The 108,551-nt window shown below is 37.2% G+C and overlaps 2 protein-coding genes across 3 annotated transcripts; one reads left to right on the forward strand and one right to left on the reverse strand.

Annotated features, from left to right (window-relative positions):
- The first annotated feature begins 35,898 nt into the window (after positions 1-35,898).
- On the forward strand, positions 35,899-44,844 carry ALKAL2 (ALK and LTK ligand 2). The gene is made up of 4 exons (XM_036748480.1): positions 35,899-36,157; positions 38,209-38,262; positions 38,354-38,434; positions 44,780-44,844. Exons 1-4 carry the CDS (start codon positions 35,899-35,901, stop codon positions 44,842-44,844), a joined length of 459 nt encoding a protein of 152 aa, XP_036604375.1.
- A 14,567-nt stretch (positions 44,845-59,411) lies between these two features.
- ACP1 (acid phosphatase 1) lies at positions 59,412-85,112 on the reverse strand. 2 transcript variants are annotated; one of them, XM_036748337.1, is made up of 6 exons: positions 85,041-85,112; positions 74,933-75,006; positions 74,533-74,646; positions 62,958-63,019; positions 59,739-59,844; positions 59,412-59,590 (listed from the first exon to the last, which is right to left on the reverse strand). In XM_036748337.1, exons 1-6 carry the CDS (start codon positions 85,081-85,083, stop codon positions 59,513-59,515), a joined length of 477 nt encoding a protein of 158 aa, XP_036604232.1. In that variant the 5' UTR covers positions 85,084-85,112; the 3' UTR covers positions 59,412-59,512. The 2 variants fall into 2 exon arrangements, with proteins under 2 accessions (XP_036604232.1, XP_036604233.1); XM_036748338.1 differs by lacking the exon at positions 74,533-74,646 and adding an exon at positions 74,701-74,814.
- Positions 85,113-108,551: the final 23,439 nt, after the last annotated feature.

A 108,551-nucleotide genomic window follows, 5' to 3' on the forward strand; every position in this document is an offset into this window, starting at 1 on the left:
TGGCAAAGAACTGTAAACTGCAGGATGCCCATTAATTGGGAAATAGCTGAACAAGTTTCTGTACATGATTGTGATAGAATGCTACTGCATTATGAGAAATGATGAGCTCAATGATCTTAGAAAAACATGGATAGATTTGAACAAAATAACGAAGACTGAAATGAGCAGAATCAAGAGAAGATTATGCATAGTGACAGCAATACTGTTTTAAGAACAACTTTGAGCAAATAAGTCATTTTGACTATTATAAATACCCAAATTAACTACAAAGGACCTGTGAAGGAAGATAATATCTGCATGCAGAGAAAAAAATGATAAGTAGATACATAGAATTATTTTTCATGCAAATATATATAATTATATATATTTACATCATTTATATGTGTTTTACACACACATATATGCATATTTTATATATACATAGATAGATAGATAGATACATAGATAGATAGATAGATAGATAGATAGATAGATAGATAGATAGATAGATAGATATGTATTACACACACATATTTATGTCTAATTGTAGCCATCTCAGGAAAAGAGGGAAGAAAAAAGGAGAAAAAAAATTTACGTGATGACTACATTATGTATTTAAAAGAAATAGTAAGTTGTACATAACAGATTTGCAGCTTCATGTGCAATCATTTTTATTATACTATGTTATGGAAATGCTTGTCTTATTCCATAAATTAGAAATGAAATAAATATTTTTGAAAGGAAGAAAGAAAATTGTTAGAGGCTTTCAAAAATAAAACAAAACAAACAAAATATTGACAAAATGGAGCCCATTCCAGGAAGTATGACTAGATTGGTAAGAAACTAGAAATTATGCCATAGGAGAATTTATCAAAAAAACTGGGGATGTTTATTCTGGAGAAGGCTTATGGGAGTATAATATTTGATATAGGTATTAAAATACTTGTAATAACTCTTAAGTATTTTAAGAGCTGTCAGATGGAAGAGGAATTAGACCTGTTCTGTTTGGCTCCAGAGGGTAAAGTAAGAAGAGTGGGTGGAATCTGCAAATAAGATAGTGCTCATTGAAGGCTGACATAAGGAAAATTACTAACAATTAGAGATATCTGAAATTGGAATGGACTGCCTTAGATGGTAGTGTATTCTGCATCACTATAGTTCTTTAAGTGAAGGCTGAATGATCATGTTTCCTAGACATTGTAGAAGGCATTTCCTGATGGAATTGAGTTGGATTCAATGACCTTTTTATGGTGACTTATTATAAACACAATTTGTTTTAAGCAAATTAAATATAAGAAAATTAAATTTTATTTAAAAAGAGGAAAAAACTAAAAATGATAATTTACCTGCTAAAAGATAGTTGTCTTTTTCAAAAAGGATTTGCAATATAATTTTTTTCACAGAGCAAGTGTCTCTCCCAGCTGCAACAGAACATAAAATAGAATATTCTTTTCATAATACGCTTTACTTTATTAACAGAATTAAGCATGCCATCTTGATCTATTAAGTTGATCATCCAGATGCTTTCAAATGTTTGTCCTCTCTAGAAAATCCAACTGTAGGATTGACTCAGTTTTTCTTTTAAAATCTTCAACTGGAGAATTCTGAGGGCAGAGCCAAAATGGTATAGAGAAGCACTCAGCCAGGCTTTCTCAACATTCCCCTCTAAACAAATTTAAAATAATGCCTCAAATCAAATTCTAGAGTGGCAAAGCCAACAAAAGGTTACAGCAAGACATCCTTCCAGCTCAAAAAAAAAAAAAACATAAGAGGACTGAAAAGAGATCTGTGACAGGGAGAAGGAGGCTGACCTGGGGCTTACTTGGGTAAAACACCAGTGGTGGCACTACGTGGGGTGATAGACACAGCAGCAGCTTCAGAAGTTCACAAGCAATAAATGGTAAGGAGACCTGGACAAAAGACCACAAGGCATCCATGTGGTAACATGAGATATAGGATTAAGTGCTGTTTGGCAACTCCATTGCCTATACTTACATATAGGTCATAGTTCAAGGGCAGAGAAGTACACTTTTAGTCAAGAGGGAGTAGAAACCCTGAGAAGTAACAATTCTGGCCCCAAGGAATCATTATCATTCTCAAGAGAGGAGAGGCCCTGAGGAGCAGTATCCATTGTGATCCCAAGGAATCAGGGGCCTTTCTGGGCAAGGACCACGTATTGGTAATTAAGGTGGGACTTTCTTACTGTTTTAGAATGCTAAATTAATTAAGTGTCTTTGATTGAGCCTTACTAGGTGCAAAGCCCCAGGCCCAAGGCCGTCATTACTAGGTGCTAAGTCGATGTGGGCATGAAGCCCTCAGGGTACTAAGGGGAGTTGCTAAGACCAGAGCCAATAGTATGCGCCTAAGATCTGGTCCCTCAGCTGCTTTGTCAGCTAAAAACCCTATAAAAAGAGAGAAGAGAGCTGTTTGCTTGGGTCTCTGAGCCACTGGAGGAGTGGTGTGTGACTCTGGGCCAGCCATTGTTAAGAGCTCCCTGGCTCATGAACTCAGATGTTGATGTTTTTTGGTAACTATGAATTGTGATTTGGTCTGTTTATATTGTTTATGTTTGCAATTTGTTCATACTTGCTCTGAAGTTCAGGTTGCTGGCTTTTCCTCCTGAACTAAGTGAGTTTGTATTTGTATGTTGGATAAAGTGAAATTGTTAACCTCTTAAATTGCTTCCCTTAGTAAAGCATATCAAAAGATCCTGTGTTGGCAGCATTCTTGTTGTTGGGCTTGTGTTAGTCTTTTACCCTCACAACAGCTGCTAGCTGAATTGTTGCAACAGACAGACCAAAGCAAAGACCAAAATAGCAGTGACCATATCTCTTACCAGTTCACACCATATTGAAAGCAGTAAAAACTTCAAAACCTGGAAGACAATGTGAAATATCCCATTGGAAAAACAACTGACCTGGAAAATAGATCCAGGAGAGATAACATAAATTTTTCTGGACTGCCTGAAAGCCATGATCAAAAAAAAAGGGCCTAGACATCATCTTTCAAGAAATTTTCAAGGAAAACTGCCTTGATATTCTAGAACCAGAAGGTAAAATAGAAATTGAAAGAACCCACCAATCACCACCTGAAAGAGATCCTAAAATGAAAATTCTCAAGAATATCATAGCCAAATTCCAGAGTTCCTAGGTCAAGGAGAAAATATTGCAAGCAGTCAGAAAGAAACAATTCAAGTATCATGGAGCCACAATCAGGATAGCCCAAGATTTAGCCATTTCTATATGAAAAGATTGAAAGGCTTGGAATACAATATTCCAGAAGGCAAAGGAGCTAGAATTACAACCAAGAATCACCTACCCAGCAAAACAGAGTATAATCCATGAGGGGAAAAAAACAGACATTCCATGAGATAGAGGAATTTTATGCATTCCTGAGAAAAGACAAGAGCTAAATCAGAAAATTTGACTTTTCAAATACAAGACTCAAGAGAAGTATGAAAAGGCAAACAGGAAAGAGAAATCATAAGGGACTTATTAATGTTAAACTGTTTACATTCCTAGGGGGAAAGATGATATTTGTAACTCATAAAACCTTTTTCACTGTTAGGGTAGTTAGAAGGAATAGAATAGAAGGAATAGACAGAGGACACAGGTGTGAGTTGAATATGAAGGGATACCTAAAAAATAAAATTAAGGGGTGAGAGGAATGCACTGGAAGAAAGACAAAGGGGAAGGTAGAATAAGGCAAATTATCACACATGAAAGAGGCAAGAAAAAGCTGTTGCAGTAGAGGAGAAGGGGGGGAGGTAAGAAGCAATGAGTCAACTTTACTCTTATCAGAATTGGCTCAAAGAGAGAGTAACATACACACAGAATTGGGTATAGAAATCTATCTTACTCTACAGGAAAGTAGGGAGAAAGGGATAGGAGAAGGGGGCAGAGTGATAGAAGGAGGGCAGAATGGGAGAGGTGGTAGTAAGAAGCAAAACACCTTTGAGGAAGGACAGGATGAAAGGAGAGTGATAAGAGAATAAATGGGAGGGAGATATGATGGAGGAAAACACAGTCTTTCAGAACATGACTATTATGGAAGTGTTTTACATGACGATACATGTATATCCTATATTGAATTGCTTGCCTTCTCAGTGGAGAGGAGGGGAGGGAGGGAAGGAGAAAGGGAAGAAGGAAGAGAATTTGGATCTCAAAGTTTTTTAAATGAATTTTAAATTGTTTTTACATGTAACTGGGGGTAAATAAAACACTGAATAAAAAAGAAACCTTCCAAACCCCCAAAACTAGCTCTGAAAAATAATGAAACTTGAGGCAGGCCCCTTGCCTTCTATTACTATGAACAAAGCCCAATATTAACATAAAGTTCTAAGTCAACAAAAAGGGTAGAAAATGAGCAAACAATAATGACAAAAAGGAAGCTGACCATAAAAATCTACTATGGTGACAGGGAAGATTAAGACCAGAATAAGATGATGAAGTCAAAATAGCTTACAAGCAAATCTTCTAAGGAAAAAAAAAAAAAGGCAAACTGGACACAAGCTCAAAAAGTACTCCTGGAAAAGCTAAAAAAAAAAATATGTTTGAAATCAAATAAGACTGGTAGAGGAAAAAAATAGGTAAAGAAATGAAATCAAAGAAAGAAAATTTTGAGAAAAAAATTGCCAACTTGGTAAAAGAAGCAGAAAAAATACAGAAGAAAAACAAAGGTTAAAAAACAAAATTGGCCTTGTAGAAAAAAACATTGAAAAATTCACTGCTGAAAATAATTTCCTAAAAAGCAGAACTGGTCAAATGAAAAAAGGGGTGGAGAAATTTACTGAAGAAAATAATTCCTTAAAAATTAGAATTGAACAAATAGAAGCTAATGAATCTAAGAGACACTAAGAAATGATAAAAACAAACTCAAAAAAATGAAAAAAATAAAAGAAAGTGTGAAATATATCATTGAAAAAATAACTGCCCTGGAAAACAGATAAAGGAAAGAGAGTTTAAGAATTAGTAGATTACCTAAAAGCCATGGTCAAGGAAAGAGCTTAGATATAATATTCCAAGAAATTATCAAGGAAAATTTCCCTGATGTCCTAAACCCAGGGGGTAAAATGGAAATTGAAAGAATCCATTGATCAACATACGAAGGAGATCCCATAAGGAAAAAATATTATAGCCAAATTCCAGAGCCCCCACATCAAGAAGAAAATACTTCAAGCAACAAAAAAGAAACCATTCAAATACTGTGGAACACTGTCAGGAAAACACAAGACTTAGCAGTTACCACATAAAAGGAATGGATATCTTGGAATATGATATTCAGCTAGATAAAAGGGCTGGGATTACAACCAAAAACAACCTACTGAAAAAAACTGAGCATAATTCTTCAAGGGAAAAATGGATATTTAATAAAATATAAAATCATTCTTGATGAAAAGATCAGACCTGAATAGAAAGTTTGATTTTGAAATACAAGACTCAAGGTGGTTGGAGCCAAGATGGTGGAGTGAAAGGAGGGACACAGCTGAGCTCTCTCACAAATTCTTTCAGATACCTCTAAAAAAGTTAATCTGAACAAATTTGAGAGTGACAGAATCCACTAGGAGACAGAGGGTGGCAGATTTCCAGCTCAGGAGAATTCAAAAGCTTGACAGGAAGGATCTGTTGCACTGGCCTGGGAGAGCACAGACTGCACCAGGCCACAGCAAAGCAGGAGAAGTCCTGGCAACTTCAATCATCTGAGGCAGTGGTGATTACCAAACCTCTCAGCTCAGGACTCTGTCATAGCTCGGTGTGAGAAGCACAGGGCCTGCGACAGCAGCAACAGCTACTCCTGGGGCTATCAGCCCACAGAGTAAATGTTTGAAAGCTGCCTACTTGAACTTTCAGAAGCCATGATGGTGGAGTAAACTATTAGTGCTCTCACTCCCCCGTGTTCACTTTGAAAAAACCAGAGAATATTGACCCAGGAAAAATCCTGAAATAGGGGAGCCAGAATTAGGGGTACAGCTCTGTCTTTTATATTGGAAAGCTAGGGAGACAGGTCCCTCCTGCTGTGGTTGAAGGGGAACAGTGCAAAACAGCAAGCCCCACCTCAGCAAAGCAGTGGGGGTTTCTGAGCCCCATGGGGGTGGAACTAGCAAGCACCAACACCAGGACCCCAGGCATGCTTAACCACAGCCAGGAGAATTGGCAGACACCAGTGTAGATGATGGCTGAGGCTACTCATGCTATAACCCAACCTTAAGGGAAGAGGAGACTTCCAGCAGCCAGACCACCCCTCCCCCACACTTCACCCCTGTAAGCTTAAGTATAACCTCGGGGAAATTCAGAAAGACTTCACCAGGCCTTGATCCTTGGCACACACCAGCCAGCTCCAGCTCAACACCTAGTGAGCTGCAGCATTATATAGCTTCTAGCTGACAAAACCAGAGGACACAGCACACAAAGCCAGTAACCAGGCCCTTAACTCCCAACACAAGAAGATTGGGACAGAGCCCCAGAAGCAGAGATCCACTTTGAAAGCCAGGAAAAAGGCAATTACCATGAAGAAGCAAACTAGAAAAGCAAAGACCATAGAATCTTACTATGGAAATAGGGAAGATAAAAATACAAATTCAGAAAAAGACAGCATTGACACTATACTCACATTTGAAACCCCAAAAGGTAACATGAACTGGTCTCAAGCCCAAAAAGCATTCTTCGAGAGCTCAAAGAGGATTTTAAAAACCAAATTAGAGAAGAAAAAGAAAAATTGACCAATTCTTTTAAAAATACAATGGACAAAATAGAAAAAAAATTCACTGAGGAATATAAATTTTTAAAAAGTAAAATTGGTGAAATGGATAAGAGGTACAGAACCTAATGGGAGAAAACAACTTCTTTAAAAGTACAATTGGCCAAATGGAAAATGAGGTACAGAAGCTAATTGAAGAAAAGCATTTGTTAAAAATTAGAATTGGGCAAGTGGAAGACTCTATGAAACATCAAGAATCAGTCAAAACCTAAAGAATGAAAAGATAGAAGAAAATGTAAAATATCTCATTGAAAAAAACAACCAACCTGGAAAATAGATCCAGGAGACACAATCTAAGAATTACTGGTCTTCTGGAAAGTCATGATGAAAAAAAAGAACCTAGACAGTATCTTCCAAGAAATCATCAGGGGAAAACTTCCCCAAGGTCCTAGAACCAGAGGGTAAAATAGTCATTGAAAGAATTCACTGATCACCTCCTGAGAGAGATCCGAAATTGAAAACTCCAAAGAATATTGTAGCCAAATTCCAGAGTTCCCAGGTCAAGGAGAAAATACTGCAAGCAGCCAGAAAGAAACAATTCAAATATCATAGAACTACAGTCAGGATCACATAGGACCTTGCAGTTTCTACATTAAAAGACTGGAGGGATTGGAATATGATATTCTGTAAGGCAAAAGAGCTTGGACTACAGCCAAGGATCAACTACGCAGCAAAATTGAGCATAATCTTTCAGGCAAGGAGATAGACATTCAATGAAATAAGGGACTTCCAGACCTTCCTGAGGAAATGGCCAGAGCTCAGTGGAAAATTTTATCTTCAAATATAAGACTTAAGAGGGACATTTAAAAGCTAAACAGGAAAAGAAAAAAGAAAAAAAAACCTTCTTATTCAATAAGGGCAAATTGCTTACATCCCTATATGGGAGGATGATACTTGTCAATCTTGAGAATGATATATTTATTACAACATTTAAAAGGGAGATACACACACACACACACACACACACACACATATAGACAGAGGGTGTGGATATAAATTAATTCATGTGATGATAAAAAAACTAATTAAGGGGTGCAAAGGGATTGTAATGAGAGAAGAGGTAAGGAGGAGGCAGAAAAGGGCAAATTACATCACATGAAGAAGCACAAAAACATATAGTAAAGGGAAAGAAGGGAGGGAGAAGAGCATTGTTTGAGCTTTACTCTCATAAGATTTGGTTCAAGGAGGGAAAAATATGCTCTGTTTAGTATAGAAATCTAACCTGTCCTACAGGCAGTAGGAGGGGAAAGGGGAAAGAAAAGGGAGGGCTTAGAAGGGAGGGAAGAAGTAGTAGGGGAAAAGAATAAGATAAGGGAGTGGGGCTGATAGGAAGGGAAAATTGAGGGAGGTGGTGGTCAAAAGCAAAGATTTTTTGTGGAGGAGAAGAGAGAAATAAAAGCATAAATGGAGAGAGGGAATAGGATGGAAAGACACAGATAGTAATCATAACTGCGAATGTGAATGGGATGATAGCCCACAAAATGGAGGTAGATAGCAGAATGAATTAAAAACCATAATCCTACAATATGTTGTTTACAAGAAACACATTTGAAATGGAGATACACAAAGGGTAACGGTAAAAGGCTGGAGTAGAATATACAATGCTTCAGCTGAAGTAAAAAAAAAAAGCAGGGGTACCAATCCTAATCTCAGACAACGAAAAAGCAAATATAGCTCTAATTAAAAGAGATAAGGAAGGAAACTATATCCTGCTAAAAGGCACCATAGACAAAGAAGTAATATCATTACTTAACTTATATGCACCAAGTGGTATAGCATACAAATTCTTAGAGGATAGGTTAAGGGAGTTACAGGAAGAAATAGCAAAACTATACTAGTGGGGGACTTCAACCTCCCCCTTTCTGAATTTTATAAATCTAAACTCAAAAGAAACAAGAAAGAAGTTAAGGAGGTGAATAGAATTTTAGAAAACTTAGATATGGTAGACCTCTGGAGAAAACTGAATGGTTCACGGCACACACAAAATGACCATGTACTAGGGCGTAATAACTTCACAATCCAGTGCAGAATGGCAGAAAGAGTCAATGCATCCTTTTCATATCATGATGCAATAAAAATTATTTGTAATAAAGGACCATGATAGTTTTTGGTTTGATAGACCAAAAAATTAATTAGAAATTAAATGATTTAACTATAAGAATTATAGAAATAATCAATAACTTCATTCAAGAGAATGGCACTAATGAGACAATATACCAAAACTTATGGGATTCAGAGAAAGTGGTTTTTAGGGGAAGTTTCATATCTCTGAATGCTTCCATGAATAAAATAGAGAAAAAGGAGATCAATGAATTGGGCATGCAACTAAAAAAGCTAGAAAAAGAACAAACTGAAAATCCCCAATTAAATACCAAATTAGAAATACTGAAAACCAAAGGACAGATTAATAAAATTGAAATCAAGAAAGCTATTGAACTAATAAATAAAACTAAGCACTGGAGCTAATTGTTGTAAACTAAAAATAAATTAAAATTAAAAAAGAACCCCCCCCAAAAAAAAGAAATACAAGACTCAATAGAAGAAAACATGAATCTGAAAGAGAAATCATGAGACTCAATAAGGTTAACCTGTTTACCTTTCTATCTGGAAAGGTGATTCACATATCTTCAAGAACTTTGTAATTATTAGGATAGCTAGAAGGATGCAACATAGAAAGAGGATATGAAAGTGAGTCAATAAGGTTAGGATGATGTGAAAAATATTGAAAGGCCAGAAAGAGGCATCTTCTGGGAAAATGGAGAAGGGAAAGAATGAATGGGGGAAATTATCTCATATAAAAGAGGCATGCAAGGAAGAGCTTTTACATTGAAGGGAGAAATGGGGAGGGGGCAATACTTGAACCTCACTCACATCTAAATTGGTTCAAAGATGGACACACAGACACACACACACACAAACAATTGGTAATAGAAATCTATGTTACTCAACAGAGAAGTAGGAAGAGAAGAAGATAAAACAAAGGTGAAGATGATAAAAGGGAGGGAAGATAAAAGAAAGAAGTGGTCAGAAGCAAAATAGACCTGAGGAAGGACAGGATAAAAAGAGAGAGAAGAAGAAACAGAAGAAAACAGAATGGAGGGAAATGCACAGTTATGAATTATAAATGTGAATGTGAATGGGATGAATTTAGCCATAAAACAGAAGTCAATTAAGAAATGGATTAGAGACCAGAATCCAACAGTATGTTGTTTACAAGAAACACACAGAGTTAAAATAAGGGGCTAGAGAAAAATCTATTATGCTTCAGCTAAAGTAGAAATGGTGGGTGAAGCAATCATGATCTCAGTGAAAGCAAAAGCAAAAATAGACTTGATTAAAAGTGATAAGCAGGAAAACAACATATTACTAAAGGGAGCTATAGACAATGAAGTAATATCAATATTAAACATAAATGCATCAAATGGCATAGCATCCAAATTCTTAAAGAAAAATCTAAATAAATTATAGGAGGAAACAAACAATAAAACTATACTAGTAGGGGACCTCAATTTTCCCCTCTCAGAACTAGATAAATATTGCCACAAAATTAACAAGAAAGAAGTTGGTGATGAATATAATCTTTGAAAATGAGATATAATAGACCTCTGGAGAAAACTGAATGAAAACTGAAGAGTAATACCTTTTCTCTCACCTGCAAATGCCACCCTCACAAAAGCTGATCACATGTTAGGGGCATAAAAACTCTAAAACCAAGTGCAGAAAAGCAGAAATATTAACCTCCTCAGAACATAATGCGATAAAAATTATATTTACTAAAAGATTGTAAAAATATAAGTAAAAAGCTAATTGGAAACCAAACAATTTAATTCTAAAAAATGATAAAGTCATTGAATAAATCATAGTGACAATCGATAATTTCATTAAAGAGAATGACAATAATGAGACATTTAACAATTTGTGGGATTTAGCCAAAGCAGTACTTAAGGGGAAATGTATATCTCTAAACATGTACATCAATAAAAGAGAGAAAGAAGGGATCAATGAATTGGGCATGCAACTAAATAAAAACTAGGAAAAGAACAATTTTAAAATCCTCAATTACACGCCAAAATGTAAATCCTGAAAATTAAAGGAGAGATTTAAAATTAAAAAAAAAGAAAACCATTGAACTAGTAAATAAAACTAAAAGCTACTTTTATGGTGAAAAAACAATAAAATAGATTAACGATTGGTTAATTTGATTTTCAAAAAAGAAAGAAAACCAAATTACTAGTATCAAAAAGGAAAAGGGTGAATGTTCCACCAATGAAGATGAAATGAAGGTAACTATTAGCAATTATTTTACCCAACTATATGCTAGTAAAACTGACAATCTAAGGGAAATGGATGAATGTTTAAAATATAAATTTCCCAGACTAACGAAAGAGGAAAAAGAATACTTAAGTAACCGTATTTTAGAAAAACGTAGAAGAAGACATGAATGTGCTCCATACAAAAAAAATTCCACAGGACCAGATGGATGCACAAGTGAATTTTTTGTTTATTTAATTTCTTTAATATACTTAGTTTTCAGCATTGATTTTCATAAGAGTTTGAATTATGAATTTTCTCCCCATTTCTACCCTCCCCCCCACTCCAAGATGGCGTATATTCTGGTTGGCCCATTCCGCATTCAGCCCTCCCTTCTGTCACCCCACTCCCCTCCCATCCCCTTTTCCCTTCCTTTCTTGTAGGGCAAGATAAATTTCTAAGCCCCATTGCCTGTGTATCTTATTTCCTAGTTGCATGCAAAAACTTTTTTTTGTTCTTGAACATCTGTTTTTAAAACTTTGAGTTCCAAATTGTCTCCTCTCTTCCCTTCCCACCCATCATCCCTAAGAAGGCAAGCAATTCAACATAGGCCACATGCGTATCATAATGTAAAACCCTTCCACAATACTCATATTGTAGAATACTAACTATATTTTGCTCCTTCCTAACCTATCCCCCTTTACTGAATTTTCTCCCTTGACCCTGTCCCTCTTTGAAAGTGTTTGTTTTTTATTACCTCCTCACCCTGTCTGCCCTCCCTTCTATCATCTCCCCTTTTTTGTCTTCTTCCTCCTTCTTTCCTATGGGGTAAGATACCCAATTGAGTATGTATGGTATTTCCTCCTCAGGTCAAATCCGATGAGAGCTAGATTTACTCATTCTTCCTCACCTGCCCCCTTTTCCCTTCCTACAGAACCACTTTTACTTGCCACTTTTATGTGAGATAATTTACCCCATTCTATCTCTCCCTTTCTCCCTCTCTCAATATATTCCTCTCTCATCCCTTAATTTGATTTCATTTTTTTAGATATCATCCCTTCATATTCAACTCATGCTGTGCCCTCTGTCTACATATATATATATATATATATATATATACACATATATACACACATATATACACACATATATATACACATATATATACACATACATATATACATACATACATATACACATACACACACACACACACACACACGCATATGCATATTCCCTTCACCTACCCTAATACTGAGGTCTCATGAATCATACACATCATCTTTCCATGTAGGAATGTAAACAAAACAATTCAACTTTAGTAAGACCCTTGTGATTTCTTTTTCTTGTTTACCTTTTCATGCTTCTCTTGATTCTTGTGTTTGAAAGTCAAATTTTCTATTCAGCTCTGGTCTTTTCACTGAGAAAGCTTGAAAGTCCTCTATTTTATTGAAAATCCATATTTTGCTTTGGAGCATGATACTCAGTTTTGCTGGGTAGGTGATTCTTGGTTTTAATCCTAGCTCCATTGACCTCCGGAATATTGTATTCCAAGCCCTTTGATCCCTTAACGTAGAAGCTGCTAGATCTTGTATTATTCTTATTGTGTTTCCACAATGCTCAAATTGTTTCTTTCTGGCTGCTTACAATATTTTCTCCTTGATCTGGGAGCTCTGGAATTTGGTGACAATATTCCTAGGAGTTTTCTTTTTGGAATCTTTTTGAGGAGGCAATCTATGGATTCTTTCAATTTCTATTTTACCCTCTGACTCTAGAATATCAGGGCAGTTCTCCTTGATAATTTCTTGAAAGATGATATCTAGGCTCTTTTTTGACCATGGCTTTCAGGTAGTCCAATAATTTTTAAATTATCTCTCCTGGATCTATTTTCCAGATCAGTGTTTTTTTCCAATGAGATAGTTCACATTGTCTTCCACTTTTTCATTCCTTTGGTTGTGTTTTATAATATCTTGATTTCTCATCAAGTCATTAGCTTCCACTTGCTCCAATCTAATTTTTAAGGTAGTATTTTCTTCAGTGGTCTTTTCGACCTCCTTTTCCATTTGGCTAATTCTGCCTTTCAAGGCATTCTTCTCTTCATTGGCTTTTTGGAGCTCTTTTGCCATTTGAGTTAGTCTATTTTTTAAAGTGCTGTTTTACTCAATATTTTTTTCAGTATTTTTTTGGGTCTCCTTTAGCAAGTCATTGACTTGTTTTTCATGGTTTTCTTGCATCTTTCTCATTTCTCTTCCCAATTTTTCCTCTACTTCTCTAATTTGCTTTTCCAAATCCTTTTTGAGCTCTTCCATGGTCTGAGACCAGTTCATGTTTTTGTTGGAGGATTTCAATGTAGGCTCATTGACTTTGTTGACTTCCTCTGGCTCTATGTTTTGTTCTTCTTTGTCACCAAACAAAGATTCCAAAGTCTGAGACTGAATCTGAGTCCATTTTCGCTGCCTGGCCATGTTCCCAGCCAACTTACTTGATGCTTGAGTTTTCTGTTGGGGTATGACTGCTTGTAGAGTAAAGAGTACTTTGTTCCAAGCTTGAGCAGATGTGCTGTTGTTTTCAGAGCTATTTCTATACAGCCACCTCTGCCACACCAACACTCCTCCTTCCCCAAGAACCGCCAACCTGCACCTGACTCAGATCTTAAAGAAGGCTCTGCACTTCTGCTCTGATCTGCCACTTAATTCCTCCCACCAGGTGGGCCTGGGGCCAGAAGCAACTGCAGCTGTAGTTCTGTAGCTGTACCACTTCTGCCACCCCTGGGGTGGTGCCCCAAACAGCCAACTCCTTTCACCCTCTTTCTGCATTTTTTTCCCACTAACCTTCTCTGTTGTCTTTGGTGTTTGTGGGTTGAGAAGTCTGGTAACTGCCACAGCTCACTGATTCAGGGCACTAGGGCCTGTTCCACCTGGCGCCCTGCTCCTAGTCTGCTTGGTCCTGCAGCTCCCCTTGCTGGGCTCTGCTCCCTCCACTCCCAGCTCTGCTCACGATAGACTTCACCCAGCGACCATCCAGGCTGCCCTGGGCTGGAGCCCTGCTTCCTTGTGCTATTTTGTGGGTTCTGCAGTTCTAGAATTTGTTCAGAGCCATTTTTTGTAGGTTTTTGGAGGGACTTGGTAGAGAGCTTATGCAAGTCCCTGCTTTCCAGACACCATCTTGGCTCCACCCCTGCACAAGTGAATTCTACCAAACATTTAAGGAACAAATAATCCCAATATTATATAAAAATTCTTCTTGAAAAAATAAATAGATAAGAAGTAGTCCCATCAAATGACTCTTTTGACACAATATGATTTTATTTTGATAATTAAAGTAAGCAGAGCAAAAAAAAGAAAACTACAGAGTTTTTTAATGAATATTGATGCAAAAAAACTTTAAATAAAATACTAGCAAATAGATTATAGCAACATATCACAAAGATCTAAACTATGACCAGACAGGATTTATGCCAGGAATGCAAGGCTGTCTCAATATTAGGAAAACTATAAGCATAATTGACCATATCAATAACAATCACAACAAAGTCATATGATTATATCAATAGACGCAGAAAAAACCCTTAACAAAGTACAACACCCGTTCCTATTAAAAACACTAGAAAGTGTACAAATCAATGGAGGCTTTCTTAAAATGATTAAATAGTACCTATCTAAAATGAAGAGCCAGCATTATCTGTAAAGGGGATAAGATAGAAGCTTTCCCAATAAGATCAGAGTGAATCAAGGATGTCCATTATCACTACTCTTATTCAATATTGTACTAGAAATGGTAGCTATAGAAATAAAACAAGAAAAAGAAATTGAAGAAATAAAAATGACAAAGAAAAAACAAAACTATCACTGTTTGTAGATGATGTGATGCTATACTAAGAGAATCCTAGAGAATCAACTAAAAACTATTTGGAACAATTAATAACTTCAGCAAAGTTGTAGGATATAAAATAAACCCACATAAATCATTCCCATTTCTATATACTACCAATACAACTCAGGAGCAAGAGATAGAAAGAGAAATTCCATTTTAAATAATTGCAGAACTTATGAAATATTCAGAAGTCCACCTGTCAAGTAAGATAAATTAATATATTATCATATCAATAGATATTAATTTTTGCTTCATTCTTCCTCTTCTATTTTTGTTAAGATACCACTCTTGAAAAGGCCAGTCACTTGTCAGGCTAAGTCCTAAGCTACTGCCAAAGTAATTGTCTGTGAAGTTCCATGAAGTTATTGTAGTTTACAACTATGGACTGAGGACTGGAGAACCTATGAGATCATTGATTTGGGAGATAGAAGAGACTTTAGAGATCATCCAATTCTTTCTTTCAAAACTATTATTTAATCTAAACTTCATCTGGCAAGCATCCTACTTCCAGTGGTATAATACTGCCTCTTTTTTTAAGCCATTTTGTTGAACAACTAATACATAAGATTGTATACTAACTTTTTCTTCTGATCTCTTGCTGAATAAATGTTTTTAATGAGACATTTTCACTTGAATAGATTTTTTAACTGAACATTTTTACATTTTTAATAGCATATAGCACTAAGATAAAAATAAATAAAACACTGAATAAGTACTAAAGAAAAGCAAAACATTTCCACAATAAATAATGCTAAATAATAAGTTTAATTATAAGTTTTAATTTATATGTAGTTGTAAAATTGGTAAAGTACTTTCCTTGCCACAAGTCAATGAGGTGTGTAGACTAATATTATGCCCATTTAATAGATGAAAGAACCAAATCCCAGTGTCACACAATTAGTAAATGTTGGAGCTAGGACAAACCCACCTCTTCTAACTAGTGGTCATATGTTTTTGCTCCTACCTTGTGCTGCCCTCTCAAGATGGCATCAGTTCTGAATGGGGAAACTATTTTCACTAATTTTTTAAAAGATGTTTACTGTTATCTTTTATTTTTAAGCCACCTATATTGCCCCCTGTATTATTCTTCCTTTTTTCCAAAATGTTACCCTTTATTATTTTTTTTAATAGAATAAGAGAAAAAAGTTCAGCAGAACCAATCAACACATTGAAAAGATCTGGTGCAATATGCAATATTCCACACTCTTCCTCTCCACCCCACTCTTTACCTCAGCAAAGTAGTAATAAAATATGCTTTCCCTTGTCTGTCTTTTAGGACAGATTTGTTCTTTATAATGTTACAATATTAAGTTTCAATTGTTCCAACATTAAGTTTTAATTGGGGGAGAGGATTCAGGGAAGATGGCGGAGTAGGTCAGAAAACTCAACTCTTCAAAATTTCCTCCACAAAAAAAAGGCAGAACATCACCTCAGAGGAGCAGAAATAAACACAGGGTAAAGCAATTGTCCTCCTAAGACAATTTGAAAAGACCCCAGTTAAGATCCAATATCCAGGGGTGGAGGTTTGGCCTCAGTGAAGTGCTCTGCAGAATCAACAGACAACAAGCCCTGGGGACAACTGGGTTTAGAGGCAGCCTCAGCCTTAGAAACTTTCATCTCATCTAGGGGACAGTGTGGGGGTCTGATGGCTGAGTAGTAGATTGAAGGATCTTCCACCGTTGAGAGACACCAAGCACAGCTTGCATCCTAGCTGTGGCTGCAGGGAGAAGGAGCTAGCACACACCTGGTGAGTGCAGTAGTGAGGGGTACTTTTAGCTGTGGGTACTTGCAGGAGAGCAGAGTCCCTGTTTTCAGTACCAGGGCAGAGAGAACAGCTGCAGTTTGCAGCCACCAGAGGGACCACAGGGAGCAAGATCATTTGTGAAACACTGTGTCTGTGAGTCCTAGCTGTGGCTTAAAAGTGGAGAGGAAAGGTTGTACTCCAACACAGACCTCAGAAAATGACAAATAGAAGGACCTGAATCTTGGGACATCATTCTCCATACCCAGAGACTACAACTTGATTACACTTATAGTTGCTAAAAATAAAATAAAACAGTAAGCAAAGAAGAAAGAACTCAACTATAGATAGTTACTATGGGGATAGAGAAGATCTGGGTTCATATTCAGAGGAAGATAATGGAGATTTAAAAAAAAACCCACTCCTTTTTCAATGAGCAATGTCAAATGGTCCCAAGCACAAAAAGAGTTCTTGGAAGAAATTAAAAAGGACTAAAAATCAAATAAGAGAGATTGAGGAAAAATTAGGAAAAAAAATAAGACCAATCCAAGAAAATCAAGAAAATAACAAAAAGAAAGTCAACCAACGTGAAAGAGGGAATCAAGAACTTAAGGAAGAAAATAATTCCTTGAAAAGTAGAATTGGGCAAGGCAAAGCTAGTGATGTTCTAAGATACCAAGAAAAAATAAAACAAAATCAAAAGAATGTAAACATAGAGGAGAAAGTGAAACATCTCATCAGAAAACAACCAATCTAGAGAACAGCTTGAGGAGAAATAATATAAGAATAGTCAGAGTACCTGAAAATTAGGATAAAAAAAGAAACTTGATACAATATTACAAAAAAAACTATCAAGGAAAATTGTCCTAAAGTTCTAGAACAAGAAGACAAAGTGGAAATACAAAAAAAATCCACTGATCACCACCTGAAAAAAATCTCAGGAGGAAAACTTACAGGGATATCATAGCCAAGTTTCAAAGTTTCCTTCCTTTTGCTATTTCTGAACACTCTACTTAATTTCTGGGGGTATCACCAGTCCTCCTGATCTATATCTTGTCACTGGACTCAAAGGGGTCCAGAAGAGAGGCTGGTGACTTTGCACAGCCCTCCTCATTTAAATCCAATTTATTTGCAAATCATGACATTACCTTCCTGATGCCATGGTCTTCTTCAACAACGAAGGACAAAGAACAAACAAAGCTCCCAGGTTAAAGAGAAAATATTGGAAGCAACAAGAAAAAAACAATATAAATATCATTGCGCTACAATAAGGATTATACAAGACCTAGCAGCTACTATGTTAAAGAACCATAGGTCTTGGAATAATATATTCCGTAGAGCAAAGAGCTGGGGTTATGACCAATAGTAACTTACCTCTAAGTATAATCCTAAATGAAAAAAAAAAAAGGATATTTAATGAATTCAAAGACTTTCAGGGTTTTTGACAAAAATGCCAGAACTTAAGGGGAAAAAATAACATATAACATCCAGGAGAAATATAAGGGAAACATTAAAGACCAATTATAAGAGACTGAAAAAGGTCAAATTATTTATTTTCCTTATGTGAAAACATTAGCAGTATTCTTATAATTGTCATCATTATTTGGGTAGTTTGAAAGAAAAACATAGGATGAGGGATTATTCTTTAAAAAAATCAAACTGTGTAGGGAGAGATAAAAGGAAGTAATGATCTCATACAACTGAGGCATGAAAGGAAAAATTGATATAGAAGAAGCTAGTGGGAGGAAGTTGGGTAGTGCTGGAACCTTCCTCTCATTAAGAATGGCTTAAAGAGGGAATGTGTGTGCGTGTGTGTGTGTATAAGTATGTGTATATGTATATGTATGTGTGTATGTATGTATTCTAAATTCAGGAAGAAATAAGAGGGCAAGGGGATGGGGAGGGGGAGGGGATAAGGGAGGAACTCTTAAAGGGATGGGTAGGTTAAGGAATAGAAGGGCAGGGTAGTAGGTAGAAGTAAAGCAGATGAGACAGGAGAGATTAGGTAAATAAGGTGAGAAGGAGAGTGAAGAAAAATAGGGAGGAAAATACATAAGTAATTGTAGCTCAGAATGTGAATGGGATCGATTTATCCATAAAACAGAAACAGATAGCAGATTAAAATTTGAATTAAACAATGTTACTTTCAGAAAACATAAAAATTATAAAAATACACACAAAGATACAATAAAGGGCAGGAATACAATTTAATCTATAAAAAAGTAGGGATAGTAATCAAAATCTCAAAGTTAAAGTTAAGATCTATGTAGGGGCGGAGCCAAGATGGCAGCCGGAAAGCAGGGACTTGTGTGAGCTCCCTGCCACGTCCCTCCAAAAACTTATAAAAAATGGCTCTGAACAAATTCTAGAAGTAAAGAACCCACAAAATAGCAGAGGGAAGCAGGGATCCAGCCCAGGACAGCCTGGATGGTCGCTGGGTGAGGTCTATCGCACACAGAGTGGAGGGGAGTAGAGCCCAGCGTGGGAAGCTGCAGGACCAACCAGACCAGGAGCCGGGTAGAACAGGCCCTAGCTCCCTGAATCAGTGAGCTGTGGCAATTACCAGACTTCTCAATCCACAAACACCAAAGACAACAGAGAAGGTTAGTGGGAAAAGCTGCAGGGGACAGAGTGAAAAGAGTTTGAGGTTCCACCACTGCCCCGGAGGCAGCGAAGGTGGTGCAGCTACACAACTACAGCTGCTGTTGCTTTTGGCCCGAGGCTCACCTGGTGGGAGGAATTAAGTGGCTGATCAGAGCAGGAGTGCAGAGCCTGCTTAAAATTTGTGTCAAGTCCGGGGTGGCGGTTCTTGGGGAAGGAGGAGTGCTGGTGTGGCAGAGCTGTCTGTATAGAAATAGCTCTGAAATCAACAGCGTGTCCCATCAAGCTTGGAACAAAGTACTCTTTACTCTACAAGCAGTCATACCCAATAAAAAACTCAAGCATCAAGTAAGTTGACTGGGAACATGGCCAGGCAGCGAAAATGGACTCAGATTCAGTCTCAGACTTTGGAATCTTTGTTTGGTGACAAAGAAGACCAAAACATACAGCCAGAGGAAGTCAACAAAGTCAAAGAGCCTACATTGAAAGCCTCCAAGAAAAACATGAACTGGTCCCAGGCCATGGAAGAGCTCAAAAAGGGGAAGAGAAATGAGAAGGATGCAAGAAAACCATGAAAAACAAGTCAATGACTTGCTAAAGGAGACCCAAAAAAATACTGAAAAAAATATTGAGTAAAACAGCACCTTAAAAAATGGACTAACTCAAATGGCAAAAGAGCTCCAAAAAGCCAATGAGGAGAAGAATGCCTTGAAAGGCAGAATTAGCCAAATGGAAAAGGAGGTCGAAAAGACCACTGAAGAAAATACTACCTTAAAAATTAGATTGGAGCAAGTGGAAGCTAATGACTTGATGAGAAATCAAGATATCATAAAACACAACCAAAGGAATGAAAAAGTGGAAGACAATGTGAACTATCTCATTGGAAAAAAACACTGATCTGGAAAATAGATCCAGGAGAGATAATTTAAAAATTATTGAACTACCTGAAAGCCATGACCAAAAAAAGAGCCTAGATATCATCTTTCAAGTAATTATCAAGGAGAACTGCCCTGATATTCTAGAGTCAAAGGGCAAAATAGAAATTGAAAGAATCCACCGATCACCTCCTCAAAAAGATTCCAAAAAGAAAACTCCTAGGAATATTGTCGCCAAATTCCAGAGCTCCCAGGTCAAGGAGAAAATACCGCAAGCAGCCAGAGAGAAACAATTTGAATATTGTGGAAAAACAATCAGGATAACACAAGATCTTGCAGCTTCCACATTAAGGGACCGAAGGGCTTGGAATATGATATTCCAGAGGTCAATGGAGCTAGGAATAAAACCTAGAATCACCTACCCATCAAAACTGAGTATCATGCTCCAAGGCAAAATATGGATTTTCAATAAAATAGAGGACTTTCAAGCTTTCTCAGTGAAAAGACCAGAGCTGAATAGAAAATTTAATTTTCAAACACAAGAATCAAGAGAAGCATGAAAAGGTAAACAAGAAAGAGAAATCATAAGGGACTTACTAAAGTTGAACTGTTTTGTTTATATTCCTACATGGAAAGATGATGCGTATGATTCATGAGACCTCAGTATCATAGTAGCTGAAAGGAATATGCATATATATGTGTATGTATATATATATATATATATATATATATATATATATATATATATATATATATATACATATGTGTGTCTATGTATGTATATATGTAGGTGTGTGTGTGTGTGTGTGTGTGTGTGTGTGTATATATAGGGCACAGGGTGAGTTGAATATGAAGGGATGATATCTAAGAAAATCAAATTAAGGGATAGGAGAGGAATATATCGAGAGAGGGAGAAAGGGAGAGATCGTATGGGGTAAATTATCTCGCATAAAAGTGGCAAAAAAAAAGTGGTTCTGTAGGAAGGGAAGAGGGGGCAGGTGAGGAAGAATGAGTAAATCTTGCTCTCATTGGATTTGACCTGAGGAGGAAAAACCATACACACTCAATTGGGTATCTTACCCCACAGGAAATAAGGAGGAAGAAGATAAAAAAGGGGGGATGATAGAAGGGAGGGCAGACAGGGGGAGGAGGTAATCAAAAACAAACACTTTCAAAAAAATTCAATAAAGGGGGATAGGTTAGGAAGGAGGAAAACATAGTTAATCTTTCAAAGTTAAAGTTAAAATAGATTTAATCAAAAGTGAAAAATAGAGAAACTACACCATGTCAACAATATAATTCAATATTGTTTTAGACCATTTAAAATGCCTAGACAGTATAAAATACCTGAGGTTATACCCACCAAAACAGACAGAGGAGCTATATGACCATAAACATAAAACATTTTTATACAAATAAATTCAGCTCTAAATAATTGAATATTTATCATTCATGGGTAGATAAAACCAATATAATTTTTAAATGACAACTTTATATAACTAATCTATTTATTCAGTCTCATCCCAGTTAAATTACCAAAAACATTATTTTACTAAGAAATAAAAAACAATAACCAAGTTCATTTGGAACAATAAAGGTCAGGAATTTCAAAGAAAATAGGGGGGAAAAGATGTAAAGGAAGTAGATTCAGCCATAACAGAGCTTAAATTGTGTCATGAGGTGAGAGTACTGTTGAAATATAAGAAGAATAATTTGAATTATTTCAAATTAAAATTTTCTTGTGTAAATAAAACTAATATAGTCAAGAACAGAAGGAGTGCAGAAAATTGGGGGAAAATTTTCATAGGCAATCTCTCAGATAGGATGTGAGTAAGCTGGAATATTACTGTGGTATAGGAAATGATGAGCTGATTGACTTAGAAAAACATGAAAAGACTTGGACTTATGAAGGGAGATGCTGTCCACCTTCAGGGAAACATGATAGGAGGAAATAATCATAGTATGGCCTTACATATATGTGTATGAGTGTATATGTGTATCTACCTGTATGTTTATAGATATGTGTATGTATCCACACTTAACTGTAGTCTTCTTTAGGAAAGTGGGGGGAGGGAAAAAAATAAAGCAAAAAGTACATGGCAGAGAACAAAAGAAAGCCAACAAAGAAGAAAAAAATAGTTGGGTCTTCCATGTACACAGCATTGTTTTTTTTTTCTTTTCTCATTTTGTATTTGTTTAAAATTTTAAAATTACCAAAAAAAAAAAAGGGGCGGAGCCAAGATGGCAGCTGGAAAGCAGGGACTAGCATGAGCTCCCTGCCGAGTCCCTCCAAAAACCTATAAAAAAATGGCTCTGAACCAATTCTAGAACTGCAGAACCCACAAAACAGCAGAGGGAAGCAGGGCTCCAGCCCAGGACAGCCTAGATGGTCTCTGGGTGAGGTCTATCCCACACAGAGTTGGGAGCTGGGAGCTGGGACCTGGTAGCTGGGAGCGGAGAGGAGCAGAGCCCAACATGAGCAGCGTGGACCAACCAGACCAGGAGCCAGGCAGAGTGTGCCCTAGCGCCCTGAATCAGTGAGCTGCAGCAGTTACCAGACTTCTCAACCCACAAACACCAAAGACAATAGAGAAGGTTAGTGGGAAAAGCTGCGGGAGTGGAAGGAGTAGCAGCAGAGGTGGGGCAGCTACAGCTGCAGTTGCTTCCGGCCCCAGGCCCACCTGGTGGGAGGAATTAAGTGGCGGATCAGAGCAGGAATGCACAGCCTGCTGAAGATCTAAGCCCAGTCTGGTTTGGGGGTTCTTGGGGAAGGAGGAGTGCTGGTGTGGCAGAGCTGGCGCATGCCCCCTAAACGTGGAACATAGAACTCTTTAGTCTACAAGCAGTCATACCCCGATGAAAACCTCAAGGGTCAAGTTAGTTGGTTGGGAATATGGCCAGGCAGCGAAAACAAACCCAGATTCAGTCTCAGACTTTGGAATCTTTGTTTGGTGACCAAAACATACAGCCTAAAGAAGTCAAAAAAGTCAAAAAGCCTACACCAAAAGCCTCCAAGAAAAACATGAACTGGTCTCAGGCCATGGAAGAGCTCAAAAAGGATTTGGAAAAGCAAGTTAGAGAAGTAGAGGAAAAATTGGGAAGAGAAATGAGAAGGATGTGAGAAAAACATGAAAAATAAGTCAATGACTTGCTAAAGGAGACCCAAAAAAATACTGAAAAAAATATTGAAGAAAACAGCACCTTAAAAAATAGACTAACTCAAATGGCAAAAGAGCTCCAAAAAGCCAATGAGGAGAAGAATGCCTTGAAAGGCAGAATTAGCCAAATGGAAAAGGAGGTCCAATGGACCACTGAAGAAAATACTACCTTAAAAATTAGATTGGAGCAAGTGGAAGCTAATGACTTGATGAGAAATCAAGATATTATAAAACAGAACCAAAGGAATGGAAAAAATGGAAGACAATGTGAAATATCTCTTTGGAAAAACCACTGACCTGGAAAATAGATCCAGGAGAGATAATTTAAAAATTATTGAACTACCTGAAAGCCATGATCAAAAAAAGAGCCTAGATATCATCTTTCAAGAAATTATCAAGGAGAACTGCCCTGATATTCTAGAGTCAAAGGGCAAAATAGAAATTGAAAGAATCCATCGATCACCTCCTCAAATAGATCCCAAAAAGAAATCTCCCAGGAATATTGTCGCCAAATTCCAAAGCTCCCAGATCAAAGAGAAAATACTGCAAGCAGCCAGAAAGAAACAATTTGAGTATTCTGAAAAACACAATCAGAATAACCCAACATCTGGCAGCTTCTACATTAAGAGGCTGAAGGGCTTGTAATACGATACTCTGGAGGTCAATGGAGCTAGGATTAAAACCTAGAATCACCTACCCAGCAAAACTGAGTATCATGCTCCAAGGCAAAATATGGATTTTCAATAAAATAGAGGACTTTCACGCTTTCTCAGTGAAAAGACCAGAGCTGAATAGAAAATTTGACTTTCAAACACAAGAATCAAGAGAAGCATGAAAAGGTAATCAAGAAAAAGAACAAGAAAAAGAAATTGCAAGGGACTTACTAAAGTTGAACTGTTTTGTTTACATTCCTACATGGAAAGATGACATGTATGATTCATGAGATATATATATATAAAGAGAGAGAGAGCAGACACAGGGTGAGTTGAAGATGAAGGGAAGATATCTAAAAGAAATAAAATCAAATTAAGGGATGAGAGAGGAATATATTCAGAGAGGGAGATAGGGAGAGATAGAATGGGGTGGATTATCTTGCATAAAGGTGGCAAGAGGAAGCAGTTCTGTGGGAGGAGTGGAGAGGGCAGGTGAGGGGGGAATAAGTGAATCTTGCTCTCATCAAATTTGGCCTGAGGAGGGAATACCATACACACTCAACTGGGTATCTTACCCCACAGGAAAGAAGAGGGAAGAAGATAAAAAAGGGGGGGGGATGATGGAGGGGAGTGCAGATAGGGAGAAAATTCAATAAAGGGGGATAGGTTAGGAAGGAGCAAAATATAGTGAGTCTTTCACAACATGAGTATTGTGGAAGGGTTATACATAATGATACCCATGTGGCCTATGTTGAATTGTTTGACTTCTTAGGGAGGGTGGGTGGGAAGGGAAGAGGGGAGACAATTTGGAACTCAAAGTTTTAAAAACAGATGTTCAAAAACAAAAAAAAAAGTTTTTGCATGCAACTAGAAAATAAGATGCACAGGCAATGAGGTGTAGAAATTTATCTTGCCCTACAAGAAAGGAAGGGAAAAGGGGATGGGGGGGGGAGTGGGGTGACAGAAGGGAGGGCTGACTGGGGAACAGGGCAACCAGAATATATGCCATCTTGGAGTGGGGGGTGGGTAGAAATGGGGAGAAAATTTGTAATTCAAACTCTTGTGAAAATCAGTGCTGAAAACTAAATATGTTAAATAAATAAATTTTTAAAAAAAGAAGAAGAAAAAAAGTTGTCATTGGTTTTTGGTAGTTGTTCTTCCCATTTATATTCTTGTAATCATTACATTTGTTGTTTTATTGGCTCTGCATCCTTTATTTTGCATCAGTTGCTATGTCTTTCCATGCTTCTCTATATTCATTATATTGGTCATTTCTTACGGCACAGTAATATCTCCATTACATTCATGTTCCATAATTTGTTTAGTCATTCCCCAGTCGATTTGTTTCCTGTTCACTGCTACTACAAAAAGTGCTGCTATAAATATTTTAGTATACATGGAAACTTCTTGTCCATGACCTCCTTGAGGTATACACCTAGCAGGTCATATACTCATTTAGAATTTATCATGGAATATGATGTAAGATTGTAGTATAAGCCTAATTTCTGCCAGATTGCTTTCCAATTTTCTGAGCAATTCTTATCAAATAGAGAGTTTTTAATTAGGTAATTTATGCTTACAGGTTTATTATACAATGGGTCATTAAGTTCAATTACTTCTGATTCTTCCTTCTCTAGTTGGTTTTGTTGATCTACTTTACTTTTTTTAACCAATACCAAAGGAATTTAATGATTGGTGGTTTATAATATTTATAGTTTAAGATCTGGAAGGTTATTCTCTTTCATTCCTATGTTGTTGTTTTTTTTTCCCTTGATATTCCAGATCTTTTGTTTCTTCAAATGAATTCTGTCATTAATTTGTCTACCTTGACAAATTATCTCTTTGGTAGTTAAATTAGTATAGCATTAAATCTGAAAATTAACTTTAGTAGTTTTGTCATTTTTATGAAAAATCATCCAGTCAATTCATGAGTATTCAATAATCCTTCAACTATTTAAGTTATTCTTTATTTTTTAAGGATCATTGTTTAATTGAATCTGTATACGTACTGAGTGTGCTTTGGTAAATTGACTACCATTGTTTTATGTGTTTTGTAATTATTTTGAGTGTAATTATTTTGAATGAATTTGAATGTTTTTCCTTCTATTTCCCTTGTTCTTGCCTTCTAGATTTTATTATTATGTGGAAATGCTATTGATTTTTGTGGATTTATTTTATACATTCAGCTTTCCAGAAGCTGTTGTGTCAATTAATTTCTCTGCTGATTTCCTAGGATTTACTAAATAAATCATCATACTCAAACTCATCTATTGAAGTTTTATTTTGTTTTGTTGAAAAAATAAGTATACATGTCGATAAAAGACCAGCAATAGTAGTAACTGTGACCTCTAAGGTCACATTTCTCTCTAAACCTATGGTCCTATGATCCAGCTTCGAGCTTTAGAATGGCTTTGCCATGATTGTCAACAAAGCTTCTTTTTTTAAGAAACAGAATAATTTAGTGTTGACTATGGGCAAATCATTTGACTTCCATGCATGTCAGTTTCCTTATTTATACACTGGGATAACAATAATTATGCTTATCTATCTCCCAGAGTGATTGGGAGGAAAACACTCTAAAAAACTTAAACTTCATAGCTTGATAGATTTGGTATCTCATCAATATGGGTTGGGCTTGGTTGTATGTAGAAGGGACCCAGATTGAAAAGGAGATACCTAGAAACCAACTATAAGAAAGTGACAGCAAGCATGTTCTGAGGTTTACTGGTAGACAAAAGGGCAGAGAGAAGGGCATTGGTGTCATACCTGTTAGAATTTGTGCCCTATTGCACTGCAAGTGAGTAGTCACATTTGCTTACATATAAAAAGGCTTTGTTAATATGGTTTTTATATATTATATCAGAGCTAGTGTCCCTCAGCTTTTGAAACATTTTTCTGCAAATTTATGAAATGAATCTTATTTGTCCATTACCATCCATTATGAAATGGGCACCAGATTACCATATTTCTGATTATTTATTGCAGGATTCAGAGACTGGAAATAGATTCATAAAGGCCTAGCTTTGTGTCCATAGGCCAGCTTCTAGAGAAGGGCCCAAGGGCTAGTATAATACTGTGGGTGGTATCAAGTTCACCACTAGAGGGAGAAATATTTGGAGGCAAGATACAGTTCTAGTCCAATATGCAGAATTGAAAGCTTTTGATAGATAATTGATAATTTGATAGATTTTGATAGATGATGAAAGTAGAGATAAAGGGATGTGGGGTTGGGGGACAGAGAGAAAGAAACACAGAGAGAGAGAGAGAGAGAGAGAGAGAGTTGTGCCCAGTTGTGAATGTTTACAGAAAGTCCACTGTCTAGCACTTTGTCTAACTTACTTAACTTACCTAGTTTTGGAATACCTCCTCTGACTTTGTCTTCCTCTAACTCTGTTCTTCCACATGGAAGTAATGATAGTTTCCATTTCTATGTGCTTTTTTCTAAAAATAACTCTGTGAAGTACCACAAATATCTTTATTTCCATTTCTAAGATGAAAAAACTGAGTCTCAAAAAGATGATTTGTCCACAGTTACAAAGCATGTAAATGTGGAAGCCACTATTGAAATGCAAGTATCCTGATTCCCAACCCAATTCTCTTTCTATTTTTTAATCAACCTAGAGCACTAGAAGATACTCATTCTAAGAGATGAACAACCCAGGAAGCGTAGAACCTAGTATAAATGGGCCATTAAAATTCTGCTGTTGTGATATTATCTACTTTCTGATGATCTCTCTTGGGTAAATATTGGTTCTTATTAAATGCTTTACAATAATATCGATGATGTACTACTACAGTGGATCCAATCTCTTCCATGTGCGGTCTTCCCATATGCTTATCCTAAGTGATTCCTGACCATGACTTGTCATAAATGCTCTGGAGAGAATCTACCCAATGAGCTAGAGACCTTCCTTTGATTGAGAACTTTATAGATACCAGTGGAACAAGTTTATTTGGACACAAAATTAATTTACATGTCAGTTGCATTTTAAAATTTGCAGAGTTAGGTACCACATCACACCCATCAGATTGGCTAACATGACAAAACAGGAAAATGATAAATGTTGGAGAAGATGTGGTAAAATCAGAACACTAATTCATTGTTGGTGGAGTTGTAAACTGATCCAACCATTCTAGTAATTTGGAACTATGCTCAGAGTAATTAGGAACTATGCTCAAAGGCCTATAAAAATATGAATACACTTTGACCCAGCAATACCACTTCTAGGTCTGTATCCCAAAGAAATCATAAAAATGGGAAAAGGACACATATGTACAAAAATATTTATAGCAGCTCTTTTCATGGTGGCCAGGTACTAGAAATTGAGGGGATTCCCATGAATTGGGGAATGGCTGCACAAGTTGTGGTATATGAATGTAATGGAATATTATTGTGCCATAAGAAATGATGAATGGGGGGGAGCCAAGATGGCGGCTGGAAAGCAGGGACTTGCGTAAGCTCCCACCCAGATCCCTCCATAAACCTATAAAAAATGGCTCTGAACAAATTCTAGAGCTGCAGAACCCACAAAATAACAGAGGGAAGCAGGGCTCCAGCCCAGGAAAGCCTAGATGGTCGCGGGGAAGGGTCTATCACACAGAGCTGGGAGCAGAATGGAGCAAAGCCCAGCATGGGCTGCGCTGGGACCAGCCAGACTGGGAGCCAGGCAAAACAAGCCCTAGTGCCCTGAATCAGTGAGATGTGGCAGTCACCAGACTTCTCAACCCACAAACACCAAAGACAACAGAGACGGTTAGTGGGAAAAGCTGTGGGGACAGAGTAAAAGGAGTTCACATTCACGGTTCGGCCACCCCCCTGGGGGCAATGGAGGTGGTGCAGCTCTGAGGACAGAACTACAGCTGCAGTTGCTCCCACCTGGTGGGAGGAATTAAGTGGCAGATCAGAGCAGGAGTGGAAAGCCTGCTTGGATCTGAGTCTCAGTCCTTGTTGGCGGTTCTTGGGGGAGGAGGAACACTGGTGTGGCAGAGCTTGCTGTGTAGAAATAGCTCTGAAAACAACAGCACAGCCCCTCAAACTTGGGACAAAATACTCTCTACTCTACAAGCAGTCATACCCTGATGAAAAAATCAAGGGTCAAGTAGTTGGCTGGAAACATGGTCACTCAGACTTTGGAATCTTTCTTTGGTGACAAAGAAGACCAAAACATACAGCCAGAAGAAGTCAACAAAGTCAAAGAGCCTACATCAAAAGCCTCCAAGAAAAACATGAACTGGTCTCAGGCCATGGAAGAGCTCAAAAAGGATTTGGAAAAGCAAATTAGAGAAGTAGAGGAAAAATTGGGAAGAGAAATGAGAAGGATGAGAGAAAACCATGAAAAACAAGTCAATGACTTGCTAAAGGAGACCCAAAAAATACTGAAAAAAATATTGAAGAAAACAGCACCTTAAAAATAGACTAACTCAAATGGCAAAAGAGCTCCAAAAAGCCAATGAGGAGAAGAATGCCTTGAAAGGCAGAATTAGCCAAATGGAAAAGGAGGTCCAATGGACCACTGAAGAAAATACTACCTTAAAAATTAGATTGGAGCAAGTGGAAGCTAGTGACTTCATGAGAAATCAAGATATCGTAAAACAGAACCACAGGAATGAAAAAGTGGAAGACAATGTGAAATATCACATTGTAAAAACCACTGACCTGGAAAATAGATCCAGGAGAGATAATTTAAAAATTGTTGGACTACCTAAAAGCCATGATCAAAAAAAGAGCCCAGATATCATCTTTTAAGAAGTTAAAGGAGAACTGCCCTGATATTCTAGGGCCAGAGGGTAAAATAGAAATTGAAAGAATCCACTGATCACCTCCTGAAAAAGATCCCAAAAAAGAAATGATGAACAGGAGGACTTCAGAAAAACCTGGAAAGACTTATATGAACTGATGCTGAGTGAAGTGGGCAGAACCAGGAGAACGTTGTACACAGTAACAGCCAATGTGTAATGACTGACTTTGATAGACTTAGCTCTTCTCAGCAATGCAAGGACCTAAAACAATTCCAAAAGACTCATGATGGAAAATGCCATCCACGTACAGAAAAAGAAGTATGCAGTCTGAATGCAGATTGAAGCAGACTATTTTCTTTTTTTGTTTGTTTTATTTTATGTTTTTCTTTCTTGTGGTTACTCCCATTCATTCTAATTCTTCTATACAACATGACTAATGTGAAAATGTTTAATAGGAATGTATATGTAGAGCCTATATTGGATTGCAAGCTGTCCTGGGGTGGCGGGCAGATGGGAAGGGGAGAAAATTTAAAACTTATGGAAGTAGACGTTGAAAAATAAAAATAAATAAGTTAACTTACTAAAAAATTGCAGAGTACTTTCCTCACAACAGTCCTATGAGGTAGATGGTAGATAGGAGCTACAGTAATCTACAAGGTTTAGGGAAAAAATAACTAGGAAGAACCTCTGAGATTTACCAACAAAAGAATCACTTTTGTTCTTGTTAAGTCATTTCAGTTATGTCTAACTCTTCATGACCCCATTTGGGGTTTTCTTGGCAAAGATACTGGAGTCGTTTGCCATTTCCTTCTCCAGCTCATTTTAGAGATAAGGAAACTGAGGCGAAAAGGGTTAAGTGGCTTGTCCAGAGTGACACAGCTAGTAAGTGTCTGAGGCCAGATTTTAACTCAGGTCCTCCTGACTCCAGGGCCAGTGTTCTATCCACTGCACTTCCTAACTGCCCCAAAAGAATGTAGGAACATAGATTTAGAGCCAGATGGGACCACAAAGGTGATGTAATCCAATACTCTCCCTTTGCAAATGAAGATACTGAGACCTAGAGAAGTTAAATAACATGTTCAAAGTCAAACAGGTGCTGAATGTGGCAAAGCCAGGATCTGAACCTACCCAGTCTGTCTTGCCATGCTCTGCAGAAAAGAAAGTGGTTAAAATGACTGACATGGACTCCTTGGCTAATGTTAGTTTTGGGGGTAGAAGTGTGTATGTTGTGGAAAAAAGGTTGGCTACTGGTGCATTAAGAGTCTTACTATTTGGTTTTGTAAAACACTCTGGCTCAAAAATGAAAGGGCTAATGAAAATTAATATGCAATTGGAGTCAATTCAGTAAGTAGCTTGCCTCTTAAAAGCAAGATCCTTTTTTGATCCTCAAGGTGTAGCTCAAATTTTCCATCAAAACAAACCTTACACACATTTCCTATGGACATGAAAGCTACAATACACACAGAATGAGGACAACAAGCCTAAAGATATAAGTCTGAAGAGTAGAAATGAAACCCAGTTTCCCAACACTTTGACTTCCACTTTAAAAAAGAACACAAGGCAATGAAGCAAGATGACTGTTGTCGCTAGGGGTCGCTATCATCCCTGCCTGACAGATGGGAAGGGCTTATTGCTTTACACTTTGACTTTTAACATTTAATATTATATATATATATATATATATATATATATATATATGTATGTATGTATGTATATGTGTGTGTGTGTGTGTGTGTGTATTACAGAGGAGGGAAGCAAGGAAGGAGAAAAGTATCTAATGTTGGGGTTTTTCCCAGTTCAAATCCTATTTACTGATGTACAATTTCACATTTTTGTTTTCTGAATGACTTTAAAAAAACTTTAAGGTTTTATTCGTATGGGCTGGAAAATATTTTCAGTGTTGAATCTCACTATTTGCTTTTAAAGGGAGTGGATTATACACACATAAAAACCAAATAAAGCTAAAGTGAGGATACATTTCAATATTTTATTCGTTACACACACACACACACACACACACACACACACACACACATACACATTACACATCTTTAACCTTATTGACTTTGGTGACAGCCTCAGTTCCTGGTGAGGGCTTTTAATTCTTGCCAGTGCCCTCCCTTTCTGGTACTGTACTTACAACACCTATCCCAATTAGATTCTCTGACTTGGAGGATTTCCAGCCCTTGCCCAGAAAGCTCCAATAAAATGGGAAACTGCTCAATTGATTGAGATTTCACTTTAGGAGAAAAAAATTGAGGCAAATGACAGATTCTCAAAAATGTGTCTAACTCAAATAATTGCCAGCTTTCTTTCCATTTCAATGAATTCACTAGGCACTTGACCAGTGGCCCTCAGGAGTTTCTTTTGGGAGAGTGTGTTTTTAAGGGTTTTATCAGGAGCCCAGAAATAGGGAAGAGGATTGGAACTGGGAGTTACTTGATTAGAGGGTTCAGCAAAGGAACTGAAACTAAAAAGGGCAGGGCAGGGCAGGGTAGAACAAAGAAGGAAAGTTATAAGAAGGGCTAAGAAGACCCTGAGAGGGGAGAGAAATATAATCGGAGTGCATTTGATTCTGTTCATAGATTGTCATTTAGAAGAGCCCTTAAAGACCATCGAGCGCAGCTCTCTTATTTTACAAGCAGGGAAACTGAGGCTTAGGGAGGAAGAATGACTAGCCCAAAGTCACATTGTTAGTAAAAAGCAGGACCGGACTTGGTACCCAGGTCTCCTGCCACCTAGTCCAGTGCCTAAAACTTAATAGGTGGTTAATAAATGTTGTTGAATGGTCTTTCCACTATCCCACAGTGATGTTTATATTCTTCCTTGAGCAAGGCCCTGCTGAAAAATCTCTTATAATTCCTCCCTTCCACAAAATTGGTAGGTTCAGTCAGGAATGTTTAAAAAAAATAGTGAATAGTGGATTGACTGTGAAATAATAATTCACCTTTATATAAATGATTTAATGTTTACCAAGTGCTTTACTCACAACACTCTTGTGTAAAGAGTAGTACAATCATCTCTGTTTTACAGACACAAAAACTGAGGCACAGAGAGAAATAATTTGCTCAGGGCCATACAACTAGAAAGAGACTAAGCTGGGACTGCAACTTCTGCCTTCGATACCAGTGCTCCGTACTAAAAGAACCATTTGCCTGTCACCCTGCAGATTTTCAGCAATGATAGGGAATATATACTTGAATGAATATTCCTACCCTCCATTGTTATCTTTATCCTGATCTCCTCTCATATCTTCACTCAGGACATTTCCCCACCCCCACCCTCTTCCCTGCACGATTCAGTCTCAGCCCTAATATAGTTGTTTAACCTACTCACACCCTCTTCAGTCTCTGTCAGCTCTTGTCAAGTAAAGTTCAAACCTGAAACGCCGAAATGAATCCCGAAAGCTGAGAAACTAAGGATTTGGTCACTAACTAAAGCTGCTTTCGGTCTTCTATAGAGCAAGTCCCCTGAGTCCCACCTCACCCTTCCAAATAGAGAGATTTTAATCGACTTATTAAACGTGGAAGCAATCGATGAGCTCTTTATTTAATAGCCCCAGATCTACATTTAGACATAAACAGATCCAGGTTCCTGGTAAACACTCTTCTCATCCTGTTACAAAGTGACAGGAAAGCAGTAATATAGTCTTGGGAAGGGGGGTTGGGTGGTAGAGAGAGAGAGAGAGAGAGAGAGAGAGAGAGAGAGAGAGAGAGAGAGAGAGAGAGAGAGAGAGAGAGATGTAAGGGGGGAGTTGGAGATCTGACGGAAGATACACACACAAAGGGGGATGAATATTTCAGAGGCTTCTTAACGCGTTTCTAATTAAAGACTTAGGCTTTTTAACCCACTTGGGACTTGCGCCTTACGTCTGCAGGAGGAAGAATGAGAAGTGGCTGAGACCCTGCCAAAAGGATCTAAGGGGAAAAACTTCAGGCAACAACACTCCCAAGGTTGCCAAGTGGACTTTTATTGTTTTCCACCCACTTCCAAGTCGATAATATCAGCCTGAACGCAGCCACCTCATGCACATCCTATAGCCTATATAAGCAGAGGCGGCACCGGAGCTGGAATGGAGTAGTTTGAGAATCCGGCGCATGCACAGGGGGGGCCACCGGGAAAGTTTGGCTGCCGGTACTTGGGTCTGCTTCTGTCCTGTCTCGCTAGAACAGAATACAGTGGTCCGGTTTCCTCCAGCGACTCTCGGGGAAGAAGAGGCAGGTAACACATCAGGTCTCAGCTAGAACTCCCCTCTGCTTTGGCAGAGTTCCGATTCCCAAGATACCAACCGCTTTGGAGGGGCGCCGGTTATCATTGGCAAAGTGTCTTTTTCAGCCTCCCCCTCTTCCCCCCGCTTCCTCACACCCCCTGCCACCCTGGGGTGTGGATTGTAGCGTAGGAGAGAACCTGGGGGATCCAAGAGGGTGCGCGGTGGCAACTCCAAGGAATCAGAATATGGATGCTTGATGGGATTGCCCAAAGAGAGACGATGGGGGCGGGTGTGGATAGAGTATATGGCTCTTTTCACCCCCACCCTTTTCCGCCGCTTCTTCCAGCCTCTCCGCTTCTTCTGCCTCCTTCCCTTTTATCTGTGCTCGGCTTTTTCCCCCCTCCAGCATCAGTTGGTGGCTCCTGAGCTGAGCGCTGTAGTCTCTAGGCACTGTGGAGGCATCAGCCTACTGAGGCGGAGTTTTGCTGTCAGCACCGCCTGCGGTGGGTGCTTGGGTCGGGCACAGATTCTGCTTTCTTTCACCCGCTGTCCTGGTTTTTCAGATGAGATCGGTGTCTTCTCCCCTCAGTCTCCACTCCTTACATTTAGCTGACTGAGTGCTCGGTACTGGGGAGCACCGGAGACCGCTAGTCAGTTGCGCGCAGGGCGCAATTCTCAGCCCGGGTAGCACCACCTAACTAGGGGAGAAGGGCGTTGCTCTGGGGGGTTTGTTCCCCGACTTCAAGTACTGGGCAAAAGGCTACTTTGGTCAAACCTCCCTGTATCCGTCTGCTTTGGCGTAGGGAGTGGGGAGGCGATGTCGACATTACTTGGTGTTCTGAATGCGAACTCGTGCCAGATACATACACGTTATTTATAGAACTCCTTATTAAACTATCCATATACACCTGGAAAAAAGCAGAGTGGTGTGGAACAGAGAAGAGCACTGTAGTTCGAAGGAGCACCTAGCCAGGGCTCAGTTGTCTCATCTTTAACACATTACCAGTTTAGTGTTGTTCTCAGAAAGTGCTTTGTAAATCTTAACGTGATATAGACGTATGACAGGAACTTCGGATCAAGGAACTAGCTACTATTCCGACTACCTCGTTTTACAGATAAGGAAACTGAGGCCAGGAGATATTAAAGTAGTTGAGCATTCGTGTGGCTACCCAGGTCTAGTTGGTGCAGGAAGGAAAAAGTGATCTTCAACGACAGATATTTATAGAGTCGGAGAGTGGGGGGGGTGGGGGGGAGGAGACGGGAGGAGGATGGGGGAGAGAGAATGAGAGAGAGAGAGAGAGAGAGAGAGAGAGAGAGAGAGAGAGAGAGAGAGAGAGAGAGAGAGAGATTTCAGGAGAAACTAAGAAATTACCGTATTTATAACATTGATTTCTTGGGGTCTGGTCCATACTAATGTCTGTCTGATCACTCTCCCAGTTCTGCCTCCCAGAAAAGGCTGCCAGGCTGGGAGTCCCGTCCAGAAAACATAGGCAGCTTCCCACGAACTCCGTGGTGCGTGTGCGTGTGTGTGTTTCTGTGTGTATGCGCGCTCCTTCGCCTGTTAGACTTTGAAGGGTGCCCTTCCCCTCTTCCCCTCACGACGCCTAGAGGGAATGTGGCTCCCTTCAGGCAGAGCGCTCTCGGTGCCTGAAACCTCTTTTCAGAGCGTGGCTCCCTCTCCGGAAAAGTGGGATTGAGTTCTGGAAAAGTGCAGCTCTGGGTCAGTCGAGCCCCAGATCCGCGCGGAAGCTCGGAAACGAGTAATAGCTTCCCCCGCAAGGTGAACAGATTTTATCTGAGTACTAAGAGGGGAGTGGAAGGGGGAGTGAATAATCGAACTGGGTCGTTTGCGCCATCCCCCCACCCCTGCCCCTCCGCATCCTTCCGTAGCTTTCTTTTGCCCCTCACCCTTTTATTATCCTCTCACCCCCACCCAGTGACTTTCTTCCCTCCGTTTTCTCCCCCTTTCTTTCAGTGAATTAGAAGCCCTGAGAAGGTGGATTTCTTTCCTGATTCACTGCTTGCTTAACGCACCTCCCTTCCCGTCTTTGTACTGATTGAAATGAGTGGACTGAGGTGTCCTGTTGTTCTGGGGCTGGCGCTGTTACTATTGACAGTGGGACCTTGCCAAGGGAGGACTGAACCCCGAGAACTCAAGGACAGACAGACTCTCTTAAACTTAATAATGGAGATCATCCAGGAACTTAAAAAATACCATTCGGGGGAGGACAACAGATTGCAATTTTTCAGCAAACATGACTATACTTTGGGCAGGAGAGAAGTCACTGACTATGGAGTTTACCCTGATGAGCAAAGAGTTGGTAAGTCAGCCTCTCCATTTATAGTAACTGTATACATATACATCCATCCCAACAAGTTTTCTCCTTTAAAAAAAGGGGGGGGGGGAAGGATTGAGCTTTATATAGAATATAGCAAGAATGATTAATTTTAAAATTTCACTTTTAGTAACTTTATCAACTTTTTGTATTTAAATTTCTAAGTGGCCAAGGAGATACTCAATCTCCCCTCTTGTCGTCGTCCCCCCCCCCCCCCCGACCCCACCCCAAATCTCTATTTTTCTATTTGGTTGGAAGCTTTGCTGTTGAATTGGAAAGTTCAGCAGCATTTGACTGTTTTTTTTCTTCTTCCTTTTTTTTTTTTAAAGAAATCTCTTTTTATTTAACCTGACAAAAACAGCACCCTTTGAGATAGCAACTTTTTAAAAAATGAGATTTTTTTTACATGTAGTGATAATTTCCTCACTTCCAAGACACGCAAGTCATCAGCACCACGAATTTCTGGACTGAATTGTTACTTGTCCCTTTGGTTAGAATGGAAATCTTTCTAGAAAAGAGGCTGCCACTGAAAAGAAAATGTAGAGTTCTTTTTGTGGCTCTCTCCAGAGAGCCCATCCCATGAGAGAACCTCTGAGGAAAGCATGTAAGCTTTTAATGTTCTGTATGACACAATTAGGTCAGATATGATAAGGTCAATTTTAGACTGACTAAAGTTAGGAATAAATGAAGACTGACAGCAGAGAGATTTATAAACCTCAAAAGCCAATAGGATTCAGATGGAGATGCTGCCTCCTAGAATGAAATGAGGCGGGAACTGAACAGCATTTGTGGCAGAAGAAATAAAGTATAACAAATCACATGCAATCATCACTAAGTCACCAGTCTGGAGCCAATAAATGAAAATGATTTAAGGTGACTAAATAAATAGGGCACAAACAAAGCCTGGGAATAAGGCTGGATATCAATGAAGTAGTTTCTCTCTTACCATCTGCTAAAGACCAAGTGCAGGCAAATCGAATGGATATGGGAGTAGGAAGGAGAAACGCAATTGGCAGTTTTGTTTCCTGCAAATTTTATCTTCTGAACCAAATCACACTTTCCATTTGTTCCTTTCAGACTGACAACAGGCATCTTCCTGCACATTTGAGTCTTTTATAAATACATTGTTTATAGATTAGAAGAATGGCAACTAAGTGGTTACAGAATAGTGACTCTGGACTCAGGAAGACCTGAGTTCAAATCTAGCCTCAGACACTATGTGATCCTGGGGAAATCACTTAACCGTTGTCCGCCTCAGTTTCCTCATCTGTAAAATGAGAATAATAAAAGCATCCAACTCCCAGGATTGTTGTAAGGATAAAATGAAAATATTTACATAGTGCTTTACAAACTTTAAAGCACTATGTAAATATTACTATTGTCATTAATGTCATTCCTAGGCTTTGTGCCCTAATTATTACAAATATTAGTTATTATCTTAGAGCCATAGATTTAAGAGTTCAAAGGGACAGTAGAGGCCACTGAATACAATCCTTTCATTATGTAGATGAGGAAACTGAGGCTGGTGACTTGTAGTTACCAGCTAGTGTGAGGGAGGATTTTGAATCTAAGTTATCCTGACTACAAATTCAGTGGTCTATCTACTACAGCATGCTCCCTCGTGTAGGATGTTTCATAGAAGAGGCAAAGTTTAGTTTCCAGTTTTTGGTTTGAGAGTCAAGTGTCCAAGCCAGGATTTTCTGATGTATGGATCTAACTGCCTAAAAAGTAGAGCCAGTCAATCTGATTTATAGGAGACCAAACATTGGCAACAAACTTCAATGCTGTGGCTTCATGGCATCCATCTTTATCTTAGTGTTTTAGGACCGCATAAACACATGAGTGATTAATGCTGCTTAAAAAGAAATCTGTGAACTGGATTGGTCCTAATGTTGTTTAACATCTTGCATACATTAGGGGAGGCTACAGTATTTCTCTTACACATTTTGCCCACATTTAAGAAATCTGAGCAACCTAAACCTGAAAGAAATGCTACTCTTAGATAATAGGCTAATGCCTTTCATTTTCTCAAACAGAAATTGTCCCCCGAGATTTGAGGATGAAAGACAAATTTTTAAAACATCTAACAGGTAAGTTTTAATTGAATTTCTTCTACCCATTGACTGGTACCCTTATGCCCTGATGAAATGTCATGGATGATTTTCTCTTTCTCTATTCCAGGTCCTCTATACTTTAGTCCCAAATGCAGCAAACACTTTCATAGGCTTTATCACAACACCAGAGACTGCACCATTCCAGCATGTAAGTGCCAATGCCTTATGCTATTTAAATAGAGAAGTATATAATAGAGAAAGACTGGTTCTAGGAAATGGAGTGCATGGCTTTTGACTGAAATGGGCCTTTCTGTGTTTCTTCGTGTTTACTGAGAAATGTTGCTTTGTTGTGGCAAAATTGGACATCTTAGGAGCTGATGTGCTTAAAAAAAAGGATCACAGTGATAAAGGTAGTTAAGTGTTAGAGTAAGTAGTAGTTTATGTAGAAATCATTGACATTTGGAAGAATTTATGAGCAGCACTTAGGAATGGGATGAATCTTTGATTCATTCTCCATTTGTTTATGAATCCTGGCCTCTTGCCTATATTTGTATCTGCTCGAATACAAAAACCAAACAAACGTGAAGAATGAATTACTGAAGTGGCTGCTGCCAAGTGCTGGACTCTAGAGTGTAAATACCAGAGTAACTGAACTGAGCCATTCCATTTGAACCGCAGTGGCCACCCCCACTGCCTTGTCCAGAACCTTCTTCCAGGGTTAGTCATACCCCCGCCTCCTAGTAACTTTATGCTTTTTGGAATTCTTGGTTTCCGGCCTGCCTTCATCCCTAGTTCACTCTCCTCATTGGTCCAACTTTGAACTGGATCTCTACCCTATTGGTTCCTTTTCATTGTCTAAGTGCACAAACTTCTCCATCCCATGAACTTTCTCCTGGGATTTCTTTCCACACTCCCTACCTTACCCTCACCCCTATTTATATGCCTTTCTAGGTGTCCCATGTTTTAGCAAATCACTTCCCTTTTCCTGACTCAAAACATCTTCTTAGGGTTATTAGTATATATAGTCAATAATGAATAAAACTCACTTAAAAGTGTAGAACAGGAAGAAAAACACTGGTTCTGGAGTAAAGGGCTTGAGTTTAAATCTTTCCTATGATTGCTTTAACTACCTATGTAACTCTACCCCTGTAACCCTAGTCAAATCACATAAGCTTTCTAACCAACTCGTATGCAATGGGGACCAGAAGGAGCAGGTGGGGGGCAGGGAGAGTTTGGACTTTGGAGAGCTATTCCAGTTCTAGATCTATATCTATGATCCTGTGAACGAAGTAAAAAAAAAAAAATTAAGGTATAGGGAACCTAAACACAGCCGTGGATGTAGACACTAGAGTAAAAAACACCAAACTGTTTTCAGAGAAAATCCAAAGGTGGTCAGATGGCCTGGTCAGCGGAGCGGACTACTGCTCTGGAGGTAACCTTGGCAACATTTCTGCCAAAGCAGCCAGCTCACAGAAAGTGAAAGCATTTATTTTGCACAGCCTACATAACCCCTATAAAGCAATTCAGGATGCATGTCCAACCAGCCAAAATAACCTTTACTGTATTCATGCATCATTTTTCTTTCTTCACATTGGCACCTTCTGCTTTGGTTGGCCACCCCACTCTTGTTATTAGTATTAAAGTAATAGCAGTAATAATAATAATAATAGTTAAGATTTATATGTGCCAGGACTATGCTAAGCACTTTCCAATCATCTCATATGATTGTCACGGCAAGCCTAGGAAGTAGGTTTATTATTATCCCCATTTTATATATGGAAGAAATGAGGCAAATAGGGATTGATTTGCTCAGTCACACAATCAGTAAGTATATGAGACCAGATTTGAACTTGGGTACACCTAACTCTAGGCCCCAGGCTTTATCCATTGCACCACCTACTTCTTTTTTTTTTTTTTAGAGGGGGGAAGGCAGGGCAATTGGGGTTAAATGACTTGCCCAAGGTCACACAGCTATTAAGTACATCAAGTGTCAGAAGCTGGATTTGAACTCAGGTTCTCCTGACTCCAGGGCTGCTGCGCTACTCACTGTGCCACCTAGCTGCCTCACTACCTACTTCTAAAGTTGTGTGAAGTTGTGGATAGAAAGCCAGTTTTAGAGTGGGGAAAATCTAAGCTCAAGACCTGCCTCTTGATTGACACATACCAGCTGTGTGAACTGAAGCAAATCACTTCACCTTCAGCACTCCCAGGCAACTCTGTAAGACCATACATCAGAGAGAAGGTGCTACTATGCATTAGCAGGGTGTTTTTCCTCCACGTAATGAGATCAAAGTTCTAGAACACAAACTCAAATACACATTATGTGAAAAGTGTCTTGCAATCATTGGTTCATAAAATGTCCCAGCTAGGATAGAACTTAAAGACATCATTAATTCAACCACCTTATTTCCCACAGAAGAAAACGGGAAACCCAGAGAGGTAACTGATTTGCCCAAGGTTCCAGAGCTAGTCAGGAGCACAGCTGGGATCAGAATCTGGGTCTACTGATTTCCAATCCAACGGGTTATCCTGCCAAGACCATGCTCTTTCCCATTTTACTAGCAATCTAGTTATCAGGATGTAAATATCTTTCGGGAGTGAGCAGGCTGGCTTAAGAGTTTAGCTGATATGAAATACAATATTAGCTGATCTATAGAGGGAAGCACACTACTATTAACTTACAGTCCTGTCTCCCCTTCCTTACTTCTTGGAACCATCTTAATTGTAGGTTGATCTTGAGGGTTCAAGACTTTTTTTAAGGACAAAGTGGGATGCTAAATTCTACTGCACCTTATATCACAGACTTTGCAGCCCCGAATTTTCATGCAGTTATTTTAGCTGAGTCATGTCACATCACCCATCTACACTGATTATTCATCATATAACAAAATCTCCTATTATATATGCAGTGACTGGGCTCCATTAAAACTTTATTGAGTAACAAGGTCCTCTTGATGATCTGAATTACATGAAATGATTGGGTTTCTCAATGTATGAACATCAATTCACAGCTGGCTGGCGCACAGCCTTATTATGACCAACAGGTAAGGAAAGATCAGCTTCCTCCAATTTCACTGTAAAATCTCAGACCCCATGTTCTTAAGCACACATACTGCCCCAAAAGTCTTAGTGATAAAGCTTTTGCCTGTGTAGCTTCTTTATAAAGCATCTACCAGCCATTCTTCCATAATTACTATCTTTATTAGGTCTTTATAACAGGCCTGTGAGTTAGTAATAATATCACACGTTTCTAGCGTTTTGAAGATTACATAGTGATTACTCACAACCCAGTGAGGTAGGCAGTAAAAGTATTATCCTCACTACAAATGGAGAAACTGAGCCTGAGAGAAGTTACTTACCCAGGGTCATATATGTAAGTGGTAGAGATAGGACTAGAAACTGCAACTCTTGCTGGCCTGAATGGCTAGAAGTACAGCTAAGTTCCACCATTAATCAATAAATCAATCAATACACTTTTATTAAACACCTATGTATCAAGCATTCTGCTAGATGCTGGGGATACAAAGCAAAACTGAGATAGTTCCTGCCCTCAAGAAGCTCACATTATAAGGGATATGACACACAGATGTACATAGGTATGTGCATAAAAACAAATTCTACAGAATTGTGTAACCAACAAGAATTTGAGCTAAAAGAGACCTCAGAGATCATTTACTACAGCCCCAACCCCATCATTTTACAAGCCTAAAAGCCTGAGAGGCAGGGAGGTAAAGGGCCTTTTCCAAGGCCAAACAGAAAGTTAAGAAAGCCAAGCTAAGACCAAAGTTTGGGTCTCTTGATGACCAGTTTAGTGTTCTTTCTACTAGAACTGTTCCTGATAGGGCTCCCCTAAAGGAATTGGCCAATGGCACGTCTACCTATATCCTAGCTCTTCTTGGAGGCAAGCTTGTTGGGTCCAAAAGCTCTGTTAAAACTGCCAGATAAACAAAAGTTTAGGCTACTAGGAGTGCCACTCAAAGAAATGCTGAGTATCTCTTCTCTCCTCTGGGCCACTGTGAAAGGGGAATAGAGCTGATCTAATATCACTGTAGCATACTGTATTTCCAACAACAGTTCAAATTTAAAATGTAAGATAAAGATAAAAGATTTGTGGGAATAATGAACCCTGGAGGATAGTGGAAGGAAGGCTTAAGTAGGAATCCCGGTTTTGATATTTACAAGTTATATGATCCTGGGCAAGTCATTTAACCTTTCAATTGGTTTCTAATTCATAACATTCATGTATTCATTCAACAAACATTAAGTGTACAAAATGGGAGCAATCATATTTGCACAACCAACACAAGACTACTCTGAGCACTCTGGAAACCTTAAAGTATTAGAGAAATATGAATTATATCTAGTATAAACAAAATTATTATAAAATTCTCTATTTCTGGAGCCCAAATTAACACAAGAATTTGAGAGACATTAAAAACACTGTTCATAATCGTTCATAATCATTCTCATATGCAATCTTAAAATAGGGTTAATTTGGTGCTTGACAGAAATAACATTATTTATCTATAGTAAACTCAAGAGAATGTGGCATTGAATCTAGATCACCTAACTTATGGAACTGGGTTGGTACTTCCTCAAACACATGCTAATAGAATCAGAGAATCAGAATTGAAAGGTTTTTTGTAATCTGGTCCAACTGCCTCATCTTACAGATGAGGGAAACTGAGGCCCAGAGTGTTAATGACTTGCCCAAGGTCACATAGGGAGGTAGTGGAATTTAAAGGTAGGATTTAAACCCAAGTTGTCTGACTCCACACCCAGTATTCTTTTCATTGTACCATGTGACCTCTAATATATATATATATATATATATATATGTATATATATATATATATTCTTTATGTAGTACTGTATTACTACCCAACTAGCTATTTCCCCGTCTTTAATTAATGTGTTGTTAAAAGTATAGTATGCTTGTTTACTCATTCAAATTATGAGTTAATTTGGTAAGGGTTATGGACTGTGTCCCATTTAGAAGCAGAATTGCACTTCTCTTTGAGAATCCATTAATTTATAGGCTAATAATAATTATAATATCTATTAGCATTTTAAGGTTTACAAAGTACTTTGCACATATTATCTCAGTTAGTACTCACAACAATCTTGTGAAGTAGGTGCTATTGTTATTCCCACCATACACAGGAGGGAACAGAAGTTAATAGGCAACTTGCCCCGGGTCATACAACTAGTAATGCAGCTAGTGTCAGATGAAGGATTCAAAATCAGCCCTTCTTGACTTCAAATCCACATCATTATCTACTAAACCACACTGCTTCTGTAAGGCAAGGCTAGTTAATGACTATGTCACTATTTCTTTGAAGACTTGTTTTCAAATTCAAATTCCTATTCCCTTACTCTCAGAATCCTAAGGGATCTCATCCTACAAAAAGCTTGCATCTTCCACAAATTGGTAAAGGCACATTCCCCACAGGCAAAATGTTTGTAAATAGATTTTTCCCTAGTTTCTTCAGTCAGTCCAATCACCTGTCACTACTTTTATTTAGACTCTTATTCCAGAAGACTGTATGGGGCTACCCAAATGGGAACTCATTAGCACCCACCTGCACTATTTCTATAGGTAATAACCCTTCTCCAGGGGGTTTAGCTGACAAGTCTTTGCCCTCTCCTATCAATCCCACATACTGCTACTAGAATCTTTTTTGTTATGCATATATCTGGTCCAATACTATCTTCACCCTCAATGGCTCCCTCTTGCCACTCAAGGAAAATTCGTATTCCTGCTAGGCATTCAAGATTTTCTAATACCTGGTATCATATCTTTTCAGTTTTTTTTAAAAATCAATCCCCTCTATGCACTTTACACTTTAATCCAAACTGAATAAATCTGTCCCCTAACATACGATATACTATTTGTATCTAGCTGTCTTTCCTTATGTTGGTCTTATGCCTGGAATCCTTTTTTCAATTTCTATCCATCTTTTAAAATCCACTTCAAACACTGCTTCCTTCCCAAAGCTTAACCTAATCCTGTTAGTAACATCCTTTACCTTCTCCCTGCCCCACCCCATCCTTGTGATTTGTATCTTTTTAAATGTACATATCATACATTATAGTTGCTTAATCAAGTGCCTAATAAATGTTCACTGTTAAAGGAAACAGTGCAGTTTAAAACTTCTCTTACATAAGGATACAGACTAAAAGCTAGGACTTTAGTGAACTCTGGTAACCACTAGAAAGAAAACACAAAAAAAAAGAGAACAGCTCAGTTCAGTGGTAGATTCCCCACCCTGCCCCCACCCCTTTCAAACTGTGTCATTTCTTCACTTCTGCCAGGTGAGGCAGAAGCCCCTTAAGTAATATCAATTATTAAATAAACAACTTAGCATCCATGACTACAGATGATAGTGTATCTTTGTCATTCCCACAGAAATGATATTTTAAAAGGTGGATACATATTGTAGTTACATAAATGCTCTAGAGAACGTTAAAGCATGTATTTTATCAAGAAAAAAGTCATGTCTTGGAGCTTTGCTCTGCTAATAGACCCATTTATGATTTATTTTCACTGTAGACTATAAAAGATGTGCCAGGCTTCTTACTCGGTTGGCTGTGAGTCCAGTGTGCATGGAAGGATAAGGTAAGTACTCTGACAGGATAACAATGTTGGACTGCATACCAAGGTTGTGAATCCTGTCTTTGGGACATAAAAAATTCATGGGAGTGTAAAAATAATCATTCTCTTAGCTAAGGTTGGCTCCCTTTCAATAAGGTTGATGGAAGTTATCTTAATCTTTCCAAATATTGGTCGTAAATACAAGGTACCCCCTATAGGTCCACATTATAAAGAACCCCAGGCAGCTGCTATGAATTATTCATAGAACGATTCATTTGGCACAGAAGATGTGTTAATATGAAACAAAGCACATTAGCTAGTTAATTTCAGCAGTTGACTCAGTGTATAATTGAGGGTATTGCTGATTACACATTTGTGTTTGTATGTTCAAAACTTGGTGCCCATTCACTTCCAAGCTCTTACTCATTTATTTGTATATATGAATGAGCATATGAATAACTGTACCCATGCAATTTTGATAAAAGGAACTGACAAATGAATTCCACCATTATCCTCTTTCAACATAGTCATGACTGTGCTTTCCCAAGTTTCTGATGTGGCAACTAGCTTTCCCTTAACCTGTAATATCAACTATGAAACAGGAATTATGATATGTTTAAGTCAAGTTAAAGCCACACATCACATGATTTAAAAATTTTACATTGATCTCTTAAAATCAACATATACAATGACCCATCAATTTTTCCCAATTTTCCTTCCCATTTCCATACCAAATACATCAGAAATTTATCTTTGAAATAAAGATGTAGGACTCTGTTTGGGCAACTAAGTGGTACAGTGGATAGAGCATGGGCTTGGAGTTAGGAAGACCTGAATTCAAATCCAGCCTCAAACACTTAACTAGCTGTTTCAACTAAACCTCTTTGCCTCACTAGATCATTGACAAAAAGGTAATCCACTGGAGGAGGAAATGGCAAACCACTTCAGTATTTCTGCCAAGGAAACCACACGCACAATATGGCCTATGGGGTCATAAGAGTCAGACATGCCTGAATGACCGAACAACAGAAGGAGTCTGATACTCAAGTCATTTCACTTTACTAATAAGAAATGTAGGTCAGGGGAGGTTAAATCATTTGCCCAAGATCACAAAAATAACAGTGGCAGGCTGGGGGCCAACCTCTTACGTCAATGTTATTTCCAGAAACTGACATATTAGAGCTGCACAAAATTTTATGATTATTTAGCTTAACCCCATTTTACAGATGAGGATATCAAGACATCAAGGTTTATCAAAGTTTCCTGACTCCTATTCCCAGGGTTTTTTCCACTATGCCATGCAGCTCTCCTAAATGAAGACTGAAGCAAATAACTTAAATTTCATTCAAGATTTTGTCATTCGACTTCAGACACATACCAGTTTTGCTAAGGTCAATACATTTGTACCTAGGAGAAACTGCTATGACACTTTTTTAAACCAGGGGAGGGAAGAAAATAGTGATTACTTGGCAATTTATGTGTACTGATTTCACTCTAGTCTTCACTGGCTCTTTTCCTTCATTCACAGTCTACTATGTCCAGTTCCTTATACTAGGCAATTGGGAGATACCAGGAAAAATAAGAAAAGGTTTCTTGCCCCCCAGCTTTCTTACAACTATCCTAGCAATAGGCTATCAAATGTGGGGAACCTGCCCCCAGGGCCAAATGTGGCTTTCTAGGTCCTCAAGTGGGGCTCTTTGACTGAATCCAAGCTTCACATAAAAAATCCCTTTAATAAAAGGATTTCTTATATAAAACTTGGACTCAGTCAAAAGGCAGCAGGTTCCCCACTCAGAACCCCTGGAGCAGCTAGATAATGGGCATTTATGTAGCATTTTAAGCTTTGTTAAATGTTTTATGCATAGTCATTTGATACTCACTGGTAAAAATAACATTATCCTCAATTTCTAGATAAAGAAACTCAGCCTCTGGTAAATCAAGTTACCTACCCAGTGTCACAGAACTAATAAATGTGGGAAGACAGGTTTGAATCCAGATCTCTGCTGGTCTAAAACTCTATTATATTACACTGGCTCTCAGCATACCAGGATACTGAGACAAATCAAATACAAGCTATCATACAAAAAGAGAGAATGTAGAATAATGGCTAAAAGAAAAAACTGGTCTTAGAGACAGAAATACCCAGGTTCAAGTCTTATCTCTGACACATATTGGCAGTGCGACCTCTCAGTGGCCCAGGCAACCCAAAAAGCCCATATGTTGCAGGACAGATGCTGCTTTATACTGAGTGAGGTGGTTTTTTATCTAGAGCATCTAATGATAAAGAAATCACAAGTCTAACCCAAACTCATAAAAGAAATAGAAAGGGCTGCTAAATTAGATAAGAGGCCCTTTCTAGCAAGAGGTAATCAAAGAAGGATTTATTGGTGGAAATGACAGCTAATCTAGGCTTTAAAGAAGGTGTAACTGTCTTCAAGACATTTTTCTAAGTGTTATTGTAGACAGAGAAGCCTCATATGGTAATTAAAAAAAAAGGTAACCTTCACCTATGATCCACTCACTTATAATCATTGAAGTAGACATTTTCCTCATTCATTTCCATTTATATTCCTGCATTTCATTTACATAATTCCTCGTGGACTTGAGTAAATAAAGGTGCTGAAGTAAATACAGGTCTATTATGTATAGATTTTTCATATAGGGAGGCAGGCATTTAAAACTAACTCGAATAAATATCACATTTAAAGGGCTAGGGAGTCAACAGTTTCAATCCTAGTCCTGCCTTTGCTATCACACCTTGCTATATTCTCATAAAAGTCACAATGTTTTGCATTATGATAAATGGAATTAATGTTGTCTTTCACAGGAGTGCTACATGGTATAAGAAAATGATGTTTGTAAATATTTAGAATTGGATGAAAATTGGGAGAAAAAATATTATTTCATTAGGTAGTTTAAAAGGTGACACGGATAATAGTATTAGCGATCAATGTTATCACCAACCATCACTTTTTTTTTTGCAGAATTTGTGACAATTATAGACAGACTCAAAACTTCTCTAAGAAGTTGAGGATAGGTCTGGGGTCAATTTGTTTAAAAAAAATTCACAGGATTCAAGGGATCTAAGAGATCATATATAATATCTCATATATAGCCTAGCTCCTTCTATTCATAGATAAGGAAACTGAAGCTCTGAGAATTAAATCACTTGATTGGTTATAGAGCTAATAAGAGGCAAGGCTAGGATGACATGCTCAATAAATGTTGATCCAATTAAGATTTCCATTCATTCTAAAAGCATTGAAGGCAGTCAAGACACAAGGCTAAAAAGAGCTTTCATTTTTCCACTCCACCAAAGGAACCTTTTGATCTCTGGGTTTCACTATGCACAACAAATCAAGATATATCTCCATTTACAGACAACATAGCACAAAACTCTGAAAGATGTTCCTATAAAGAGTAAGAACATATACAGTATGACCTATGACTAATTACTTTAGCTACAGGGTCCATTTCTGTTTGGGATGTTGTATAGTCAGGTCAGAAAAATGTATCTGTCTTTCCAATACGTCCATCTATCCATCCAGTTTTGACTGATGAACAATCTGTGGACTCTACTTATCTACATCAGCAACTGATATCAAATGGACTTTAAGATTACCATGTGGCTACATGAAATCAGGTGGATTTAATGAATATAGACCCAATACTATACAACAACACAAACAGCCAAGTGTGGTGGCTTTTTAAAAAAAAATTGTTAAACTAACTCTTTGCCTTAAATGGTTATATTTTTTTTAATGGGAAATTGATTAAGTAGATAGCTGAATTTGGATTTTTGATGGTTTTTAATATCTGGGCACAACTTTTTGCCAAGAACTCTCGATATTGGTAAACCACAATGATCAAACCATGACTCAAATTTAAAACCGTCATAAAACTCAAATACAGTAAAACCTTGCTAATTTAACTGGAAGATGTCAATATGAATTAATGAAAAGTCTAAATTACAGAGTATTTGGGAAGAAACAGTTTCCTTTCTTTCATTTACATAGAATAATTCCAGCTTGTTATTCTTCAGTAATCCACTATCTATGATAATAATTTAAGCAATATGAGGGCTCCTTGTAGTACCTGAAAACCTTTATCTTGAAATATTCCCTCCAGGGAACTAGACTTGAATGAGAAGTGTTAGGTGGAAATTCTGGCTCAGATACTCACTACTGAAATGACTGTATAAGTCACTCCAACCACTATGGACCATAGTTTGTTCACATGTAAATTTAGGGCATTGAACTAGATGATCTTTAAGGTCTCTCCCTTCTAGCTCAAAAATTTTATTTATCATCTTGTTTTAATTATTAGGTTGCTTACCAAATTGTTCATTCATAGATAAATACATGGTACAGTGGAAAAAGTGCTGGATTTGGAGTCAGAGGACCTGGTTTCAAATTCTGGCTGTTACTTAGTACAGGTATGACCTTGAGAAACATACTTAACCCTTTAGGACCTTAGTTTTCTTCCCATTGCTTTGAAATTCCAAAAAAAAAAATCAATTAACAGATCCTGCTTTTATGAGTTATTGATATAGTAAAATAAGTACCTAAACCAGAGGTATCAAACACATAGCAGCAATATTCCAGAGTGCTCCTGAACCAGATAAAAATGTAACTGAGAAACATTTAACAAAATAAATAAAACACAATAGAACGTTAATAATGTTAAGATGTGGTTTTTGTAAGTCAGTATGTCCCATAGGGATCCTTTTGTACAGTTTAGTGGCTCCCATTTCTATTTGTATTTGATGCCACTGATCTAGACTCAAGATTCAGTGCTTACCATAGGGCCTGGGATATAGTGGGCAAATAATAAATATTTATTGATTGACTGATCTTAGATTTTTAGAGTTGAAGGATCTATAGTGATCATTTGGTCCAATTCCTTTACTTTTGAGAGGAGCAAACTGAAGTCCAAAGAAGTTACCTACCACACACGGTCAGTAGCAGAGTTTGAATTTAAACCTGCATCTTCTCACTACCAAATTCAATGTTTCATTGCAACATTTTGCTTGTCTAAAGGTACTATTATTCCTCAAATGGAGGCTGGTTAACTACTAAATTACTTTTATTTAAAATGATGAAAGAGCATTTTTCTAAAATCTATTTTTCACCAATTTCTCTGAAAAAGAACATAAAAAATGGTGATAGTAACACCCGAAGGTATTTTCCAAAAAGAAAGTGGTAAAACATATTCAGTTACTGTCACAATATGAGTTCTGCTAAAAATTTCTAGGAAATCTTGGAACGTATCGATACATAATTTTTTGTATCCTCTATTTGAAATATATTCACATATGTACATATATAAGCATAGATGTAAACATAGTTTCATGAAAGACAGCAGATATCCAATAAAATTTATTTTTCTATTCCCCACAGGGGATAGAGCCATAAAGCAGCAGAATGCCAAGAACCATGAGAAGTGCCTTGGAACCTAACAGGGAAATTGAACTTCATACCTTTATAAACATATTCCATTGTGAACAAGAGATTTATTTTTGCAGACTGACAGACTCTTCCATAATTCCTTCAACTTGTGTTTTGTATATTGTCAATACTCTTATACCTACCAGTTCTACTTAATACTTTCTTTTAAAAGAATAATGTTAACACTCCACTTTCTACATTTAGTCCTCCCAAATAAAGAATATAGGGTTCGGCCAGAAGAATAAGATTTTCTTTATTGATCTGGAAATTTCAAAGAGCATTCTTTTGAAATGTAAGAATTCACAAAATAATCTGTTATGTTAGAATATGGTGAGGTTTCATGATAATTTACCATTTTTCTAATTTTCCTGAAGCCTAGTTTAAAATTGCATGAAAAACACAAAAGAAAACTGAAAAAAAAATCTTTTGGAGACAAGAGGAGTGTGAGTTTGTGTGTGGGGAGGAAATTCCACCTCAGCTAATTTCTTTTTTTTTTGTATAATACCTGTATAAAACATTCCAGCTAATGTGCAATATGTAAATACTGTAAATAAGCATAAGTAATAAATGAAATGTTTGATATAGTATACTGTTCTTATAATGAGTTCTTTTCACTCATAATGTGTTCAATACTGTGAATACCAGAATTTCAATATCAAATAATCTTAATGATGGTTATACCATAGAGTAAGTAAAAAACAGGAAAAAAAAGGGAAGGAAACGATGTAGGGCATCTTAGAGCCTCTAATCACAATAAAATTAAATGGTATTCTTATAAAGTATATTATATACTGTTGGCATAATTTCTCAAGAAGGTAAAATAAATTATTTAATAAAAGATATGAATAAGATTAATACAGTAGCAAATACTGTAAGTGCTACAGCATCTACCACTCTTCACAGATGATTTAACAATCCTAGAAAGAGAAATATAAACAACTTCTGGGACCACCAATTTTAATATACTTCTTTCTAAATCCTTCCAAGTGATAAAAATTAATTCTCTTCCTAAAGGTTTTTGCAAATTTCAAGTTATGCCATGTCAACATGCAAAATAAACTAAAGTCAGTCAGCTGTAAGATTCTAGAGGAAAGAAAGCTCAGCAACTTAATTAACACAATTTCAGAGCTGAAGGAAAGCTCTGAAGTCAACAAGCCCAACCCTCTTATTTACAGATGAAGAAGACTTAGTCAAATCATAACACTAGTCATTTTCAAAGTTAAGACTCAATCCCAGTTCTCCTGGCTGGAGTTTGAAGCTGTATACTCAAGACAAGGAGACTAAATAGAATAAGAGTTAATACCAATATAGTTCTTTGAGGTCTATAGAGCAATTCACAAATATTTTCTCACTTTATCCTTGCCATAAGCCTGGGAAGTAAATGCTATTATTATCCTCATTTAACATAGAAGGAAACTGAAGCAGAGGGCCAGCAAGTGACTTTTCCAAGATCCTACAACTAGTAAGTGTTTAAATTGGATTTGAATTCAGGTCTTCTTGACTCCAATCCTACACTCTATCCACTATGCCACCTAGCTTAATCTAAATAAAAAACGTCGATTTGTGAGTAAAAATAAACTACAAACAAAAATCCAGAAATCTTGTTTAATTTAGTTTAACTTTAAGAAGCTATCTTCAACAACTTACGGCAGGGGGATAACATGTACTCCAATTTATGGCTTTAAAATTTATCATATTAACCCAAGTGATTTCAATAACTTAAGCAAAACAAACAGAAAGGAAGAAAAAAGAGGCCTATGAGTTTCTACAATGATCTACTTTCTATATCAATGATAGTGGAATGACATTTTGAAATTATACCTTAGTACCCAATGTGGCAACTGCACTTAAGAAAATTGTCCAGAAGAACATCTATACACGAACAAATACATACAGGGGGAAAACGATGACAAAGTAAACAAGAGGGTTTCAAGAATAAACTTCCACAGCACCTCAAAGTGGGGAAAATATCCAAAGAATGAAAAAAAATCAACGAAGAACTTATAATTAAGTATCGATCCACATGCCCATTTTATCATTTCTTCAAATAGCCTAATATACACAAAATGGGTAACCTGGATGAAAATGAGAAGAGGATTGGAGGTGGAGCCAAGATGGTAGAGTACAGGCAGCAGCTCAGCAGAACCAATAATAAAATTCTTTTGGAAGAACAAAAGGTCAAGAATATCAAGGGAATCAATGAAAAAGGTAAAGGAAGAGTGTATGAGTATCAGATCTCAAATTGTATTATAAAGCAGTAACCATCGAAACAATCTGGTACTGCTAAGAAAAAGAGAGGTCAATCAGTGGAATAAATTTGGTATATAACACACAGTAATGAATGACCATAATAATCTGTTTGATAAACCCAAAGATCCATGCTTTGGGGACAAGAACTCACTATATGACAAAAATTGCTAGGAAAACTAGAAAGCAGTTTGGCAGAAACTAGGCATAGACCAACATAATGCACTGTATACTGATGAAATGGATAAATGATTTAGATATAAATGAGGATACCATAAGCAAATTAGGGGAGCATGGAAAATTTTACTTGTCAGATCTATGGATCAGAAAAGAATTTATAACCAAACAGGAGACAGAAAGGTTCATGGGAAGTAAAATGGATCATGTAGACTGCACTACATTAAGTTAAAAAGTTTTTGCACAAACAAAACCAATGCAGCCAAGATTAGAAGGAAAGCAGGAAACTGAGGGAAGAAATTTTACATACACCAAGTTTCTCTGATAAAGTCCTCATTTTTCAAATATATATATATAACTGAGTCAAATACATAAAAATATGAGTCACTCCTCAAGTGACAAATGGTTGAAAGATACGAATAGGTAGTTTTCAGAAGAAGAAATCAAAGCTATCTATAGTCATAGGAAAAAAGGTTCTAAATCACTACTGAGCAGAGAAATGCAAATTAAAACAACTGAGGTATCACCCCACATCTATCATATTGGCTAATGCGACAGAAAAAGAAAGTGACAAATGATGGAGAAGATGGAAAAACTGGGACACTAATGTACTGCTGGTAGAGATGTGAATTTATCCAACCATTCTGGAGAACAATTTGGAACTATTTGCAAATGGTGATAAAATTGTGAATACCCTTTGACTCAGCAATACCACTACTAGATCTCAAAGAAAAAAAAAAGGAAATGGAAAAGGAACCATATGTACAGTTCTTTTTGTAGTAGCAAAGAATCAAAAATAAAAGGGCTGCCCATTAACTGGGGAATGACTGAACAAGTCGTGCTATAAAAAAATGATGAGCAAGATGCTTTCCAAAAAAAAAAACCCGGAAGATTTATATGAACTGGTACAAAATGAAGTGAGCAGAACCAGCAGAAGATTGTATATAATAACAATACTCCATGATGATCAATTGTGAATGGCTTCAAAATTCTGATTAATACAATGATCTAAGACAATTCTGAAGGACTTACGATGAGAAATGCTATCCAACCCCAGAAAACAAACTGATATATTGAACTTCAGATTAAAGCGTATTTTTCTTCACTTTCTTTTGCCTGCTTTTTTATTTTTGCAACATGGCAAATATGGAACATTTTGCATGATTTCACATTTATAATATATTTACATTATATATGTGTGTATACATACATACATACACACACACACACACACACACACACACACACACACACATATAATTTCTTTCCTTCTCAATGGAAGGGGTGAAGGACAGAAAGGAGAGAAAGAATTAAGAAATAAAAAAAATTTAAGAACCTAAAAATAATGTTGTAAAAAGAAAATGAGAGGGGAGTTTCAGAGTTTTTCCAATGTATTTACCAATTACATTGACTTTTTTCTTCCTTTTTATGTCTTTAAAATATAATTTATTATATTTGATAAATCTGAGAGGGGATACAGGAGGGATAATGGGGTAAACTATTATGATGTAATAAGACAAGACTTCAAGAAAAGTTTACTTAAGTTTTCACAAATAGCAATTTTCAGTCAAGATCTCTTCTAATACACACTCTCCATGCATATAAGAATCACATGAAGATGCCTTGCCACAAAGATAATGATCAGTGATCCTCTATTAATATTTTTAGAGGGATAAAATAGGAAGACATAGATTCAACAATGGTGTCTGTCACTGTTAAGCAGGAAGTCTCAGGGCAGCTAGGTGGCGCAGTGAATAGAGCACCGGCCCTGGAGTCAGGAGGACTTGAGTTCAAATCCAGCCTCAGACACTTGACACACATATAGCTGTGTGACCTTGGGCAAGTCGCTTAACCCCTTTTGCCTTGCCTTCCCCCACCCCCGCAAAAAAAAAAAAGATACAAAAAAAAAAAGCAGCAAGTCTCATAGGAAGTCCATATAAAATTATAAGAAAAGTTCCCAAATAATGATGAGATTCTCCAGATGCCTGTTTGTAAACGAAACTACACTAATTTTATGGATCCCTAGAACTCCTCAAGGGGATCACAGTAAACAAAGAATGTACACTGCTAGGGTAACATATGCAGTTGGATAGACACCTGAATTATTATCATCGTTACTTAGAGATTAGATAGCTACTGAAGGTGAATAATGATCTGGGCTTAGAATTTGATACAAAAAGAAGAGCAGGCTAAATTGCATTTGGGAAAATCAGCAGCGCTTCCAACAATCCCAATACCCATATTTTTTTAAATCAACATACTATAAGTAATGCCTCACTGTAACAAATCATGGAACCCTATAATCTTAGGATGAAGGCTGCAGACTGATCAAAGAGTAGCGTAAAGAAATATAACAGCTATAAGTCGGGTTACAGAGGAAGGATGAGACCTAAGCCTGAAGAAGAGAGGAAACATGCATCAATGAGGAAGGCAGACATAGCTCCCCCAAACCCTTTCATACCCCACTGAGATACTGCCAGACACAGAGATAGGGCATCAACAGCACTTGCTGGCTTTATCATCCTTTCTCCCTTATTCAATTCCTTCCCTCTTCTCACTAGGCAGTTTCAGAAAATTACTTTGTTTTTTGTAGCCTCAAAAGAAAACTGTCTTAATCTCCTCCTCTAAAAGTGAGAAATTTTCATAGAAACTTCGTGAACTATGTGAAAGTAACTTGCCTATTTATACTTTTTACTTCCTAGTTGCAGGTCACTACATACATATTACGATCCATATCAACAGAAAGAAAATTTTTTTAAATTAATGTTACACTTTTTTTTCATTTCCTCGACAACATAAAAAATTTAGGGACCAGAACTGTATCTCAAGATTTTTTTGCAATTTTCTGTTTACTTTTAAACCAATTAAATTTTGTGAAGGGTCCAAATGAATTAAAAAGCACAATCCCTTCAATGTGATATCCTACAAATCTGCTAAACACTGATGAAAGAAAATCTACTAACATACTCAAAATTTCCCTAGGTACTATATTTTAACCATATTGTGTTATATTGTAATCACTGCTCCTTTTGATCCCAAATGTTCAGTTTATTTCATTATCCATGCCTGTGTATAGTTGAAGTTTCAGGTGATGTTGAAAGGAAAATGACTAATCTCAAATTGATAATATAAAAGGGTCTAAATGATAGAAAATAGTAAAATGTTGTTCTTCATTAAGAGAAGTCAAATGACAAATGAATTGACTTTAATGACTTAAAACTGTATTAACACCTTTGGGACACCCTGTATAAAGATCAAGAGATTAATCAGGTCCTAATTACATAAATAATTTCCAGTTATTCCCTCACTACGAAGTATAACTGTATAAAATTCACGTCACAAACTTAGGGGATACATTTATTTTAATAGACAGTGAAAACACTAAAAGATGGTAAAGATGAACAAAAAGAATATTTGTTCTTCATTAAGTTATTGCTATCAAAGATGGCAGCTGCAAAGCAGGGTCTAGCGTGAGCTCCCAACTGAGCCTCTCCAAAAACCTATAAAAAATGGCTATGAACCAATTCTAGAACTACAGAACCCACAAAATAGCAGAGGGAAGCAAGGCTTCAGCCCAGGACAGCCTGGATGGTCTTTGGGTGAGGTCTATCCCACACAGAGCTGGGAGTGGAGCGGAGCAGAGCAGAGCCCAGCTTGGGCGGCATGGACCAACCAGAACAGGGGCCAGGCAGAGTGGGCCCTAGTGCCCTGAATCAGTGAGCTGCAGCAGTTACCAGACTTCTCAATCCACAAATACCAAAGACAACAGAGAAGGTTAGTGGGAAAAGCTGCTGGGGAGAGAGTGTAAGAAGGAGTTTGCCCTGGGGGCAGAGGAGGTGGGGCAGCTACAGAACTACAGCTGCAGTTGCTTCTGGCCCCAGGCCCACCTGGTGGGAGGAATTAAGTGGTGGATCAGAGCAGGAGTGAACAGCCTGCTGAAGATCTAAGTCCAGTCCAGGTTGGGGGTTCTTGGGGAAGGAGGAGTGCTAGTGTGGCAGAGCTAGCACATCCCCCCAGGCTTGGAACATAGTTCTCTTAACTCTACAAGTAATCATACCCTGCTGAAAAACTCAAAGGTCAAGTTAGTTGGCTGGGAACATGGCCAGGCAGCGAAAACGCACCCAGATTCAGTCTCAGACTTTGAAATCTTACTTTGGTGAAAAAGAAGACCAAAACATACAGGCAGAAGAAGTCAACAAAGTCAAAGAGCCTACAACAAAAGCCTCCAAGAAAAACACGAACTGGTCTCAGGCCATGGAAGAGCTCAAAAAGGATTTGGAAAAGCAAGTTAGAGAAGTAGAGAAAAAATTGGGAAGAGAAATGAGAAGGATGCGAGAAAACCATGAAAAACAAGTCAATGACTTGCTAAAGGAGACCCAAAAAAATACTGAAAAATACACTGAAGAAAACAACACCTTAAAAAATAGACTAACTCAAATGGCAAAAGAGCTCCAAACAGCCAATGAGGAGAATACCTTGAAAGGCAGAATTAGCCAAATGGAAAAGGAGGTCCAAAAGACCACTGAAGAAAATGCTACCTTAAAAATGAGACTGGAGCAAGTGGAAGCTAGTGACTTCATGAGAAATCAAGATATCGTAAAACAGAACCAAAGGAATGAAAAAATGGAAGACAATGTGAAATATCTCTTTGGAAAAACCACTGACCTGGAAAATAGATCCAGGAGAGACAATTTAAAAATTATTGGACTACCTGAAAGCCATGATCAAAAAAAGAGCCTAGATAATCATCTTTCAAGAAATTATCAAGGACAACTGCCCTGATATTCTAGAGCCAGAGGGTAAAATAGAAATTGAAAGAATCCACCAATCGCCTCCTCAAATAGATTCCAAAAAGAAATCTCCTAGGAATATTGTCGCCAAATTCCAGAGCTCCCAGATCAAGGAGAAAATACTGCAAGCAGCCAGAAAGAAACAATTTGAGTATTGTGGAAACACAATCAGATTAACCCAAGATATAGCAGCTTCTATATTAAGAGATCGAAGGGCTTGGAATATGATATTCTGGAGGTCAATGGAGCTAGGATTAAAACCAAGAATCACCTACCCAGCAAAACTGAGTATCATGCTCCAAGGCAAAATATGGACTTGCAATAAAATAAAGGACTTTCAAGCTTTCTCAGTGAAAAGACCAGAGCTGAATAGAAAATTTGACTTTCAAACAGAAGAATCAAGAGAAGCATGGAAAGGTAATCAAGAAAAAGAACAAGAAAAAGAACTTACTAAAGTTGAACTGTTTTGTTTACATTCCTACATGGAAAGATTATGTGTATGATTCATGAGAACTCGGTATTAGGGTAGCTGAAGGGAATATGCATATATATATATATATATACACACACATATATATATATATCTTTATGTATATATATGTATATGTGTGTATATGTATGTATATATGTATGTATGTGTATATATATATATATATATATACAGAGAGAGAGAGCTGGCACAGGGTGAGTTGAAGATAAAGGGAAGATATCTAAAAGAAATAAAATCAAATTAAGGGATGAGAGAGGAATATATTGAGAGAGGAAGATAGGGAGAGATAGAATGGGGTATATTATCTCGCATAAAAGTGGCAAGAAAAAGCAGTTCTGCAGGAAGAGAAGAGAAGGCAGGTGAGGGGGAATGAGTGAATCTTACTCTCATCAAATATGACCTGAGGAGGGAATACCATACATACTCATTTGGGTATCTTACCCCACAGGAAAAAAGGAGGAAGAAGATAAAAAAAAAAGGGGGGCTGACAGAAGGGAGGGCAGACGGGGGTGGAGGTAATCACTTTCGAATGGGGACAGGGCCAAGGGAGAAAATTCAATAAAGGGGGACAGGTTAGGAAGGAGCAAAATATAGTGAGTCTTTCACAACATGAGTATTGTGGAAGGGTTATACATAATCATACGTATGTGGCCTATGTTGAATTGCTTGACTTCTTAGGGTGGGTGGGTGGGAAGGGAAGAGGGGAGACAATTTGGAACTCAAAGTTTTAAAAACAGATGTTCAAAAACAAAAAAAGTTTTTGCATGCAACTAGAAAATAAGATACACAGGCAATGGGGCATAGAAATTTATCTTGCCCTACAAGAAAGGAAGGGAAAAGGGGATGGGAGGGGAGTGGGGTGACAGAAGGGAGGGCTGACTGGGGAACAGGGCAACCAGAATATATGCCATCTTGGAGTGGGGGGGGAGGGTAGAAATGGGGAGAAAATTTGCAATTCAAACTCTTGTGAAAATCAATGCTGAAAACTAACTAACTAAATAAATATCTGGGGAAAAAAAAGTTATTGCTATCAAACGACTGCTAAAACACTAAAATACATTTTTAACTTTTCACAATGACCTCAGTTAATTTCTATTGTCTTCCAGGACATAAAGATAAATGTTTTCTTTACCTGTTAAAGATCCCAATTAGACACAAATGAAGCTGTCTCAAAGTGAAACTCTTATCAAACATTTTCAATAAATGATTGTTATTGAGGTTTCTTAGCTTTCACATGCAAATTATAGTTTCTTTCATTACATAATTAATTCATTTTAAAAATCTGAGGCATAAACTGGGAGTTCTAGCTAGCTTGATAATTATAACTGATTTAATCAAATATTCTTGCTTCAAAAATAATGATTGATTTTCATTACCTTTTAAAATTGGGACTTATGTGAACATTAAATAAGTTGAAGAAACAATGATGGGTCCCCAAATGTAGTACATTATTACTCTTTAATAACACATCAACTGATATACAAACATCATTTTTAAGTCGATGTCAATCACTGTTGTCCTTTAGCAACGAGTGTGAGCCTTAATGAGATTTTTCCAAAAATGCTTTGCAGCACCTCACACATTGCTCATATACAGTCTCAAAGTCAGAGTCATTTCCCTAAAAACATAGAAAGAGAAAAAAAGGATTGTTTAAAGTACAGTTGCTTGAAAATTGTCACTTAACAGGGCAGGATAAAAAGACATGTTTGCTTCACTAAAGCCCAGAAAAAGAAAAATTGAAGCTAGGAAGTACAAATGATACTTACATAATACGGATCTTCAATAATAAGTTGTTTCTGTGGATCATAGTTTCCAAGAAGTTCAATTTTAGCTTTGCAGTTTTTAACTTGATTACCTTTTCTATTCAAATCTCTGTAAAAATAAAACATCAACTTAGTTTCTAAACCTATGGTTTCAGGTTAAACATGGACATCTGCTAGGGCAATGTGAAATGCACACATCAAAATCCAGCAAAGTGGTCTCGTTTTAGAGCAAGGTAAACACTTAAGAGAACTGTATAAATCTTCAAAGGAAATATACAAGCTACTAAATAACTTATAATACTTCACTGTATTTTTACTGATATTATACATAAAAAAGAGATTCAATCATAAAACACAAAAAAAATTCTGAGCTTTAAGATAAAAAATTGACAATGATATTCAATAAAGACAGAAAAGTACAAACTATTCTCCCTTTTTTGTTAAGCATGATGGGACAATGAGAAAGAACATTTCATAGACTGAAACAAAGAGCTTCAAAGGATGTTAACAGGTTAGCTTGATTCAGTTCCTTGCTTCTAAGGTCTGTAACTAAACTATCCAATACAGGTGGTTATCAATCTTATTTTTGAAGATTCCTTAAAACGATCTCAATTTATTCTTTTCCACTTTTTATCTACCCTTCCCCTCAGGCAATTCCCCCAATCTGTCCCATATTACATTTTTTATGTCTCTGAACCTCTATCACCCCATTTTTCCTATTTCCAATAGGATGTATCTAGTAGGATATTCATAACCCAAAGTATAACCTATTGAAAACTGGGCTCATCATTACACCCAATTAAATAAGCACCCCTCCAATTTCTTTTTTTTGCAGTAGACTACAATAATATTGCCACCTTTGTTATACTATTTGCATTTCCTTGCTTTCCTTTGTCAGCATTCAATATGTAATAAAGTTTTGATAATTCTTTGCAAGGATTCTTGAACAAAGATATTTTTGAGAACACTGATAATATGCTCTACATAGAAGAACAAAAAGACAAAAAATAATCATGATTATTTTAAAGCAACTTAAAAAAAAGTGAAAACAAAATTAACTTCTACCCAAGTAGTGATAAACTGAAGGCAGTATAAGTAACACCCAAAGGACAAAATAAAATTTTAAATGAGAATACACAATAGATTTTTGTTTTGGTTTGCCCTGCTGCTTTTACTCATCTATGAGTGATCCCATAAAACAAACTTCCCCTTATAAAAAAAATACTTGAAATCACACAGGTGGGCTTTTTCCTGCCAAATATATAGAAGAGTTATAGAATAAGTCTGAATGCAAAGGAAATAAGTACACATAGTTAATAATAGGTAACAGCTAGCATTTACATAGTGCTTACTATGTGCCAAGCACTGTACTAAATACTTTACAAATATTATTGCATATAAAGGACTCAAGAAGGAGAGAGCGATCTACATCCAGAGAAAGAACTATAGAGACTGAATGTAGATTGAGGCAAACTGTTTGCTCTTTTTTTTTTCTCTTTTGTTTTTGGTTTTTTTTTTTTTGGTTTCTTCTTTCTCGTGATTCATTCCAATGGTCATAATTCTTCTTTACAACTTGACTATTGTACTATTGTGTAAATAAGTTCAATGCAAAGTTATATGTAGAAGATATATCGGATTCCATGCCATCTTGGGGAGGGAGGGAGGAGGGGAAGGAAGAAAATCTGGAACTCAAAATCATGTGGAACTGAGTGTTGTAAACTAAAAATAAAAAATCTTAATTAAAACAAATATTATTGCATTTGATCTCATTTTATAGATGAATAAATTGAGAAGTCAACTGACTTGCCCAGGGTCACACAGCTAATAAGCGTGTCAAGACAGATTTGAAATCAGATGTCCTTGACTCCAGGTCCAACACTCTATCCCCTGTGCCACTTAGCTCTGCCAATGACATTAAACTATTTTTTAAAAATGTTACATAAGTTTAATTATGAAATTGGGTTTGTTATTAGAAGTAAATATTTAGTTTTATTTAGTAAATATTCAAATTACCACTCTGTAACCATACTAAAATATTCATTTTGAAAGATGAATAAAAAATGAAAGACTTGTATAAATTAGTCAAGAATAAACTTGGTATTTTAAAACAATAATGGCAGTATTTGTACTAAAGGCACAAATCATCTCAATATAATGTGTTTTTGCATGTGTGCACATACTTCTCAGCACTAATTTCATTGATAACTCACAACTGATGGCACATAGCAGTCTATAAGTAGATAATCTTTCGAAAGTTGCTATGACTGGGAAATTCATTAAACTGCAGTAAATCTGATGATAAGCCTTTTCCAAACTTAGCTATGCTTGAAATGAGAGACAGTCAGTCACCCAAGTCCATTTTAAAGCCTCTCCATCTTAACAGGATCTTAGTAGACTCTGGTGATAGGCCTCTTCTAACTTAGCTAGGTTGGCCCTTAGACAACAAACAGTTGCAAAGAGAAATCAGTTCAAATATTATTTAACCAAATATGTAGATAGGTTACAATTTAAGAAAAATGGAGTATTTTGGTTTCCACTATAAATATTAAACTGTATTGCTACGACGTTTAGCTGCACACAATGTTCATAAATAGCATTACTGTTACAAAAATCCAGTTTGATATTTTAAGACATTTTAACAGTTCTGCTCCCCCTATACCTTAAAATGTTAAATAATAAAAGACCTGATTTTTTTTTAAAAGCAAATGTTGGCTTGATGACATAATCAATGTCATAGTCAAGATTTCAAGCTTGTCTAAATATTCATTCTTTAATACAAAATCCTAAAGTTAATGAAGTTGTCAAATTTATTTTATCAATTAAGACAAACTTAAATCATGTTACAAAATGAGGAGAGTAGAGAGGAGGGAAATTGCAATGCCCATGACTCATTATATCAACATCACACAACCTCAATGAAGAAAGCATAAATCTTATTACATAAAGCAGTGTAACACAACCTGCCTTTCTTCAAATTAAATCAGACTAATTGAACTCTTCCTTATCTTAGCATGCACCTTCTTATAAATATGCCTATCTGCCAATTTTGAATTACCCTGGGCTTGTTACAATTTGAAAATAATACCCTGTACATTATGACCCCATCTTACGAGAAAACAAAAGTCCTAAGTCACTGTTGGCAGTGTATCATCTGACCTCTTTACTGGTGTTAAACATAAATGGAAATGCTTTTAAAATGTCATTGTGGCAAAATGTGATTACCTCAAATTGCTTTCATCCATACACAGTATATAATCAAAGGTCAGGAAATCTTCTTTGGTAATCTAGAATTGAATAAAAAGTCAAAAATACAAGGTTTAGCAACTAAGTCTATCTAGTGGACTTGCTCCTCAGTACACAAATAACCATCTACACGAGTTACTCATTAATGTATTAATGTAATAACTAATTCTTCAAGAAATCAATCAGGGTACAACAAATGAAAGGGGATTCAAGAATTCTCCAAATGTGTCAATTTTCTTGAGCACTATGAAGTTCGCCATGTATTATAGGGCTCCTAAGTGGTATTAACAAGTATTAAAACATCATATAAGATTGAGGCAAAATATTTGCTCTTTTTTTCCTCCTTTTTGGTTTTGTTTCTTCTTTCTCATAGTTCATTCCATTGGTTATAATATGTAGAACCTGTATCAGTTTGCATGCCATCATGATGGGAGGAGGAGAAAGGAGAGGGAGAAAATTTGGAACTCAAATGCTTGTGGAACTGAGTCCTAGAAACTAAAAGTAAAAAATAAATTTAAAAAAAAAACAGCATATAAAGTATATAAAGCACGAAGTCTACTTTTTTTTTCCATTATAGCTTCTTGGTAATTAATTCAATTCAGCTAATCTATTACAGAGGTTCTAGGAACACAAGGATAAAAATAAAATAGTCCTCTTCATCAAAGAGAATATACTTCACTGGGGTGAAAGCACTATATACACAAGTAAGTAAATATATAGACAGAGTAATACTGTTATGGTGAAAGCATTAGGATCTAGAGGGGAATAAAGAAAAACTTAGTATAAGAATGGAACCTGACTGTAATTCTTCCTCTGAATGAGGACAGATTTTTTCCAACATGAGTTTTTTGGAGTTGTCTTAGAGCCTTGTATTGCTGAAAGGAGCCAAGTCCATAAAAGTTAGTCATGACAGATACAATGTGTCTGTAATTGTGTACAATGTTCTCCTGGTTCTGCTCCCCTCACTTAGCACCAGTTCACATAAGTCTTTCCAGGTTATTCTGAAGTCCATCTGCTCATCACTTCTTATAGCACAATAGTATTCCATTACATTATACCACTGAAGCAAACTTTTTGCACTTTTTTTTCATTTTGTTTCTTCTTTCTCATGGCCCATTCCATTGGTTATAATTCTTCTTTACAACATGAATAATGTGAAAACATGTTCAATGTGAAGGTATATGTACAGCCTATATCAGATTGCATGCCATCTTGGGGAAGGGGGAAGAGAGGCAGGGAGAGAAAATTCGGAAATCAAAAGTCTGTAGAACCGAATTTTTTTAACTTCTTCTATACCAGAATTTCTTAATCTTTTTTCTGTACCATGGCAGTCTTTAGTAGTCTAGATAAACTTATGGATCCTTTCTCAGAATAATGTTTTTAAATGCGTAAATAAAATAAAAAGGAAAAGCAACTATATTTAAATATAATTATCAAAATATTTAAAAAATAAAAAAGTTCTTAAGTCCATTAATATTAAGAACCTCTATCAACTATTTTTTATGCCATTATAGTTATCAACATCATCATCATACTACATATATCAATACTATCTCTACAAATTCCTATTCTGATGGCTCATTGTGTTGTGGAGGTGACCCTTGGGTCTGCCAGGCTATGCCTTGCTTGAGAGTGGAATTATGAAACAGACTGTGCCTGCTTTCTAGGACCAGCTGAAGAACAGAGAAGTTCATCACTAGGGAAGCCTTCAGCCCCATATGCCTATTAAGCAAAGAAACATATATAATTTACACCCATGCAGATTCCTTCTGCTTCTATAATAGTGGCAGGAAAAAAGAAGCATATGGTGCTAAGAATCAGTTTTTGTGTTATCTATAAAGATTAACTTGGCTATTGGTACACTACATATGAGATATTTATCCTACAATCACTCAGTATACAGACCACTAGTGGAACTGATTCATATCAATCTTGATATTCCCACTAAAAACAAAACCAAAAGATAAAAAGAAGCTGCAGCTAACTGAAAGGATGGCTCATGGGTTCTCTTTAGAGATAGAAATATAGAATTTGATGGCATTGGTTTTATTATGTGTCCACAGGCAAGAAAAAATATTTCATGGAACATTTGATCATTTCATATTAAAGTACTCAGAAGTATTCGCAAAAAGACTATCCTAACTATAATTCTGGCTTGTGTAACATCTCTTACAGGGTAATTCTAAGGGAGAGAAATTCTAGATAAAGATCAATGAGAAGAACCTCTAAATTAAAGACATCCCTTTTGATACGAAATGCCTTCAAGGCAAAGAGAAAATACTAAGGACAATATATGGTTCAGGTATAAAGGGTATAAAGGGACTAAAGTCTTATTGAATATGCAGAAACCTCACACCTATAAAATACATCTTTTGACCAAAAGATCATAAGGCAGTGGACATGGACAGCAAAGAGTAACATCATAAAAATTAAGACTGATTTTAACGGACAGGAAAATAAGTTGTTACTGATGTAAACCATATGTGAATCAGCTATCTTTGTACAGTCAGGTCAAAAAATTGTTAAAACAAAGATTAAAATTAACAAAGCTTGAAGAATAAAAATTAGAAAAGAAAATGGAACACAATAAAACTAATTCCGACTTGACCAATTTAAACACATTAAGATGAGGGGAAGCTACGCAGCACAGTGAGTAGAGCACCAGCCCTGGAGTCAGGAGGACTTACTAGCTGTGTGACCTTGGGCACAATTGCTCTGCCTTCCCCCCTCAAAAAAAAAAAGTTAAGATGAAAAATAGTAATTTGATATCTGAAAAGGCATCAACACCAATTATAATAACTTTATACAGAAGTTTAATTGTTATAAACCAATAAAAAGGAGACCAAAAAAAGACTAAGAATTGCCTAAACTTAGGCACCATATGACTTACTTGCCAAGTAGAGATATATGACAGAAAAGAGCAATGCTGGTTTAAAAACAGAAACATATCTGAAAACTGTTATGGGGAGAAAGTTAAAAGATGACCTCAGAACAGTGAAAAAGAGTGAATAAAAAAATCATTTTAAGGAAAACTTGGCAAGATACAGATGAGCAACAATCACCTTGCGGGCAATGACAAATAAAACAAGAAAGCAGAGAATAAATACTGATAGTCATGTCATATAAAAAGAAAATGATGAGGGGCAGCTAGGTGGCGCAGTGAGTAGAGCACCGGCCCTGGAGTCAGGAGGACCTGAGTTCAAATCCAGCCTCAGACACTTGACACATATATACTAGCTATGTGACCTTGGGCAAGTCACTTAACCCCAACTGCCCTGCCAAAAAAACAAAACAAATGAAAAGAAAATGATGAAAGACCCCATGATGAAAGACTACTCATGAAAAACTCATGGGAAAATATAGACAAGAGTTGAGCAAGAGGAACAAACACGGACAGTTTGATGGGTGGTAATCTCTATCATTAGCAGGAATACTTATAATGTGGAGATCACAAGATCTGAACGAATATCTGAATCTATGTAAGCACTCTATTTTAATTGTTAAAATAATTTTAAAAATTAAGTGTCATTCAGCAAGCAATTTTTATTACCTCATATTCCTAAGGTTGCAGTTAATTTCAAATGCTTTGGAGCAAGCGTCATGTTGAACTTCTAAACATTTTCCACAAGAAATGAGAGGCTCAAATTTTTAAATTTCCATTCCATCTGTTCTATAAATAATCAAATGATTCCAATTTTTGGTTAATTATAGTTATGAATTTTCTTCAAGAAAAGATCTGGAAACTGGCAGAGAGCCATAAAACCATGAAAGATTTTTAAGTGTTATGATAGCTGAGAGAAAATTTGACTGAATCACTTTTATTTGAGGATAATCAGCCTAGCGATATCCTACAAATTTCACTGAAGTCCTTCTACTCAGATATATCATCTGACCCAAAGTGACCTTGGGTTCATTAAAGCTACTGCTGTAGAGTTCAAGCACTGGCAGGGTCTGTCAAGCTAGTAAGCTTCAAGCACAGGCCTAACAAAGAACTGTATATCTCATCAGAGTACAACTCTAGCCAAGTTCAGAAAAGCTTATCACCAGAAGGTTAGTCACTAAATAAAATTACTTGGTTACAAAAGCTCAAAAAAACCATAATGGAAACATTATGACCTGAAGCAGAGAAAAGAATAAAACCACATCAATGAAGGTACGGAGTCTGAGTACTGAAGCAATCAGCAAGCATTTAATAAGAACCTATGACTGTACTAGGGATTGGGAATACAAAAACAGAATAAAAGAAACCTGTCTCAAGGAGCTTAAGATTGTTCATGAAATAAAGTAAAAATCTAGAGAAACAGACAGGATTTCACAGAATTACAAGCTTTGTAGAAGAGGAATAAAACACTAAACCAAGGTGGAACTATGAGGAAAATTAAAGCAGCATGAAAAATAATCCAATTTTAAAAGTGTAGTACAGAGGCTAGTGACTGAACCTGTGACCTTGTAGATATAGATAACTCCTAGGTGAGGCAACTCCCTCTATTTATGTAAGTTTGCATCTTACAGGCTTAGAAATCTGCCTAGAATACTCAAAGGTTAAGTGCCTAGTCTAGGATCATAGAATTTACTTGTTTCTATGGCATCTTTTAAGTAGTACCTAAAAATTATGACAACAAATTAAAATATTCAAAAGCTTTCTTAAAAGCATCAGGAAAGAAAGGAAGAGGGAAATCGTTACAGGATAACCCCCCAAAGAATGGCCTCAGGAAGGAAGGCAGAGACAAGATGATAAATTAGACAGCTAACTGATTCTCCCAATATTCCTCTCCAAACAACTTTAAAATAATTCCTCAAACAAATTTTGGAGTGGAAGAGCCAACAAGAGGTCAAAGTTAGACATTTTTGCAGCCTAAGGTAATTTAGGAATTCAGCAGGAGTGGTCCTACCAGCATAGGAGCCAGTCCAGAGCACAGAAGCAACACAGCTTGGCAAGAGTCACAAAAGTTATGAAGAAAATATCACCTTTTTTAAAACAAAACTAGTCAAATGAGGGGGAAAAAGGTACTAAAACTCATTAAAGAAAATAACTCCTTAAAAATTAGAATTGGGCAAGTGAAGACTAATGACTCAATGAGATATCAAGAATAAATACAAATAAATAAAACAAAGAAAAAATAAGAATAGAAGAAAATATGAAATACCTCATTAAAAAAAACTGACGTGGAAAAATAACAAGGAGAGATAATTTCAGACTTACTGGATTATTGGAAAGCCATGATTAAAAAAAAGAGAGCCTAGACATCATATTTCAAGAAATTATCAAGGAAAGCTGCCCTGGTAGCTTACATTGAGAGGGTAAAACAGAAGTTGAAATGATCCACCAATCACCTCCTGAAAGAAATCCCAAAATGAAAACTCCCAGGAATATTACAAATTCCAGAGCTCCTAGGTCAAGGAGAAAATACTATAAGCAACCAGAAAGGGGCAATTCAAATACCAAGAAGCAATAGTCAGGATCACACAAGATTTAACAGTGTCTACATTAAAGGAACGGAACACTTGGAATATGATATTCCAGAAAGCAAAGGAGCTAGAATTACAACCTAGAATAACCTATTCAGCAAAACTGAGCATAATCCTTCAGGGGGAAAAATGGGATATTTGATGTAACAGAGGACTTTGAAGCATTCCTTATGAAAAGACCAGAACTGAACAGAAAATGTGACTTTCAAACACAAGAGTCAAGAGAAGTATAAAAAGGTAAACGGGAAAGCGTAATCATAAGTGATTCAATAAAATTAAACTATTTACATTCCTATATGGGAAGATGATATATGTAACTCCTAAGAACTTTATCATTATTATGGCATTTGGAAAGATTCTACACAGAAGGCATGAATAGAACCAATTATGTTGGGATAATTTCTAAAAAACAAAACAAAAATATGGAGAGATGAGAAAGAGGGATACACTGGAAGAAATGGAAAGGGAGAGATAGAATGGCAAAAAATTTTCTCACATAAAAGAGGGGCATAAGGAAAAGCTTTTATAGTGGAAGGGAAAATGGGGGGTGAGGGAGGAAGAGGGACAGGCAATACGGAATCTCACTCCCATCAGAACTGGTTCAAGGAGCGAAGAATATATATAGACGTTCAGTTAGGTAAAGAAATATATCTTACTCAAAGGAGGAGAGGAAGAGGATAAGAGACGGAGGTATGGTACAAGATGATAAAAGGAAGGACAGATTAAAAAAGGCAGTGGTCAGAAGCAAAAGAGACTTTTGAGGAGGAACAGGAGAAAGAGAGAAAGAAGGTTAAACTGAAAAAAAAAAAACAGGATGGAGGAAAATATAATTAGCAATTATAATTGTGAAGGGTAATGGAATGAGCTCACCTATTAAAATGGAAGCAGGGAGTAGAATGGATTACAAACCACAATCCAATGTTTACAAGAGACACATTTGAAAGAAAAACACACACAGAGTTAAACTAGACTTAATGAAAAATGATAATCATGGAAACTTTATCTTGAGAAAACAATGAAGCAATATAAAAAATCATAAAAATATTTTTAAAGTGTCTCTGATAAAGGCCTCATTTCCCAAATATATAGGACATTGAGTCAAATTTATAAAAATAAGAGCCAATCCATGATCGATAAATAGTCAAAGAATGTAAACAGGTAGTTTTCAGAAGAAGAAATCAAAACTATCTATTGCCATATGAAAAAAATGCTCTAAATAACTACTGATTAGAGAAGTGCAAATTGAAACAACTCTGAGGTACCACCTCACACCTATCAGAAATGACAAAGCTGGAGGGAATACGGGAAAATAGGTGCATTAATAAAATGTTGGTGGAATCGTGAACTGGTCCAAATGTTCTGGAGAACAACTTGGAACTATGCTCAAAGGACTATAAAACTGCATATCCTTTGACCCAGCAATACTACTACCCCAAAGAGATCAAAGAAAAGGAAAAAAAGGGGCCTATACATACAAAAAATATTTATAGCAGCTTTTTGTAGTGGCAAAGATTTGGAAATTGAGCTCTTCAATTGAGGAATGGCTGAACACATTGTGGCATATGATTATGATGAAGGACTATTGTGCTATTAGAAATAATGAAGGGTCCAAGGCAAAATATGGAGTTTCAATAAAATAGAGGACTTTCAAGCTTTCTCAGTGAAAAGACCAGGACTGAATAGAAAATTTGACTTTCAAACACAAGAATCAAGAGAAGCATGAAAAGGTAATCAAGAAACGGAAATTGCAAGGGACTTACTAAAGTTGAACTGTTTTGTTTACATTCCTACATGGAAAGATGATGAGTATGATTCATGAGACCTCAGTATTAGGGTAGTTGAAGGGAATATGCATATATATATATATATATATGTGTGTGTGTGTATGTGTATATATATGTTTATGTATATATATAAGTGAATGTGTATGTATGTATATATCTATGTGTATGTGTATGTATGTGTATATATATATATGTGTTTATGTATATATATATGTAAAAGAGAGAGAACAGACACAGGGTGAGTTGAAGATGAAGGGAAGATATCTAAAAGAAATAAAATGAAATTAAGGGATGAGAGAGTAACATACTGAGAGAGGGAGATAGGGAGAGATAGAATGGGGTGGATTATCTCACATAAAGGTGGCAAGAGGAAGCAGTTCTGTGGGAGGAGGGGAGAGGGCAGGTGAGGGGGGAATGAGTGAACCTTGCTCTCATCAGATTTGGCCTGAGGGGGAATACCATACATACTCAGTTGGGTATCTTACCCCACAGGAAAGAAAAGGGAGGAAGATAAAAAAAAAAAATAAAAGGCAGGGGGATGATGGAGGGGAGGGCAGATGGGGGTGGAGGTAATCAAAACAAACACTTTGGAAAGGGGACAGGGTCAAGGGAGAAAATTCAATAAAGCGGGATGGGTTGGGAAGGAGCAAAATGTAGTTAGCCTTTCACAACATGAGTATTGTGGAAGGGTTATACATAATGATACATGTGTGGCCTAGGTTGAATTGCTCAACTTCTTAGGGAGGGTGGGTGGGAAGGGAAGAGGGAAGAGAATTTGGAACTCAAAGTTTTAAAATCAGATGTTCAAAAACAAAAAAGTTTTTGTATGCAACTAAAAAATAAGATACACAGGCAATGGGGCGTAGAAATTTATCTTGCCCTACAAGAAAGGAAGGGAAAAGGGGATGAGACGGGAGGGGGGTGATAGAGGGGAGGGCTGACTGGGGAACAGGGCAACCAGAATATAAGCCATCTTGGAGTGGGGGGGAGGGTAGAAATGGGGAGAAAATTTGTAATTCAAAATGTTGTGATAATCAATGCTGAAAACCAAATATGTTAAATAAATAAATTGCATTTAAAAAAAAAAAAAAAGAAATAATGAAGGGGTTGATTTCAGAAAAAAAAAAAAAGTGAAGTAAAGCGAAGTGAAGTTAGAAGAACCAGGAGATCATTGTGCACAGTAAAAGCAATATTGTAATAATGACCATCTGTGAAAGTCTTGGCTACTCTGCAAGACAATTCCAAAGGACTCATGATGAAAAAATGCTACCTACTTCTAGAGACAGAACTGATGAACTCTGAGTGCAAACTAAAGTATAATTTTCTTGCTTTTTTTGTGCTAATATGGAAATGTGCTCTACATGATTTCATAATGTACGTGATTATTTGCTTGCCTTCTCAGTGGTTGGGGGAGAAATACGAGGAAGGGAAAGAATTCGGAACTCAAAAATTAAAAAGAAAAGAACATCAAAAATAGATAATTTAGAAAAGAAAAATGAATTCATAAAAAGTAAAATTATATATACATATATTTTAAAACCCTTCTGAAAACAACCTCAGTTTCATTAAAATTCAAATGTGAGAAGTAGCCTTAAAATTATCCCCACCACAAAGAACTGGAAATTGAGAGAGTGCTCATCATTTGGGGGATGGCTGAACAAGCTGTGGTATATAAATGTAATGGCATACTACTGTACTATAAGAAATGATGAGCAGGCAGATTTCAGAACAACATGGAAAGACTCACATGAACTGATGCTGAGTGAAGTGAGCAGAACCAGGAGAATACTGTACACATCAACAGCAACATTGTGCAATCATTAACTATGATAGACTTAGCTCTTCTCAGCAATACAATGATGCAAGACAATTCTAAAAGACTTGTGAGGGAAAATGCTAACCATATCCAGAGAAAGAACCACGGAGTCTGAGTGTAGATCAAAGCATACTACCCTTTTCACTTTTTTTGTTTTCTGTTTGTTTTTCCTCATGGTTTTTCCCTTTTGTTCTGATTTTTCTTTCACAACACAACTTGAAAATATGTTTAGCAAGATTGTACATGTACAATCTATATCAGTTTGCTTGCTGTCTTGGGGAGGGGGGAGAAGAGGAAGAAAAATTTGAAACTCAAAATTTTACAAAAATGAATGTTGAAAACTATCTTTACATGTAACTGGAAAAAAAAATACTATTAAGGAAAAAAAAGACTTTGGGCTTCATCTCAAAGCCATAAAGGTCAGTTAGGGGTCCTCTTTTTTTAAAAAAATTAAATTATGAATTACCCAAACTTCAACAATATAAATATTTCAGTATATAAATGAAAGAAAAAGATTATATATGAAAAAAAATTATGCGCACCAGTGAAAGGAATCAGAAAGGATGAAAGCTACAAATATATCTGATCTCACATCTAATGTAAACTTCCAATTTTAGAAAGGCTTAAGTCTTCTGGATATTCCTCTAAACAATAATTAGTACACAGACTAGACCAAGGGTGGGGAATCTGCAGGCTCAAGGTCACAGGTTCCCCACCCCTGGACTAGACTATAAAAAACAGAAGTCAGAAATTAAGGGCTATTAGTATTTAGTGCAAGAGTCTGATAAATAACGATCAAATTCACAAAGCCGAAATTTAGCTCACTCTAATAGAATATTGTAGATTACTAACATATCTTTAAAGTAGCAAAAAAATGTTCCTACGGCAATTTTATGTTGTGAATTTCCTGACTCATATCTGTATTAACTATATTTTATTTAAAAAGCAGATAATACTCATTTTAAAGGCACAAAGTGAATTAATCAATGTATTTATAAAAAGGAGTTCTAAAGAAAATCTGAGAGTTGAAGGCAATTATTATTTATAAATAATACTTTCCTATCTCTAGATGGAGTTTACTAACCATTAATTTTTTTTGTTTATAAATTGCTTTACTGACAAATGGCTGCCACTTCCTATAATCTAGAAAACATGAAAATCAAAAGAAACAGAAAGATGTCAGCATACTAGGAGCACTCTTCTACAGGGTGAATTTCCTACAACCACAGTGGTTACTAGATGTGCAATGATGGAGAATCCTATGAGAAGAAGCTTAGTACTTCTTTTATTTAGCAACTCAGGCAAATCTGTACCTCTAGCCTTTACAATATTTTTTTTCCTAATGAATGAACATTTACTTTACTACCTAAAGAGTTTTGACTTTCTGGTCTAAACCAATGTTTCTTCCCTTTCAGTGGTGTAGATAATTTCACAATAATCCACCATAACCCCTAGCAGCATGACTGACTGAATAGGTGCTGAATAAATGTTGATTAACTGAATGTTCTCATACTCCATTTTGCTAAGGAGGAATTTAAAGTAAAGATATTCAAAATAAAAATGAGCTCAATAAAAGTTTTTCTATTAAGCAAGCTGGATATTATTAAAATTCCTACTACTTAAATTCATGCTGTCTAGATGTCACCTTAATTATCTGACACACTCATTTCTAAGGCCCAGTTTGTATCAAACACATAGCTTAAAGGCTGAAAAAAAAATTTATCTTAATTGCTTTTAGACAATGCTTCTTAACATAGGATCTTTGAACTTAAGTGTGAGTATGTGAGTGTGTAAGTGTGTGTAGAAAGGGAAAAAAGGGGAGAGGGAGAGAAGGAAGGAGGGGAGGAGGGAGAGAGAAGTTTAGTTTAATATAATTGGTTTTATTTGTATTCCTATGTATTTACAAATGTTACTCTGAGAAAAGGGTCCATTGGCTCCACCAGACTATCAAGAGGGTCTGACACAAAAAAGGGTAATGGTTCTGCTTCAAAGTGTAACACCAAATAAAGGCTGGAAGAAAAAGTAAAATGATCAGATGACCTGAACTAAAGAAAAGTGTTTCACATATTTTCCATACCTAAAAGTACATTTAAATACAAAAACAGACTATATGGAAACTATAAATTTAATTCAAAAATAAACTTTAATTTTTTAAAACAAATTGCTATTTTAACAAGAATCATGTTTTACAAAAAACAAAACAAAACAAAAACAAGCAAGCTATTTTCCAGCCCCAAGGATGTTTACTCAAGTATACAACACATAACTTATGGTTTACCTAATATTTATGCAATTTATACATTACATATTGTTGTAAACAAATAACCAGATCTTGTAATTATCACAATAGCTCTATTTAGTCTATGGTTAGTCTTATTAAAAGTTAAATGGCCCTTAAATAATGTACGACTTTCAATGAACATTATGCAACATCTGCAAATAGAGAGCAAGCCACACACTGAAAATTAAACAAGATCTTTTCTACCTGTCTTGCTTTATGAGTTGTATTAATGCCATGATTTCTTAGGCAGTTTATAGCTCTTGCATCTGGGGAACGCCCCACATTCCAGTCAGAGACAGCACCACTGTCAGTGATCCACTGTAACACAAAACATAGGCATATGCATTTTGAACGAAGTTTAAAGTACAGTACCTGCCTGGCAATATGATTCATGGTAATGCCATGTTTCTTCATGCAATTCTGCCCTCGATAATCAGGGGGGTTTCCTATTTCATATGTAGATGTTGCTGCACTGTCTATCCTCCACTATAGGGGAGAAAACAAAAACAAAAACAAAAGAACATTTGACATATTCCTCCCCCAAAGGATGTATTGGATGGGATGACCAATATAAGATACTGAAAGGTACTAGAAACAAACTTACCTTATCTGAAATATTTTGCTCAGTTACAAGTTTCCTAAAAACTGCTTCTGCTATAGGTGAGCGACAAATATTACCTTCAAAAACAAAAGGAGAGAATGAAAACTATTTGGAGGTATATTAAGTCTAAGCAGCCCTTGCTACTATTCCCTATAAAGAATTCCCGGAAACCAGGTTATAAAGATGGATAAGGGTTGTTGTGAGGTTTAAACAAGACAAGTGTGTAAAGCATTTTGCAAAGCTTATAGTGGTATACATGAATGTCTACTGTTATCTTTCCATTCTGGAGACTGCTTTTCTAAGAACTGTGAAGACCTGTCGAGATCAGTTAGGGCAGATCTCCAACTTTTTGGTTTCCTGATACTTTCATACTCTCAAAAACTGCTGATGAAAGAGATAGCAGAGCTTAGTGCCTGAGCCAAGATTAGAACCCACCTCTCTTGACTCCTAATCTAGTGATCACTTCACCATACCACACTAATCCATGAATATTGTCAAATACCACAATGACCCCGGAAAATGCTACATTTACATGTTACTGATTGGGGTTTTGCCTACAAACCTACCCACATTTTTTGACCCATAATTAACATTGGAAAACCAATAATAAGTACTTTAGGATTTCTGAATTCCTTGCCCATCCCTCACAAAGGAAACATTTATATTTACCCTTCTGTTCCCTTCAGGTTGCAAGCATCTGTATAATCTACGCTACTCTACTCTGGTTCTCTTTCCCTTTGATGATTAAATGAAATGGAATTTTATTTTGCTTTGCAAATGCCCACTCTTCTTCAGAAGTACTTCTCAGACTAGTTCTCAATCTATAATTCAAAACTTTCTCCACTTATCTTTTATTAGAGTAGTTTTCCAAACTGTTGAGTGTTGCTCCCTAGGGAAGAACACAGCCCCTTGCTGAGTGGAGGTCGAAAAAAGGGAGAAAGGAGGATGGGTACAAATAAGGTATCAAAATTATTTTATATGTATTGCTAAATATCCCAGAAATATAGAGATGTTTTAAAATAAAAATTAAGTACAAATAAACAAGATTAATACACAGAACTAACTCCAACTGCAGTGAATGCAACAGTTTAAGCCATTATGTGTGAGATGAATTTTGAGCCTATGCATGAAATTGAAATCTGCCATAAACTGGTAGCTGTGGCTTGCTGAATATGAAGGAAGTAAACTCAAAATTACAAGCTTTGTGTGGAACTGAAAAGTCCCAGAATCTCACTTGATCATGAACTTGAGTTATAAGGCACCTTTGAAGTCATCTCACCCAATCTCAGTATTTTAGAGATAAAGAAATTGAGGCTCAAGAGAGGTTAAGTGACTGGCTCAAGGTCAGGCTGGTAATAAGTTGCAGGAACAAGAATCCAATAAGTGCTTCTCTGGCTCGAAATCCAGCATCCTTTTCACCTCTATATCAGTCTACTACTTCACATATCTGTTACATATAACAAATAATTGGTTTAAAAAAATAACTGCTACAATTTAAGAACGGTTATAATCATATGAAAATGCCAACAACTAAATTTAAAGCAATAATTAAATTACTGATGATTTTAGTAAACTGAATTGTCAAATTTTTAGTGCTTTAAGTTTTTGAAAAGTGAAATATATTCTTTTGTCATGAATAAATACATAATGAATCTAAAGGGGAAGAAAAACACTAAGATAAAGCTAGTGCAAAGACATGAGACTCAATACAAATACTGAAAATACAGAAACACAAAATAAAAAGCTTATATTCACAAAACACAATTCATTACGTTTATCACTTGGTATTAATAAGTACTATTATTGAGAAGACTGTTTACTTTGTATGAATGTTTTAGCTGCAGATGGCATGAAACCTAATAAATTGAAATGAACTCTTAATTGGTTACATGCAAAATGCATTGCCAATTGGAGAATTTGAAAGATTAATTTATTTTTTGTAAAAGCAAACTTTTTCCAAAACCATTTCTGTGACATCAAAAACATCAAAAGGTCTGTCTGCCTGTATCAAACTGCAAACTGTGTAATATGACAAAAAGCTTTATTCAATAGAAAAACTGGCATCACCCAAAGTTACTGATAATGAACTAAAGGATATTTTTCAAATTATATAGCAAAGCAGCTTTGCATGGTTCCATATGGAGACATGATAGGAAGGAGAACTGCGCAAATGTCTGAAGATTTTTGTTATCAATTATCTGAAAAAATACAATCTCTTACAATTTTACACAAGAATTAGATGGAAGCAACAGATATCTGTAAAGATAATTATTGAGTGTGTGAGTGTCAAAGAAAGGGGGAGGGAGGGAGGGGGAGGGAGAAGGGAAGAGTGAGAGAGAGAGTATGTGTGTGTATATACACGTATGTATTACTGAAATTATGCTTGGGAAGATTGGGTGCTTTCCAAAATTAATGTCAGAGTCACATTAAAAGTAAAATTCTAAAAAACTGGTGAATTTTAAAAATGAAAATAATATAATAGAACCGTATTGGACTCATGAAATTTGGACACCCCTGTATGTTATTGCATAGATAACCACTTGTATGAATAACTTTCCAAAATGTCACAATATTCAACTATATAAAAAAATCCATTAAAGTGAAAGCTTTTTGTCCAATCATTAATGATATGAGGTAGAGACAGATCACTGGGCAATTCTATTACTGTAAAATGACACTGGTTTCTCTTGACAAAGTATTAAATTGCTGTTTGAGATAAAGGAAACTACTATTAAGGGCACAATCTTTTCTAAAAATTTAAACAAAAATTTTTTTGTCACACAAATTTCCTTCTGAAACTTGTGTCTAGTAGTTATTTCTGGAAAAACTAAGAACTATAGAAATAAATTTACAATGTAGTACTTCATCTTTCCCAAATTAAAAAACAATGCCCTGCAAATAAATACAAGTTCTGCTTGTTAATCATTTGACTGGTCTTTATGAAATGTCTTTTTTTTTTTAAAAGAGCCAACTATTTGCAAATGTGAACAGATAAACACATTCTGCTATTTCTTCATAACATTTTATTTGTATACAATAGGGTTTTCCTTTCCTCTTTAGCTACTACAATGATAAATTACTAGTCTCAATTTGTGGTTGAAAAAAGAATTACAAGTAAGAATTTCATCAAGGAAACCAGGTTTGAAGAAATGTTTTATAGAACAAGTCTATGACACTAATAATATTTTCATCATAGTAATTTATAGAAATATAAATGAGAAAACTCTAAATGATTTTACCATTAAAGTTTTATGTAAACTGTTTTTATTTTGTGTTAATGTTATGTTATAAAAACTAATAAATTCCTGGCTGTTATCTGAGTTAAAATAAACAATAAAAAAGTATTTGTAGACTTTTTTTTAAAGGAATGCATTGCTACACAAAATTCAGAAACTGCCATATAAGAAATTGTCACAATTGAAGGGAAGCACTAATGAGAAAAAGAAAGCTCAAAATATGTAAGTAGATTTTTAACAAGTATTTGACAGGTTCAGTAATAAATTTTTCTTTTAAACTGAACAGATTTTGTATTACTAACACCTTCATCTCCAGGGATATAGTTTAGGTTGCCATGTGAACATACACTATTTCTTTGACTTTTCCAGCAGTAACAGATTTTTCATCAACATTTCATTCTGATTCTTTTGAGAATTTGAGCAAATAAATTAAGCTTTGGTTAGTGCAACAGATAGAGGTAACTGGGATACATTACAAAGCGTTATCAACATAAAAATGTGTAGGTAGATAACTGTCATTCAAAAATCAATTTTTAACTTGTTTTGCAGATATATTATTTAATATTTAAAGATAACATTTATTTTCTCTCCAAAGTTTACTGACCTATTAGGCGACTTTCACTATTTTCCCTCACTTTTCTCTCCACAAATTTTAAATTACATAACTCTCAGAGATTATGCTTGTTTCATTCTTAAGTTAAAATTATACTTCAAACAACATACCACAAAATAAACTCCAAATGGTTAAGTGATCTAGACATAAAAAGGTCACATCATAAACAAATTAGAGAAGAAATAACCTTTTCAGATGTATGGAGAGAGCAAGAGTTCATGATCAAATAAGTGATAAGATCACAGAGGATAAAATGGGTAATTGTGATCACCCAAAATTTAAAAGTTTGTGCACAAACAAATGCAAGCCTGACAAGATTAAAAGGAGACTATTTAACTAGGGAAAAAAAAAAAACAAAATGAAACTTTACAGGTTGTTTCTGATAAAGGTCTCACTTCTAAGATATATAAGAAAAAGTGATTTTACATGACTGATTTTTCCATATAGTTGAGGGTTTGCTGCTTTAAGCACCAAATTTTTTCTTTATTTTCACTATTATTGATATAAATCTTTCAAAAATGTTTTATACTCTTCCTCGCCATCTTTACTAGAACATAGTGATTTTGCACAAAATTGGTATCGAATGTTTGATTATTTGATTGATAATTTAACTAAAATGATGACTGAATCATAATCCATTATGCTGCAATATCTGATGCTCATAATGACTTAAAGTATAAAGAAGGGAAGTTTAGGGAACTCACATCAGATTCAGTTCAACATTAAGTGCCTACTGAATACAAAGCACTACGCATTGTGCAGGAGGAGATAAAATATTCAGACACAAGACTGAGGTTTTTGCCTTCATGAAGCTTACAAGTCTAGTGCAGTGAGTTCTAAACTTTTTTGGTCAGGCACTCCTACCAAATAAAAAGTTTTTGAGCATATACACCATGTATACAAATATTTATTAGCTAATATTATAATACTAATAATTATATACTTAAAAAACTCATCTATTATCAATCAAGTTGTCTACCATAAGCAAGCAATAATTTTGGGGGGCAATACTAACACTTATTCATCAATCTCTTACCCATCCCATAGAATTGTGAGTAAAGTGCTCTGTACACTCAAAAATGCTATTTACAGTGAGAATATTCATGGACTGGTAATGCTATCAGTGTCAGCACTCCTTTAATAACTGCAGGTCATAGATCATCCACACCTTCTATATCTGTGCAATTCTTGTCTCTATCTTTCCACAAGTTCAACCCAACAAACTAGAGGCCTTCTACGTCCTTTATTTCATGATTATTAGTGAAACAGTTATATTTTTCATTCTTTATTCTTGATACATAAATCACAGATTTGCAGCTGAAAGGGACTTTGAAGATCATGTGGTCCAATCCCTTCATTTCACAGATGAGGAAACTGAGGCCCAGAGAGGTTAAGTGATTTGTCCAAGGTAAGAAGTAAAGGAGTGGATCCTTTGATTCCACAACCAGAAGTCTTTCAACTACATTATGCCTCCATGAATACTTCTGATTCCTTGTTAGTAATAACCCTGTTGCTCAGAGGCAATACAGCATTTTATTTTGCAACTCTTTTAATTTTGCATGTTATCTGCAAAATCGCATATTATAATAAACTGCATTGTGTCTCACCCTGATGCCTTTGCACAAACTATCCATACCTGGATACTCTCGGTCCTTAGAGCTGCTTCTTAGAATCTCAAGTTCCTTTCCAGGCTCAGGTCAAGTGTCACCTCCTCTATGAGGTACTTTCAGATTCCTCCAGCTGTTAATATTCTCCTATTCTCCACCAAATTATTGTTTTATTTTCTACTTGCTTCTCTATGCACGTTTTAGTTTTTCCAGTAAAACAAAAGCTCTTTGAGGTTAGGGCCTACTTCATCTTTAGCTCTAGAGCATAGATCCTAATCCTTTTTTCTAGACCTCTCCTCAAGATGTTTTAACATGTACTGAATTAAAAGTTTGTTGAAATATTTAGTTTTCTTTTTGAATCTTTATATACTATTTATACCAAGTTTCTTAACTCTTCACACTTTTCCATTGGGCCAATTGTTTACCTTAGCAGGCCCTTTTCCTTTCTGAAGCAGTCTTTGTTTCTGAGAGCTATCTTCTCTAAAAGCCACCCCACCCACAGATGATCCCCTTGTTTCTGTACCATCGATGTTTAGATTTCTTCATATTACCATCTTGAGCAGAAAAAAAAGTGAAGAGACTCCAAAAGACTCACGATGGAAAATCCTATCCACATCCAGAGAAAGAACTTTGGAGTCTGAATGCAGATGGAAGCATACTGTTTGCTCTCCTTTTCTTTTGTTGTTTTGTTTCATTTCTTCTTTCTAGTGGTTCCTCTCATTTGTTCTAATTCTTCTTTACATCATGACTAATGTGAAAAGATGTTTAATATGAACGCGAAAGTAGAGCCTATATCACACTGCATGCTGTCACGGGGAGGGGGGAGGAGAAGAATGGGGGAGAAAATTTAAAACTCAAAATCTTATGGAAGCAAATGCTGAAAACTAAAAATAAATTATTTTTTTAAAATGAAAAAAAAGTTTGTTGAATAAATAATTACAAGTAGAGGAAAGGACTACTGTACTGGATTATTTATTATACCCTGTGAATAAGGGTCATGAGGAGACTAGCTCACATCATGTGGAAGCAGCCTGATACACTACAAAGCCATAAAGGTAAAACCATGGAGAGATATTAAGATTTTCTTCTAGAAATTGACACTTTTGCCATATTAAACATTTCCTTTAAAGAAAAATTGCAAAGAATCTCCAAACTGTCTGAAATTCAATTGACAAAACTAAAAGCAAATATTTGAGTTGCCCTAAAGCAGTGACATTTCTGTTCTTGTCATGTATTACACTACTGAGTTTCCAAACTAACTTCAATGTGCAATTGGTGAAGATGACAGTAACTTTTCAGTGAATTAAGCAAATAATTTTTCTGCCTCAGAGTAAGGGTTTATTCACACACATTTTCTTTCCGAAAAAAGAAAAATAGCATTACAGGAGTAGAATAGGTTTATTTAGATGTGTATAGACACAAAAAACATTGTAAAGCAGAGTTCTTAACTTGAAGGTCCATGAAAAACTTTGTGTCTGAAGAGTCCATAGGCTTCAATAAGCTGCCAAAAGGGTCAATGACTCATAAAAGGCTAAAGACCCCTGCACTAAAGAACCTTCCAATGTAGAACTGTAATTATACTATGTAAAAGATAAATGCCCTGGTTTGAAAACCTTTCATCTGAAATTGAGCTTTGAAAAAATTTAATACAACTAACAATATATTATATAATTAGCTTTCACCAGGGTAAGGTCTTTAAAGACTTCCTAAACATACAGGTGAACAGTGTAGCTAGAATTGTCAACTTGAGGTTCTGCTACAGAATACTGATGACCTTGACCAAGTTAATTAACATCTCTGAACCTCCAGGCTCCCCAGAACTCTGTCCTAAGCCCTATTCTGTTTTCCCTTTATACTACCTCACTTGGCGATCATAGTAGCTCCCAAGAATTTAATTATCATACCTAAGGAAATGATGCTCATGTCTATATGTCCAGCCCAAGCCTCTCTACTGAGCTACTGTCCTGAATTATCAACTGCATTTTTTACATCTCAAACTGTATATTACATAGGTATTATGAACTCAACTTGTTCAAAAAGGAACTCATTATCTTTCTCTCTTCCAAACTTACTTATCACTGTCCAGGGCAAGACCATCCTTCTAGTTATCTACACTTATAATTCTGGTTGTCATCCTAACTCTTCACACACCCCCACATGGCCAAATCTTTTTTTCTTTCTTGATATCTCTTGAATATATCCTCAACGTTTTACTCTCATTCATCCTACTTATCTAATCTACTGCCAAACAGTTCTTTCTATCTGGACAACATCTATTTCTCTATTACCCTACCTCTCGGGCTATGATGACCTCTAGCTTGGACTACTTTAAGAGCTTTCAAGTTGATTTCCCTGCCCCAAATCTCTTCCTATTTCAAAACACCCTCCTCTGAGCTGCCAAAGAGATTTCCCTAAAGGTCAGATCACCTCTTCATCCTTCACCACAAACATACTCTTACTACTCCCAGGATCAAAAGTGTCTTCTATTTGGCATTTAAAGTGCTTTACAACTTGACTCCTTTTTTACGCTTCCAGTCTTATGACACTTTATTCCCTTTCATGGGGAAGAGAATCATAATCGATTTCAGGCACACTCCCACATCTCCATCTTTGGCTGGCCTCTGAATGGAATGCTTTCTCCTCACCTCTGACTGGTTTGTTTGACTTCGACTAATAGGAATACTTTCTGAAGGAGGCCTTTTCTTGTGGTCCCACTTGCTAGTCTGCTAGTGCTTCCCATCTTTGATTACCTTCATCTTCTCTCATATGAATAGGTGTTTATCTGTACAAATGTATACATCTACATATTAGTATGTGTACACGTACACCTATATGTATAAATGTTTGATGAATTTTTGCATACTGTAAGAATGATACAATAGTGTAAACAGGTTAAAGTCTCATTTCTACTATGGAGTAAATGTGTGAATCTGACCAACTTAACTGACTTCTTTGAAGTTTTAGTGTCCTTATCCTTAAGATAGGTTTTTTCCTATTTGTACAACCTACCTCACAAGGCTAATATGAATCATACTATAAAGTGCTGTGTTCTTCAGAAACTTTTTATGTACTTCAAAATGCTCTGAAATATCAATACTCTCAACATTTTCCTGAGATGGTTTGATGCATAAATTCACCTCTGTACTTCAAAATAAGAAACTGGGAAGAATCCCAGACCAAAGATCTCTGTAGTTCTGGAGAATATAAGTAACAGCTGCTTTTTTTAGATTGGCATTTATCTTACACAAGCAGAAACGTATGCAATATTCCTGCCAGATACTTGCTGAAAGTACCAAAGTAATACACTCAGGTGAACTAAATGATTTAATCGGTAACCTTGATCTTTAAGACAGCAACAACTTGATGACATCTTACCTACCACCCTCTGGCTTTTTCTTTAGGAGATGCCCTAAAGAGTCCTTTGAATTTTTTTTAAGGGCCCAAAGCACTCTGACTTAAGAGAAGTGGGTTATTATTTGGCATAACCACAGAGTAAGGCAAGACAAAAAGAGAGAAAATAAAATATCTTGCCCTAATAAAAAGAAAGCTTTCTCTTTTCCTATGGACTTGAAATCAGGCTGACCCAGGAGGCAATTCTACTTTAGACACAGACTGATTTGGGATACTTCATCAAAAATGTACGAAGTGACAACTACCAGGTGGTGGCATATAATTGGTGTAGTTGATAGGAATACAAAGAAAAAATATATCTTTATCCTCAAGGCTTACATGGGGAAGGGGAAGGACACATACAAGTACTGAGGTAAGTAAATACAAAATATATGAGTACAATCAAGAAAGCATGCTAACTACTGAAATAAGAAAGACTTAAGAAGCAGCTGTCCTTTGAAGGAAAGTGTGGTTTCCAAAATGGTAATGAAGAGGAATTTTATTACAGAAATTGTCGATCACCTGTTAAAATACTTGTGAGGGTGGCAGTTAGAATGTGTTGTACCGGCAAAAGTAAGCTAGTTTGCCTAAGGGAGGGAAGGGGCAAACGGGAGATCTCGTAGGAATGGAAAGAAAGAAGGGAGAGAGGGAAGGAGAGTGAAGAATAAAAGAGAGAGGAATAACATAAAATAAGATAGAACAGGTATATAGATAGGATGATGGAGGGCTTTAGATGCTATGCTGAGAATTTATTTTCACCCCTGGGTAATAGAGAAATTTTAGACTTTTCAGGAGGGTGGTGGCATGGTAGGATCTGTATCGGGTCGATGAATTATCCCTGGACTTCTGTTTCCTCCTCAGTAAAGTAGGACTACCACCTTTACTGCCTGCTGGTCATTCTGGTCATTCTAAGGATCTAAATCAAGCAATGGAAGTTAAGTTGCAGCCTAAAAAAAAAAAACATACAGATGCCGGCTACAGTTAATACGACCAAGAAAACCTTCAGCAGCTAGAAGAGGGAAGGAGTAAGGATCAAAGAGAAGGGCAAGGAGTCGGGACAAGTGGAGGAGGAGGGAGCGGGGACAGAAAGCCCCTAAGGACCGGGAGAAGGGGGAATGGCGGCGGCGGCGTAGCCCTCTCCAAGTCTATTTCTTGAGCCCCAAGAGTCCAGGACACAGAGATCTCAGCGCTACCTTCCTCATCATCCAGCAGACCCCAAAGATGGAGCGGAAAGAGGGAGGGATGGAGCGGGAGCACTTTCTTACCCAGACACACGAACAGCACAGACCTCGTTCCCTCTGCGGCCATTTTTAATTTCCTACTGCAGGACTTCCTGACTTCCGGTCCACTAAACGGAACCGGCGCAGGAATACAGAGCATGCGCAGTGCGTAGTAGTGGGGCCGCGTTAGCAGGCTCCGCCCCGGTGGAGGCGCCGAGGTTGCCCATTGGCCTGGGTTTTCCCTCCCTGCTGGAGAAGAGCGCGCTAGGGAGAGGAAGGCTCCTCCCAGTCCCTCTTCCCCCGCCCTCCGGGCAGTGGGAATCTGGCCATAACTGATCTAGACCGCCAGTTTACCAGTCTATGCTAGGTGCTGGGGCCTTTTCTAGAAGTAGGAGCCGACACATCTTTCGCTGGACCTCCTGGTAAGACGTCCAGGAAAGTTAGGAGCCCCTGTGTGCAAAGTATGTTTGTCTAGACATAGTGAAAGCGCACCCAGGAGGAGGAACACTCTGCCTCTTAGTTTAGAACCTGGCTCTTAAGCAGCATTACCTCATCACTGGACAGAAACTGCCCTCTCTGAAGTTACCATGGTGCTTTATTTGCCCAATTATTCAGGCCTTGGCCTGAATAAAGGACCTACTATGTGTCAGGCACTGTGCTAAGCTTTGGGGTTAGAAAAAGAGTTTAAAGACAGTCCCTGCCCTCAAGCAGCTTACAATTTAGCGGGGATGTGTCTTTTTTTTTTTTAATGGTATGGGTGATGTCTTTTGATTTGTGCATAAATTGGATTTAAGTGAAGCAGTGTTGCACAAAGTCTTTGGCCTCATTTTCTCTTCCAGAGTCATCACAGTCCACCAAACAGGACAGTCAAGATGACTGCTGATGGTTCAAGATGTAGTGGATGTCCTTGGCATCTTTGGTGTTTAACTAACCAAGCTCTAAGCTCTACGTTGTCTGCCTCAGGTGCCTTCATGGCCCTTGGAACAAATTGTTCTCATCTGCCCATTCCATCAGGGGAAATCTTCACATGCTTAAGGCAGACACCTCCCTAACTCACCAAAGGGTTTGAGACCAATTGGTTACCCTGTACCTGGTTTAACCAGTCTGCCAAAACAGGTTACTGGGTGTGGCCTTTGTGCATGCTTCTTGGAGCCAGAGATGAGAGTTAGGTGGATCACGTGGACACCAAAGGTGAAAAGCAGCCCCAAAAAGTTCTGCAGCCCTCACACTAGAGGTACTAGTCTTCCCTGAACACACCCTACACCCCATTGAGAGAGATAAAGGGCAAACATACAAACAAGATGTATACAGGGTTAATTGGAAAGAATTAAAAGCCTGCAGTAGAATTAAAGAGAGTTAGGAAAAACTTCATGTAGAAGGTAAGATTTTAATTGGGATTTGAAGGAAGCTTGGAGGCAGAGATTAGGAGGGAGAGCATTCCAGGTAAAGAGGACTGCCAGAAAGCTTGCCAGATAGAGCTTCTTGCTGGAGGAATAACAAGGAGCCCAGTGTCAGGAGGCAAAGGAATAAGGAGTGGGAAAACTGCAAGTGAGGGAGTAGAGCAGAGAGTGGGAGCAACCAGGTTATAAAGGTCTTTGAACAGGGCAAATAGGATTTTCTATTTGGTGATGGGGAGTCATTGGAGTTTTTGGAGAATGATATGGTGAGACCTATGGTTTAGGGAAATCACTTTGGCAGCTGAATAGAAGATGGACTGGAGTAAGGAGAGACTTGTGCCAAAAAGACCAACCAACAGGACATTTCAGTGGTGTAAGTGTGAGGAGATGAGGGCCTACACCAAGTTAGTAGAAGTAAAGTAGGAGAGGGGAGAAGATACTGAGTTCAGTTTGCTACCTATCCAAGATATTTTAAAGGAGACAGAAGGTTGGAGGTCAGAGAGGTTAGGGCAGGATATATAGATTTAAAATCATTAGCGTAGGAATGATCATTAAATCCATGAGAGCTGATGAAGTCACAAAGTGAAGTAGTATAGAGGACAAAGAGAAAAGGGCCTAGGACGGATCTATGTGGCTAATAAGGATACAACAAAGAAAACTGAGGAGTGGACTGATAGGTGAAGAACCAGGAGAGAGGAGTATTCCAAAAATCTAGAAAAGAGATTATTAAGGAGAAGAAGATGATCAACTGTGCTAAAAGCTACAGAGAGTTAAAGAAGAAATGAGGAAAGGCCATTGGATTTGGCAATTAAGAGATTATTTAGTAACTTTGAAGAGAACAGTTTTGGTGGAATGAGGTCACAGGAGAGTGATAGAAGAGAAAGTAGAGGCATCATTTGTAGACTACCTTCTCAAAGAGTTTAACCACACAGGGGAAAAAAGATATCAATGATAGTTACTAAGAATGGAAGGATCAAGTGATCTTAAATGCTCTCCCAATCTCAAGTTTCTCCTCATTTCAGTCTGTCTTCCACATAGCTGCCAAACCAATTTCCCCTAAGCACATGTGACTAGGGCTTGTCTAGGTATGTCCAATTTGCCTAACATGGAGGAGGCACCCTTGATGGCATTTAGATCATGCCCCAGATTAACTAACAGGGAAGCTTCAGAGTGCCAGCAGTCTTTGATTGGCTATGTGCCTTTAAAACTGGAGGTCTCTTTTCACCTTCTTCTTGCTGTGTCCAGAAGGTGAAGATCATAGTTGGCCAACAGCATGGATACCATGAATTGAACCAGTGAGAGAGGAAGAGATGGGGGATGGGACCTGGACCCCTAGAAGGAAAAGACCACGTCTTTGCCCCTGAACTTTTCCACACATTTCTACCTAGATAGCCAATAATCCTTTTACTGTGGCTCTCTGACCACCTAACTCCTTTCATTGTCTTCACCTGGACCACCACAGGCTACTTACCACTTCTTAATCCCATCCAGATCTTCTCACAGTCTTTTCTTGTATATAAATACCAATCTTACCTTCTCCTGTTGGCTCATAGTACTAGGAATCTTGCCTGCCTAATTGGTGTTATAATAAAATCTCACTACTCTGAAAGATGGCTTGAGTGGTTGAATTTGAGGCAGACCCCTGTACCCTTGCATTTTAGGGTTTCCGGCACCCAAAACCTCAACAGAAGTGATGGGGTACAGGATCTGGGAGCCCCCTTGAACTCTCCTTGAATCTTCCCACTTGATGAAGCATTTGCCTTAGGCCATAAGCTTTTCATTATTGCTAGGCCCAAATCTCTGGGTTACTCTTAACATAGCCTAGTCCTCCATTGTCTACCTACTCCCCACCCTTGAGCCTATCAAAGTGCCTATACCCAAATCTGTTACCCTTAAACTAGCCTAGCCCTGCGTTGGCTATGTCATCTGCAGGTAGTCTTTAGCTACTTCCCACCCTTAATCCCATTCTCTTGGTTCCTGGAATCTGACCTCACCCCAGTCCCATCAGGCTCCTCCTTAGACTCCTCCTCAAGACTTTCCCTAAACCCCACTTCCCATCACCCCCCACACCCACCGAGACCACCCTAGATCCCTCCCACAATCTTCCTGTATATAAGCTCCATCTTGCCTCATATTCAATCTGGCCCACATGTGAAAGTGAGCATCACAAATGGTGAGATTTCTTAACTCTACCCATTAGGGCAAATCTGTAATAAACTTTGTTTTTCTTCTTCGCTGAGAAGGCTTGAGTCAAATTCATTTGAGCAGGACCTGGCATGTTGGTATTTTGGGGTATTGAGCACACCTAAAAACATGGTTCCCTGACCTCATCAGAAGGACTGCCTTCTCTTGCTCTGTCTTGCTACAGAGGAAAGGGAATGGGGTGGTTGCTTCTGTTCTGTTTCTCCTCAGTTTCAGGCCAGAAGTTATCCTTATAGGACCTTGGAATTCAATGACCTTGGAACTAGGAGAGATGCTGCAGCCAAGCAGCTGGGAAGGGATGCCCTGAGATGCCAAGATGCCTGAAACTCAAGCCTGAGGAGGGTTGCTGACTAGACCCAGGACTGCTCTATAGGACCTGAACTAATCTATGAACCTAATTCTCTTACCCTCCAGAGAGACTGAAGTGGTACAGGAAGGGAGTATTATACTTCCCATGTGTAGGGGGGTACGTTTGTATATTTGTGATTATACCTTTTGAAGTAGATATTTCTGTGTAAAAGTTAATCTTTTAGTGGCTAAATAAACTGGAGTGCAAGAGTCCCCTCTCTACATTTTGGGGAATACCCTTGGTGGGCTGAGCCATTTGTAGAGATCCTGGACACCCCTCCAAATCCATTAAGGGTATTCAGTACCACCTTTTACATAAAGCCTTCCCTGATTTCCTTACTTTTGATGAGGGCACAGTCTCTGGGAACCCTTGAACCCTCCTTGAATCTTGCCACTCGACCTGGCCTTGGCCTGAGGCTATAACCATTAAGCCCAAATGCCTACCTTGCCCAGTCCTCTATTGTCCAGCTGTTTCCCACCCTTAATCCTGTTTCCCATCCTTAATCCTGATCAAAATATCTATACCCTAGCTCAGCTACCCCAGCCCTTGATGGGTTGTCATTTCCATATAGCCTTCAGCTATTTCCCCCACCCTGGAGTCTGACCTCATCCTTAAGTCCCTCCCTAGACCCCTCTTCTGGTCACCCCAGACCACCCCTCAATCCCTCCCACAACCTTTGTGTATATAATCTCCATCTTGCCTCCATGAAGGGGTCAGAACCAATCTAGCTCAGATGGGTCTGGCCCTTTTTCCTTACAGGCGCCGCAAGGGGTGGGATCTCTCGGGGCAGGCTTATTTGGCTAACTCTTAATAAACTTTATCCCTTCCCTTGGCTGAGAAGGCTTGAGTCGAATTCTTTCGGCAGGACCCGGCGTGTCGGTACTTTGGGGTGTCGAGCACCTCTCACCCCAAACCCTCATCACTTTCACTGGTCATCTCTCTCAAACTACTTTTTAACACTTTTGTATTCATTTGTATTATTTTTATATTGATTCTATATTGTGAAAAAATGGTTATTAATAACCAATATCTTGGGGAGATTCAGAGTTCCCCTCCCCTCATTTTCCCAAGGTCCTGGCTTTGAGTTCAGTTTTTCTTCAGGAGGACATTACTGATAAAGAGTTCGCATTGACTCCCTTACCCTGGTCAGTCCCCACCCAAGCATAAAAGGAATTTAATCTAAAGTAGGGAAGTCCATTGTGTTCTACTCAAACTTAGGTGGAGATAGATTCTTTTGTCTAGATAGCCCAAAGCTGGGAGTGGTCTGGTATAGAGACATTTTTTATCTTGTCCAGAGTGAAACTATGATGTAGTGATATTTAGTCCCCTTTCAAAGGCTATATATACTGAGCAGAATGGGCATATAGCCTAATTCTGATTACAGCCTAATTATGTTTGTCTTTCTTAAACCGAATTCTGGAGGTTGATAATATATACTTATATATGCCTTCGTCTCTATGATGAGGGCACAGTCTCTGGGAACCCCCTTGAATCTGAAATACAATCTCTGGAAGCCCCCTTGAACTGTCCTTGAATCTTGAACTGTCCTTGAATCTTCTAACTAGATCCGGCCTTCCCCTAAGGCCATAAGACTTACATTATCATTAGGCCCAAATCTCTACCTAGCCTTGCCCTTTATTGTCCAGCTACTTCCCACCCTTGATACTATCAATATCTATGCCTTCAGTTACTTCCCACCCTTAATCCCATTCTCTTGGTGCCTGGACTGTGACCTCATCTCCTCCGCCTTAGACTCCTCCTCAAGGCCCTCCCTAAACTCCTCCTCTAGTCACCCCAGACCACCCCTCAATCCCTCCCACAATCTTTGTGTATATAACCTCCATCTATAATCTCCATGAAGGAGCTCAGATTCAATCTAGCTCAGTAGGCTGAATCTGGCCTGCTTGTGAAAACAGGCGTCACAAAGGGTGGGATTTCTTAAGACAACCCATTATGGTGAATCCCTAATAAACTTTCTCTTTTCCCTTGGCTGAGAAGGCTTGAGTCCAATTCTTTCAGCAGGACCCGGCGTGTAGGTATTCTGGGGTCTCGAGCACCCCTAAAAACCTATGGTTGCATACCTATCATCATTTTTCCTTAGACCTGTTCATCTATTTATTTTATATATAACTATATTTGTCCATGCTGTCTCCTTTAGAATGTAATTTCTTTGTAAGTAGGAGTGTTTCATTAATTGTGTTTGTATCCCTAGTACCTAACAGTGCCAGGGACATAGTGGGTGCTTAATAAATACTTGTTGATTGACCCATGGTGCTTCCCCAACAGATAAGAGCAAGCACTAAAAAAACTGCAGCAAGCACTAAAAGAACTGCACGGTACCTGAGATGTAGAAGCTGTTCATACACAACACACACCCACACCCACACGCGCGTGCGCGCACACACACACACACACACACACACACACACACACACACCGGATATCTATAACCAAACCAATCAGGCCCTGAGGTCCCTTCAGGTTTTAAATGGTTGAGCATTTACATAGGACCTAGATCTGGAGTGAAACTTAGATGCTATTCAATCCAAACCACTCCTTCCTCCATATTATGGATGAGGAATTTGAGGGCCAAAGAAATTGAAGTGACTGGCCAGAGACAGAGGAGGAATTTAAACCCAAGTTCCCTCACTTCATCTCCAGACATTTTCCATTGTATCATTGAATATAGGATATTTAAGGCTTACAAAGCACTGTTTTGTTTTGTTTTCACCATAGCCACTGCCAAAAGGTTCAGTCCTATCCTACTCTTTGTGAAGTCATTTGGGGTTTTCTTAGTAAAGATACTGAAGTGGTTTGCCATTTCCTTCTCCAGCCCACTTTTTTTTTCCTGCAGAGGAACTGAGGCAAGCAGGGTTAAGTGACTTGCCCACGGTCACAAGAGCTAGTAAGTATCTGAGACCAGATTTGAATTCAGGAAGATGAGTCTTCCTGACTTCAGGCCTTGCACTCTGAGCAGCCTAGCTGCCCTACTGCCTAATATACAGTATCTTTCATGCCATGGACAATAAATATTTATAAATATTTGTTGAACTGAATTGAACAACCCTGTGAGGTAAACAGTTAAAATAGTTTTGCTTCCATTTAACATACATGGACACAGGCCCAGAGAAGGAAAGTGATCCCTAGGATCAAGCATCTCTATAGTTATTCATTCATTGAACACAAATATTGAACATCTACACTCTTAAGCAAGAAGCTTTCCATACTTGCCTGCCTTTCTCTGACAAAAATTCTGCCATTCCCCAAGTTACTGGTAGTTATTATTTAATAATAGCTTAAAATTATGCGGTGCTTAGTTTAAATATGCTTACACACATTGTCTCAGAGGAAAGAGGCAAAAATGAAGAAAGCGATTCTATCTTATTGCTTAAGTTTGTTATGTGTTGTGGTGGAAACAAAGATTAGAAAAGTAGAACTCCTGTGTCTCCAGATGAGTTATTTGGAGGGATACAAAACAAAGGGAGCCACCTTTTTAATCTGTTCAATTCAGACAGTAAAAGCTCTATAGGAATATTAAACTCTTGCAATGTAGATGGAGGATAATCCAACCATTCCACCAAGGGAACATAATCAAAGGAGTGGATTCTGTTGATCAGAGCCCAGACCTGCTGCTGCAAGATTGCTTTAGTAAATGGCTCCTCCCTGTACCTACTGACCTTGGGTTCCAGACACCAACCCATTGGCCCCAGTCCTTTCCTTTTCTTTTGCCCCATTGCTCCTCCCAGCGCTTGCCCATCCTACCTAACTCCTTCTCTTTAACTCGTCCTCCTTTCTGGGAAGTGGAATTCTGAAGCCACTGAGAAATGGAAGCTCTAAGTGCAGGTAGGTATACGAAACTAGCAGAAACAGGTCCTAGTTATTTTTTTTTTCATTTTATTTTTTTAAGAAAGGTCTTGCAATTGGCTGTATTTCTCTTTCCCAAACTGTCGGAAATCCCCGAAGTGGAGAGGTGGATCGGCCCTCCGCATTATAAAAGGAATCAGTGGTGTGTCTACGGGATTTGCCCGACTTAAAAAAGGGGGAGGCGAAAAGATTTTAGCATCCTGGATTTAGAGCTGGAAGGGAGAGGTTATGTGTCAAATCGAGAGCAGTTCGTGGCCAGTGTGACAAATGGTTCTTTCACCCAGGACTATTTACTGGCCAGGAAGTTTAGATAGAGGTCAGGTGTGTGCGTCCCTGTGCCTTTACCTGTTCCAGGTATGCAGATCTGAGGGGACCTTCCCTTCTTTTGGGAGGCGGAGCTGAGCAGAGCCGCGGCAGGAGTAGAGAAAACTTTTTCCTTTTCCTTTCTGCATATTTTGGGGCTGTGCAAGGGGTTCTGGGAGTCACAAGTAAGTATATTTCATTGGCCAGTGAATATTAGAATATTAACTTGACTCAGCAGAGAGTTGTGTGCAGTGGTGTGGGGTTGGAAAGCTAATTTCCTTTGGGTTCTTTATTGTTTCTGAACCTTTTGAAATCATTCTCAAACTGTAAACTTTGTGCAGGTGAAACGCTTCCCAAATTATGCAGAATTCCAGGATCCATAGTGTGCTTAGCTTCTTGGGGGGAGGGAATAATTGATTTTTTGGACACTAATGCTTTATCTGCAATAAGTTTATATGGGACTTTGCTTTTAATATCTTCACGAAATGTTGGCTAATAACTCCCTAAGTATTCTTTAGTTACATTTCCCTCCTATATTATTACTGTTGTTATTATTGTCATTATGCAAGTCTCAAAGCTTTCATAGAACTCTGGGATTTTAAATCTGGAAGGGGTTTAAGAAGTTACTTGGTCTTCTCTCCCAATAGATTGTAAGCTTTTTGAGAGCAGTTATACTAAATTTAGTCTTGTGTCCACTAGAGCTCACAGGGATGAAGTCATAGAATTACAGAATATCTCTAATTCAACTGCCTGATTTTAAAGGTTTACCCACGTTTGATTCCAAGTTCAGTGGGTTCTTTTGACTTCTTAGTCCAACACCTTTTTTTTTTCCAGTCTGTTCCAGACTACCTCTCTGTGACTTTCCCAATTCACTTTGCCTTATTGTAAACTGTAATAGCCTGAGTGTTGAGTTGGCATTAACTGTAGGGAAGGATTTGGGGGGAAATAAAAATAAGCCTTAGTTTTCTTTGGAAAATGAGGGGCTCAAACTGAGGTCTCAGCCCTGACATACTGTAATTCCATCGTTGAGCCATTAAGATAGCTATAAAGTACATGGTGTTGGCCATATACATATCATGGTCTAACTAAATATAGTAGTTATCTTCCAATGTGCTCTAATTAATGGTTCTTTGGATAAAAAGATATGAATTTCCCTTATCAGGATGAACAACTGAAAATGCTTATTCTGGTTGGATTTATTCTGTTGGCATAATTGTTCTATGCTGATTTTGTTGAAGCAACAAGATCAGGATGTTTTTGTTTGCTTTATTTATCTTTATGTTTTTTTTTTTCTTTTGCCTTGAAACATACCCATTCAACAAGCTTGCTGTTGTATGTATTTGGGCTGATAAATAAGAAAATACTTGCATTAATAATGACTTACTCAAAATTTGCACTTATATAGTTCAGAGAAATCACAGGTTACTGGTTTAAAGTGGTATTTACTCTGCTGTTCTGTCCTTTATTGAAATGCTTGGGAGGGTGACTAACTACTAAAGTGTTTTCAAATTACTGTGTTGGAGGTTAAAACAACCAAAGCAAGTTATAGCTTCCATCCTGTTTGTCATGTTTAAATTGATTAAATAGGAAGGGCAGCTTGGTGACAATGAATTTGTGCTATATTTAAGGAACCTTTCTGTAACAGCGACATGTACAGTGTCCCTTTTTTCTGAATACAGATTTAAAGCAAAAACAAAACAAAACAAACCCTTCCCTCCCATGATCTGGACTGTTGGTTTTATTTAAAGCAGTTTTCACACACACACACACAAGCGATTCCACTGAATAGAAATAAAGCTTTAGTTTCTCAATATGGGAGGGCTGATAGAGGTTGAAAGTCAACCTGTGAGTTAGAGGCTGGATAGTGTAGTGGGAAACAAACAGATTTGCATTTCAAAGACATGGCTTCAAATCTTTCCTCTTATTGTGCTGGCTCTGTGATCATGATCTTGGATCTTGGTTTCATTGTATGCAGGAAGAAGCTTTTGGACCAAATGAACTCTTAGGGCTCCTTCCAACTCTGAAACACTAGTTCTAATCCTTTTGTTCCATGGGCCATGCTCTGTTGACAGCTGTTCCTCACTTTGCCCATGTTCATAGACAGTCTTAGCCATACATCTTTTTTATTTTATTTTCAGATTCACATTCACATTTCAACCACCCTACCCCACCCTGAGAAAACAAGAAAAACAAAATAGTTGTTACAGACATGTGCTATATATCTTTTAGACTGTAAAATCATGAACCATGGTCATGGAAACAGTTCCTGCAGCTCAAAACCATAAAATATTGAATTCTCAATTACATAAACACAAAGTGTATGGTACTTTTACTTTCTTCTAGCCCTGGAATGGAATCTATGCTCTAAAACCCTCTACTCCCATAAGCCAGGACAACACCTAGAACTTTCTAAGTATATGAGAATTTATCCATTTAAAATAGATTGTTATTATTTTCCCCAAGAAGACAATTACATAACCTGCCCTGATTACCCATCTGAATGTTTCACAATCCCCAACTGTTTGGAAATTCTTCCTTTTAAATGCTATTGAAATTTAAATCCAATTCTTGTTTGGTCCTCAGTAGAGATGGAGAACAGCTGGTCACAACATCTTCTGAATAAATTGGATGGCAACATGACATACTAGAAAATACTGAACTGGAAGTTAGGCATCCTAGATTTTATTCCTTGTTTTGCTGCTTTGTAGCATATGAACTTGAGCCAGTCAATTGTTCCTTCTAACTTGGTTTCTTCATCTGGTAAATGGGGATGATAATAACAATAATAATAGTAACTATCATTTATATAGCACCTACTGTGTGTCAGGCACTTTAACAACAATGTTGCTAGGAGCTGCTGTGGAGATAAAAGACCAACACAAGACCAACAACAAGAGCACACAGGAGGGCTGCTAGCACAGGTTCTTTGATCTGCTTTTCTAAGGAAAGCAACCTTAAGGGGTTAACAATCTTACTTTACTTAAACATACATATATCATTCACTTTCTGAACTTCAGAGAGAATACAAACAGAAATGACAAGCATATATTATATAAACAGAACAAACATAAATCAATAGACAGGCTTCTATCTCTCCGTAGTAATACATACAGTTACCAGAGACAGAAGCACCAACATCTGGGCTTTCAAAGCCAGGGGATCCGTGATGGCTACCCAGAGTCTTGTCTGGTCAAATCACATGTCACTCTTCCAGTGAGTGAGAGCCCCAAAACAAAAGGCCAACCTCAGAGCTTATATACCCTGTTCAGGGTCAGAGGGTGTCACAACCATACCTCTCAAACCCATGTGACCTAAGCCTTCCCCTGGCTTAAGCAGGTCATCAAAGACTTTTGATTGAAACACAGACAAGATTCATCAAAGGTACTTGATTGCTTTAGTGCTGAGAAGCACTCAAACAAAAAAAAACAACTAAAAGTCCACTTTGCTTGCCATTACATTAAAAAAAAAAACTTCAAAGTTACATGATTACCTCAACATTCCAAAAGAGAAAACAGTGAAAAAAGTCCCACCCTTCTTACCATTACTGGCACTAAGTGCTTTACAAATATCATCTCATTTTTAATCCTCACAACAACCCTGGGAGGCAAGTGCTGTTATAATCCTCATTATATTTTTGAGGAAACTAGGAAATAGAGACCAAGTGACTTCCCTGAGATCACACACCTAGTAAGTATCTTAGGTGGGGTCTGCCTTGTACTGCTTTTCCTATTTTATAGGATTGTTGAAAAGATCAAATGAAAATGATAATCAAGAAGTACTTTGAAATGCTAAGTAAATGAAAGATAATTCTTTTTTGAAGACTATTAGTCATCTCTCAGGTTCATTTTCCCTACAGTCCTACTATGAATAACCGTAGTCTAAAATATTTCCTATTTCTTTGTTTCCAAACCATTAGTAATTATATGTGTTTTCCTCTGAGCTCTGTCTAAATTCCCTTGGTCTTCCTGAAATGTGGAATCCAACCTAGATTCTGCCTTGATCATTATAAGAGGCTCACAAGACACTTCTCTTTGCATATCCTTATGTATTCTCTTTTTCTTTTTTAAACAACATTACTGGGTGTGACAATGTGGTAAAGTGGAAATAACAGAAAATTGGGGTCAGGAGATGGGAGTTCAAATCCTGACATGCTATTTACTATTCACTTGACTTTGGACAAGTGGCTTCACATCTCTGGGTTTCAGTTTCCTCATCAGCAAAATGAGGGAGATTGATTAGATAATATCTAAAGCCCCTTCAAATCTAAGTCATGTGACTGATCATTTGTATTCATTTTGTGGGCTTACATTGTTTTCATTTATATTTACAAGTAACTAGTTATTTCCTATAATGGATTTGGGCAGTTTGTTCATTGCTGCAAGAGTGCTCCTCTCCCTCATCTTGTGCCAAAACTTGATTTGATTCATTTCTTTTGATTTGTTTCTAAGCATTGATTTGATTCATTTCTTTTGATTCGTTTCTAAGCATTTCACCAATTTGCCATTTCCAACTCCTGGTAAGCCCTTATTTTCAATCACGGGATTTAGAACTGAAAAGAGACCTTAGAGATAATCTTGCCCAACTCTCTCATTTTATAAAGGGAAAACTGGTAATCCGAAAAGGGGAAATAGGTAGCTTACCCAGTCCTGCAGACTCTGCTGCAGTCTCCTGCAGAGAACGGAGATTAGAATCTGACTTCAAATCCAGGGCTCTTTTGACTCTATTGTGATGATTCTCTACTGAGCAGGCTTGATCTTGGGGAAGTGCTGGTGTTGGGCCTGCTGGGGTTAGCCAATAGTGCCATTTCCTTTTCAACTTGGTAGCCATGGGGTTTGGATTGGACTCAGTTAAAAATAGGATGGGAATGAGCTAGGTGCAGTCAAAAGCACACAGGATTTAGAATCAGTGGACCTGGGTTTGAAGCTCAGTTCTCCCACTTAGTACCAGTGCAACTGGTCAATGGCTAGATTTCTCTAAGCCTCAGATCCTCTTTTGTAAAATGAAGGCGTTGAACCAGATGACTCTAAGATCTCTTTCAGCTTTAAATCTACAATTCTATGAAAATCTTTGTTAAAGATATTTTATAATTCGCTGCCTTCTTAAATGGTGTACTGAATATAAGTTGGGTTCTTTCATAATTTAGGGTCATTACTAATATAAATTCTTGCACTGTATAGTGAGGCCTTTAGGGATTTTTAATTAAGGCACTGTATTGGTAATTAAGGTGGGACCTTTTTTTTTTTTTACTGTTTTAGAATGCTAAATTAATTGTCTTTGATTGGGCCTTACTAGGTGCAAAGCCCCAGGCCCAAACCCCTAATTACTAGGTGCTAAGCCAATGTGATTGGGAAGCCCTCAGGGTCCTAAGGGGAGTTGCTAAGACCAGAGCCAATGGTATGTGCCTAAATTCTAGTCAATCGGATTATGTCTAAGGACTATATAAAAAGTGAGAACAGTTGTTTGTTTGGGGCTCTCACTCCTGAAGGAGTGTTGATGTGGAGACTCTGGGCAAGCCATTGTTAAGAGCTCCCGGGCCTGTGAGCCCAGATGTTGATGCTTTCCTGGTAACTATGAGTTGTGATTTGAATCAGATAAGGTCTGTCTGTTGATATTTGTAATTTGTCTTTTCCTCCTGAACTAAGTGAATGATACTTGTATGTTGGATTGAAATAAGATTGTTAACCCCTTAACATTACTTTCCTTAGTAAAGCAGATCAAAAGAACCTGTGCTAGCAGCTCTTATTGTTAGTTTTGTTGGGTCTTACACATCAACAGCTGCTGCTGACCAGATTGTTGCTACAGGCGCATAGCAGCTATTTCTCCCTAATACAATAGAACTATCCTATACTTAGTGTTTCTTTGTTCACAACCCTGCTGTTAATGGTTCCATCACAAGTTTGTACTTTCTACTGTCTTTTATTCTTTAAAATTAGATTTCTTTTTGGTTTGAAAAGCAAAGAATAACAATAACAACAAAGCAGCTTTCAGGAGTGGAAATAATACTGGGCTTGAAATTAAAAAATCTGGAGTCAAATACTGGCTCCAACACTGTGACCTCGGGCAGTGATGATCTTCTTGGTCTTTGTTTTCCTTCTTGTAAAATGAAGAGATTGCATTAGATGTCTCTGTAGACCCTTCTAGATCCAACATTGTGTGGTTCTCTTATCAAAGTGCTGGTTAATCACCTGCTTCTTTACCTCTAATCTCTGCTGTCCATTCTACAGTCCACTGATTCCTTCTCTGTCTCTTTGTCTTTTTTTCATTTCTAGATTTTAGGCGTTTCAGGTTGCCAAAAATTTGATCTCTGGCTAACTGAGGTATTGCTGTGTTATTCTTTCTAATTGCTTGTTTTAAGTTCCCCTTTCTAAACCTGGTGATAATAGGATTTAGAGCTAAAGGTTCTTTAGAGACTGTCTCATTTAACACCCTCATTTTATAGATGAGGGCTAAGGTCCAGAGGGATTGTGACCATGACTGTAAGCATTGGAGGCGGGGTTCTGACTCAGGTATTTCCTCATTCTGAGTTCAATTTTATTTCTATTACAATACACTGTCTCTAATGAAGAGACTAATTATGCCTCTTCGACACAGCTGATTGTGCTGAAGCTTTTTATAAGGGAAAATAAGCTTGGTGACTTCTCGTGAAGTGGGATGAAAATGCAGGGTAGGTTGAGATATTCATTTTTTTATATGAGTAGTACAATATTTAAAATATATTATATATATATATATATATATATATATATATATATATATATATATATATATATATATATATATATAATATATATATATATATATATACAAATATATGTGCACCACCTCAGTAGAGCAGCTGGGTGGCATAGTGGATAGAGTGCTAGGCCTGCAGTCAGGAAGACTCATTTTCTTGAATTCAAATCTGACTTCAGATACTTACTAGCATTGTGACCCAAGACAAGTCACTTAACCCTATTTGCCTCAGTTTCCTTATCTGTAAAATGAGCTGGAAAAGGAAATGGCAAACTACTCCATTATCTTTGTCAAGAAAAACTCGTGGAGTCATGAAGAGTTGGACACCATCAAAACTATTCAACAATAGCACCTCAGCAGCACTGAGCTATAATTCCTACTCTTAGAGGTGGACTGGGTAGTAGATGGAAATTTACTTGTCATGAAGTACTCTTGAGGGACTGTTAGGGTCCCCATCCAGTGTATTTCCCAATGTTGATTGACCATTTTACATCAATTAGTTTTTATTTATTTATTTAGTTTTTTTGTTTGTTTGTTTTATGGAAAGGTATTTACTGAGGAGGCATAGAAAGGACAGGAGATGCAAAACTATCCCCCCAAACCAAGGGGTGCATTCTTCCCTTGTGCACACAAGACCATTGGGATTAATGAGCTTAAACTTACAAGTGAGATACCTATCCAGAGAACACATGGGGCAGAAGGGTTCCTTCTGACTCCAAGCCCCGGCCATCCTTTTCTCCTTGGTGGAGATTCTCTACCAAGTTCACTCAGAAGCCATCAGAAAAGAGCAAGTAAGATCTGCCTAAAATTTGTATTCACACTCAATTCTAGCTCAGCCTCTCCTATATTATAAGTTCTCCCTACTCCTCATCCAAAGAGAAGACTTTTTGTCACTCCACAGTATCAGCCCCTCCTCAGTTGCTTATGATCAGAAGAAGGTTAACCAAGACACCAAGTTGTCGATTGAAAGCAGACAGGGAATATTGCATATGATCTGTATAACTCATCAGGAAGGGCAAATCTTAGCATATTACCAGGATTGGACCTTCATTAGACAGTTCCCTTATTACAAATGTATAGAAATGTTCTAGCATCTGTTAATCATAAATAAGTGGTTCACAAAATAACTCCTGGTTCTGGAGTCTGAGAACCTCTATTCAAATCCCTCTTCTGCCACTTACTATTTGGGAGTCCTTGGGTAAGTCACTTAGCCCTGCTGTGCCTCAGTTTCCTCAATTGTAAAATGAAGAGCTTGTATCAGATGTCCTCTCAGATCCTCCAGCCCTAAATTTATATATATATATATATATGATAACTGGAATGAAAGAATATGAAATTTTTTTTGTCAGTAAAATGCCCCTTCCTCCAAGTCTCTCTTTGCATATTTTATCATTTGACTACCTTTGTACTTTCCACAGCATTTTGAAATTTCTTTGATTTTTTTTCCTAATGACTTTTCAGTACATGATATAAATAAATATGAAATCCAGTCATATCATGCAGCTGCTCTTGCTCAAGTACAAACTACGTAAACATGCAATGAGCTTTTTATTTCTAAGATTAATTTTTCCCCAAGCTATTACCATTTAGCATCCCTTGAAATCTGTATTTTGTACTCCTGTGCTAAACTCAAAAAAGAAAGAAAACAGCTTTTCCAAGCACTGACTACATCATTTAGTTGTTACTCAGCTCTTGCAGCTCAAAGAATTGCTCAGATGAATGTGAAGGGATGGCTTCTGACAGAATGTGCTCTGGTGGGGGGAAGACTTTGCAAAAACAGTTGGATGATTTCAGTTCCTATTGGATCTCAGAGTGAATCCCACATGCTGCATTTACAGCAGTTAGCATGAATAAATTAAGAGCAAAAAAAAAAAAAACCATTTCCTCTTATCCTTAGCACAAGATAATTGCTCTAAATTGGGCTATTTCATCAAAGAATAAAATTATGTGATATAGGAATACCTTTCCTAATGGAGAAAGTGATTATTTTTCCTCCTTACCAGTACTACCTCATGAAAAAAACATAAAACAAAAAAAGTGAATGAAAAGTCACTGTAGCCTGGGATACCTGCTTTCATGTTTATTTATGATAGAGGTCAACACAAATACTCAAATAGATCTGTGAATGCAGAGATATGGATGTTCTTTCCAGTGATACAGCTCACAGTGCATCTGCCCATTCGTCCCCAGAGACTCTTTGTTGTGGTCTTCCATTATTTGTATCTAAACAACCTGCTTGGGGCCACCCTTGCTTTCTCTTAATATTGCAAGAGTATGAGTGGAACTCATGGACTGCAGACATTATCAGTTATCCCTCACTCTCAACACATACCAATCTCATTATCTTTTTTAATCCTACTACGTGTCTTTTGCAACATTCTTAGCCTCAGCTTTTCTTTCTAGTTCCATATTTGTTATGTGTTGCAATCTGTATCATGAGCTTTACAGTTGCCTAAAGTCGTACCCATTTTTAATTCTTTAGGGACCATATGTAGAGATGTAGTGTTCCATCACTTAGGTGTCCGAAAATATCTGGCCACTTCATCTCTTAATAATAAGATCATTCAGAGTGTCAATGGGGAAAGTATCAATCTTATACAGTTGCTTTACAAAAGACTATATATGACTTTTGTTTATTCAGTGACTAATTTAAATGTCATTGTGATATCTCTTCCCAGACAGGACAAGTTACCACACCAATATCTCAACTAATTTAAAAAGCTAAAATGAAGCTTGTATTTAATCATATTATTTCTATCTTGCATAGTGCTTCTTTTATACTCTCCTGAGTGCTCGCACATCCATAATCTCATATGAGCCTTAAAACAACTTTGAGAAGCAGAAATCACCCTCATTTTATAGATGTAGAAATGGTGGCTCAAAAGATTAACTCTATCAGGCAACAAGTATTTATTAAATATCTATTACATGCCAGATGCTATGCTGAGTATGTAAGTACAAAGGATAGGATAATTCCCTACTCACAATGAGTTTATATTCTAATGGGGGAAAACAATTACGTATAAAATACTTACAGCATAAATATAAAGTTACTAAATACAGATGTTTACAAAATAGATAAATACTAGATAGTTTGGGAGAGAGGACACTAAATAGTTTACTTGAGTTCTTACAGTTGGCTGAATCCTTGATGGGAAACCTTGTCTCTGGACTTCCAGTCCATTATGCACTCTTTCTCTTTTCTACCCTGGTGTTGTGGGGACCTTTCCTACTATTCTTTATATATCCCCCATTGACACATTGCAAGTTACGAATTATTCAAAGTATAAAAACCAAGAATATATTGGAGATTAGAATTGTTCTAAAAATGGGCGAGCTAACCTTTTGCCATACAGAGACATGTTTTAAAAATTAATTTCTCAAGGTGAATGAATTAATTTCAACCTAAAATAACCAGATTAAAATAATTTTAATTATTATATATCTCATGAAAAACTTTTGACTCCTCTTCAGAAACTGTATTAGTTTATCTTATCTTTGCAAACCTATTTCATTGTTCCTCTTTAAAAAATTTCAGGGAGCTTTCATAAACTCAATTTGTTGGCCTCATTGGAAGGCAGATAATCTCTATACTCTGCTGAGGTGCAGTAAGAAGAAAGAATACTGGGCTTGGAATATTCCTTGTGGTGATCCTGGCTCTGTCTAGTTCTCTGATAATAAACCTAAACTTCAATTTTTATGTCTTAAAATGGGGATAGTAACCACCATGCTACTGCAGGGCTTATTCTGAGAAAAGTTATTTTGCAAATCTGGAAGCTCTAGACAAGAAATTTTTAACTTTGTATCTTGGTCCCCTTTAGCAATCTGGTAAAACCTATGAACCTTTTCTCAGATTATTTTTAAATGGATAAAACAAATTACAAAGGGAACCATTTATTTTGATGTTGTTTGTTATTGTTCAGTTGTTTGAGTTGTCTACAGCTCTTCATGACCCCATTTGGGATTTTCTTGGCAAAGATACTGGAGTGGTTTGCCATTTCCTTCTCCAGCTCATTTTACAGATGAGGAACCAAAGCAAGCAGGGTTAAGTAACTTACCCAAGGTCACATAGCTAGTTAAGTGTCCGAGGCTGGATTTAAACTCGGGAACTTGTAGGAGTCTTCCTGACTCCAGGCCTAGTGCTCTATCCATTGCACCACCTAGCTGCCCTAACTTTGAAACACAGTTATCAAAATATTAAAAACAGCAAAGTTCACAGAGCCCAGATTAAGAACCTCTGCCCCAGAGAAAAAATGATTTATTGTTACTCCTATCATTCCCATATAAAATGGAAATATGGCTATAGATCAAGAACTAGGGAAATGCAGAGGAAGGTAAAGGTGGGGAGTATTCTTCTGTTGTTCCTTGCTTCTGCACATAGGCAGCAGGATGAACCTACAGTTCTCCCAGGTGAACATGTCACTGGCACTGATTTTATTACTGATATCTTAAGTTCTGGAGACAGGATTCAAGTAATTTCATTGCATTCACTGATTTAGCCTAGAGGTTTTCAAAGTGCATTTTTGTACTCTGGATGCTTGATAGGGCCCTTCCTAGGAACACTTTATAAATTCAAGTTACTCAGCTTGAGGTTTGGCAGTTATCCTCTCCATTAAAAAGAAACCAATATTTATGGAGAATTTGCTTGATCTTTGACATCAAGATTCTTAGAAAATTTCTGTGTGTTCAGATGCTGTTCATGTCTTCAAATGTATGTAGTTTCATTGGAATCTCCCATATTTTTCTGAAGGGGTCATAATAGATTTTAATAGCAAGACTATTACTGACTTCTTTATGTCCACCTAATATGGAACCTTTGGTGTAGAGTAAAATAATGGCAGAACCTTATTAGCATCTAGCAACTGGGGACAGTATTAGACCCATATCAAAGGCTCTCTGTGTTTAGAGAGAAAAATGTACCACAAGGCTTGACAAAAGTACTTACGATAGTATTAATGTAGTTAAGTCAAACAATTGTCTAATGGCCCAAGAACATTGTATCAGAGGGCAGTATTTAGGAGAATTTATTATATCATAGATATAAAGTTGGAAAAGACCTCAGAGGTTATCTAGGACAATCTTTCTAAGTCAAGCAGATGAATGTACTTAGCCTTTAGCTCCAAGCTTTATGATCTACGAGGAGTATCTAAGTCTGGATCCACATTTCTAAATGGAACTGTTTTTTCCCCACCCCTGTTTATGAAAGAGGCTATGACCTTTGCTGCAGCAGGATGTTTGCAGTGGGGGACTCTCAACTGTGGAATTTGCTTCCTCTCTTGGTCTAGCACATCCCTAGTTAAATAGCTTTGAAAAGCAGAAAACTTCCATCTTTTGTCCAACTGACTAATGTAGCCTACCATATAATTTTAAATGAAATGACATATTTTATATTTTAATGGAAATCTAGACCTACATGTCATCTGAAAACCTTCGAGCAGTTGTATAGAAGAGCACAAAAAATAAAAACAAAAAAGGAGTCATACTTTTTATCCAGTTTTTTATTGAGTTCTATTTTTATGTTACTGTCATTTCCAGATACACCATCACCACAAGAGCTTTCCCTTGTAACCAAAAAACAAACATGCAAAAGAAACAGTGACTACATCTAGTGCAATATGCCATACCCATAGCATCCTCCACTTAGCAACTGATCCTTCTCCTCCCCACCTTTTTTTGTCCCTTCCAAGGAAAGTTTTACGAAATTGGAAATGTACCTGTAAAACCCCTATCAGAGCTACATTTGAACTTCCCTCAGCTCCGAAGGGTGGCTGCTTGCTTCTCCCTCCAAATCTCTAGAGGTCATCCTGAAGGTATATTTTCTAGTACTATATCTCCTGATTACCTACTAGTATATTGACTACAAGTTGATCACAATTAGCCCAGCCACAGTAATTAGATTTTGGAAATGGTTATTAGTAAGAAAGTATAGTTAGAATTGTTGGTATAAAAGTTTTCGTCAAAAAGTCTTAGGCACACTTTCTAACAAGAAATAGAGTCCAGGGGAAAGTTGGCTCAAGCTTTGAAGAGCACACATAACACAAGAATAACTCACAGTCCCAGCTTAGATGGAAATCCTACTCTCCTTTTGCTGAGTAACTCTGAGCTGTGTGTAGTTCTGGCTGGTCCACAAAGTTGAGACCTTTGTAGAACCCTGAAGTTATGCTTATCTCTGCATATCTAATTTATCTTCTCTCAGTTCCTAGGTGGATGTGTTTCTTACTGGGCCAATCTTAATGATGACATAGTTAATAAGGGGGGAAGAGGTAATGGGACTCTCTGAAGTCACCCTCTTCCCCAACCACTTGTAATCTTATGGTACAGGTAGGGGTAGGGTGGAGCATGAGTTTAGAGTATTTATCTACTCAAAATACTACAGAAGCTTGATTTGCAAATCAATTTATGGAATAATGAACTTGCTGGAACTTTCTTCTCATATAGAGAGACACAGATGTGTGTCTGATTCTTTCAGTCATTCCCAATTCATTTCATCATCTAATTTCATCCAAAGCCTGGAAATACTTCAGCTCCTTGCTCCTAGTTTACTCTTTGATTGATTAATTAAATGTAAGTGTCTAATTTAAAAAAAAAAGATTAAATAGGCATTCTCACCCAAGAAAGGTATCAGTGGGTATAGAGCATTTTGATTATATTAATTTGCATTAGGGTTGTGAAACACCCCCTTGCATCTGAAATGAGAAAGCTCTAGTTTTATACCATAATTTGTTGAGTAATTTTCAAATTGATCAGTACCCCTTTAGTTTCCAGATGAGCATATTTTTCTATCTTTTTTCTATAGCAAAGGCCACGATTAGATCATATATCATTTTAAACTTATTTATTTATTTTATTTTCAAAACCAAAAACAACTGCACTTATCTTTCCCAGCCTATTTAAAAAGGGCCATGCCACTTCTTTCCTTTCACCTAAAACTCAGAAAACAAAATATATTAGTTACTTATAACACAGATTTTAGTAGATGTTCCCAAAGTGGGCAATACTGCTTCCTGGGGGGGGGCATTAGAATGTTGGGGGGGGGCAGTGGTAGCCTCAGGTACAACTGGGGGGCATTGAATAAAAATGAGGGGTGGTGGAAGCATGGGGAAAGAAGAGAAGATGAGAAAATTTTGACAAATTATACATTTAACTGTTGTGTAACAGAGTTAAAGTCATCATGATTGCATTATATTCTAAATAAACACACAAAATGATCAGTGGTCAAGTCCACTGACAGGTCTTAACCAGCAAGTGTTATCAGGCAAGCATATTGCATATTGTTGGTTATATATGCATGTAATGACTTGTTTACAATAGGATACTATATGATTACTTGACACAATATTGCATCGTCAAAATTTCAATGCAGGAAAAACCCAAAAAGTTTACAATATATTATTAAATTTAAGATATGTCATTTCAAAAAAAAAAAACATTAAAGAGTTAAAGAAAGTAGATTTCCAGGGAGTTGCTAAGTAATATTTTTTTTTTGAAAAGGGGACAATAGGCCAAATAAGTATGGGAACCTCTGTTTTAGACTATTGATTTACTTGTGCATCATTAGGTGTACAATAAAATGTGACTTACAGATTTATAATTAAGCATTTAGTCCATTTACTGTAAGAGCCTCTTTTTGCTGGGTTTTACTGACTCCCATGAATTCTGTACCTTCTCCCCTCCCTAGCAGTCAGTGGTAGAAATGAAACTTGACCTCTTGCTGAGCTTTTGCTCCCTAATTCCAACATTCAGAATGAATCAATTATATATTGGGAATTATCTTGTGATTGCTTCTTACTAAACCTTTTACTTGGCTGCTAGTAGAGTATGAAATTTAAAAAAAATTGTATAACACAAGGCAAGACAAAGAGAGAACAAGAAACTCAAAACCAAACAAACAATCTCTCCTCCCATTAAAAACCCTAAGGACCCAAAATTTTGAGATAGGACCTTAGAGATCATCCTATGAAATCCAACTCTCAGTTTTCTAGATGAAGAAACTGAGGCTCAAAGAGAGTAATTTACTCAAAGCCACATAGCTTTTAAGTGGTAGAAATGAGATTTGAACCCAGGTGGTCCTCTGACTCAAAATATCCCTTTTTTTTTCCTGTTTTTTATCTAACTGTAAAAATATAAAGCTGGAAATTTTGCTGTCTTCTGTTTTTTTCTTAGAACTGGCAAAGATGCAATTGAATAAATTAATGCTTTCTTTTTTTAAGGAAAAAATTTTACATTTTATTTGTGTATTAGTATCCATCTACCCTTGGCTGACTTCAGATAATTTCTGCCCCAGTTTCCCCATTCTAAAAGAGGGTTTGTAGTCCTCAAAAGATTTGAAGGTTTTCAGATATTTGGCATCATTAAGCCTTCCTAATCTACTTAGACATTAAAGGACTAAGATGAAATGAGAAGTCTAATTTGGTGGAGTCCTGAGAAATTGATTTAAACATTAATAAGGAGATAGATATGAAAAGTAAAGTTTTAATATAGTTGTACTTTAAGGAAACTTTTTTATAAAATTAGGCTTTGTAGAATAGCTAAATTGGGCCAAGTTATTTATTTTGAAGAACATTTGGAATTTAGTCATAGTTATTTTTTTAAAAAAATCACAAAATCCCCTAGAGGATTTAAAATATGATTCCATTACCCCCAAAAAAGTCAATTGATAGATAGCATTTTAAACTACTAAAGAGAAAGAAATGGCAAGCCACTCCAGTA

This window comes from Trichosurus vulpecula, chromosome 3, assembly GCF_011100635.1.
Source record: "Trichosurus vulpecula isolate mTriVul1 chromosome 3, mTriVul1.pri, whole genome shotgun sequence".
Taxonomy (NCBI): Eukaryota; Metazoa; Chordata; class Mammalia; order Diprotodontia; family Phalangeridae; genus Trichosurus; species Trichosurus vulpecula.

Excerpts from the sequence above, each read along its gene's own strand:
- ACP1 (XM_036748337.1), bottom strand. The coding sequence starts at position 85,083 with ATGGCCGCAGAGGGAACGAGGTCTGTGCTGTTCGTGTGTCTGG. Across the intron at positions 63,020-74,532 it reads CAACTCATAAAGCAAGACAG|ATTACCAAAGAAGATTTCCT; the intron begins GTAGAAAAGATC and ends ATTCAATTCTAG. Across the intron at positions 59,591-59,738 it reads TTATTGAAGATCCGTATTAT|GGAAATGACTCTGACTTTGA; the intron begins GTAAGTATCATT and ends CTATGTTTTTAG.
- ALKAL2 (XM_036748480.1), top strand. The coding sequence starts at position 35,899 with ATGAGTGGACTGAGGTGTCCTGTTGTTCTGGGGCTGGCGCTGTTACTA. Across the intron at positions 36,158-38,208 it reads CCCTGATGAGCAAAGAGTTG|AAATTGTCCCCCGAGATTTG; the intron begins GTAAGTCAGCCT and ends TTTCTCAAACAG. Across the intron at positions 38,435-44,779 it reads AGACTGCACCATTCCAGCAT|ACTATAAAAGATGTGCCAGG; the intron begins GTAAGTGCCAAT and ends TTTTCACTGTAG.